Raw genomic sequence first — 144179 nt, 5'->3', positions numbered from 1 at the left:
TGACAGAAACAGACAGTGATAGCAGGAATAGACATGTGGCTACCCAGTCTGCTACAAAGATTAACCCAGAATCTTTACCTTTATCTGAAACGCAGGGTCTCCTAAGATTTTAATACTGGACACAGACTCCATGTGAGTTTTCACTCGGCAATTACTGGTAAAGTGGTATCCGTACCTGTGCTGGTAATACATCTCCCTACATAGCCAAACACCCCCCTCACAGACCCTGCTACTTTGTTACAATGCTTGGCCACTTTGAAGATCGGGTATGATCATCTTTCTTCATTGGTTGTTCTCATAGTAAGACCTATGAACATAGATCCTGCCCAGGGCCACAATCATACAGGGATTACCAGGACTAGGGTCCCCTTCCTTCACTGGGCTCCTTCCGGAGCTTCCAACAGCCCTCGCCCCGGCTCGCCCAACAACCTGCCCACAAGTGCATTTGTTTGTCTGCATTATCATTTAAATGTCTCTTCCCCCATGAGTTACTAGCCTAGCTGTCCTGTCCATGGGACTCATGCAGTACTCTTACTATTTCAGTGACACAAACGGTGACTGAAGTATGTATGTCTTTATTGATATAGCGAATAGAAGCATGATAAATTGCTGCACACTATTATAATCAGAAAAAAGGGGATACAACTACCGGTGCTCCCGGTTCAGGATTCTCTGTATCAATCCAGGGTATAACGAAGGGAAGAAAATCAGGGCTCCACGGATTTGCTCAATAAACTAATTTATTGCCAATAGACTTAAGGTTTCGGCCACACAGGCCATTTCTGCTTTTGATGTGTGGCTGAAACCTTAAGTCTATTGGCAATAAATGAGTTTATTGAGCAAATCCGTGGAGCCCTGATTTTCTTCCCTTTATTTATAAAGCGCCATTAGTGTACATAGTGCTTCACATTAGTACATTAGAAGTCAGGGGCTGAAGAGTACAAAGCCAAGGGAAAAACAGATGTACCATAGAAAGAAAAAACCTAAAGACAGAAGTGAACAATCATTAAGTCACTGAGGGGCCTATTCAGTAAACTGCGAGGAATGCATTTTTCAAGCTGTTAAGGACAATATCACTCAAACAGATCTCGCTATATTCATTAAATATTTCTTGCACCATGTAAACTGTGCAGTATGTGTTTGTTACGTAGCTATTTCGCCTTTTTAATTCCATGTATGAAACTAGAACTGTGGGTACGGAAGGGGGGGGGTGATGAAGCCCCCCCGCCCCTGGGTGATGAAGCCCCCCCCGCCCCCATGGATTTAAACATGTAACATTATGGTAATGTATATATATATATATATATATATATATATATATATATATATATATTACTGATTATGAATAGTTGCTGCCCTCCTGATTTGATGGGACAGGTACATTTTTATGTAAATGAGATAACCTAAAAAAAAAAAAAAAAATATATATATATATATATATATATATATATATATATATATACTGATACCTCTACATATATATATATATAAAAATAAAATAATATTACAAATCGGTATTGACCAGCTATTCAGTAAACTGTGAGGTAGGAATTGACAGTTAAAAGTCTCAATTTGTATCTCCTACTTCAGTCAGTTGAGATTGATGGTTTGATGTGTACATAAAAATACGAGAAGATGCTAACGATATGGGATAGGGCATTAATACCAATACAGGTAGTTCTCGTTATCCAACGTTACACTTTACAACGAATGGCATATCCAACGCTTTACACTGCCTCCCTACGGGCTGTTTTTCGATGTCAGAATGCATTATCCAACGCTCACCGCCACTGATTAACATGGGACTCACTTTACAACGGTTTCACTATCCAACGCTACTTCCAGAACGGATTCCGTTGGATAACCGAGTACTGCCTGTATTGCACAGAAGCTGTTAAAGGTGAATTCTCACATACTGTATAAACACACTGAACAAATGTCAGCGACAAGTTTAATAGGTTAAAGTTGGTCAATGAATCACTTGTTAAAATCATTTTTGACAAGCAAAAAACTATTCTTTTTCCTTTTGGGTTCACTGGATGCTGTCATGGTTGCATTTAAAGCACCAATTTAGATTGTAAACTCTTCGGGACAGGGAGTCCTTTTCCTAATGTTACTTTGATGTCTGAAGCGCTTATTCCATTATGTGCTATATTATTACTGCTGTATTACTGCTGTGAAGCGCTATGTAATAAATGGTGCTATATAAATAAAGATATACATACATATATAAACTTGAAGTTATAGGCGATTATGTATCAAGGGAATTTGGGAGTAGAACTGGCTATTGACTATGTCAACATTCTTATTTTGCCCCGTCTGCACCATCTTGAGCCTTAGGGAGTGTCCGTAGGAGGAGTCAGGAGGAGTTACATGATGCTCATGTTATAACGAGACATATCACATTCTGCATCTCTCTGCGAGACATGCCTTTCCCCTTTTAGGCTGAAGACCCGCTGCGGTCGGCGACGCGTGCGGCACCAGCCCCTTACCTGCAATCTGTTGGTCCCCGCTGCCTCGTCCCTCCGTGGCTCACTACGTGCTGTGACGCGTCAGCCGGCCAGTGCTACCAGAAGGTGGTGTTCTGAAGTGTTGACGCATCACGTGGTGCGCGAGTGTGCCAATGAGGAGGTAAGGAGGGGAGCAGGGAAGGAGCTACGGGAGGAAGGCGGGGGGAAGTGTGTGTATGTGTGTTGTGTGTGGGGGATGGACGGACCGTGGGGGACGGACGGATGGACCGACGGTGGGGGGGGTGGGGACACACGGACGAATGAACCCTCCGCTCAAACCACGCCTCCCCCGCTCCGGCTCCCTACAGACCGCAGGTAGCGGTCAATTGCCTCTCAGTGCGCCGCCTGCATGCAGTGCGGGCGCGCTGACTGAGGCAGCGGGGCCTCAGCCTTACTTACACCAACAAATTTCCCAAATCTGATATAGGAAACTGTTCTTATATATGATGCAACTCTACTCCAAAAAAAACGGAGACGTGCGTCATAACACAGTTTCCTCTTTACTGACAGACCCCCTAACTGTTACTAATAATTACAGGTTGAACTATGAAAAAATATTCTTACAATAATCTGTTTTTTTGTTGTTTGTTACTTGATGATTAATCATATCAACCCTTTAAATATATTACTGTCATGAGTTCAATTTGGCGAGTCTGCACCTTTCAGAGTGACCTCCCGAGTTCTGTTAGGATTATGAGATACAACCCAAATCCTCCTGTTTTTAAAAGTAGCAATGTTTTGGGATATAGAATCCTTATGATGAGACTATTCCTTTATTGGGCGATTTCGCACTGATCTTATCACAGCTTAATGAATAGGACCCCGGACAACTTATTGTGTCCCAGAAAAGAAATACACTGAACATTGTTCATAGTAGATGAGGTTGAAAAAAAGACATCTGGCCATCAAGTTCAGCGTAGGTTACTATACTGCTGTCGGCGGCACAGGGGTATGTGTAGAATATAAAATGGAGAGAGGGAGACACACTCACCCTAATTGTAGAATCATCAGAGCATGAAATAAGGTATTGTCCATCCGCAGAGAACTGGCAATGCTGCACAGTGTGACTGTGACCCGTCAGGCACTTCAGGTCTTTGCCACTGGATAAATCCAAAACCTGTCACAAAGATTAAACAGTGGAGGTGTTATTCATACCTAGGCTTCCTGTGTTTATTTTTTTCATAAAACCAGTGTTTATTTTTTGTTATCCGTTGTTTTCATTTTATTAAAAAAAATATCCATGTTTATCATAGCTACACAGCTAACAATTGAATTTAAAAAATGACACGCATTTGAACTTGGTGTTTGTCGGTGCACTTATTTTCAGTTTCCTTACGCCCCGTGATGCTGGCTTCTCCTGCCTGTGGACGGGCTACCAAAAGAGGTGGAATTTAATAGGAAAGGATGCTTCATTTACGGTGTTAATCGGTTTTAACCAAATGTGCAAGATGATCAGACGGTGGTGTTTTTTCGGTTAAAACCTAAAACCGGAATCCCTAGATATACCATGTAATTGTGAATGCATGATATGCTGAGTAAATCTAAATAAGACTTTTTATTACAATAATCCACTTTATATCCATTGGTGCCACGTCATATGTAATGTAGTAACAAAGGAGAGGGAGTAGGTGGTATGATACCTTTTATTGGATCAACAAGTAGTTGATATGTTATAAGCTTACAAACCTCTCAGGGTCCTTCATCGGGTATGGAAGGGGTGCGCAAACTCTTCACCGTGCGCACCCCTGCCTGCTCTCCTCGGCGCCTCGCACCCCCTGTCCCCCCGCTCGACTCCGGAGACGTCACGTGACTACGCGGCGTAATTTGACGTTGGGTTACCAGGACAACACGTCACAGGAAGGGAAGTGTATTATAGAGGCCTCGTGCGGTCCCCCAGCATGTAATTTAAATGCCTGGGGGGGGTAGGGGGGAGAGCGAGGGACCCCTATAACTGCAGCGCCCCCCTGTTTGCGCACCGCTGGGGTATGGCACCGAGAGGTTCGAAAACTTGTCACATATCAACCACTTGTTAGTCCAATAAGAGGCATCTTCCCACCTACTGTACTCCCCCTCCCTCCTTTGTTGCACATGGAAGGTAGGACCAGGCCGGCCACCCACCCTTCTTTACTTGTCACATGTTATGGTCACTAATAGATGTAGAAGTGAAACCGAAAAGCCTCCAATTAACAGAAAAGCTTTATTTTAGACAATCTGGCCGCATAAAGTTATAAAACTAAATCAGAACAGCAGACAAACAGGATTTTAATAAAAAATGATGTGTTCGAGTCCTACTGTAACATGGTTGCAATAGTTCCCAGTCTTCTGTGTTCTCGAATTAGCCCTGCTTTATATTCCAACGACATTATCCTTAAAATACACATTGCTATTATTGCAAAGGAATGAACAAATTAGTTATTGAAAATAAAGTAGCTGAAATGGAAGATTATGGCAGGGGAAAAGGTCCCCCGCCGTCATGTAAAACCAGGGCTTTAAATGCAATTAGAAACCATTGCAAGAAAGGAACGTTTATTTGCTAAGCAGGAGGCTATTGTCCCTGCTCAATTTTCCATTCCAGTGACATTTATTTACATTTTACCAGATGATCAGAAACAAAATGAGGCAGTGTGACACGGCGACACCTGTGTGGCTGAGAGGCATTATTGCAGTAGAATGGATTTTGTATAGTTCTGCAAAACCTTTTGTCTTCTAATTGAGATGATCTGAGAACACAGTGGCAAGCTCTGTAGCAATCCAGGAACATGCTTTCCCACAGCGGCAGGTCTAATGGGCTTTTGTGATGGCCTGAAATAAAACCTGCCCTGTATTTTTAGGACCCTGCTGCTATTAGTTCATTCAGTTCAGATATCAAGATACGGTACATTAGCTAATACCAGGTACATATGCACCGGTCATTTTATCATTTTTGCAGTTGCCTTTTGAAAACTGTTCGAAGTGCTGTTGGAATGACTGATGGTGATTCAGCTGTCTATACTAGTGTGGAATGAAATGGCCAGCCTACCTTTGCAACTCGGCGTAACCAGCATACAAAACACTGTTCCTTATTTAACACTTTGCATTGTGTTGCAGGAAAAACAATGAATGAAATATATATACATATATATATCTCCTTGTCACACAAAATGAAGGTGTGATACCCACTCGACCTTGAAATGTCAGTGTAAGTAAAGGTCGTGCACTAGGGGAACAGGTATGAGCGAAAAAAAGCGCCGTCAAAAGGATGTCTCCTATGGTGGGGAGATAGGAAGGCCCCAAATTACAAGCACTCAGTTACCCTATGCTTGGCAAATATGTGCGTCAGTAATAGATAGGCTGCGTCACACAGTATCTGGAGTAAGGCTGTATCTGGTACCGTGTTGCCCTAGAGCTGGACATGTGACTGTCCCAGGTGGATATGTAGTGGATAAGTGAGCAAATGTAAAAGCACAAATTAAAATCAATTCCATGAATACATCGGGAACAAAAGGGCTCCAGCCGCTCTGCCAAATGGATAATTGGGGTGCGTTAGGGAAATAGCAATGAATAGGAAACAAATAGATACAGGTGTTGCCACCAAAGATGGGGCAAACCCTGAGGCCCAATTGTGTGCCCTCGCCTATTATCAAAGAATTGTAAATAGTATAATATAGTATCTGACTAAACAGGGACAGCTGCCGCGTTAGCTTGCCAGTCAGTAGGCTCAGTTAACAAGGGTTGCACGGCTTCTTGTGAGCTGCAATTCCTGCTTGGCAGCAGCCCCTTTGCATGTGCAGTACCTTATGGAGGTCCGAGGACTGGCAGGGGTGCCTCCGCACGGAGGAACGTGCAGTAAAGGAATCTCCGGTAAGGTGCCAGAAACCGACCAGTACACAATTAAAAAACTCACCCTACATACATAACCCTACATGTTAAAGGGAGGGTAGGGTAGAGGGAAAAAATGGAGATGTAAGTCTATCAACTTCGGCTGACCTACCCCTGGGTACGGTCCTGACACCGCCGAGATTAAACTGCTAGAGAAAATAGCGAACAGGAACCAAGAGGTTCTGCATTGAGACCGCTGTAAAGCAGCTGTAGATGCCCGTGTATACGATTGACGGAGTACATGTCACACAATGCGTGACGTCAAAGTGACACCTACCCTGACGTACGTTTCACCTCAGCTTTTTCAAAGGGTAAACACAGCACCAGATACAGCCTTACTCCAGATACAGTCTACCTGTACAGTCTATCTATTATTGACGCGCATATTTGCCAAGATAGGGTAATTGAGTGCTCGTAATTTGGGGCCTTCCTGCCTATCTCTCCACCATAGGAGACATCCTTTTGACAGGGTTTTTCTTTCGCCTATATCTCCTTGTCCTCCAAAACGAGTCTCTTTTTATGAAGGAATACGTTTCAGCTTCCAATTCAAATGCTACATTTCTACTTGACTTTGTTGAACTGTACAGTATATGTACTTATTTACTGTATTGAAAATGCTTTAGGTTTGAGCTAACTTGCTATTGCTTGATCCTGCCTATGAATACTGATGATGTGCATACAGGATGTATAGAGCTTTTGGAAAGTGCATTGAGGTGCACAATACATCTGTCGGTGAGGTAGTGAAATGTACAGTATGTGAGCGGTAACACTTTACACTTCCAATAACAGTGTGTGAAATTCAACTCCAACCTTTTTCTGTAATCCCTCCTCTAAATTGCAAAATCCATGTAAGGGGAAATAACTGGATGCAGAAACATCAAGGTTCAACATCTGTGTGTGTCATTATTCAGGTTCAATTGGGCTAATGCAGATGGAGATATTGCCACTGTAATGAAAGTATGGCTTATCCCCCTCTCATAAAATCAGGGTTACCTTCACAACGCCATCTTCCTCTCCAATGGCTGCAAAACGCAGATCGCCACTGAGACAGCAGCACGTGATGCATGATTCCTGTGCATTGGTCTCACACACCACATCTCCAGTCCTCCCATTGATCAACTGAAGTAATATAATAATGATTACAATAACTAGTTACACAGGGCACCAGAACCAGTAAATAATTGCACATTCCTGACATCATATTCGTTATATGACAGAGATCACCTTACTTATGAGGTATTGTCATGTAATAAATGTATGTTTGACGCATTTCTCCACACGAGGCCAGATGCTCCACATCGCTGCATTTGGTGGTACACCAAAAGTTTAGTGCAGTGCAAAAAAATGTTTTCGCCATATTCTTTCCCTGTTAAAGTCACATGACATCTGGTGATCCCTTTGCTGAAGCACAACACGTGATCGAGAGGCTTCCGCACCAGCCTGCCTCCCTGTCATTTAATGAACCAGCCACGAGTATTACTGTGCATGTCGCATCTCATTGTCGGACTCGGGGGTGGGCAACTCCAGTACTCAAGGGCCACCAACCTGTCAGGTTTCCTGGATATCCCTGCTTCAGCACAGGTGGCTCAATCAGTGGCTCCCTGCTTCAGCACAGGGGGCTCAATCAGTGGCTTAGTCGAAGGCTGAGCCACTGATTGAGCCATCTGTGCTGAAGCAGGGAGCCACTGATTGAGCCAACAGTGCTGAAGCAGGGATATCCTGAAAACCTGACCTGTTAGTGGTCCTAGAGGACTGGCGTTGCCCACCCATGGTCTGACTGCTTAAATGTGACTGTTCTGAAGATTCGGATATTTGTATGAAAATCTTCTCGCAAGTGCAATGAGGAGAAAGGATTAAAAAAATGGTAAATCTTTTTCATAAATTGAGCAACATGTGAATACACTGATTCTGATGCTGCAGGAGACTTAAGTCTATACAGTATTTGACTTACTAACCCCCCCCCCCCCCTGTGTTCCCTACTTCAGCACAGGGGGCTCAAATAAAAAAGAATTACAAATAAAAAACATTTGGGAGAAATTCTGAAGGTTTTAGTTTGATGTGAGAAAATGAAAAGCCCTTAACATTTTAGTCCAAGAAAAATAAAATCTGTTAACAAGAGAAAATTGCATTAAATGGAAAAAAAAAAAAAAAAAGGAACTAGTTAATTGCTAATTTTGAAGTTAACTATCGAAAGTTGACTATCCGTGGAGTTCATAATGGGGATAGCAAGCTGAAGGTGAAGGGCATTCTGGGAGAGGGAATTGCCCATAGATTTGTACATTATTTTGTGTTGGCAGAAAATAGGAGGGCAATTGACACTATCCATTGCCTTCTTGTTATTCTGGAGGAGTTCATATCAAGGACATCTGTTTCTACACTGGTTGCTGAGGTTCCATGGTGATTCCTGGCGGAGGCACAAGTTGTTCCAGATTAGTATCATCTCTTATGAGATTGACTGACTCTACATGCTTTTGTTCTAGCTACACTTGTGAGTGTGCTTTTTTAAAACTACTATTAATGAGAATACTTTTTGCGCAGAATTACCATATGTGGCATGCGCCTCTCTTTTTCATATATATATATAAATATGTAAATATAGCTGTATGCTCATCTGCATGTCTAAGGCAGGTCTGCAACCCCGCCCTTCACCATTATCACCCAGCACACAGCACTTCCACTGCAGCAAGGGATTCTGGGAAATTACATGCAAATGAGCACGCAGTGCCACTTTTTGCTTCAAAAAACATTTTTAACATGGTTCCCTATATATATATATATATATACTGGCTCGCCTTCACTTGTTTTTAATCACTCCGGGAAGAAGCCCACCGACGGGTGAAATGCGTAGAGTGTCTGCAATGTACAGCTTTATGTGATTTGTTTGGCGTGACCTTTCATTACCTGATGCAGCACTATGGACTTTTTCAATCTTTCCATGAGCAAGCGTTGGAACACAATTATAACTACTGAGGACTATTGAGGACTGACTCCTTCTGCTATTTAGCTACAGCTGAGTATTATCTCCCTTGCTGTCTTGGCACTATCTGTCCTCCGTTGTGAGGAATCAATCTTTCAGCGTGTCTCCAACTGCTCCTGAAAGCGCTTGCCCTACGCGTTTCTCCACTTCGGCTTCGTCAGGGGCAGCAGATTGAGTCCTCACAACGGAGCCAATGCAGTGCATCATCGAATTTCAGAGACAAAATCTCGCGATGGGCCACGTGATGAGGAAGTAACCACACGAGCGAACAGTGCTGGTAACCGGCGTTCTCCAATATCGAGTGTGAGAGACTCGCTTTTTTTACTCTCAACTGCTTGTATTCAATTCACAGCATGTGAGTTTAATACGTATTTTTTGTTTTTAGTTATAATTTATTAAAAAGGTTTTACACTATCCATGTTCTTCCTTTTTATTCCCTACCTATTCCTTCTGCGAGACCCATCCATCTGCCAGGTACTTTCCGGTAACATATACATTGTGATTGCTGTGTAACCAATGATCCTGAGGACACAAAGACCACAGAGAGAGACAGACCAACGTTGGAAGCTGAGTTCCTGAATCCCAGAGTGGATTAAAGGCTGATAAATGTAAGTGCATACCTTACCATCTAACACCTGAATTGCTCAGATATACTGCCCTATGATGTTCTTCTTTTTTTCTCTCTCCCTGCATATTTGCACCTAGGTCGTTCTTTTATATATATATATATATATATATATATGCAAATATAGCTGTATGCTCATCTGCATGTCTTAGGCAGGTCTGCAACCCCGCCTTTCCCCATTATCACCCAGCATACAGCACTTCCACTGCAGCAAGGGATTCTGGGAAATGACATGCAAATGAGCACACAGTGTCACTTTTTGCCTCAATAACCATTTTTAACATGGTTCCCTATAGGCTTAAGCTTGCTGCATGGTCACAGCTTTGAGCACAGCCAGGGTTAAGGTGCATACCCAGAAAACCACCCACAGACAGCTGTTTCGACCTTGATGGGTCTCATCAGTGTGGGGTTGATTTTACTGGGATGCAAGAGAGGCTTATGGGATAGGCCAAACCATAATACTGAGTTAAGTTATGGTGAGTAAAAAAAGTGACAAAAACCCTCCACAGGAAAGCAAATATGCAAATATAGCTGTATGCTCATCTGCATGTCTTAGGCAGGTCTGCAACCCCGCCTTTCCCCATTATCACCCAGCATACAGCACTTCCACTGCAGCAAGGGATTCTGGGAAATGACATGCAAATGAGCACACAGTGTCACTTTTTGCCTCAATAATATATATATATATATATATATATATCAACTGTAAATATTACTGTATGTTCATTTGTATGTCTTAGACAGGTCTGCAACCCTGTCTTTCCCCATTATCGCCCAGCATACAGCGCTTCCACTGCAGCAAGGGATTCTGGGAAATGACATGCAAATGAGCACTCAGTGCCACCTTTTGTCTCAAGCTCGTATTACACAAGCAAATCCTCAAGCCAATGCATGCTGTTTTAAACACAGCTTTTAGCTTTTATACATACATATACTTTTTAGCTTTTATACATACATATATACATATACACACACTTCATTTATTGTATTAAAAAAAATCTGAAGTAATGGAAACAAAAACATGGATAACAAATTTGTCTTTCAGGATCTTCAGTTGGACGATCATAAAAAACCCACTAAGACCCAGATCCACAAAAGGGTGCTAAGCGTTGGCACGCATTTACTTCCATTTTTATCAATGGGAGTAACAGCGTGAGCAACTTTACCACCCTTTTGTGGATCTCGGCCAAAGTGATCACAAGACTTAAATCCCCAGGACTCCAACATCCTGCTGCTCTGCATGGAGCCGCTGTACCAGTTTGTATAGGACAATTACTTACAAGTAAACGGTCTCCTTTGTCAGGTGCCAGCACAAATACTTCTTCACCACGGAATGCCACATCAAAGTCACGCTTTAACATTGTATCTGATGGTTTGCACACTTTGTTTGTTTCCCAAATCTGTTTATTTTAAGTGAAACAAACACACTGTTAAATGCTTGGTAACAAAATGTTTGAGAAAACAGCAGGGGCAAACCCTTGGGGGCTTATTCAGTTTACGTCAACGGGAGTTTTCGTCAGTTCGCTGCACGATCGGCTGCTTTGGGACTTATTCAATAAACCACTTAGTTGAAAGAACAAAAAAATGTTTTTCTACAAACATGCAATATATTCTAATATCCACATTTGTCCCGTTTGCTGTATACATCGCAGAATAAAAAGCAGTTGATAAGGGTGACACGGAGGGGGAGGGTGAGGAGGGGAGAGGGGGAGGGGGGAGGGGGGGAGCGGGTTTGGGAGGAAATCACTTTACAGTCATATATCTCTGAAACAGAACTATAACAATCCCAGCTCCTCCTGCAGCGAGATTCAATGACGAGCCACATTTGCTATTTGACACATTGCCCAAAAAAACATTCTGTCACCTCTATTTTCTTTTCTCTCGCTTCAATATAACAATGATTGTCTTTGTTCATGAATTGTTATATTCTTTCATACTCCTTTGACATGAGGGAAACATTACATGGTTCAATCATTCATAAACCAAGAGAGACAGAGAATATTTATAATGCATGCTTACTATGAAGGGAAATTTCTAATCAAATTGTGTTGAATCAGTGGCTATTAAGAACTATGTAAACACTTGTACACGTATAGTAAACATATGCTAAAGTGCTGAACAACTGTTGCAAAGCACAATTTGTAACCTAGAAAAGACATGCTTGAAGTAACGCACCTTCACAGTCTGGTCATCAGAAGAGGTCAGGAATGAGGATCCCTCTGGGGAAAATCGGACACAATGAACCCAGCTCAAATGTGCACTAAAGTCAGCTATCTTCATGCTGGAGTCTATGTTCCACAGCTAAAGAGAAACAGATACAATACAGCTACAAAGCAGCTTACACGTTGTTTTTCCAGTGTCTTTAACAATATTAGTAATGGTGGGGGGGGGGGGGGGGGAAGGGGGGGAAGGGGGGGGAACGCATACTCCCAAAAATGCATTATACATGTATATTTTTAACAACTTATATTATTTCACATTATTTACTGCTAGAGGTGTCAGCTAGCACTTTGGGAGTAAATTAAACCACGTCTAACAGCACACAAGCCACTCGCTGGCAATACTTCACTCAAGTTTAGCTTGTTATATACAGGAGTGTATGGAACCACATAACAATACATATGACGATCTGTCACTGTACTGTATTTAACATTCTCTGTATAAAATGGTGCAGTCCTATATATACTAGAATTATTGTTAACATGCTTTGGTAAAAAGGGTATAAAAATATAGTCAGGGCTGCCAGATGAATTTCAGCCTGGAATGAATAAACCTATTCACAATAGTGTGTATGTTCCAATGTGAAGGACCCATTTTCTTCTATCCCTGGTCTGTGGTTGCTAACCTCATTGTGATTTGCTTTATCAAAACATGCAAGCCCTCTCCCCAAATCACTTATATTTGGGACTGCATAATTTAAACTGCACGAGTGTGCTTTGGAAGCCCTGCATAATTGGTATGTGTGGTACATAAAGCACATTCTATAGTGCCGGGTGTGTGCTACGCCGTGCGCGCGGATTTTTAGTTGGCTGACGTTAGTCAGCCTTTCTATAGATGTGCCGCGCGCACGGCAGGGAGAGGGGAGCCAACAGACAGCGGCGAAGATGAAGAAATTCATCTTTTCGCGCCGCTGCCTGCGCTCAAATGTATGTATTGGTGTGTATGTGTGTATGTATGTATGTGTGTATGTGTGTATGTATGTATGTATGCGTGTTTGTATGGATGTGTGTGTGTGGATGTGTGTGTGGGGGGGGGAGGGTAAATAAATGCACACACAAAAAAAAAAAATATTAAACTTTTTTTTTTTTAATTTAAAGACATCTTACTTACACTCCCCTTACACTTACACTCACACAACATATACACACACATACACGCATACACACTTACCTGCAGCTCCAGGCTCTATATACACGGAAAGCATGCGGCACGTGCACGTGCGTTCGCATAGGAACGCGCGGCCGCACGGCCACATGCTGTATAGAACGGCCCTAAGGTTCAATTGGTTTTGATTTTAAGGAGTGGCTCAGTGAGTAAAGACACTGACAGGCACTGAGTGTAAAGCAGGGGTTCAATTCCTGGTCAAGGTCGGCTCCTTGTGACCTTGGGCAAGTCACTTTATCTCCCTGTGCCTCAGGCACCAAAAACATAGATTGTAAGCTCCATGGTGCAGGGACCTGCAAAATGTCTCTGTAAAGCACTGCATAAAACTAGTCATCATCTGGAAAGCCTAATTTACTGCACCACAAAGAATATCCTAAATTATATGACACACAATATTTTTGTTCGGGACTCGTACTTAAAACAGCCATATATCCTAAATATCCTAGAAAGATTCCCTCAATTATTTGACTAAGACCCGCTTTTACCAACCCTCATTTGTTTTTGTTTTTACACGCTGGAAAGCAGGGGTTCTCCGGAGACGAACCGCCTTATTATTGAGACCCACGCTGTGCAAAGTAGGGGGCGCTGAATTTGTCTAGATGGTTGCAGAGGCCCCGCGCTTTCCCCCCCGAGGCATTTAAATGAAATGCCGGGGGATCGCGTGAGGCCTCTGCAACTCTAAACTTACCTCGACTCTGCTGGCGTCACTCGTCTTCATGGCAACGCGGCGTCAAATTACGCCGCGGGGTCATGTCACATGACACGCGTCAAATGACACTGCGGGTCACGTGATGTCACATGAACGGCGCATCAAGGTAAAGAGGGGGGGGGGAGGGCGCGAGCAGCATAGGAGGTAAGGCACGGGGGCGCAGCTACAAAAGTTTGCGCTCCCCTGATTTAGACCACCCTGTTCCCGAGATACTGACCAATAAAGTTACCGGTATTACTTCCGGGTTTTCACATGGAGATATAAATGGCTGTCCAATAGTAATCCAGAAGGGATTCCTATTGGAAAGTGTTCATGTATTATCGCCATAAAAACAGTAGCACAGGTCAGGTCATAACAAAAACAATGTGGTTTTGTTATTTGGGGAAGGAGAAGCTAGTTTGCTAGTTTAACTGGGGAAGGGGGAAGCGGGGTGGGAGAAAATCCGACAGCGATTTTGATCCAGGAATTATCCTTATAACATTTACAATGACCGTACCATGTTAAAGAAGCCCAGTCAATAAATAAAAATATAAAAATACTATGGCATATACATAGTATATGAATTCTTCAAAATGCAGGTCTCCTCTAGGACAGCGGTACAAAGTAGAGCTCTGCTCACAAGTTCATAATGCAATTCTTCATTTATTGTAACAGCCAAGAACAGAGGCTGTTCCTCCTCTGTTCTTTGTTGTCACAATAAATGGAGAATAATAAATACATGGGGAATTGCATTGTGACTTGTGAGTAGAGCGCTACTTTGTACCTCTGTCCTAGAGGAGACCTGCATTTTGAGGAATTTGTTTGTCTGTGTTGTGTTGGCTGCACAAGCAGGATTCTCCTCGCCTGAAACTATTTCCCCGCATTTTGGAACTGTACTATAAACATTGTATGTAACATGGGCGGAAGGATTGCTGTCGCTCAGTGGTAATGTCAGTGCCTCTGAAACAGGTGAAGCCAGTTTGAATCCCAGCAGACAGTTTTCATGGTGCCCAGGATTGAACTTTTAACCTGGGCCCCAGGGAGGTGGGTGGGTGCTATAATGTGGTGTGTGAGACTCGGACGTTTGTAATCTGCAGAACTTGTATTAATAGGCATCCTGACGTCACAATGGGGTATTTAGGATAGGAGGAAGGTTCTAGAGAGGCAGATTCTGAGAGGACAAGAGGAGAGGAGCCTTGGGAAGAGTGGATAGGGATGTATTCATAAAGTAATAGAACAGAGCAGGCCCCCTTATTTATTATGTTGTAGATAGGGGCCGTGCCCTTTAAGATAGGATCCCAGAAGAGGACCAGTGACATCCACCAGGTCTAAGAGAAGGGAACGTAACATGCCACAGAGGTCCTTAGATAGAGGGTTCCCGGGTGTCGTAGGATCGGCTCTACCGGAAGATCCATACCAGTATTCGGTTCAGCCTGTATGGACCGGCCAGGATTCCAGTAAGGGCTCAGCTTAAATGGGGTATAACTGAAGTTACTCCAAAAGACAAGGGAGGCCAGGTCCAATACCATTAAAGCAACTATACCTCCCTCTGAGTGTTAAGAGTGGCAATTAAGGAAGCACAGTATTCATGAATAAACACGAGAATATAGTACAACATTGTTGTGTGTGTGTGTGTGTGTGTGTGTGTGTGTGTGTGTCCATGCCTGGGGACAAGAATAAAGATTAATCTTGTACTATAAAAGTTTCTGGCGCCCATTATTTTCACCGTTGCTACCTCATCACCCAGCCGCCTGAATACAGCATCCTGAGTCAAGGAAACCTAAGCCGGGTAGCCAAATATTGTACACCGATGTAATCTCCCTAGAAGCCAGATGGGGAGGGTTACATACTAAATAAAGTATTGTCAGTAATTGAATAATAGGTGTTACGATAATGTTGTATAGAGACATTGGTCAACTCTTACCTGGACTGAATGTGACAAAGCCATTGCCACTATCTGATTGGTTGTACAAATGTCACAGTATAGGATGATGATCTGATGATACGCCTCCAGTTCAGATAAAAGGTTACTGGTCTCCACGTCAAATATCTATGACAATTGAAAATGCAGATGAGTGTTTTTATTCTCTCATTTGGAAAGATGAAGCTGTGTATAAGGAGGCAGCATGCAGGGGTTCTCCAGCTTCTCCCCAGGGTCCTGAGCCAGGCAAAGAATGTTGTTGGATTACCCAGGAACTCCCAGTCAATGCACAAATAAGGTACATTCATCAACGTGCAAATGCATTGCTAACTCCTAAAATGTGGGGTGGCTGATGATCCCCAGGGGAGGATTGAGAACTACTAAACAAGTGGGTAGATTTGCCAGCAGGCTCCTGATCATTCTGAGATGTTAATCCAGACCGGGTTTTGAAATTAAGATCGATAATGTGGAAGTGCAAACTGGCTCTTCCTTTCGAACATGGGCTGCGACTATTGCATTATCCATTACAATTTCATAACCAGGTCTAGATGGACATGTCAGGGTGATCCAGAGCCAGATAGCAATTCCACCGAATGCAGAGGTACTGAACTTTGAAGTGGGAAGGCCTGATTCGAGAGGAAATTCTCACCCCTTAGAAAAATTATCTTATGAATGAATTTGGCCAATAGTAACAATCCTCCCTGTGTGAGCATAAGTATTCAGCAACGCTTGTGCTGCATCCTCAACTGAAGAAACATTGCCATGTTAGTGACTAGTATTAGAGGTATTTCTTTCCAGAGGCCTGTCATGAAATCTAAGATCGTCAGTCTGGTAAATGCACCAAACTGATGTGCATGCCGTGTCATTATGACCCCAGTAAAAATACAATTAACCACAAAAAAACAAAAAAAAACAAAAATCAATTTAGAAATAATAGAACACAATTGTAATCAAAAAGGTAGCAAAACTATTCTGTAGTACAGCCCGATGTTATTAAAAGGCCTCAGCGCATAAGGAAAGCCAAGCACATACCCAGTAAGGATCTTGGGATTTCTTAGCATAAATATCTCATTTTGTTCCACATCTAGATCCGCCCGCTAAATACATTATTAATAAAATAATGCAATACTTACATACAGCAAATTTCGTGCCGTTACCATAATTCTGGTGCAATCATTTGACCAAGAGCAACATTTCAACATCAATATCTCCACATCATGCTGCGGTCCCTCTTTATTGTGGAAAAACATTTTAACATCAATAGACTTATATTCATTAGCAGATGACACATCCCAAAGCTGCAGAGGGGGAAATAAATAAATATCACTTCCAGAAATGTACATTGACGTCTTATGAACAACAGTATATATTCTCCGAACTTCTTATTCACAGCAGTGTTTGATTACATGTGTGTGCTTAGTGCTGCCATCATTGGCTGCAGCTTTATTAGAAAGGAGTGCAGTTGCTGTCATCTTTCCAATTGATATATATGGTTTATTCAGCTCATGTGGCCCTTGGTGGTATTTAGATCATCCTTCACTTGTGACTACCCCACTCATAAGAATTAACGAGACAACATCCATTTACATATTAGACTATACTGCACTATTGGATATCTGTTTTCTTGTTTCCACATGTGTTTGTGCTTCCCTACGATTTTGGACTTCTGATACTTCACAGGATTGAGAAAGCAATCCACCATTGGGTCACAGCAGCATTCAACTATTCGTTTGTATTATCAACACCAATCATCTAATATATTTTTCACGAGCACTGAATATTGCATTAAGCTTTATTATAATCACTTAAAGTGCACTAATTATTTTGAGCGCCGTATTGTGATAATTATTCACTCCCTTGGTGGTATGGAAGGGCACTCTAATTAATTGGGTCGCTTTGGCTACCCCTGATTTAAAAGCGTCCTTTGAGTTGGATGTAAAGACTACATGTGTGATATACCTTTACATGATAAAATAAAGCACATTCTACATATTACTTCAAAAGAAAACAATTGGATGGAGGGGTGGGGGAGGTTGCTGTTTTAACTTTTTGGCTGGCGGAAATGCATTGTGGCAAAGTAATGTATGTGGGGGGCATGCAGCAGTGAAGAGGTTATCTGTCCCCTAATATGCTACTCATAGCTTTCTAACTGCAGACAGTGGATCTTTGATACTCACTGGTGGTGAGATGCACACTGAGAGGTGGTATTCCGTGAGACACCTTCCACTGACAGAAGACACCTTTATAATTGGGTGTAAACTGTCATTCAGCCACGGGAGGAGGTATCTTATGGAACAGCCCCACTTAATAAATATGTACCATAGTTACATAGCAGATGAGGTTGAAAAAAGACGTACTGTACGTCCATGAAGTTCAACCTATGCAAAATTTAAACAGATACTTATCCTGTCTTTGTACTTACAGTATTTTTTGATCCAGAGGAAGGCAAACAAAAAACTTCAGTGAAATATTATCCAATGATACAATGTAAAGATGTATCTAGCAAAAACTGTAGACGTTTAAGTAAAAGCCTTTTGGTTAAACATAACAATACAAACAGAATTATAGTTAAACATAACTACCTTTAACGTCCCATCCATTGAGCAACTGGCCAAATACTTATTATCAGGTGAAAATCTGCAATGGTTGACATAATCTGTGTGACCAATCAGCGTGTTCTTGGAATATTTCTTGTCAGAATCCCACAGCTGCAAATGAAAAGAAACATAGATTAGATGGTGACACGCAAAAGGCACTTCAATACATGGACATCGGCAGGCTAACTGGTAGCCTTATATTGTCCACCACTCTTTTAAAAGATAAACCTTTCCAAAAGCAGTTTACTATTTAATTCTACTAGCTTTTTACGGGTTCACTTCATTTCTGTAGAAGCCGATAAATATGAGATATTTGACAAGATCCAGAAGAAAAAACCCAGCATGCAGATAAAGTTACACGTGTCATGAAAACTGAAGCAGTGCTGTGAGTGCAGGACAAACGTGTGGTTAAGTAGCGGGATAAAGGGCCATATTTACCAGGCAGTCTTCTGCCTAAAAGACACCTAAAAGACCCTGTAAAATCTTATTCAAATCAATAGACTAAGTTTACCAGCGCCAGAAGGTGTCTTATGGCAAAAAAATGCTAGGTAGATATGCTGTACAAAAGTTCAACACTAAGAACCCATAAATAGCTTCCCATAACATTGAGCATATTTGGGACAAATCTTCAGCTTTTGGACAACAGGATGTGTCTGCAGGTTTTAAATTCACTTTTGTACCACAGACTAACTACTCTTTTTTACATTTAGAAGATGATCCTCATTACTTTTCAAACGAAGCAGAAATTCACACCACTCTGCTTTAGTTACTTTAATACCTACCAGAGGCGTTATAATTATTCCGCAGACGGAGTATCTATTACTGTATAATAATTACAGGCATAATTACGTTGTGACCTTGCAATCTAATATTCGAAGAACAGACAGAAAAGTTGACTGGACAAAATGGCTGCTACTACGTCTCCATGGCTAACTAACTGATAATTGCCCAGAGAACAGAGGCTTACATACCCAGTTATTTAAGTTGGACACTATTTACACTGCCACTTGAATGAGAAGGTGGCACCGCTTATTTAATGAGACTTGGCCAATTCATCATGACACACCCTGTGTGCATAAATTAGATGTATGAGAATACCATGTATGTGGTTTGCATTGAGGTTCACATCATACCTTGAGTAAGCAGTCATGGGAACATGTGGCTAGCAGAGCTGGAGAGACCACACTGGTAAACTGGCAACAGCTGACTTGTTCTGTGTGCTCTTCATACTCTCTGATGAGCTGACCCGTCCGGGAGTTCCAAATCTAGAAAAAATCAACGACAGCTCAACATACAGTACACATGTAACATTAATAGAACCTGAACTACTGCAAATAGTGTTAAGAATGCCAGGGCCCTCAGCCTGAAAGGTGCTATCCCTGATGAAGCAGACCACACAAAGTCAGACAGTGGTACGATGGTTCTTTGCATTTGTGTGCAGAGAAACGTTCTTTGGCAGCCATCTTGAATTTGACAACATTCTGTATGGGAAAATGTTCTCTCTCTTCAACTCCATAAATCAAACTCGTTATCAAAATGAGTAACACCGTGGCACTCTGAGAGGAGTGCTTAATGTTTTTAATCCTTTAGTGGAGTGGTGCACACTTTTAACTAGTGGAGAAAAGAACACTTTCCGTGCTTTCAAAACTCACTAATTTCCCATTTGTTAATATTTAAAAAGTTTAACAACATGCACCTTAATTCCAAAACATGCAGACAACACAGAAGTGATAGCGTGGAATGATGTAGAGCCAAACCAAATGCTCTGCTGTGTTAACATACAGAAAAATGTACTTTATTGTCACTAAACTAAATATGAAAAACTGCATGTGTCAGATAAGTACAAATAAAAGTGGCTATTACACAGACACACATAACAGATGCATCATTTACTCACCTTTACTTTCTTGTCTGCGGAACAAGTGGCTATGAATCTATCATCCGCTGAGAAGGCACAACACAGCACCTCGTCATCGTGAGCGTTTATTTCAAGAAGTTTCTCCCCGGTCTCACTTTTAAAGACCTGAAAGTACAAAACCGAAGCCTGGTTCTCCAGTCCTGCCAGCTTCCTGCAGCTCAGCCACTCTGCTTCACATCGTTGTGCTCACAGTAGAAGAACCTCGGCTCCCTACCTGCACCTTCTTCTATGTCCACTCACCTTGCCAAACTTAGCATAGGTTGAACTTGATCGGGACATATGTCCTTTTTCAAACTCATCTACTATGTAACTGAGTAACTCTCTTGCGACTTCATTGCAACTCCTCATTAAAGCAGCATCTGTCGTGCTTGTTTTTTTTTTGTTTTTTTAAAGAATGAACATTTCTTGAACCAAGCGGCTTTATTTTTTTGCCTGGAGAGAAATTAAAACGGCTGCCAAAGTCCACATCACTGAGACGGCCCAAACAAAGTCACAACATTAAAGGGAAACGACGTTACAGCTTTCTGTGTGGGTCACCCTAAAGCAGGGGTGGGGAACGTCCGGCCCGCGGGCCGAAATCATTTGGTCCGGCCCCCGGGCCGAAATCATTTGGTCCGGCCCCCGCAAGCATGGTTTAAAAAAAAAAAAAAATTTAAACTCCCCCTTTCCTGATTGGCTGCCCGTGCTGTCACTCTGCCAAGATTTTTTTTTTTGCCCGCCTCTTCCTACAGCACTGCTCCCCTCCCTTCTCTCCTCCAGTAATGCCGGGCTCCTTAGGCTCCGCCCCTCCCTTTAGGCTCCGCGGGCCTGCCAGTCTCTCAGCTGCACTGGCTACCTATGCAGCTCCAGCAGCCCATCCACGGGCCCCAGGTAACCCACATGCCCCCTTATACCCCCAAGGGGGGAGAGGCCTTATTTTTGTGTGTGTTTGCAGAGGTGGGCTTATTGTGTGTGTGTCTGTCTCTGTCACTGTGTGTGTGTGTGTGTGTGTCACTGTCACTGTGTGTGTGTCTGACACTGTCACTGTGTGTGTCTGACACTGTCACTGTGTGTGTCTGGCACTGTCACTGTGTGTCTGGCACTGTCACTGTGTGTGTCTGGCACTGTCACTGTGTGTGTCTGGCACTGTCACTGTGTGTGTCTGTCACTGTGTGTGACTGGTACTGTCACTGTGTGTGACTGGCACTGTCACTTTGTGTGACTGGCAATGTCACTGTGTGTGACTGGCACTGTCACTGTGTGTGACTGGCACTGTCACTGTGTGTGACTGGCACTGTCACTGTGTGTGACTGGCACTGTCTGTCTGTGTGTGTGTGTCACTGTGTGTGTGTGTGTCACTCTCACTGTGTGTGTGTGTGTGTGTGTGTGTCACTCTCACTGTGTATGTGTGTGTGTGTGTGTGTGTGTGTGTGTGTCATTCTCACTGTGTGTGTGTGTGTGTGTGTGTGTGTGTGTCATTCTCACTGTGTGTGTGTGTGTGTCACTCTCACTGTGTGTGTGTGTGTGTGTCACTCTCACTGTGTGTGTGTGTCACTCTCACTGTGTGTGTGTGTCACTCTCACTGTGTGTGTGTGTGTGTGTCACTCTCACTGTGTGTGTGTGTCACTCTCACTGTGTGTGTGTGTGTGTGTGTGTGTGTCACTCTCACTGTGTGTGTGTGTCACTCTCACTGTGTGTGTGTGTGTGTGTGTGTGTGTGTGTGTGTGTCACTCTCACTGTGTGTGTGTGTGTGTGTGTGTGTGTGTGTGTGTGTGTGTGTGTGTGTGTGTGTGTGTGTGTGTGTGTGTGTGTGTGTGTGTGTGTGTCAATGTGTGTGTGTGTGTGTGTCACTGTGTGTCAATGTGTGTGTGTGTCACTGTGTGTGTGTGTGTGTGTGTGTGTGTGTCACTGTGTGTGTGTGTGTGTGTGTGTGTCACTGTGTGTGTGTGTGTCACTGTGTGTGTGTGTGTCACTGTGTGTGTGTGTGTCACTGTGTGTGTGTGTGTGTGTCACTCTGTGTGTGTGTCACTCTGTGTGTGTGACACTGTGTGTGTGTGTGTGTCACTGTGTGTGTGTGTGTGTGTCACTGTCTCTGTGTGTGTGTGTGTGTCACTGTCTCTGTGTGTGTGTGTGTCACTGTCTCTGTGTGTGTGTGTCTCACTGTCTCTGTGTGTGTGTGTCACTGTCTGTGTCACCGTCACTGTGTTTGTGTGTGTCTGAGAGAGAGAGTGTGTGTCTGAGAGAGAGAGTGTGTGTGTCTGAGAGAGAGAGGGAGAGTGTGTGTCTGAGAGAGAGGGAGAGTGTGTGTCTGAGAGAGAGAGGGAGAGTGTGTGTCTGAGAGAGAGAGGGAGAGTGTGTGCCTGAGAGAGAGAGGGAGAGTGTGTCTGAGAGAGGGAGAGTGTGTGTCTGAGAGAGAGAGGGAGAGTGTGTGTCTGAGAGAGAGAAAGTGTGTGTCTGAGAGAGGGAGAGTGTGTGTCTGAGAGAGAGAGGGAGAGTGTGTGTCTGAGAGAGAGAGGGAGAGTGTGTGTCTGAGAGAGAGAGTGTGTGTCTGAGAGAGAGAGTGAGAATGCGTGTCTGAGAGAGAGAGGGAGAGTGTGTGTCTGAGAGAGAGAGGGAGAGTGTGTGTCTGAGAGTGTGTGTGTGTCTGAGAGAGTGAGTGTGTGTCTGAGAGTGTGTGTGTGCCTGAGAGAGTGTGTGTGTGTCTGAGAGTCTGAGAGTGGTTCTGAGAGTCTGAGAGTGGTTCTGACAGTCTGAGAGTGGGTCTGACAGTCTGAGAGTGGGTCTGACAGTCTGAGAGTGGGTCTGACAGTCTGAGAGTGGATCTGACAGTCTGAGAGTGGGTCTCAGAGAGAATGGGTCTGAGAGAGAGTGGGTCTGAGAGAGAGTGGGTCTGAGAGCCTGAGAGAGAGAGAGTGGGTCTGAGAGTCTGAGCGAGAGAGTGGGTCTGAGAGTCAGAGAGAGAGTGGGTCTGAGGGTCTGAGAGAGAGAGTGGGTCTGAGGGTCTGAGAGAGAGAGTGGGTCTGAGGGTCTGAGAGAGAGAGTGGGTCTGAGGGTCTGAGAGAGAGAGTGGGTCTGAGGGTCTGAGAGAGAGAGTGGGTCTGAGGGTCTGAGAGAGAGAGTGGGTCTGAGAGTCTGATTTCCCTACCCCCTGCCCGATATCTGTGTGTGCGTGCGCGCGTGTGCATATGCATGTGCACAGACACCAACCCGCAGTCAGTCATAGTCAACCACCACCCAAGTGTCAGTCAGTCACCCAAAGAGAAGCATTTCCAGCCATCAAATTAGAGGTGAGTTCATTAAATGTTTGACCAAATATAGCAGGCTAAAGTTGATAATTTTGTATGGCCCTCGAATGATTTTATAAATATCAAAATGGCCCTTGGCAGAAAAAAGGTTCCCCACCCCTGCCCTAAAGGATTTTTGTTTAATGTGCTGAAGAAAAGGCTAATACATTACGCAATGACATTACACATGAACAACATGATCAGTCGGATTAACCCACCTCGGCAGTTGCTGAATCCCGGCGATAGGGACCTGCAGTGCCAGAGGGGCCTGCTGAGCGATTTAGCCAGTACTGTAGTAGCAACAGTCCCCAACGCCTTTGGTTCCCAATAATATAACCTCTTTATTACTTTGTATTTAAAGCATATTCTGCGACCCCTTGTATGTCTAAAACCTATATAACCAATGGCTGCTTAATATATTACTTCTCACCTCTCTAATACATGCAATAGTGACAACACGTTATCTGGATAATAGGTGGGGTATTCAGAGTCATTTGATGACCTACCTGTAAGGTTTTATCAGCTCCACACGAAGCTATTCTTTGTCCATCAGGAGAAAAACATGCGTGGTAAACTGGGTCTGTATGTGGACGGACCACTAAACTGGGCAGGGTCTTCATGCTTTGTTTGTTTCTAACAAAAGAAAAATGAAATCAAATGAGCACAAAATATACATATCTCCAGACACACGCCAATGTATATTTGTTATGCAAAGCGGGGCTTCACCGTGATCTAACGGCAGAGCCACTGGGAGAGGAGTGGCTGGGCAGGGAGTCCTGCCTCTGGCCCGCGAGCCTCAGCAGCTGAAGTACTGACCAGGGACAGGATATAAAGAGGGAAACGAATTCCTGTTGCAGTTCGGAGACGGCAGAAATTCTGTCTTCTCTTGGCCTGATTATCAATAGAACATTCTGAAGACGGTCTAGGACGTTTGGTCTCGGCCATTTCGCCGTGACCAAATGGCCGCCAGCGCTTTTCCGCCACTCACCCCACCGCCAGAACCTGCCACCGTTGGCCACTTTGCCGCTAAGGTAAGTGGCTAAAACCCCTACCGTAAACCATTACCCTAAAACCCCCTACCCTAAACCCCCCTAGTTCCTTACCCTAAAACCCCCTTACCCTAAAACCCCCTAACCTAAAACCCTTACCTTAAAACCCCCTACCCTAAGCCCTTACCCTAAAACCCCCTACCCTAAGCCCTTACCCTAAAACCCCCTACCCTAACCCTTACCCTAAAACCCGACCCTAAAACCCCTACCCTAAAAAACCCTACCCTAAACCCTTACCCTAAAACCCCCTAATTCCTTACCCTAAAAGCCCTACCCTAATCCCTTACCCAAATCCCTTACCCTAAAACCCTAACCCTAAAATCCCCTACCCTAAAACCCCTAAGCCCTTACCCTAAAAGACCCTACCCTAAACCCTTACCCTAAAACCCCCTACCCTAAAACCCCTTACCCTAAAACCCCTACCCTAAGCCCTTACCCTAAAACCCCCTACCCTAAGCCCTTACCTTAAATCCCCCTACCCTAAACCCTTACCATAAACCCCCTAACCTAATCCCTTACCCTAAAACCCCCTACCCTAATCCCTTACCCTAAAACCCCCTACCCTAAACCCTTACCCTAAATCCCCCTACCCTAAAACTCCTAACCCTAAAACCCCTACCCTATCCCTCACCCTAAATTCCCCTACCCTAACCGCTAAAACCCCTTAAATTAACCCTGCTGGACACTTCTACTTTAACCCCTTAAAAAGAAAATAGATCTTGCAACACCAAGAAAGGGCGTGTGTTTGGGGTGCGACAAGGATGAAGGAGCAAACTATGCAATTCTACTTCATTCATTCCGAGTAAACCAACTACCCAATGAAATCCACGACAAAAGCCACGCAAACGCAAAAGAAATGTGTCCTTTCTTAAAACTAGTTCTGCAGTCGTGCGCTGAACAAAATGTCACACCCCGCACACTCAACCAAACGAGGTTTCTATTGTGCCCCTGTTAAAGAATAACGATGTAAATAATTGTCTAAAGTATGCAGAGCATCTTTAACAAATACTACATTTGTAGTGCTAAAGACGTGGAAATACTTTACTACTGACATAAACCACTCTGACACTTAAGATTTATACCTTAAGGCCCCGGACATGTTGCCTGCTTGCTGGAGGAAGCGTGCTGACGCGCGCTCCCGCTCAGCACTGAGCCCCTACAGTCGCAATTAGAGCGGCTTTAGTAGGGGCTCACCTGCGCTTTCGCAAGCGCTTGCGGAAGCGCAGGTCTTAGGGGAATTTAAAATTCCCCCACTTGCCGGCGAGACAGGCCGGTCACGTGAGCGGTTCGCCCAATGAGGGCGAACCAGCTCCGTGACGTCACTGGCCCGCCCCCGGCCAGTGACGCGCCCGCTCCCGGACCGCCCCCTGACGGCTGCTGAGAGCGCTTGCGGTAAGCAACCGCAAGGCCAGGGAAAGCACCCGCTTTCCCTGAGCCTCAGCGCGCCTCAGCACGCCAGCGGTAAGCGTGTCCGGGGCCTAAGTCTAGCTTAAAGACTGCCCAATGTTTTCATTGGAAAATGCCATTCACATTGGCTGGTAGTTTTTCATGTCACTACACAAATTGAAAGGAGTTTAAAGAGGACATGCATAAAACCCAAGAAGACCGTGCTCGCCTCCCCCCCCCCTCATCTTGAGTCAATATGGTACAATTATCAACAAAACATTACAATTATTTTAAAAATGATAATGGAACATTCCGTAACCTATAACAATGTGTGTAACCCACATGCGTGCGATTTACCACAGCCATGTTATACAGTAGGGCAGGGCCACAGACAGGGGGGAGAGCTAGGACAATTGTCCTGTGTCTGGCGGCTGCGGGGGGGGGACGACGACGACGACACCGGGACCAACTGAGAGCAGTGGCCGTGTAATCTCCCTGGGCCCCTCCTCCTCTTACCTTCCAGCACGGAGGCCCCATAACCCCCCCTCTCCCCTGCCGCATGGTGTACCAGAGGCGAGGGGGGGTGCTGGCTCTAACCTTGGCTCAGGCAATAAGGAGATGTGAGGGGGGAGACCAGGAGTCCAGGATGGGAAGGTGACCAGAGGGTGGGGACTCCCACCGAGCCCCGTATGCTGCTCGGTAATGGCTCCTCAGGGCGACGGTACTTCCCACTCTGATTTTGTGTTGGAGGGGTGTGTTATTTTGTGTGTTGGGATGATATTTTGTGTGTTTTATTTTGTGCTGGAGGGGGGGTTATGTTGTGTGTGTATGGGGGTATTATTTTGTGTTGGGGGTTATTTTATGTGTGTTGCAGGGGGGGTTATTTTATGTGTTTTGGAGGGATATTATGCGAATTGGGGGGGGGTATTATGTGTATTGAGGAAAGGAGGGTATTATGTGTATTGAGGAGAGGGGGGTATTGTGTACTTGGGGAGTGGGTATCATTGGGTGTATTGGGGAGGGGGGTTATTAAGTGTGAAGAGAGAGGTGTGGGAGGGAGAGAGGTGGGGATGAGAGATAGGGGTGCAAGAGAGGGAGAGGGGGGTGTAAGAGAGGGTGATAGGGGGAGAGGATGGGGTGAGAAATAGAGGGTGGGGGGTCTCGCAAAGGCCGTCGACACAGGGAGTGCGGGGGCAGTGAAATCTTTAGTCTGCGGCCCTGTTTAGGGGATTAAATCTTGTTCAGCATAGCGTCTCAACAAACTTACATCCAGTTGACATAAAACGCCCCTCGTTCAACTTCCTCTTTGGCTTGTACAATCGCTTGCTTATAGACCTCGGAATCTTCTGGCTGACAGAGACCCAGCTGTACGATGTCTATGTGAGGATTCCGTCCCAGAAGATGTCCGTTTATAGACAGAAATTCCTGAAAATGTTCCCGCCCTTTGCTGTCCTGTAAACGCAAAAGAAACATTTTTTTTAGGCAACGCTGGACATCGCAATGCATGTATATTTGTTACAGCTTTACAAAGCATTACTTTCACCCCTGTGTCCTATCTACACTACACATTTTCCTATCTGCTGTTAAACCTCAGAAACCATGTGATCCTTGGCTTTCTTTTATAGTTAGGATAGCTTTAGGTCCAAACATCTTTTCATTCCCTCACCCTACTAGCCTCTACCACCTCTGCTGGGCGTCTTTTCCATGAATCCACCCCACACATGCCTCCCTCCAGTACTTTGTTCATTTGTTCATGTATTTTGACGTTTCTATTGTCCCCCTCTCACTGCCCTCCTTCGAGTTGTACATATTAAGATCCTTCAGTCTTTGCCGGTATGTCCCATGATGTAGACCGGGGATGGGGAACCATTTTAGGGCCAAGTACCAAAACGCATAAAAAAGAAAATCAGAAATCTTTGAGTGCCCAAAACTTTACCCCCCCCCCACTCTACACACAATACCCCCAATACCCCACACAATACCCCCAATATAATAACCCCACAATATAATACCTCCAATACCCCTACATAATAAACCCAAAATCCCCCCCCCCCAAAAAAATGATGCCGCTCCCCAATACAAACAATATAACATCCCCCCAAATATAGATCTAGACCGAGTTCCCCTCTGGGCTTCCCTTTGGCCCCCTTACTTCCCGGCGCGGGTGCGCTAGACAGCGGAGGCAGGGGGCTGCTGCCAGTTGCTCAGGGAAGGCGGGCGAGATGCCAGAGGTCCGCGGCAGCTCCCGTGCAGGGCGCCGCTATGTTTGTGCGCGCTCGTGTGCACGGTTTCGCGCATGCACACTGGTTCCAGAGTTGCCGTGGCCGTTAATGGGGCTTTGCGCATGCGTAGTGACCTCCAAGTCCAGCGGCCAATAGGAGGACAGATCCGCAGGGGGCTACAGCCCCCAGAATGCCCAGGGAGGTATACCACGTCGAGCTACAGCCAATAGGGCTGCAGCTTCACATGCAGGGGGATATTGATACTTTTTGCACGCTTCAAGTCACGCCAGTCAGAGCAGAGAGCAGGATAGGGTAGGTTGCATGTGCAGGGCGTCTGTGACCCCTGCACTAGGCCAGAGACCCCTGAAGGCCCCAACTCCCTGTGTTAGCTTGTGGCTGCTGCAGGGACCCCCCATAGATAGGGACCTTGCCCTGTAGCACTAGCATCACGGGAAACGTCAGGACGCGGCTGCGACATGGCCCTTGGTGGTCTGGGACCAAATTATCACAACGAGAGAGATTTTCTTTATGGTGGAACCATCCCCGTGGGATACCACCCCACGTAGAGGCAGAGGCTGCGCCGACATCGCTGGATCAGTGGATCCTCATTACTTTCCGGTCATACCCGGGTGTAGGAGCACCTGGGCAGGTACTCCAAGTGCACCAACTGTAACACCTTCAGTTCTTGTGGGCAGCGCTGTCACACATTTGGGTGGGTTGTTGCTTGTGGGCACCAGGGTGGTTGGGTGCTCAAGGGCCCTCAGTACTTTGGGGGAATAACCCATCAGGTGGGACATTGGTTGGAGGACACTGTGGGGTTACTGCCCTGCGAGGCCTAGTTGGTGGGGACGTGGTACTATTGTTCGTTATTCTTTTCATGCATGCAGTAAACCGTTATTATTACGATCCGTGTGTGTATTACTGTATTGGGTCCTGTAACAGGGTTATCCAACATAGTAGGATCCCGTACAGGTGGAGGCGCTGTCACCCGACAGATCAGGCACATCCCAGGCTCCCAGCAGCGGATGCTCAGGCCTCCTGTGAGCCGCAGGTAACGCACCACATACACCGTAGTCGCTATATCTCCCAGGGGGTGGGGAAAAGTGTGCTACATAAACAATAACACACACACACCTACTTTGGTGGTGGTAGCAGGCCTCTGGTGCCATTACGGACACGGAAGTTGGGCCCAGCCTGCCCCTCACCTCCCCACGTGTCTCCCCAAAGAAAGCCGGCTCCGGTCAGTGACGTTCCATGCCCTAATACGGGGCATATCCATATATGGGCATCCCATGTCACTGATCAAGCCAGCTGTGTTGGGGGAAGACGAGACGGCGCTGAGAAGTAGGAAGGAAGCAGGGAGACGGCAGTGTGCCAAACTATTACCAATGGTTCGCAATCCTTTGTGTAGACCATGCACCATTTTAATAGACCTTCTTTGCACAATCTCCCATTTATTTACACTATATCCTTCCTGAGATATGGTCTGCAGAACTAAGCACAGTACTCACCAATCAGCTACAAAGTGGCATCACTGCACCCCTCTTTCTGCTGCCAATACCTCTCCCTATATAATCTAACACCCTGCTGGCTTTCTCCATGGCTCTGATACATTTCTTGCCTACTTTTATGTCAGGTGAAATAATGACTCCCAGGTCCTTTTTGCTCTATAGTAGCTGACATTATTGTGCAAATAATCCTGTATTCTGTTTTGGATTTTTGTGACCAGAGTGTATTATTTTGCACTTTTTGGCATTAAATTGTAATTGCCACACTCTTCACTATTCCTCTAATCCGCAAAACAAAAATCATTAATATTTTGTTTGTCCCCTGGAGTGTCAACCCTGCTGCAGTTCTTTGTGTCATCTGCAAAAAAAGGCACATACTGTACTATCCCTTCTAGGTGCCAATCGGGGCCCTGTCAGGGAAACTTCTAAGGAAGTCAATGGGAGTTTACGTGCGATAGTAGCCAGATCCGCACTATCATAGTTGCATGAATAACCCCCTCTGGGTCATTCACTTACATTACAGATACCTCAGATTCACGAATGTGGCCATTTTGTTTACAGATGATGCAGAAGCTACAGGACCAGGCCTCGGCAACTAGAACTCTTCCCAAGGAGGTGGGAGGAAGAGACAGACTCCAGCCTCAATGGCAAGGGGGGGAAACAAGCTGTTCTTTATAGATCTCAATATGTACGTTTGCTGCTGCAAATGAACATATTGAAATTACAATGATTACCTAGTGGTCATAGTAATAAAGGGTGTGATCGAACCTGTTTATCCAGTATGTTCCGGTGATGTACAAACTCATGAATGAGGTGAGCAGGCCCAAATAGTCCTGTTTTGGCCTTCAACCAATTCAGTGAAAACATCAGCGAGCAGAGATCCTGTAAAAGAAAAGACAAATGTTTACTGAAAACGTCATTTCCTTAGGGCCTGTGCACCCAGAACTTTGAAATAACAAATGTAGGCATAGACTCACTGAATGGCTTTAGCAGTATTAATATGGCGTTAATCCATGATAATACACATTTTAATTAGCACTGTATTTACAAAAGAAAATAGCAGTTTTCTGACTTAAAGAAGCAATACAGCTTTCATTGTTGTTTATTTTGTTAATTACAGGTTTGAAGCAGGGGATCTCCATATTGGTGCCTGTATCTATGCAGGCAGGGTACAGTGTGCCTAACATAATGGAGGCATTTAAATGTCCCGCATCACGCGGGCCAATAGGAAGCCGTGATGTCATCCGGTGCGGCTTTTTATTGGCCCGTGTGACCAGGGGCTTTAAACTGCACAGAGATACCGGCACAGCTACGGAAGTAAGTGTCTTCAGAAGCAGGGGGACCCCCAGAACTGAAATTAACGTGGATCAGCTCCGGAGACCCCCTTCCTCAATCCTGTAATAAGAAAAAAAATACAAAAATGTAAATAAATGAAACCTGTATTGCTGCTTTAATTTCTCCTGGAAATGGTTGTGTTTTACTATAAACATGGGAACGTCACTTGGTGTCCAGGTAAGTGCTATGACATCAGAGTCAAGGCCCCAAGGGCTCCCCCACGTTCGCTCTATGTTCAGTGGCAGAGGGGAACACCATATACACCTGTGATTTACAACAGGACCTGTGACACATTAACAAAGTACTAGTAAAATTACCTACTTGGTGCATATTGGCCTCGGCCATGTGGTAGGCTAGGTAATGATACCAATACACACAATCCTCCTGATCCATAGTAGGCAAAACACTTGAATACTTCTTCAGATATTGGCCCACAAGTTTGGCGTGCAGTTCCTGAAAAACAAATACATTCAATTGGAAAATGTTAACACGTACAGTCGTAAAATAAAATGAACATGCCATAGCTCAACAGTTAAAGTTTGCTTTGGAAGGGTTAAACCAAACAAAAATTGGTCAGACGTGGCCTCTTATACACTTAGCCCAGTGGTCAATAACATAATTGGATTGAAAAGTACTGCAACAAATGAGTTCATACAGGGAGCTGACTTCGATTCCTCTCCGTGAGAAAATCCAGCTGGAGGTCATGTAAATAATACAGGAACGATTTCCCGTTGCGATCGCAGTATAATAATGACTTGTTGACAAACTCCTGTAGCATATCTTCTACATCTTCACTCTCCATGTCCCAGAGGATACAGAAGACCTGCAAGCAGGAAATATTACCGTTATACACTACAAACTCAATGCGGGGTTGATTTGAGCAGAGACACTAAGCCATTATACGTAGAGAGGTCGTTACCAGACCCCTGCACTGGAAGCAGTTAAACGGCTGCAAGGTTGGGTCTGTACACATCCTCTAGGGCAGGGGTGGGCAACTCCAGTCCTCAAGGACCTCCAACAGGTCAGGTTTTCCAGATATTCCTGACTCAGCACAGTCATTATGACTGAGCCACCTGTGCTGAAGCAGGGATATCCTGCAAACCTGAAGTATTGGTGGCCCTTGAGGAATGGGGTTTGGCCACTCCTACTCTAGGAAGTCTAGGCCCTAGTTCTTCAAAGAGATCAAGTAGGCCTAATACTTGAAATACAGAAATGACCCACGTCATAGAACGTAGGCCAAAGGTGTGAAATTCATTGGATAACATGGCCTACCAGTTATTTCAGCCCAGTTGCAGATGCCACAGATGGTTTTGATCTCCCAAAACGTTCTTTCAGTTTACCTGTGAGCATAATTATTACGTTGTGCTAAGTCATAAGAGACCTTATGGATCATGAATGGGCCACAGGGTGTCTAATGACTTGGCGTTGATTATCGCATATTGACAAAGCATAATGGGATAAGCTATGCATGTATTACTATTCAATCCCATGTCAGATCTGTGATCTGCTGTAATGTACTGAAATATAGCACTGCTGCTGCACTTGTGATGATGGGAAACCAGCGGCAGCGTCTATGGGAGCATGTTTGATCATATGCCCATTAAGTGTTTGGATCACGTGCGTTGATGTACATCAGAAAGTGCGGCTGAGTCTGAGGCCACCAGCTTAGAAGCATGTCCAGCTGCAAAATAGCATGGGGATCTGCAGCTTAGAAAACCATATAAAAAGGTACAGTATATCCTTTATCAGTGAAGACTGCTTTACATTGTTTGCAGTGTATTACTTTATCATTATTTTATTGCTTTATCATTTTTCATTCAGGTTTCCTACCCAACACGGCAATACCCAGAACCACCAGGGCCAACTAATGAAACCGGCTGATTGTACGTGCCACTACTTGGTTCTATTTCTCCAAATATAAATGTCTGCAATGCATGTAATGTCACCTTACAAAATATACTTTCTCAAATGCTCTGCGGGATCATAAGGGGGTTTGGAGATGTGTAACTCCACAGGTGTAACACATTCTGCACACATATTCTGATATTGGGGGTTTTAACAGCTTTAAAGCTGCAGTTAAGCAATATCTTACGTGTGGTTTTTTTTTTTTAAATAAATCAGTTCTGTACGATGAGAAAATACTTGTAGCATTAAATAAAATTAAAGACATTTTTAATGTATTCTAATGTAACAAACATTTTTGTTTCTATAGAAACCATTTACAAAGTCACACCCCCTTCCTCTTCTGAGACAGGCTCTGGCTCTTGAGCCCTGCCCACTCTCTAGCAGTGCACCAATTGTATCAAGTAACTGCCTGGTCACATCATCTTCACACAATTTTGCATCTTGGGTACTCTAGTGTAGGCCTAACAGTCAATTAAATAACCCCAGATTTGGTGATCGATTTAAAAACGGCAGCTTGAACTGTAGCTTTAAAGATCAACTGCAAATTTTAGTTAAGCATGTTTTAAAAATACAATTTTTTGTATCTTTTAGCTTAAAAAAATGAATGAAAGTTATCAGATTGCAACTGGATCCTGAAATGTTACAAGCTATGTGAGTGAAAACAAATGTTTTTAACATGAAAGTAGCTGTCTGGTCTTTACTAACTCACCCAAGAATATGAATTTTGCTGCTAGCTCTACAAAATCAATCAAGTACAGTTTTTATTTCCCAAGTGTTATGTCCATCACTAGTACCTTTGTGGGCACTTTCACATCCTTTTCTATAATAGAAAAATCTTTGTAATAGTTCTGACGGTCTTCTTGCAGCATATCCACGCTTATAGACATCGCTTCATCCAGCGCCTCGTAATCGTAGGACGAGGATTTCCTTATTCTTTTAAATTGCTTTTTCTGGAGCTGCCGGAGGTAGAATTCCCAGCGGTTGGGGAATTCTCGCAGCAGCGCTCCTATCAGGGACACCACGAGAGGCGAACCTGCACGTGGAGAAGGAGCCGGAAAAGGACCAAGTTCATTTCCCCGGGGAGAACAGTGCGAACATGATGTCTGGAGCTGTTACCATTGGAGAATCCCACAATAAAGAACTGCTAATGTAAAGAAGCAGGTGCTGACGCAGCATCGCCAGCCACTCATCCTCTCGGATTAAAGATAAGGGCCCCACTCCGTGGCCAATTCCTTTTCCCCGTCTGTTTCAATATCCCTGGGACTTGGGGACGGAAGTTGGGCAGGCGTGAACTCCCGCACCGGGTCACCTGGCTCTGCACCCAGCAGTTCCCAATGACGCAACCAAGCTTCAAGCAGGTCTATGTGTGTTGTGAAATTGTGTGTGTGTGTGTGTGTGCGTGAAGGGGAAATTGTGTGTGTTTGGGGCAAATTGTAAGAGGGGAGAGGGACTGAGCGAGAGACGGGAGAGGGACTGAGCGAGAGACGGGAGAGGGACTGAGCGAGAGACGGGAGAGGGACTGAGCGAGAGACGGGAGAGGGACTGAGCGAGAGACGGGAGAGGGACTGAGCGAGAGACGGGAGAGGGACTGAGCGAGAGACGGGAGAGGGACTGAGCGAGAGACGGGAGAGGGACTGAGCGAGAGACGGGAGAGGGACTGAGCGAGAGACGGGAGAGGGACTGAGCGAGAGACGGGAGAGGGACTGAGCGAGAGACGGGAGAGGGACTGAGCGAGAGACGGGAAAGGGACTGAGCGAGAGATGGGAGAGGGACTGAGCGAGAGATGGGAGAGGGACTGAGCGAGAGAGGGAGGGGGACTGAGCGAGAGATGGGAGAGGGACTGAGCGAGAGATGGGAGGAGGACTGAGCGAGAGATGGGAGAGGGATTGAGCGAGAGATGGGAGGAGGACTGAGCGAGAGATGGGAGAGGGACTGAGCGAGAGATGGGAGAGGGACTGAGCGAGAGATGGGAGAGAGACTGAGCGAGAGATGGGAGAGGGATTGAGCGAGAGATGGGAGAGGGACTGAGCGAGAGATGGGAGAGGGACTGAGCGAGAGATGGGAGAGGGACTGAGCGAGAGATGGGAGAGGGAGTGAGCGAGAGATGGGAGAGGGAGTGAGCGAGAGATGGGAGAGGGAGTGAGCGAGAGATGGGAGAGGGACTGAGCGAGAGATGGGAGAGGGACTGAGCGAGAGATGGGAGAGGGAGTGAGCGAGAGATGGGAGGAGGATTGAGCAAGAGATGGGAGAGGGACTGAGCGAGAGATGGGAGAGGGACTGAGCGAGAGATGGAAGAGGGACTGAGCGAGAGATGGAAGAGGGACTGAGCGAGAGATGGGAGAGGGACTGAGCGAGAGATGGGAGAGGGACTGAGCGAGAGATGGGAGAGGGATTGAGCGAGAGATGGGAGAGGGATTGAGCGAGAGATGGGAGAGGGACTGAGCGAGAGATGGGAGAGGGACTGAGCGAGAGATGGGAGGAGGATTGAGCGAGAGATGGGAGAGGGACTGAGCGAGAGATGGGAGAGGGACTGAGCGAGAGATGGGAGAGGGATTGAGCGAGAGATGGGAGAGGGACTGAGCGAGAGATGGGAGAGGGACTGAGCGAGAGATGGGAGAGGGATTGGGCGAGAGATGGGAGAGGGACTGAGCGAGAGATGGGAGAGGGAGTGAGCGAGAGATGGGAGAGGGACTGAGCAAGAGATGGGAGGTGGATTGAGCGAGAGATGGGAGAGGGACTGAGCGAGAGATGGGAGAGGGACTGAGCGAGAGATGGGAGAGGGATTGAGCGAGAGATGGGAGAGGGACTGAGCGAGAGATGGGAGAGGGACTGAGCGAGAGATGGGAGAGGGAGTGAGCGAGAGATGGGAGAGGGACTGAGCGAGAGATGGGAGGTGGATTGAGCGAGAGATGGGAGGGGTATTGAGCAAGAGATGGAGGGAGAGTGAAAGACATAGGGAAGATTGAGTGAGAGAGGGGAGGTGTAAGAGGAAGGGGGAGAGAGGGGAAGGGAGAGAAATACATGGGGAGGGAGAGGATAATAGGGCGGGGGGTGTGAGAAGGAGAGAAATAGAGGTGGATGAGAGAGCGAGAAGGTGTGTGAGAAGGGAGCGGGGGAGTGTCAGAGAAAGAGAGGGTGCAAACTATATTTAGTTTGGGGGGGCCTTTGAAAACATTTGCCGAGGGGCCTAAAAATTGTAGTTATGCCTCTGCAAGGGAGAAGCAGCTTGAGGATGAGCAGTGAAGTGGTGTGAGAAATGTTTTGCGTGGACGTAGAAGACGCGCAAGCACCCAGTGCTCCCAGCGGGCTGCCACTCCGTGCCTCCACCCCAAGATAACGTGAACGCTCCCACAATTACTATTTTACGGCTCTCTGTTTAATACGCATTACGTTTGAAGAAGACTAGTCGACCATTACAGTAAATTATTTGTACTATTTTTATCTTTTTACCATCATATAAAATCCAAACGTAAATGTGTGTAATGACACACTGCCATGTGTCATCTGCGTCCCATACTTATTCCTAAAACTTTTATTCAGTACCTCAATTTTATTGCGATTAAACATTCAATGGAAATAATATTAATAAGAAAGCGAGCGCTCCCAGCGTGCGCTAATTCCTGCTATAAACTGAGAGCACGTTGCAGAAAGCAGCTGTATGAGAGAACTTCGGGGGAGAGAGAAGGGGTAATGTGGGGACGACAAGTGGACATGACATGGTCCATGCTGATAAAAAGGTGAAAAGCACGAACTTAATCAACCCTATATTTACAGCAGCTCTGACATCTGTGGCTGACTAATCCTTCCCTCGTCCAACACGCTGGCAGTCTAGGACATTTGGCTGCGGACGTTTTGCCGTGACCAAATGACCGCCGGCACTGCACTGTGACTCAACCTGCCGCTGCCGGCTTCGCCACTAAGTGCTTAAGCTTAACCTAAAAACCCCTACCCTAAGCCCTAACCCTAAACCCTCCTACCCTAAGCCCTTACCCTAATCCCTCCTAACCTAAGCCCTTACCCTTAAACCCCGACCCTAGGCCCTTACCCTCCTAACCTAAGCCCATACCCTAAACCCTCCTACCCTAAGCCCTTACCCTAAACCCTCCTAACCTAAGCCCTTACCCTAAACCCCCTAACCTAAGCCCTTACCCTAAACCCTCCTAACCTAAGCCCTTACCCTTAAACCCCCGAACCTAGGCCCTTACCCTCCTAACCTAAGCCCTTACCCTAAAAACCCCTACCCTAAGCCCTTATCCTAAACCCTTCTACCCTAAGCCCTTACCCTAAACCCTCCTAACCTAAGCCCTTACCCTAAGCCCTTACCCTTAAACCCCCGACACTAGGCCCTTACCCTAAAAACCCCTACCCTAAACCCTTACCCTAAAACTCCCTATCTTAACCACTAAAACCCCTAAAGTTAACCCCTACCCTGACCACTAAAACCCCTAGAACTAACCAAATACCTTAACCGCTAAAACACACCCATCACCTAGAAGTGGCCGGCAGCCGAGGTTCCAGCAGTGGATCGGCTGCGGTGGAGGTGCTGTGAGTGGCCGAACGCCAGCGGTGATTTGGTCGCAGCTGAATGGCCCATTCCATGCGCTGGAGCTGGTTATCTACCACGGACTACCACCCATCCTTTCTCCATACCTACCTTTGGATTCATCTATAATACTACTGGCTTCTTCTGGCAGGTTTTCCACTTTCATGTTCAGAAAGAGGGACAGAATTTCGAGTCCTTTTTCATGCTCAAGAACACTCTCCACCAGCACAAAGTCTTTGTTACCTGCAAGAAGAAAGACATTCAGTTAACAACCAGTTAACGGAAGTTTACTTATGACTACAAATGATAAAGAAGTGTTTTCTGTGCCAGAATATAAAAAAGTTATTTCTTCTTTTATTCAGTCCTATTTGGCAAATCCTGTAACCGCTGAATTTTTTTTAATGTACAGTACAAAATATTATTTTTTTTGTCAAATATATTGCTTTCTTTAAAAGCTCACAGCTGAGAGAAGCGTACAATGTCGAAGGTGCAGTGACCATGGCTGAATTAAAAGTGTAAGTTTTACAAAATAACATTGGCTACAATTTACAAGTGTGTCCACAAAGAAGTGTGCACAGCAACACAATGTGATCGCAACCCAAATAAAGAAAAATCCAAGGGACTTCACTGTTAATATGTGAAGTCTACACCAACATTTCGGAATAATTCACATGGTGTTTCAATAAGAGATTGCAATAAAAACTATTACGTTTATGCACATTTACTGCAAATAAAATACCACGTGGGAACACATTCATATGTCTCAGACAGGTCTGCTGCCCTGCTTTTCCCCATTTTCTATTTGCATACAGTGCTTCCACTGCTGCCAGGGATTCTGGGTAATGACATGCAAATGAGCACACAGTGTCACTTTTTACCACCCCCCCCATTGTCTTTCAACTGTATCATACCAAGGCTTTGTTTATTCGAAACAAATATCACAACTAAAAAGTGATATACGAGAACTACTATAAAAAAGCTGACAAAGTTTAAGCCACATTTTTGACGATATGTGCCTTACATTGTAAAGTTAAATAGAACAATACAACAACCTAAAGAAAAATATATATTTCAGTAGCAATGGATATTGCAAAAAAAAAAAAAAAAAAGAAAGCACTTTTAAATACGACATTTAACACAACTAAAAGGAGAAAGTATTGTACACGTTACCGGAAACAGCATCAGTCACGCTTCTGTCTCTGCTGGTAATGAGAATCCGGCACTGAATGTCAAATGCCTTCAGCACCCACGAATCCCAAATGTCATCAAGAATTAACAGGCAACTGGAATTTAAATAGTTGTCTTGTAAAAAAAATTTTTTTTTAAAAACAATGCAGTGACCACTTTTAGTTCTCTGTTTACATGTGGACATACGGTATTTGAATGTATTAATCTTGTCCATATCTGTCTCATCTGCATTGATGGATGGTGATTAAATAACATTTCTGGCAGGTTACAGTTTTATATATTTACTGTATAACTATTTCTATTGACCAGACAGAATCTTGTAATTGTTGTCGCTAAAAAAAAAAAATGCTCAGCACAGAATATGGAATTAATAGCAGGTAGCTCTTATGCCAGCTCTGTCTCTAGAAAGATGCATTAATCCATAGCCATTAGAGCCAAGATATACAGAGCACTGGAATAATCTTCTTGGCATGATCTAGCATGTGGCCATCACATGTACATCAGCATCTGTCTATAAATGTAACATTAAAAAGCCATTACAACCTACAAAATACTCCAGAGGCCTGTATATTTCTTCCTGATGGCTCATTAGTACAGCTTATTCAGACACAAACACCATCACAAAAATACATCTGGGGTGCACAGGATCATCAGTTTACACATTAAAGTGATCTTAAAGGAGCATCTCAAGTGAAATGCTCCCCCCCCCCTACATTTAGGTGGGCTACACCACTATTTATACTCCTCCCAAAACTAATTTTAAACATTTTTAATTTGAATGTACATGCATTTCGATTTGATTGCGAATGTCTAGAAAAAACATTAAACATGCCTCTGGACAACTGCGCAATTCTAAGACCTCATTATGATAACTTTGCTAACGACTTGTAGCGCCAGACTCTAACTCGAGTCATACACACAGACACAACGTAGAAGCAGTACCAAAGTTTGTACGTCACACTATTTCTGCTCTACCTAAACAACTCGGGCCCCAGATAGTAAATCTCGCTTTTCTCAGCAGTTACCAGCTTCACTAAAAGCCTAAGTTAACTAGTAATGGAAGCATTACTTGGGGTAAAAAATGGTTACCTGGGGTGCATTCGCATCACCAGCACCCGTAGCCTGTCTCTTGCCTCTTCAATATTAAGAGGGGGTCTCTGCAAAAACTTGAAGTCCTTATCCAGACGTGTGCAAAGATTCTGAAGCTTCATCAGGAGCCCGGCTTTGTCCTGTTTTCCAACAGAGACCCAGTGGACTCCTCCAGGAAAGCAATCTGACCGTAAGAAAAAAGGCTAATCAATATATGAACCAACGTATCTTCAGATGCAGTCATACAACTCACACAACATGCACATAACCAAAACGTTGCAAAGTGGAAAGACAATACCAACTTCACAGTGTGGCTCCCATAAATCATTATTGGCATGGCTATTAATTTACAATTTCAATATTTTAAATAAGTTTGGTGGGGAAAAGTTTACCAAGGAGAGCAGGTGGAGTCATCAACAAAGCGGTTGCTATTTTAAGATGTGTTCCCTCTTGCAAGAATAAAGCAAATGTTGAAATGGCCAGTATTTCCATTAAGTCAAAAGTAAAAGATTTAAAGAGCTGTAATAATGGGAGACAGACGTGGGGGTGCCAGAGACCCTGAGACATGGGGGGATGGGGAGGGGGGACATTTTGGAAGTCACATCATCGGTATAAAAGAATACGATTATTAACGAAAACAGCTACAAGCTGCTGTACAGAGCAAAAAATGTAGTGTTGAGGCGGTCACTGCTGCCGCAAGGGGATAGAAGCCACACATAGTAAAAATAAAATATTCGGTTTATTAGTGCATATATACACACAAAAAGTCTGCTACACAGCAGTCAGCACTGCTGTGACGAAACGCGTCAGAGTTCGCTCTGTAGCAGACTTTTTGTGTGTATATATGCACTAATAAACCGAATATTTTATTTTTACTATGTGTGGCTTCTATCCCCTTGCGGCAGCAGTGACCGCCTCAACACTACATTTTTTGCTTTGAATTACATTGGCTGGAGCACGCTGACTTCCTCTTCCGGTTCAGAGGTCCCTGACGTCATCGTTGATCGGAGACCCGGCGCGTCAAGACTGTGAGGGAATACCTCTCATATTCTCCTTTCCCCTACCTCCGCAGTGAGGTCTGCTCTATCGTGGGTGACACCGGGTTAGGAGGGTTGTGGCGGAGGGTAGCGGCTGCTTAGCGGGTGGTCCCGAACAGGGAACACCGCGGTATCGCTGCTTAATTCCTCCTTACCATCATATACCCCTCCCGTTGTTTGTCACGTGGCACGATTGAAGTGGGGAGTCAAAGAAACACTTATGTTTACATTGGGACACTGGACCTTAAGAGTGTTCTATTATTTATGCTAATTGTTGCTATTATGGCTCTGGAATATGGATGGTATTTGTGGACAATTTGTAGCACCAGTTTTCTTGTCAGGAATCCCAGGATATAAGCTGCTGTACAGGTTGTATCTGACACCTTCCAAATTGAACAAAATTTATCGGCAAGAGTCTCCCTTGTGCTTTACAGGATGTGGGCAGATGGGCACATTCCTACATACTTGGTGGACCTGCATTCAGTTAAAAGAACTATGGAGATATATAGTGCAACACTGTTTTATAATGATGGCTGAATGAGGGAATATAACACCTAATGAGTGTACACTCACACTTTCCCGTAATAAAGCCAGCGTTTGTGCCCCTCTGGGGTACAGAGTGCGAGTGTACACTCATTAGGTGTTACATTCACTCATTCAGCATAATCATTATAAAACAGTGTTGCACTATATATTTATTTTTTGTTTTTTTTATATATTTTCCGGTTCATGAGCTCCCCGCATCTTTTCAACAAACCAGCATTTTTAAGAATCCAACAGGGGGGTTCAACGTGGGTTGAAGCTGAAGAGGCACCGGTCACTAGTATCACATACTTCATACCCATTGTATTTATATTCATCACCTTATTGTATTTATATATCTTAGTATTTTCACTCTATATTCATTATATATTTATGTACACTGTTATTATTATAGCACGTTCACTGGAGCGCCGGGTGATTCTGTATTGTATTGTATGTCTTTATTTATATAGCGCCATTAATGTACATAGCGCTTCTGTCTTCACAAAAGAACTATGGACCCAGGTCTTCCAAAGAAATGCCACTGCTCCTCCCTTTTTAATTTTGTACCCATCTAACCACCCAACCCCCTTTTACTTTCTGTACCCCATTTCTGCATATGTAAACATATTTTTAAAAAAAAGCTGTAATAAAGTAAATACATAATATGCAGTTTGGCTCATTCCTTATAGGTTGGCTGCTCCTGTCGTGTTCTCTCTCACACCATAAGCTACCTCCTGTTTCAGTGGTGTGGCTGCTGAATGCTGGAGTATACAAACTCACAATCACACTCAGTGTGCTCTGAAGCAGGTCCCCACTGACTTGAACATGGGTTTTTGTCGGATCGCTGTGCAATTGGTCACTTTGGAGTATATAAAACTACCCCGTAAAGGGACAATAGGAGTACATTTTTTTAAAAAACACAATTGAAGCAGGGGGTCTCTTGGGGTTGAACGCCAGTAATTTCAGCTCCGGGGACCCCCTGCTTCCGGAGAAACATACCTACATAGTGGATGCCTGTAGCCACTCTGGCAGGGTTTATATTATGGCCACTTTTCGAAGGTCCCGTGCCCTACGAGCCAATAGGAGGCTGTGACATCATCTGGTGCGGCTTCCTATTGGCCCACGTGATGCGGGAGCTTTAAAAAGCAGAGATACAGGTTGTGCCGGGAGGAGACACACCAAAAAGGTCTTATATCCAAAATCTACGCGATACCAGAGAAACCAACAAACCCTGCCTCACATGATTATATGCTCAAGTGGGAAGCAGAATTAAATACAGAAATAGACAGAGAGGATTGGGAAGCAATATGGGGCTCGGCATCAGGAACCTCTTTATGTACCACAACTAGGGAAAATATATACAAGATATTGTTCCACTGGTACCTCACACCAGTGAGATTGAAACAAATCTACCCTCTGGCTTCTGACCTTTGCTGGAGAGGCTGTGGACAAAAGGGGGACATGGCCCATATATGGTGGCTATGTCCAGAAATTCAGAAATATTGGCTCATAATTCAAAACCTAATAAAAGAGGTCTCGGATGTCACAATCCCTATAGATCCACTGACCTACATACTGGGCAGGCCGAAAGAGGAAATCGACCGCCCAGTATGGAAATTAATCTCCTTTATGTTAACGGCGGCAAGATGCTCAGTGGCGTCCTCTTGGAAGAAGGTATCCCCCCCCCCCCGCACGGAGCAAGCAGTAAAAAAGAGACTCAACGAGGTAATGTTAATGGAAAAACTGACAGCATTCCTCAACCACGCGACAGAGAGGTTCTACACTATATGGGAACCGTGAATGACCCATTGATAGCTAAACCTCTATCCTCGTCCAAATAAGGGCAGCCACGAAGGATCGCTGCTTCGATACGGGGAGGCGCCGCCGGTTTAAGAAGGGGTGTCCTACCTTTCCCTACCCTCCCCCCCCCCGCCCCTCCTTCCCCCCCTTTTTTACTTCTCCTTCCCCTGATTTTCCTTTTCTTTTTCGGGAGTCTATCCCTAGGGATCACTGCACGACCCTGGAGGTCAACCACACGTCAGTGTGGTCAGTCGGTGTCCCCTCCCCGCCCTCCCTCTCTCAACCAAAAAATGTAAAAAAAAATTATTATGGTGTTAGATTATGATCATTCTGAAATGTTTGTAATGTAACGCATCACACACAAAAAAAGCAGCGATACACCGGCACCCACACCTGAAATTAATGGGGGTTCAGCTCCGGATACTCATTGCTTCAAACCTATGTAAATAAATTTAAAAAATGCTTGGATTGCTTTTTAAGGGGGTTATTCACTGAACTGTGATAGTGTCGATAGGGCATGAAGTCCATGAGAATTTCCTTGCATTATTGCCCCAATCGGCACTATCGCAGTTTAATGAATAAACCTGAAAAAAGGAGAGCATCTGAAGTGGTCATGTGGATGCCCTACTTATGAATATGGGGTATTTTATTAGGACATTATTAAATTTGACATTGTAAATATTAATTATGTTATTTTTTTACATATACATTATTCATTCTGTAGGTGAGTATAGACAATATATATGTATTTCCTTAAAATGATAGGTGGATTCATCCTGTAATGTGAAGTATAGGGATTTTCATATGGATACACCATTTTACCCAACGTTATGCCTTAGTGACCTGCTTCATAGATTATCACTGGGGTGACTTGTATTAGCTTTTCAGGTGCAGGTGAGGTAAGAAAGTAGGGAAGGCAAATGATCTGGTTTGATTGTACAACAAATGATTATTCCATTATTATACAGACTGTAATTACTTTTCTGCTGCATCAATAAACACACAATGGAAAGGCAAGCTATTTTTGTAACTGTTCTATTGTACATTTTATTAATGTCACATAGGCTGTTTCTTATAGATTTTTAAACCTCTTTTTTTTTTAAATGTACAATATTTTACAGCCGCTCATTTTACCACGGAGACCCAGTCTTGTAGCGAGAGGGCTCCTGTGATACGGTGCATGCTCACCTTTCAAGATGCTGTGGTCTCGAAGCGCTTCTGCTGCCAATACAGACTTCCCACAGCCCGCCATGCCATAGACTGTCACCCACCCGGGGTTCCTTTTCAAAACGTACAGTTTTTGTTGAATTTCATGAACGAGTTCCAGCCGAGTGACAAACACAACCGGTCTCAGTGGCACATCACCTTCACACAGTGCCGTTTTAACTGCAATTAGATGCACACCCAACATTATTACTTCGAAACACAATGACAAGGAATGGGAAATGACCTATACATGAATATGTATTCAGCCCTATACGTGGCATAACCCAAGGAATTAAAACTTCAATCATTTGCCTGGCGCTGAGTTACATGTTACAAATACATTGGTTTTACTGAAATTTAAAAAAAAAATGGTTTCCCAGTAGTGTTGCTCAAGACTGGGAAGTTGCAAAGGGAGGTGACACACTGTTGGTGCGTGAGGGGATCTCATTGGCCACGTGATTGCCGTGTGGCACCGGTGTCCTCCCCCAGGGAAAGTGTAGGGAGATTATTATGTGTATTTGGGGTGGGGGAGGATTATGTGTATTTGGGGCGTGTGGGGGGATTATTGTGTGTATTTGGGGTGTGTGGAGAGGGGTTATTATGTGTATTTGGGATGTGTGGAGAGAGGTTATTACGTGTATTTGAATTCCTATTGGACACCGCTGGTGAACAGTAGGACACAGTGAGAAGTGAAACAGATTATGATTTGTCAGTTTCAGGTTCTCAAAGTCAAAGTCAATTAGAGTCAAGCAGAACATTAAAGTCGGTCTTGTAAAGTCAGTAATGGCACTAGAGGAACAATCTAGGACAGGGGTCGGCAACCTACATGCGGCTCTTTCCGCACCCACATGCGGCTCTCCTCCGTCCGCAGGATGCCGCTCCCCAGCTGCTGTCTCTCTCCCTCACTGTGCTGCTCTTGGCTGCGGGGAGGGGAGGCCGGGTCTCTGATGCCGGCGTGTGCAACTTCTGGCGCACTGACGTCACAGAATGGCCTGGCGTGGGACAGTGCAGGAGGCATACCAGCAGCTGGGGAGATGCCCGGAGGCAACAAGAGGCCCGACCAGTGCCGGCTGCTCCCCCGCAGCTACCGGAAACCCAGTGAGGGAGAGAGACAGCAGTTGGAGAGCGGCAACCCAGGACAGTGCAGAAGAGAGGCAGGCCCAAAATAATTGTGTGTCTGTATGTCTGTATATACATATGTGTGTGTATGGTTCACATATTAAAAAGGTGCAACCTTGTGGTATCTCTTACTTTAAAACCGACGTTCTTGAGCTTTCTTTAGTGAATCTATCCTTTTTTTCATATTATTGTATGATCGATTTCTGTGCCTTTTGTGTGTGTGAACAGAATACTTTATTTTGGGTTTCTCGTAGTTGTATTTCCGGAAGTGGGACAAATGTGCTCCTTCAATAAAACATTGTGATACTTATTTGGACAATAAGTGAAACAAATTACTGATAATGCGCCTGGAGAGCTGGTGATTAATATGGTTTGCAGAAGATAGCCCCTCGTGTAGTAATAATATATATATTATTATATATTTGGGTGGGATAGTGTGCGCATGTGTATTTGGGGGCGGGGGGGGGGTAGTGTATGTATGTATTGTGTATTTCTAAATGACAAACTGTTTTGCACAGAAAAACAATAACTAAATAAATTGACTTATTATTGCATTTTATTCTGATTAAAGTATGTTTGTCGTTTGTTAATGCTTATACAGTATATACCTATTAGTGTGTGTACATTATACTGTATGTATGTGTTTGTGGGGGTGTAATATTCATGCATGTGTTGCGGCTCTCTGAATATTTTGGACAAAGAAATGTTTTATAAGATGGCTCTCCTTCCTTGAGAGGTTGGAGACCCCTGCACTAGGATGTTTGGGCGGCGACATGCCTGGCGGCAGAGCGCCGGCATCGGTTTGGTCACCGCCAAATGGCTGCGGCAAAATGTCCCATTCCACTAGAGGAACAAGTCTTGGGTGAATTGTGCCCTTCTACACTTTTGTAGTCAGACCAGCTGTGTGACCATGTTTACATGCCCTCCCCCCCCCCCCCCCATACATCTGTTCTTACTATCAGACTATTAGTTTCATCCGATAGGCATGCTGGTATATCACAACATGTGTCATGCCCACCATTGTTTACAATAGTTGAAGCCCTGTCTGGTACTTCTTGTATCTGTCTGCGTGCCTGGTTTACTCAGGCTTGCACAATACTGTACATGTGAGATTCACTTACTGCTCTGAGGACAAGACACACTCATGACCAATGTTAGGAAATGCACAGTCTCGGATTACACATAACACACTCTCCATATCATTGTCCATAACATGAAAAATAAATAACAATTTCCAATCCCGTAACAAACTAAATCAGGCTTTTCTTGTGATTAATATTAAGAAAGGCTCCTAACTAGTTAGTATAACCTAACTTCTGAATTTGGCCCAAAGCTACTAAATTGTGCTGAGGTTTGAGCATCTTATACCTATTCAAATGAATTGGACCTAAAGTGCATTATCCATTTCCTGGCATGGTCCTGTTAGTAGCCGCTACCCCTCCACCAGTGTAATCTATCTGTATTGGAGTGTTTCTATTCCAGTGAGATTCATTGTGTGTGGTGCATGACATCTAACAGCCCTTCATCTGCAGTGTCCTTAGCCGCACTAGGAAAAGGACGCAAGGTGTAGTAGATGTGACCCAACCGGAACTATTTGGGGTAGTCTACAATGATTTCTGTTTTACATCTGTTATCTTCACTGCCCGAGTTGAAGATACTTCAGACGCTTGGAGATATGGGTGGCATTGCTTTGATCATTTTCCAGAAAAGCAAGACTTAAATGTGCTATAAGTGACCCATAGTGGTCGTTCAGCCACAAAGCCATAGGGCCTTTTCTATACATGCTGTAGCGGACGTTTCGGCAGCTTTCGTTCAAAAAAATCTCCATAGACTTTAATGGGGATTTTCAGTCAATAACGTGCTGAACGGCCACGTTGGCGTACAAAGGATTACCCCCATAAAATCTTGACTCACCATATAAAGTAATTCCGTTCGTGGAACTGTTGCCGCTGTGGGAAAGGTCGGCGCTGACAGCCTCCCTGAGGAGAGCAGCAAGGTCTTTATAGCCTTCGTGAAGCAGGGCATTATAAAAGGAAACGTATGCCCGATTGTCTTTGTCAAGGATCAGATTAATTAGTAAAGTTGCTTTATCCACCTGAGTAGCCTGTGGATAAAAGGTGAGAAATAAGACAGCGCGTGGCACTGGCCTGCAAGACGAGGCCGTTGCTGAAGACAGCAAGCTCGCTAGCTTTCCACAATCTGATGACGGCGTGACAATATAGATAAAGAGATCAGTGCGATCGGGTCATTTCAAACATCCTCTTATAGTTTAAGATTCCATTATGGATGCTGGGCACCGAGCACATATATCTTCGTCAACACAATGATCATCAATCACAGATACTGTGGGTCTCTCATAGGGTCAGTCATTTAACTCTTCTAGTACATAAATATACATTTGTCAGGCTGCCTGCCCAGACCGGGAGTTCTGTGTATCCATGCTTCTGTGACAAAATGCTGGCTCCTAAAAAGTCTGACTGGCTTCTAACTATTTAATATTTTTGTCCACCTCTGCCTTACAGTTCCTTCCAGTGAATAGGCTACAAGGTGTCTGATGGCTCCTTGTGGTGTCTCATGTAAACACGGCCCCTAGTAGTCAAACCTGCACAAGTGTGCATCAAAAGAAAGCCAATCACATGTTTGTTGACTTCATTACTTTACAAAATATATGCAATGGTCCCTTCCCCAGTTCTGAGATTTAGGCAAAAACATTCAATAAAAGGCAGAGTCGTTCCTTACTTGAGCTTTTACTTTTTCCTCTTCCTTCAGGGTAATAACTTCATCCTTTACCATGTGATCCATGATGTATGAAGCCCTGAGGTCCCTTTCCAGTGCTGCTCGATTCAGAAGCAGCAAACTGCGAGATCTTTCATCCATTCTGTCATTTATTTCCCAAACCTCAAAAGATGAACTTGAATGGATTTCTAATTTTGCTTTTTATGTCAAGTATTTTGCAAATAAGTGAACAGCACCATAACAGAGATGTCGCCTGTACAAAAGAAAACACAACATATTAAATGTGTATATGATTATTTGTATAGCACCACCAATGTAGGCAGCGCTTAACCATATTACCAAGACAATAAAACAGGTTAATATATCAAGTTTCACAAGTATGTTAAACAGGAAGATAAACACTAGTAATTAGGGAGTCCCTGCCCTAAAGCTTACACTGTAAATATTTAATTGAATGTAAATATTTAAATTAAGAAAATGTGATTAAAATGTAAATGTAAGGAATAGCTTCAGTGACTGTGATAAATCCATGAGTCCTATTGTATGTTATTATTATTTTAGTAGTATGGCAGTTAATAAATATGTATAATGTATATATTTAAATGTCATTCGATACATTTGGAATTACAAATGTCCATCCACCCCACCCAAATCCACTGTGCTTTTTACAACATATGTAATGCTGAACACATCATTCAAACAGAGGTTCTAAGAACGTAGTTGCAATTTGTAAGTAGGAACTTGGGTGTATTCCCTAAACCTTGCAAGAGGAACATATACAGACAACACGTGGATATCTCATGGTTCTGAGGTGGTTGTTTAGGGTGAAAAAAAGTTGTATCATCTAATTTGTTACGTTATTTCTTTATATGAACTGTGCAGTTCCAGAGGTTTCCACCTGCAAAGACTGACATTTGTTAGCTTGGGGGCTTCTGGGATGAAAAATGTGATTCGCATGGAGAAGTTTTGATTTCTATTAGTGAAACTCCTTTGAACTTTATAGGGCTGCAAATAAGTTACATGTCTGCAGTCCAGACTGAAGCAAGTCTCACTCATGGGAAGGCAGCCGTTCTCATCAACAGCATCACGACATTTAACATAGGTTGAACTCTGTCTTTTTTTTTTCCCAAGCTCATCTACTATGCAACTGGTCTTAAAACCATCACAAATCTATGATTTTAAATGTTATTTTTTAATAGAGCGTATGGGAGTATTGGTATCCATCGTCAGGTTGTGTACCAATCTGCACATTGATAAACACCTCTTCTTTGTGACTGAATTTTAAGATTACATATAATTATTTTTAATATTTTTGGTCCAGACTTTCCAAGTGTCACTGAGCCTTGAGAGAGAACTCTAATGTATCCCAAGAGAAAACTTTGGGGATGTTGAAACTAAGATTGGATCCAGTTGGACACCCTGCCAGGTACAGGCTCACCAGTGCTGGATTTTGGAGATCTTACTCCATTACAGGTTTGGCTAATAAATAGGGATCACCACTACAGGCTCACACACGTGTTATTTTACTATCTGATTTGCATGGCATACTGCATTGTGCTGAATGACCAATGAGAGCTGTAACACAGGACTGGCAGAGCCTGTCCCTGCACTCCAGCTTTCCTCACCTGTATATCTCTTCATGCAATCCATAAAGAATGCTAAAGAGAGGCGGGGAAACTACAACTCCCAGCACACCTTGCGAACACTCTGACGTCAGTTTTCCTGTAACTCCTGCACAGCCGGTGGGGCTGCGGGTGAGCGCACAGCTACTCAATGCATCCCTAGCTTTCATGCACTGAATGAGTTAAAACAGCAATGACGTACATTAGGTGACACCCCCACCACCGCTGTTTCCTCTTCTTAATCCAAACAGGAGAAAGAAATGTAATGTAGCAGGAAGGACAGTGCTTATTCCCTATCATGCACAACTCCCGCTAACCCAGCCCAGTAACTGCTTCAAGAATGAGGGCACCGATTTATCTGCTGCTAAACGATTGAGAGAAAAAAAACACACACACACACACACACACACACACACACACACACACACACACACACACACACACACACACACACACACACACACACACACACACACACACACACACACACACACACACACACACACACACACACACACACACACACACACACACACACACACACACACACACACACACACACACACTCTCTCTTTAAGTTATGGTGGGTAAAAGTGACAAAAATCCTCCACAGTAAAGCATATAGCAAATGGAAATATTACTGTGTGCTCATCTGCATATATAGTCCTTCCTGATAACCCCTTCGCTGCCAGAGAGCCTCACAGAGCAATTCCAGCAAGTATAAGGGATGGGGTTAAGACCATTTGCTAACCGGTTCGCCTACAGTGCAGTGTGTCTGTCATATCATACAAAGCAACAGCAGCCTCCGCCACGCTGTCCCAGCAAACCCCCACCATCTCCCTGTGTCTCCGCCGGCTTACCTCTCGCAGACCTGGCTTTGCAGATGCTTGTGCAGCAGCCCAAACTATCCTTTGCAAGCTATTGCAGCAGCAGTGACAAGGCAGCCGGGCATTGTGGGTACGATTGTGTTACCAGGAAGAAGAGAAGTGCACAGAATGTGCAACTGCTGCATGTCGGCGTGAGGTCACACAGCCCAGCCTTGTTGGCTTCTCTCCAACTCTCCATAAGAATGTACAGTATATACACAAGGACAGACTGCAGGCCACAAACAGGACTGGTGGAGAATGACTTGATTCTGTGTATTTAGTACTGTTGATTAATATTTAAAACCCTACCTTTTTTTTTAATGGCCTGATACTTTGCTTATGAAAAGTATTAATGTTCTACTTTCTCAGATGAAAGTCGATAGATCTAACAAAAGCCTGTACATAAAAGATGGAGGCACAGATGTATTATGCTGCAAATTTGTGCTGTATCTTTGACTGAGCCTCTGATGGAGCCACCTGTACTGAAGCTGGGATATCCCGAAAACCTGACCTGCTGGGGTGGATTTAAGGACTGGAGTTGAACACTAGGATTAATTACAGAGACACGATTAGAAGTATTGAGTGCTATTAGCAATTCTACTAACAAAAGTCAAAAGATTAAAAAAAAAAAAAGTGGGAAATATTTTTTTACTCACAAATGGCTTTTTATTAGAAACATTTTCACAGAATGTGCAAACAATGCAAAATTGACGCGCGAGAAACAAACCTATTTAGTGAGGTACCCATTGACCATCCAAAACTAGAATAATCATGCACTCAAAATACAACAAGTGTAGATACCAGAGATCCCTGGCAAATGTGCTTATTCTTAGTGAATCTGGTGCTATTTTTGTACCAGTTTTGCAGCCGGGGGGATTTTAGAATGACCCCCTTTTAAGATGAAAATACCATTCATCCAGTTTAATGAGAATGTGTATGATGAACAGTGATGGTAGAGGTAATATGGCTCTTCTAAATGAAGGTAAAGACCAGACATTGCCCCATCGTCTTGATGGATATACAGTGTAGCCCTATAGTATATAGTCATCCTATCGTGGCTTATCTAGCCAAGAATATATGTGGGAAACGATTGGACCATTTATTATTGCAGAACTGTTGATGTATACAGGCATACCCCGGTTTAAGGACACTCACTTTAAGTACACTCGCGAGTAAGTACATATCGCCCAGTAGGCAAACGGCAGCTCACGCATGCGCCTGTCAGCACGTTCTGAACAGCAATACCGGCTCCCTACCTGTACCGAAGCTGTGCGCAAGTGGGGAGACTATAGAGCCTGTTACAAATGCGTTATTTACATCAGTTATGTGCGTATATGACGATTGCAGTACAGAACATGCATCGATAAGTGGGGAAAAGCTAGTGCTTCACTTTAAGTACATTTTCGCTTAACATACAGGCTCTGGACCCATTGCGTACGTTAATGCAGGGTATGCCTGTAACTGTGTTCTGGATGCCCTGGGCATGGTGGACTGGTCATACACTTACCTAGCCTGCACACCAGGGATCCGTGTGCAGAGGGCCCCATGAGGAGGTTGTGGACAATGGAGGTTGGGGATGGGCAGTCCTCTTGTCTAGGAGCCGTTGGTCTGATAGGCGCCTATTTTATCAAGAGATAGTGAGCTGGCCGTGGGAACAGGAGAAGGTAGGCGCTGTTCCCATTGGCTGGTTTGTAATTCTGCCCTACATGCCTTGGCCTCTATGCAGGGTTGCCACCTTCTACTGAAGGCCAATCCAGAGACATTTTTAAATTTCGCGCTTACCTTTGGTGACGTCTTCAGGCATCGTTCCGGCATCTTCCGCTGCAACCCTTCAATATGGCCGCGCGACGTCATATGGTGCCGCGTCCCCATGACAACGGCATGCTAAGTGACGTCATGGCATCCCATTGCCATGACAACGGGACGCCTTATGGCATTGTGGCGTTACGTAGCGTCCCGTTGTCATGGCCACGGGCGTCACGTGATGCTGTGACAGTTCTTTGCAGGGGTAGACTCCCCCCCTCTCACAGCCACGCTACAACATCAACCTCTAAAAAACTTTAAGCACAGTAAAAGTCAAATCGGTTCTGCTGTAGAGAGGCACTCAGGCAGCAGCCAACAAAGCAAGTACTGCTCACAGCAGCAGATGCGTCAGAATGCAGGTGTGCATCCTGACGGCCATTTTGCGGTTAAGCGCTTTGTCCTCCTGTTGATTTTTACAATGCTTACTTAAAGTTCTTTATAGTTGATGTTGTAGCGCGGCTATGAGAGGCAGGAGTTTTTTTTGTTTTTTTATTAGAAATTCCATTCCTTTCATCTGGCTAACCTGTACACGATCGCTGCTCCTGATCTATCAGGTTAGCTCTACTTCAGGGCTTCACTGCTTTCCCCTCCTACCCTCTCCTGATACCCCTCAGTTTAGGATTCTTGTACCTGGCAGTAAACGGTTAAACATTCTTCCACCATTTCATTCAGGGACCAGTGAGTCAGATACCCATATACTGGGGTTACCAACTGGCGAACTATAGTGTTGTTCTCACCAGAGTTGCAGCGTTAGGATTAATGTAGCAATGATCCCCCTATGTTTTGCTGCAGAGTTGAATCCAGCTGTGTGCATAGATTCCCACACTCAGCCATTGGTCACGGGATTGAATCTCAACCACCCCAGTGTACATCTGCGTTGCCCCAAAGGCAGACAGCCTGATGGGGCTCCCCAAGAAATGCTCCCCTCTGCACAGGACCAGCGTGCTAAGGGTTAACATTTGCTTGTACTTTGTGGAACATCAACCCCACCCACTGGAATGTTAATGAGCCAAGAGGACACAAATAACTGCTTGTTCATAGCTGCATTGAATCTCAACCACGCCAGTGTACATCTGCATTGCCCCAAAGGCGGACAGCCTTTGGTGCAGCCAAAGGGTGTGACCCGGTTGCTGATGTTAAAGCTGCTCTATTTCAAATCTGAAACTCACAAGCCCTTTATCCCCTGTACCCAATTTTCCAACTCTATCTGTCCTTGAAATGTCTGTGAATTGACTGTATAACCCTGTTCTTTTATTGTAACCATGTATTTTTTTACAACTGTGCCCAGGGCATACTTGAAAACGAGAGGTAACTCTCAATGTATTACTTCCTGGTAAAACATTTTTATAAATAAATAAATAAAATAAAAAATGCCTGTTACACACTCTTGCTCGCCTGCGTACACTTATAACAGGTCATCTGGGGCTTTATATTGAAGTCCTGCTATAGTAACATTACCTATTCTTAATTACAAGTGTGTGCCCTGTACACTAACAGTGTTGGTATCAGTATACAGCTGGATGTGTTTACCATCATGTACACAACGACTCAGCTGCATAGGGCTGTCATCATTATATATGTATGCCAATAGGGACTGTCCCCTCTGATGCATGATAGCCGGCTCCTCTTTACATACACTGTCATTTAGAGCTGTATAAGATTACCACTAATTCACCCATCCTGGTGTTTAAGTATTCATTTTTTTGGTCACCTTTCACCGAGGTGCTCTTGGCCTCTCACAGCAAACAGTTACTATATCCACTTTAGGTTATCTCCTTGCTGTGCTGCTCATGCGTATTGTCGCTGCTTTTAGATTATCTTTTATTACCCCATATATTTTATATATTATGTATCAATACATTTATTTTGAAACTACTCTTGTCACTGTCACAATGGGGTATGTCTTGCAAGAGTATTCCTATCATAAGCTCCAAACACAGCATATCAGCACAAACACCTCATACCAACTGTCAAGCACGGTGGTGTAGGGGTGATGATTTGGGCTTGTTTTGCAGACACAGGACCTGGGAACCTTGCAGTCATTGAGTCAACATTGAACTCTGTATACTAAAGTATTCTAGAGTCAAATGTGAGGCCATCTGTCCTTCAGCTAAAGCTTGGCCGAAATTGGGTCATGCAACAGGACAATGATCCAAGCACACCTGCAAATCTACAACAGAATGGCTGAAAAAGAAAAGAATCAATGTGTTGCAATGGCCCAGTCAAAGTCCAGACCTCAACCCGATTGAAATGCTGTGGCTGGACCTTAAGAGAGCGGTGCATAAACAAATGCCCACAAACATCAATGAACTGAAGCAACGTTGTAAAGAAGAGTGGGCCAAAATTCCTCCACAACGATGTGAGACTGATAATGTCATACAGAAAACTATTACTTCAAGTTATTGCTGCTAAAGGTGGTTCTACAAGCTAGTGAATCATAAGGCGTACTTAGTTTTCACACATGGCTTCTTCATTTTAGCTTTAATTTGAATTGTTGTATCTCAAAATTACATAGTATTGTTTTTATAGCAGGTCAAGCCAGAGACCTAGCCTGGTTTTTGTGTTTATCTAGGTGTAAGGTTATATGGGGCCAACACCTGGCTTAGGAAATTGGGGTCGCAACTCTTTTCTGACAATGGACAAACAAGAAACCTTTTAATATAACTTTTTTAATGGATTAATTCCTGAAAGATTCTGAAGCATGTCAGATGGTGTGGCCAGGAAGACACTCAATGTTTGTGTGAATGTACTAAATATGAAATATCATGGGTCTGACAACAAGTCATGAGAATTACAAATATATCATTGTAACATTAGCGATCAAACAAATTAAATAATGCAGTCCACAATTGTGAGGATGCAAAGGAGAGATATACGCTTGTCTCTCATGTACAATTAATCCCCTCAAAAGTAGTCTCTTTACATGCAGCAAATTCACCTGAACGTGATAAATTGCATTACAATATTCTACGAATTACAGAAATGAAGTTATGAGGTATTTCATATATTCAGGCACCATTTAATTGAAAAGAAAACCATTTTTGAAGTGAAACTTCTTTGCTGGCACCTCCCAAAATTTTACTTGCAGTAAATCGCCTTCATGGTGACGAAAGTACAGTAACGGATGTGACATCACTGCTGCCAGAAGAGGCCACCGGCGACGTCAGTGTTGGCAGCAGCCAACGGCTCGGCACGCGTGCGCAGTAGCCGGTGTCTCAGTGCACCCACGCAGTACCCATCGGCTCAGTGTGTTGCACAGCAGCTGCTGGCAGCACCAAACCCGCAACACTTGGTGACACACCACATACGTCACAGTTACTAAAAATATAGTTTGAGGCTGGCGGATTGGCACGCATGCGCAGTGGACGCCAGCTCGGCGCGCATGCGCATGAGCAGCAGCAACCTCACCACACTTGGGAGACAAGGCATCCAGTTAGTATAAATATAGAAGTGCAAATGGCTAAAACAGGGTACGCCAAGCATGAGCGTTCTAAGTCAAACTTCTTTGTCCCTGAAATTGTGTTTTTGATTTTTAATTAAAAACATCACCATCACAAATGCAATTTCTGTGACAAAACAGTGACAAAAGACAAATAAGTTTCACTTAAAATGCGCGTGCTCGGCCCACACACACTATTTTTTCTCCTCCAGTCACAAAGGTGTCACTGGAGAATGTTGAGGGGGGATAAGGACAATCCCAGATGATGTGCATATCCAGTTTTCTAAGCAGAGACGTTTAGGATATATTCCATGCATTTGGAATGTGAATTTAGAATTGAACAATTTCAGACATGTGAATTCTCATCTTTCATGTTCCAATTACCTCTTTGGAAGGAATCGGATACTATGTTGAAACGTATAAGAATCCTGCCTTTATTTCATGAACTCAAATTCATCTCCATATTTTGTACTGTATGTGTAGTAATCTTTTTTGTAACCTAAGCACTGTCCTACTTTTGTATATTAAATCTAAAATGTAATAAGTTTTGTCTTTTGGCTGATTGAACTTTGCACGTTTTGAAGAGTGTAACTGCATTTTCGAGCACATTTTGCTACAAGATTTTGAATGTATATTTTTGATAAATGTGACGTATTGGAGGGAGATATTACTCATTTGAGGGACCCTTTGGGGGTGAAAAGTGGATCCGCTCGATAGCTGTGTGTATTAACCCATGTCATATTTGGAAGACAGAAACCAGCGCAAATGATTCATGTAAATGAATTGATTTATGTAAAATATAGATAAAAAATGTAAATTCGAAATACACATATAAATAAAAATTGGTCAAAGACACAATGTAGCCAAACCCTCAAGATGGTCCTGGGGTTAATGATGGTCACGATGAGTCTGTATTGGAGTTGATTCCCTTACCTCCACGAGACCATCGTCAATACCGGGAGCGGGTGCTTTCCCTATTTGAGCCGACTGCTTCCTGCAGTGCTGTGCGTGTCGGTTTGAGAGATCAGGAGCCTGCACTATATCTGGCGGACCCGACCTCCTTTCCCCCTTTCCAAAACGGGAGTACCTTGTCACCACAATCGGGAGTGGGCGTATCCTCTACCTGTTCTAATGTGCTCATGGACACGGACATTCTAATCCACTTTCACAGTGCCGCCTCAAAATGTTGCTGCCTTAGACCTGGACCTAACGGGCGTTATGGGAAATTTGATACTGCTAGGACAATATAAGAACAAAATCCACAATTAATGGCGATTCCAATTTTTGTCTGCGTTGCATTCCGTGTTATGAATCTTTGTCCTATTAAGTTTAATCGCTCATCCCCCAACACGGTATAAATAAATTATACACAGGAAAGGAATAGGGTTGCTAAGGGGGGTATTTCATATTGTCTGAAGCGACTGTGCTTGCATTTTGTTAATGGGAATTTTTGTCCAAAAACATCCCAAATGGTTATTTTAGACAATATACAATTACCTTCTAAATCTGCAGATTAAGAAAGATTAACCAGTAGCAACAATGAGCGCATTCAAAACTCAAGCGTCTCTTTCAGGCCAGGGTACACTAAACTGTGATAAAGAAGAGTGAAGCTTGGCCTGGTTAACTGCAATTCAAGTCAGTGGCAGTTAATACGGTATTGAACTGCAATATCCCTTATTGGAGCTTCGTGAATTACCGTCAGTTCCTTATTTAATAAAATCTGTGATGCAAATTCCTTGTGCACAGGGAAGATGTCTTCACAGAATTTAGGCCCCTTATTCAAAAAGCCGTGAATGTGTTTCTCTGTACTGGAGAAGACTATAATCTCGTTCATTTGAATGGAGCTTCCCAGCATATTGAATAAGGGCCTGAGAGATAGTGGGAATGAAGAATAAAAAGGAGCTCTGTTGAGTACTGCTTTTGACCTCAGGTGCCTGTGTTCTTTTGCGAGTCTCTGCTTTAGACGTAGTGTAATGCGAGGGGAGAACAGCTCTGCTTAGCAGAGTTACAAGTGCTGTTGTGATGCATTTGTCTACATGGCACCGATAATGATAAACTCACCTTCTCCAATGGATGCTTCTTTATTTCCATACTATTCACATTTTTACACCCAAACTAATGGGGTCATCTTTCCAAAGGGCACATAGCCAGTGGATGTGTTACAGAGGATCTAGATCCGTTCTCACTCTAAAAATTAAGATCCTTTGACAAGCGAGAGGACGAAAAGTCAACTTCTGTAAAAACTATTTAGTTTATTAGAGAATTCAGAAATATTTATTTAATTGCAAATATATCATTACAATAAATTACTTAATTGAGGTTCCAGATTTAATAGTGCAATTTCTTTTTTAATATCTCGCTCTATTAAGACTTTACGACGATCTTGCTGTAGACAGTAGAGCATTTCTATTTTGTCCCTTTGTATTTTTTCAACATAAGGTCGTCCCTATAAAAAAATAAAATGTTCATCAGTGTGTTAATAAAAACTGAATGTTACTAGCAAAGGCAGCACAATTCTACAGAACATTTCACCCACTCAGAATTATTCATTAGAACACAAACCTATCCAACACATCTTAGTGAGGCTTATCATTCCCATTCTGGTGGCGGCTGTCATAACGGACATGTAAGCTATACTAATAAATAATGGCGGTTTAGTGTAATGGGGGTCTATCATCTTGCAGTTTTATGTTTATTTTTAATCTTTTCTTTATCAGGACAGGCAGAACCTGTGTACTTGGAGCTGCAGCAATCTGGGTGATTCAGTATTGCTTAGCTACATGCTGCTTTTAACACTCACATAAAATAATGCACAATGACAGGTCTATTACACAAATTAATACTGTACTGAATATGTTACATAGTTACATAGTAGATGAGGCTGAAAAAAGACATGTCCTCCAAGTTCAACCTACAGTATGCTAGATTTAGACGACAGATGCTTACCTGATATTTGTATTTACAGTATTTTCATCCAGAGGAAGGCAAACCAAAAACCCCACTAAAACATCATCCAATGATATCTCATACAGGAAAAAAGACATTTCTTCCTGACTCCAAATAATGGTGTAGCCCTGTGTGATTTTGGGCTATATTTCTACCCTCCTCCTGGCAGTAATCACTGTGTAAGGGCAGGTTTGCCAGGAGCTATCATGGGTTTCCCCCACCGCAAGCAATTGCACTAAGGAAGTGAAGGCAGGTCACCTAACTGTGTCCAATCAAGAGACACAGGGGCGGTGCCTGTTGAAGCTACTTAGGGCTGTTGCACTTCATATTTAGTGGTCAGTAAATGAGAGTGAGTTAGTGAGAGGAGAAGGAGTAGAGCTGTTAGACCTATAGTTATAGTAGGTGGACCAAATACCTCCTACCCTGCATAGGGGGTAGGGGAAGAGCTAGACCCACCCTGGGTGGCCCTAGGCCCAGAGTGGCGTCAGGGGTAATCCTGAAGGAGGACAGCTGGCTGAGTGCAACTGTCTATAACTGCTGCTGCTGAGAAGGCAAATAAAGAGACTGCATTCTTTATATAAGACTCTGCCTGAGAATGGGGTATATCAGGAGGAGGGGGAGACAATTCTTCTACAGGTACTCCCCCCCATATTGCTGGGGGCTGCAGGAGATGGAGGTGCTGTACCATTGAGAAGAACGAAGGCACAACCCCAGAAACCTGTCCTGTTGTCCCCAATGTCACCGCGGGAGACTCAGGCCCTCCTGTTGCTAGCAGGTACGTACCACACAGACATGTAACGGGAGAGTTAGTTCCCCTAGGGGACCCTATCTGAGGTTGGGGGGGGGGGGGAGGCGTTACAATGGCAATCAGATTTCTCCCTGGATCAACAGCCTTCCCATATTTACTTATTTATTATATCTCTGAATATCTTTCCTTTCTATAATGACATGACATTCTCCATGGGTAATGAATTCTGCATTTTAACTGCCATTACTGTAAAGAACCTTTTCCTTTCTTGCTGATGAAATCTCGTTTACTCCAACCTTAAGGAATGACCCTGTGTCGTTTGTACTGCCCTTGGGATGAATAGTTATTTTGAAAGCTCCTTGTATTATCCCCAAATATATTTGTACATAGTTATGATATCCCCTCTCAGACACCTCTTTTCTAATGTAAGCAAATCTAAAATGGCTAGCCTCTCCTCATAAGTCTGATTTTTCATCCCCTTTATTAATGTGGTGGCTCTTCTCTGCACTTTTTTCTAGCTCCATAAGGACTTTATGGAGTGGTGCCCAAAACTGTACTCCATATTCGAGGCACACCTAATTATGTTTACTTTCCTTCCATCCATTCCCTGTTTAATGCAAGATAATATCTAATTTGCCTTTGAAGCAACTGCCTGACATTGGGCACCATTGCTAAGCATTCTGTCTACAGGCACTCCTAAATCCATCAAGAATTCGCCTAATGTTTCCCCATTTAATGTAAGTCGCTTGTATATTCTTGTTTCCCAAATGCATAACCTTACATGTATCTATATTAAGCCTCATCTGCCATTTACCCCCCAACCCCCCTCAAAGTTTACAGTCTATCCAAGTCCTTCTGGTAAGAAATTACATCCTGCTCTCATTTTTCTACCTTACACAATTTAGTGTTATCAGCAAAGATGGAGACTTTGCTCTCTATGCCAACCTCAAGGTAATTAATAAACAAGTTAAAAAGCAAGGGTCCAAGTACTGAGCCTTGAAGTACTCCATTCACAACTTGAGCCCAACATGAAAAGCTTCCATTTATGACAAGTTCCTGTTGTCTATCCTTCAACCAGTTTTCAATCCAGGTGCAAATATTTTTACCTAGTCCAATTTGCCTCACATGGCACTGTATCAAAAGCCTTTGCAAAATCTAAATAGACCACATCAACTGCATTACCCTGGTCCAAATTCCTACTTACCTCCTCAAATAAACTAATAAGGTTAGTTTGGCATGATCTATCCTTCATAAATCCATGCTGACTATTTCTAATAATTTTGTTATTGATTAGTTATTCCTGAATATTATCAAGTAGCTTCCCCACTATAGATGTCATGCTTACAGGTCTGTAATTCAACACAAGGAAAGAGGGCAGCCCCCACTCTGCCCAAGATAAATGTATGGGTAGACGGTGCTCCTCTGGGTAGAGAAGTATATAGTAAACTATAACAAGACAAGTAAACGCAGTTGTGGGCACTCAGTCCCCCTATTGGATGTACAGTTAGGTCTGGAAATAATTGGACACTGATATAAGTTTTGTTATTTCGGCTGTGTACCAAAATAAATTCAAGTTACAGTTAAATAATGAATATGGGCTTAAAGTGTAGTCTATCAGCTTTAATTTAAGGTTATTCACATCCAAATTGGAGGAAGGGTTTAGGAATTACATCTCTAAACCCCTCTATGTAGCCCCCTCTTTTTCAAAGAACCAAAAGTAATTGGACAATTGACTCAAAAGCTGTTTCATGGACAGGTGTGGGCTATTCCTTCGTTATTTCATCATCAATTAAGCAGGTAAAAGGTCTGGAGTTGATTCCAGGTGTGGCAGTGAATCCATAACATGCAGTCAAAGGAGCTCTCATTGCAAGTGAAACAGGGCATCCTTAGGCTGCAAAAAAAAAAAATCCATCAGAGAGATGGCAGGAACATTAGGAGTGGCCAAATCAACAGTTTGGAGAGAAAAAAGTACGCACTGGTGAGCTCTGCAACACAGAAAGGCCTGGACGTCCACGGAAGACAACAGTGGTGGATGATCGTAGGATCCTTTCCATGGTAAAGAAAAACCCCTTCACAACATCCAGTCAAGTGAAGAACACTCTCCAGGAGGTAGGTATATCATTATCCAAGTCTACCATAAAGAGAAGACTTCACGAAAGCAAATACAGAGGGTTCACCACAAGGTGCAAACCATTCGTAAGCCTCAAGAATAGAAAGGCCATATTAGACTTTACCAAACAATATCTAAAAAAGCCAGCCCAGTTCTGGAACAGCATTCTTTGGACAGATGAAACTAAGATCAACCTGTACCAGAATGATGGGAAGAAAAAAGTATGGCGAAGGCTTGAAACGGCTTATGATCCGAAGCATACCACATCATCTGTAAAACACGGTGGAGGCAGTGTGATGGGGATATTTTGTCTGCTCAGATTTATCCAAATTCAGCGAAGTTGATTGGATGGCGCTTCACTTTACAGATGGACAATGACCAAAAACATACTGCGAAAGCAACCCAGGAGTTTTTTAAGGCGTAAGAAGTGGAATATTCTGCAATGGCCGAGTCAATTACCTGATCTCAACCCGATCAAGCATGCATTTCACTTGCTGAAGACAAAACTTAAGACAGAAAGACCCACGAACAAACAACAACTGAAGACAGCTGCAGTAAAGGCCTGGCAAAGCATTGGATGATATGTCACTGGGGTTTTTGTTTGCCTTCTTCTGGATCAATATACTGTAAGTACGGATATAGGATAAAGTAACTGTCATCTAAATTTAGCATAGGTTGAACTTGATGGACACATGTCTTTTTTCAACCTCATCATCTACTATTTCCCTACAAACATTTTCTATGTACTTTTACCTCCACTGATAATTTCTATCCAAAAAATCTCTACATTTTCATAATTCCCTTCATAAACATCTTGCCTTATAATAGGTTTTATATCTGATTTAACATATAAATATACTCCACCACCTCTTCTATTTATTTGATCCCTCCGTAAAAGAAAATAACCCTCTAAATTAACTGCCCAGTCATGAGTTTCATCCCACCATTTTTCAGTAATGCTTATTAATTAATTCTAGCTCCCCCATTTTAAAATCGGTCAGGCTTCGTGCATTAGCAAGCATGCATTTAAGGTTTTTTAAAGTCTGCGCTACTGTTATTTTATCTGCGCCTGACTTTCTACTACAATTGGATTTAGTCTTTAGAAGACTTCTAGCATTATCTATATTTAATAAGAGCATCTCCCTGCTTGCTAAACTCCCACTTGCCCCCATTCTACCTCTATAACTCTGAGCTATTTCCCCATTCCCATCTATTCTGTCTAGTTTATTATCTGTTTCTTGTCCCTCCCCCCACCTTCCTAGTTTAAAATCTCTTCCAACCTTTTTAACATCCTCCCCCCTACCCCCCATAGCACAGAATATCCATCTTCAGTGCAATCCATCCCTTGCATAAAGATAGCACATCCCACAAAAGGAATTCCAGTGTTCTAAAAACACAAAACCCACCTTCCTACACCAATTTCTTAGCCATGCATTAACTTCCGACTGTCTCCCTGCGGTAGCGCATGGCACTAGTAATATTTCTGAAAATACTACCTTTGAGGTCCTTGCCTTAAGCTTGCGGCCTAGATCCCTAAAATAATTTTTTAAGACCCTCCATCTTTGTCATTGGTGCCAAGTTCTTTCAAATCTAAGGCTGTCTCACACTTTAATCTGGTCTGTAACTGTTTCATACGCTCATAATATATATTTTCTTTAACTGTGCATGCAATGTCTTGTATATAAATGTATACCTTGTTCATTTATGTAACTGTATTTGTAACCATGTATTATTTGTTTTACTCTGTGCCCAGGACATACTTGAAAACGAGAGGTAACTCTCAATGTATTACTTCCTGGTAAAATATTTTATAAATAAATAAATAAAAATGTGTACCAAGACCGTCGGGTCAGTCCCAGCCCCTCCCAACAATCTGTCTACCCGATCTGCAATGTGCCAAACCGAAGCCCCTGGAAGACAACAAAATGTTTGGTTCATGTGCTCACTTCAACAGATTGCCGTCCCTACCCTCCTTATAATAGAGTCCCCAACCATCACAATCTTTCTTGGTCTCCGAGTATCCTGAGTCCCCTCTGTGCTGGAGAAACTATTCCCCTTGCTGCTAGAAGAATCAGTCTCCCCCAGCCTTGCCATTCCTGCCCTGATGCCCCCAATATCTTCACTGAATCTGGCAAATCTATTGGGGTGGGACAGGTCAGAACTGGCCTGCCTCTTCCTGTTCCCTCTGCTTCCCCTTCTAACGGTGACCCAGCTACCTACCTGTTCCTCACTCACCGCTCCACCCTCTGAACCACTAGTTCCAGGCAGGACCTGCTCAGTGAGCACTAAACTCTTTTCAAGATTGTCAACGCCCCTCAATATTGCAAGTTAACCTCTTAAGGCTGGGGCCATGGTGCAGCAGACCACGTGGACACTGAGCGATCAGACTGCCTTAAGGCAGTGATCGCGTCCATGCGGCGTGCGGGCGGAAGCGGGTGCGCGTTGCGCAAGAAATCAGTTGAAACTGATTTCTTGGCACGACAGGCCGGTCACGTGAGCGGTTTGCCCAATGAGGGCGAGCCAGCTCCGTGATGCCCCTAGGCACGTCCCCCATGGCCCATCCACCATGGCCATGGAAAGCAATCGCTTACTCCCCAGCCTCCGCGCAGGCGAAGATCAGCAATTTGAGACTCCAAAGAAACCACTTGCTCACACTTCCCACAGCGATATGTTTCCGGGAACAGCTGCTCCAAGTGCACATACATGTGGCAAGATGTGCATTGAGTGGCATTCTCAATCCAATCAATTGTTGCAACTATGGAGTAGAAAGTACTAACAAGTCACAGTACTTCAATATACTGTACACCTTGTTTCCCACCCTCCTTGTATTAACTCCTCCTTTTTCTAACTCCATACTTAATACAAAACTGCACTTGAAATACAACTGCAATTTCGGTCACTCAGACCACCACGCGAAATGTGAAATAGTTCAGGTCTCAACTATTATACCGACCTGCATTTTAAACAAAATAAACCACGGCATTGGAACAGTGTATTTACACTCTGATTTTAAGAGTAGGCCAAACTATGAAATGAAATAATCCCCCAGGAAAGCCCCATACGTGGCACATGTTAGCTTACCATTTTGAGCAGTCTACCTCATTTGTACATTGTGTATCATCCAATTATGCATTGATAAAAGGTGGTAACAATAAGAGTTAGCAAGTAATGCCCATGTACTTACTTTAAAACTGACAGTATCATTAAATATCTTCTTTATAACACGTAACACTTTCAGAATTTTATGTTCAATATCTGTCATTTGTCTGTGCAACTGTTTTCTCTCTCTGGACTCTTGCATTCTTGCCATTGATGTCCCAGCATAACCTAGAGCATATAAAAAAATATTTATGGGGATGTGCTTAATGAAGTTGAACATGAAGTATGTATTATGTGTTTAGCTTAAACCACTAGTGTGCTTGTCTAGTGGTAATGGATTTCTGCCATAGTAAACCAATAACCGAAGGAAAAAAAATATACATTCTGATTTAATATAACATGCTGGTTCTTAATTATCTAGGTATGAGTTGTAAAGCTTTTCTCATGAAAATGCTGTACGACAATATAAAAGTATGCATTATATTTTCCCCATTAACTCCTATAACTCTTTGGCCCAGATTTACTGAAGGGTGGCAAGCATTAGCACGCTTCAATTCCAAATGAACAGGAGTTAAGGCATGCTAAAGCTTGGCACCTTTTAGTGAATCTGGGCCTTTATCACTACCAATTATCAGTGGTCTTACCTTTCTGAAAGAATCTGTTGGGATCAGAAGCTACTTTCTCAAACATCTCCAGTTCTGATAAAAACTGCTCCCGCTTCTCGATGAGTTTCACCACCTTTTCCCATAGGTCGATTGCCTAATAAAGAAATGGCAGTAAGTTTTATTTATAAGATTGAATTCATTAAAGCACATACCTTATTATAGGCAAGATTAGCATAGGTATGGATTTTAAAAGGCAAATATTTGTGTGTTCTGTCGATATTAGGCTATTTTATATAATCTATATTCTATTTAATAACAGGTCAATATAATTGGTATGTATTAGACAACCCATAATTAGAATACATAAGTCAGTATTAATTTCATTTACAACATAGGATATTATGATGGAGTGAGAGGGAATGGGATAGAATTAAGGACGAAAGAAACGGAGAAACAAAATTACGATATGAACTTGTATAGTTGATAATGACTATTAATAAAAAAAAAACAAGTGTCAGTAAACGGTTTCCAGATTGCAGAATTTAGATTAATGATTAAACAAATTAATCTATTTTGCTGAAACCTGCACTTATCTTTATGGAAATAATAACTCAAGTTTACATTTTCCATTTTGTTAAACAGAAACATATTTTGAGTCACATTTTAGCATACTGATCAAGGTTATCCGTCACAACCATTGGTGAATGTGCAAAAATACTTAACTGGAGGATTATAAGGGATCTGTCCGAATATCCAGGATGACTGCTGACAGTGACATCATCTTCTCCGAAGCTGCCATGGCCATCTTGCTACCTGGCAGTCCCTGACAGGAAGTAAGCCTCGCTTTGGACCTCATTGCCAGCACCTGCCTCTGGCCTTTAAGTAGCAGGCAGTTGCTATCCAACTTTGCTTGTGTAAAGTACTTGTACCTTGTCCCGTCTGAGCTTTGCCATGCCTTTGTTTTGCCTACCGCCTGTCTCGACCTTGGAACTGAATCGGACTACCCCTTGCCTGCCGCCTGCTTCGATCTTGAAACCGGACCTGACTACCCCTTGCCTGCCTCGACACCGGATCTGACTACCCTTTGCCTGCCTCGACCTCGGAACCAGATCTGACTACTCCTTACCTGCAGCCTGGCTCGACCTTGGGACCGAATCTGACTACCCTTTGCCTGCCTCGACCCCAGAACTGTACCAGACTACCCCTTGCCAGCCTCGACCCCGGAACCATAACCGACCACCCTTTGCCTGCCTTGAACCCGGAACCGTACCTGACTACCCCTGCATCCCAGGCCTCTGATCCCAGTCCAAGGTCTGTGTATTATTCCCTACCTCTGCCCTGCGGGTTCGTATCCTGTCCTGCAGTCAGCAACGTTACAAGGATATGGCGTGCCACTACTTAAAAAAATAAATAAATAAACTTACTATTTCCCTTTCTTGTTCAAGATAGAATCCCCTGAACCTTCTCCTTTTTACAGCATATTGCTTAAAGCAGCAATCCCCCCCATTCTTCATATTGAATTAGAATCAGGGCGTTCTCTGTAGCTGAACCACGCTATCCATTTAGGTTGCCAGGGTTCTTCTTGGATATTAAAAGATGACCACCGCGCTCATCTAATAAGAAGCCACAACATCATCCCCACGATGACGCGGAGGTTTCCTACTGGTTGCAGGACTAAAGCTGATTTGGTGGATATTTTGATTTCCCGAATGGGAGAGAACACACCAGCAAACTGGATAGGTAAGTATCCTGGAAACTGGGTGGTCCCCGGAGCTAAAATAGTATGGTTCTGTTCTGTAGGACCCACACGTTTCAATCTTAAAAAATAAACAACGACTATGGAAGATTGTTGCTTTAAATCTTTGTAAAACTAGGTTTAAGGAACTTTGACGCAATGTTTAATAAATGAGGATGATTTTTCAAATCAGAAAGAGTACAACTATTATTTTTTTTTAAAGCCATGTTGGTCACCACAAATGTTTGCAGCGAAATAGTTTCTGTATCTGTCTGTGTTATACAGTGCCTGCTGTATAGTTATATTGTACAGCTCTGCATTCATGGATGGCTCATGTATTAATATCATTTAAGAATGATAATAACAGAAAGTTGTATTTCCCTGCCAGACAACATTTAGGAAAAGATGGATCACTGGCATTAGTTACTAAAATAAGAAGTTGACATTTACACCAATGAGCATTGATTGATACTTGCAGATACTCATTAGTTTTGTATTTCAAGAGAGACTAAAATCTTAGAGTTGTACCTCTGGCAGAAGATCTTGGTACTCATTAGAACTATACTTGATGGCCATATCTAATCGCAGCCCTTCTGGAACATGAAGTGTATTCCATACTGCATTTATCCTTTCTTGTTGAAGTTCATGTTCACGAGATATGGCTGATTTTGTTGTCTAGGCATAAAATATGTTAAGAAAATGAAAGAATCAGAAAAAATGTTGTCTATGAAATACCTGTCTATAGGCTAATAAAATATAGCAAAGAAAAAAAAAAAAAGCCTATGAGTTTGGACTATTACAAAAATGATGCTTGCATGGTTGTATGGTTGTATGGATATAATGATGACACCGTGAACATTTTAAACAAATGCAGCTTTTACACTAATTTCAACTATGAATGCAAAGACGTTAACATGAAATGTAGCATTAATATAATGAACCGGGATCATATTTTATCGTAAGCCAGTATTATGACTATATACAGTAGGAGAAGTTAAAGATGAAAAGTACACCAAAGCACGTGCATATACAGTATGTTGATGCCTTCCCTGTGCTGTAGAAGATTCTAATACCAGTGACATGAATGACCTTAATCTTTTGTCCAGCATGGGAAGGCAGCCTCACACTGCATAGGAACCAATGTTTCTAGAGTTCCTGACAATTTGATCTTCTATTTTGCATTTCAGTGATAAAGGAGGTGCAGTGAGCATTACAGATCTTGGTTAATATTTACCAGTCAGTTTTATACCATTAGATACCTTCCACTACTGGTAGACACCTTTATAGCCTATTGCAGTGAATGGCCTGTACGGTGTTTTCCAGTGCTGCAAGATGGCTTATGGCAGGGGTGCGTAAATTTTTCCCTGTGCGCACCTCTGCCTGCACTCCTGGGCCCCTCGCCCACCGCCCCCCCCCCCTTGCTCGGACCCGGCGTCAAATGATGCCCGGGGTTATGTGACGTCACATGACCCTGCGGCGGCATTTGATGCCGGGTTACCATGACGGTGCGTCGCTGGAAAGGAAGGTAAGTGTGTTATAGAGGTCTTGCACGGTCACAGTGCGGGACCTCTATAACTGCCCCACCAGAAATTCTAGCCACCAATTTGCGTACCCCTGGTTTATTGTACCGCTTAGTAAATATTGCCCCAGTTTAATGTGGACTCAACATAACTAATATGTTGAATTGTTATATATAGGAGACCGACGCACTTAGAAAGTTTTACAAAAAATTGGGAAAAGTTCCTAGTTGTAAGTTTTAATTTACAAGGGTAGAGAGGCATCAGTTACCAAGTGTTAACCTTTGAAGATTATCATTACCTTGGTTACATAGTTACATAGTGGATGAGGTTGAAAAAATACGTAGGTCCATCAAGTTCAACCTATGCTAAATTTAGACAACAGATATTTTATCCTATATCTATACTTACTTATTGATCCAGAGGAAGGCAAACAAAAAACTCCATTAAGGGGAAAAATGAATTCCTTCCTGACTCCAAGAATTGGCAATCGGATTAATCACTGGATCAACATCCTTCCCATGTGTACTTATTTGGTATATCCCTGTATACATTTCCCATCTAAAAAGATATCCAACCTTCATACAGTACATGTGCTACTATTTTGAGCATCAATTGTTCAGGAGAAAGACTTTGATCAATACCTCCCTTTGTATCAATCAATGCACCATATTTACACTGGCATCCCTCCTGAGCCCTGGAAAATAGCATTCATGAACTAAAGGGAGGTAAACCTTCCAAAAATGTTGTTAGGCACAAGTAGCAGAGACTGCATCACATCTGTATTGGCATCATTTCTTGGCTTAACCTCTTCAGTGCTGACTCTGCAATGCATTCCTCTTTTTTAGTGGCAGTATGAAACCGTATTGTAGTGTAGATCTGTGGGGATCCTACACGGTGTAATATGTCATGTGTTGTTGTTCATCTGAGGCTGTATTTACCTAATTTTAAGACCTGCTAAGGAACAGATGATTGTTATTATGTCCTGATATGTAAAACCATAGAATTCAAAGAGGGTGTACTTTCTTTTTCACATGACTGTATGTGTATGTATGTGTATGTGTATGTATGTGTGTATGTATGTATGTATGTATGTATGTATGTATGTATGTATGTATGTATGTATGTATACTTAGTTAAGTTATGGTGAGTAAAAAAAGTGAAAAAAACCTCCACAGCAAAGCATATAGCAAATGGAAATATAACTGTATGCTCATTTGCATGTCTTAAGCAGGTCTGCAACCCCGCCTTTCACCATTATCACCCAGCAAACAGCACTTCCACTGCAGCAAGGGATTCTGGGAAATGACATGCAAATGAGCACACAGTGCAACTTTTTGCTTCAAACCCATTTTTAACATGGTTCCCCTATAAGCTTAAGCTTGCTGCATGGTCACAGCTTTGAGCACAGCCAGGGTTAAGATGCATAGCCAGAAAACCCACCCACAGACAGGCGTTTTGACCTTAATGGGTCTCATCAGTGTGGGATTGGTTAACTGGCTATGCAATGAAGCAATGAGGATAGGGTTTACCATACTTAGTTAAGTTATGGTGAGTAAAAAAAGTGACAAAAACCCTCCACAGCAAAGCATATATATATATATATATATATATATATATATATATATATATATATATATATATATATATATATATATATATATATATTCTACTGCACTACTACTCAGATTTTTGTTGGTTTATGTAACTTTACATGGTTATCGAACATTAAAAATACCCGTGATGAGGTTTCCGTTTTATCCTCTCTTTCATGTTCCTCATCTGAAAATACAAAAATAAATAAATAAATTGTTATCCAGTTCAGTTAATAAAAAAAATATTATTGTTATTTTTCCAGTCAGCATGGACTCCTGCTGTAAACAGATTTAATCCTAGATAAAGCAAACATTTGCCTGTGTTTTTTTAATTTTTTTTTATCTAGAGAGATTAAGTGAGGTTTTCTTTTTAATGGTGTGGAGAGCTTGTCAGTAAGTGTTTCTCCCCAACCTTCACCTACTGACTCCAAGCTGGAGGCCCAATAAAGACAATTAATGAACAGGATGAATTTGCCTTAGTTCCTGTTCAACACACAAAAGAGGAGTCAGAGGAAATTATACCCACATGTTAAAGCAGCAGTCCAAGCTGCCATTTTTTATTTTATTATTTCTTTTTCCTTTTAATATGTGCATCAATACAAACCACACAATGATAAGTAATTAGCCAAGTTGCCGATCGATCGGCAAAGATTCGGCTCGGGGGTTCACTAAATGGCTGTCAGTGCAGCAGAAGAGGACCAAAGATGCAAAGTTCTGTGGGGAAGTTCATGTGACCAGGCAGTCACTAGATACAATTGGTGCACTGCTAGAGAGAGGGCAGGGCTCAAAAAGGGGTCTGGCAGAGCATGTTACAGAAGAGGAAGGGGGCGTGACTTTGTAAATGGTTGCTATAGAGACACAAATGCTTGTTACATTATAATACATTAAAAATGTAATTCTGAGTTGATTTAAAAAAAAAGCAACAAGTATTTTCTCATAGTACAGAAATTATTTATTAAACAAAAACATGTAGGTTATTGCTTGTCTGCAGCTTTAATATGTTATCTATAGACCTTACTGAATTTTTTGTCATTCCTCCAGATTTTATCCCCTAAACACAGTCACTGGTTAATTTTTTGTCTTTGCAGGGACTGCACTGTAACACGATCTATACTAAGTAGAGCACAGGAGGCTAATGAACTGTGGGTAGAAATGATATGAAATATTACCCTGCAAGATAGGATCTGTTCCAAGACCTCCGAGCATGACGCTGTTAATATTCCACATGCCAGGTACAAAATCTTGCTTCTTGGCTCTAAAATCAGCAATCCTTTTATCCCGTTCTCTATGAAAATAATACATTCAAAAGTGTCATTATTTGCACCTAGCGCACAATAATGTTTTTACAAATAAATAAATACAGCTCTATTATAAACCACCCGCTGAATCTGGCAAATTCATTTGGCAAGGGAAAATACAGAACAGAAAACAGTAAAGACCGTGCAATCTAAAAGCTTTCCTTCGTTCCATTGGAGGTTTTAATGAACAATTTGCAGAAAGTACAAATGTTCTGTACAAACACAACCCTGTGGATGTAAAAGATTTTACTAAGCCTTTCAGCCGCTGCTGTTAAAATTTTCCCATCTGATTAGTAAAGACACAATGGTATAAATAATACTACCATTGGCAGGATACATCAATTTGCCTTTGAAAGCCAAACAGCTAGAATCGAAATCTCTGTAGTCAATAATCCCTGATTTGGTAAAGTTCAAAGTGGAACAGTGACCACTAATAAAGAATGAATCAATATATGGTTTCCTATAGCCCTCAAGTGTCATTCACATAGATCCTTCTGTATTCACTGACAATAGCAAAGCACTATAGATAGTTGGGATTGCAGTAGTGGGTGCAGTTGCTTTGGTGGAGTATGCCACAGTTGCTTTGGTGGAGTATGCCACAGTTGCTTTGGTGGAGTATGCCACAGTTGCTTTGGTGGAGTATGCCACAGTTGCTTTGGTGGCGTATGCCACAGTTGCTTTGGTGGAGTATGCCACAGTTGCTTTGGTGGAGTATGCCACAGTTGCTTTGGTGGAGTATGCCACAGTTGCTTTGGTGGAGTACGCTACAGTTGCTGAAATATACAGCAATGTTTGATCCTACTTCATCTACAATCTATTTTTTTATGCTGACCATGTCTTTCTAATTATGCGTTTCCCAGTTCAGTATATTTCTGGCAACTTGAAGCTTTATGGTTCATTAATAAATATTGCCTTTGCAAATGACTGCAAAATACAGTTACAAGCAAGATTTTCTAAAACTATAAATCTGTAGTATATTGTACATGTAATAATCCATAATAATCCATAATCCGTGTATAGCCTCCATAACCCGTGTATAGCATCCTAACCCATGTATAGCACCTATAACCCGTGTATGGCATCTATAATCCGTGTATAGCATCCATAATCCGTGTATAGCACCTAAAACCCGTGTATAGCACCTATAACCCGTGAATAGCATCCATAATCCGTGTATAGCATCCATAATCCGTGTACAGCATCCATAACCCGTACATAGCATCCATAATCCGTGTATAGCCTCCATAACCCGTGTATAGCATCCTAACCCATGTATAGCACCTATAACCCGTGTATGGCATCTATAATCCGTGTATAGCATCCATAATCCGTGTATAGCACCTATAACCCGTGTATAGCACCTATAACCCGTGTATAGCACCCATAACCCGTGTATAGCATCCATAACCAGTGTATAGCATCCATAACCAGTGTATAGCATCCATAACCAGTGTATAGCATCCATAACCAGTGTATAGCATCCATAACCAGTGTATAGCATCCATAACCAGTGTATAGCATCCATAACCAGTGTATAGCATGACGCAGAAGAGACCCTTCAGGATATTTTGCAGTTTAGGGGGCTGTGTGAAAAAGTATTTCAGCAATAAAACTGGGTCAAACAATATACAATAATACTAAATTTATAAAATAAAACATCTGTTTTTTTTTTTTTTTTTTACATCTGTGTTTAAAAGCATGTCATTTTTTGTAAATCAGTATTACTGACCTGAGGAAGAGAGGAAAACTCTGGAAAACTTGTCTTTTAATATCTACTGTTAGTCCAAATAAAAAGATATCACCTAATACTGAAGTACTCATTTACTCTGCACTATCGCAACTGGACTAACACGGCTATTTCTACTTAATTCAAATAAAACAAAAACCCTGGCTTTATGTGAGATGTTTTCTTTAGAAATATGGTGGTATTTTTGTACCAAGTTTGCAGTTGGGAACTTTGGGGTAGATCCTCAGAAGTGCACTAAATAAGGGAAAATAACGTTACCCAACCTAATTAGGGAACGGACCTTATTTTCCTTCTTGACGGGTATCCTCAAGGCTAATGATATGCAAAAGTAAGGACCAAAGGACCAAAGGACCAAAGGACCAAAGTAACGTTACCTGGATGGAGGGGGATTACCCTAGCCTTGTGCATTGGGAAAGAACGTTATTAGGGAAGGTTAGCAATCTTTTTCCCTTGCACACCCCTGACGGCTGTCCCCCTCTCCTCGCGCCCCCCCTCCTTACCTTGGCTCTGACATCATGAGGTCGGCAACGTGACATTCAATGAAAATGGCAACTTGTTTCCATAGCGGCGTGTCACCAGGAGAATTCTGAACCAAGATAAGAGAGTTACAGAGTCCTTTGCCGCTTCCCCGGCATTTCATTTAAATGCCTTTGGGAAGCGAGCGGGGCCTCTGTAGACCCTGCGCCCCCGCAGAGAATCTCGCGCCCCATTGCCCAGTTGACGGGATCTGTTAGTGTCCTGACCTGGGCAATGCAGGAGAGCTTCGACACCTCTTTCCCAACCACACCCGCCAAACGTTGTAAATATGTTTATATATGTTTTTCGTTGTCTAATGTATATAGTTATGTTTGTTGAATATTATATGTATTTTCCTTTTTCTTTTTAAACACAGTGCCTGATCTGTGTGTACAGCAGGGCCCTGCTTCTCAGCGATCCGCCGATATGGCGATATGGCGATACCGAGAAGGGGGTCGCCATGTCTGTGCATACGCAAAATGGGGAAGTCCGAGGTCACACATGCTCAGAACCAGGGGGGATGCCGAGGTTGCGCATGCGCACGACGGAGGTCACGCATGTGCAGAAGGGGGAATTTCAGGTCTGCGCATGCGCACACACCAAAAATCGCCGGTTCTGCTTTCCGGCGATTTTCGCTTTGCGGTGGGCCCTTAGAACAGACCTGCCGCATGCCCGGGGTCCTCCTGTAATTAACTATTATGTAGGTTACTTCTGTCTCCTTGAAAATCATTTTCTCATATGTAGACTCATTCTGGTAAACTGAAACTTGATACCATAAATTATATACAGTAGTAGGCCAAATAAACATATCTAACATTCATTTTTATCATTAAACAACATATTATAGTTAATCCCTTAAAAAAATTAATTCATATTCATTTGTTGCTGTGTTTCAGCCATTTATATGTTCCACTATGTATCTGATGGTATAAAAGATTATGAAAGGGTTAAATCCTACACTCGGTCCATTAATATGGGTACCACTTAAGACCTTCCCTTTACCCATGTAGGCTATTTGGAGAAATAACGCAATGCTCCTCGGGGTTTTGATGTAAGTGCAGCTTTCAGCAGGTGCTAAATATCATTGCGTTATTAGCATAATGTTAACAGTAACAAGAGGTCTGAGGGTCTCCGTTGGCAGGTAAAGTGCTCAGCACCATATGATTTACATATGAGGAAGCCTAAGGTCCGTTAAAAGGTAAGGAAAATGGCTGAACAACGTAGCGTTGAGCAGCTTTCGGCGTTTGCGTTATGGATATGGTTACATTAAATGAGATAACGTAAAAAAAATTAGCAACCTGAGGATCTACCCCTTTGATACAAAGCCTCCTTAAAATAGCAGCGCAGCTAAGGGTTACTGGTGAGGGTAATCCTATTCAAGAACATGTACAGAGTCAATCCTGTATTCTGGTTTCTCAGCACAGGCTAGGAGGTGGGTGTCAAATACAGACCTTTTCTTCTGCTCCTGGTCCTGCTCCTTGAAACGTACAAGGTTAGCAAGCTCCTCGTCTTCAAAATCGCTGTCATATAAGTGATATACCACCTTCAAGTAGTCTAGGTCCTGAAAAAAGGGGAGAGTCATGTTTGGCGGCGAGTACATATGGTCTCTGTCAATAGGGATTTAACCCCGACACTCCGGACATAGATCCTCTCTCTAGTAGGCTAGATTAGAGGAACCACATTTGCTAATAGTTCACACTGCCCAATGTCCAGATTCCTGCGGTCCCCTCTAACTCTGGGAACGTGCCTTAAACTGAGAAAACAATAACATGTAGTATGGCTGCTTACATGCCAGACTAGCCTGGAGACCTCCCTTGGAGTCCTCCTGGATTTTACAGGATCCTCCTGATGGTAATTGGGGTCTGGGGATAAAAGGATGGGTCCCCACCTTTTACAACAAGGGTGTGGCCAACAGTCTGCCCCCAGTATCTGGGCAGAAGTACCTGTTGCCATTTGCTCACATTACTGAGCATGTCACCTTCTGGCATAGTGCAGAAGTCTCAGGGCCCAGCATGTGCCTAAAAGGGAAAATATAGATACTAAATAGTAGCCACTTCTACTTCCTCACATGCCTAGCCTTGTGAGGGCTGTTTAACCCTGGCACTGCCTGCCAGGGCTGCCAACAAGGGGGGGAGGGGGGTGGGCTGCTGGTGCTGGCGTCCTGGGCCCCGTGGGTCGGGGGGCCCGGCCTCCCTGTGCAGCCGGGCCAGTTAATTTATATATATATATTTTTTAAAATGCTTCACCCGGCATGCCGGGTCTCTCTGACGGCAGCGCCGGAAGTCAGCTGGACTAGGCTACTGTGACCTGCTGCCGGGCTCATGACCAAAATCACACCCCCCCTCCGCATAGCCACCACCCCCGCAGCACCGCCAGCCCCTCCCTCCCTTCCCCCGCAGCACCGGCAGCCACCGGGCCCCTGCCACCATGCCCCCCCCACCGCCCGCAGCCACCGGGCCCCATAGCACCGCCAGCCCCTCCCGCAGCACCTCCACCCCCCCCCACGCAGCAATGCCACCCCCACCCCCCAGCAGCCACCGGTACACCGCCCCTCCCCTTGCAGCCACCGGCACACGGCCTCCTCCCCCCCCTGCAGCCACCAGCGCACCACTGCCCCCCCCTGCAGCCACTGGCACACTGCCCCCCCTGCAGCCACGGCACACTGCCCCTCCCCCCCTGCAGCCACCAGCGCGCCACTGCCCCCCCCCCTGCAGCCACCGGCACACTGCCCCTCCCCCCCCTGCAGCCACCGGCACACTGTCCCCCTGCAGCCACCGGCACACTGCCCCCCCCTGCAGCCACCGGCACACTGCCCCCCCTGCAGCCACCGGCACACTGCCCCTCCCCCCCTGCAGCCACCGGCACACTGCCCCCCCTGCAGCCACGGCACACTGCCCCTCCACCCCTGCAGCCACCGGTCTGACCTGAAATCACCCCCCCAAGGTAAGCCTGATTTTTATATGTATTGGGGGTGTATTTTATATATGTATTGGGGGGTGTTGGGGTCATTTTTATATGTATTGGGGGTTGTTTTTTTAATATGTATTGGGGGGTGGTGTTGGGGTATTTTTTAGATGTATGGGGGAGTAGGGTATATTTTTAAATGTATGGAGGGAGTAGGGTATATTTTTAGATGTATTGGGGGGAGTGGGATATATTTGTATATGTATTCGGGAAGAGTGGGGTATGTTTGTATATGTATTGGGGGGAGTGGGTATTTGTATATGTAATGGGGGGTTGGGGTGTATTTGTATATGTATTGGGGGGGTGGGGTGTATTTTTATATGTATTGGGAGGTGGGGTGTATTTTTATATGAATTGGGGGGTTAAGTAAAAGTTGCACGCTAAAACAAATTTTACGTGGTAGGTGCGCTATGGGTTGGGGGGGGGGGGCTGCTTCTTTCATTTGTTTCCATAATTTCTGTTGGCAGCCCTACTGCCTGCAGCTACCAGGGCTGACATGCAGGGAAGGGGAAATATAGCAAGGGTGCTACATAAAGGAAACAGAAACACACACAACATATTTTGGGAAACCACAAAGAAAGAACAATGTTCGCATCAACGGCTTTTTTGGTATTGTGCTGTGTGTATATGTATGAATGTGTGTGTACATTTTACAATATATATATACCAAAATACCAAACAATACCAAAAAAGCCGTTGATGCGAACATTGTATATATATATATACACATACACACATACATATATACATACATACATACATATAAACACACACATACATACAAATTAACATTGGTTAAAACCTAGTGTGCGTTTTGATTTTTAACTTTGATTGTAAAGTTACATGCTTCTTGATTCTTTTCTGTTTTAACTATTGCCTCCAAAATATTCGCTTTTGATATATTACAAGCTTAGAGCATAAAACATAATCATTGTAGCTACAGTAGGTAATAAAATACATTCTTCAGAAGACAGCATAGTCCAACACAAACTGCTGACCTATTAGCAAGGATAAAGGGGGGTGAGGATAAGGGGGGGGGGGCGTGAGGATAAAGGGGGGGGCGTGAGGATAAAGGGGGGGGGGTGAGGATAAAGGGGGGGGGTGAGGATAAAGACGGGGTGAAGATAAGAGCGGGTGAGCTGCAGCTCACAGTGAGCCACATTGACTAAGCAGCGCTGCTCTGTAAGACACCCTCCCAGCACGGCTTAGTAAATATGGCACTTTGCAACTCTTTCAAGTGAATGGGCTGAAAGGTGTCTTCCGGCACGGAACGTGTCTTACGGGGTAACACCGCTTACCAAACATGGCCCGTAATGGTTGATTCACTTGAACAGGGCTGTATGTTGTCTTCTAGTGCTGGAGGTGCCTTACGGAGGCTTTGAGGACAATCTTCCTATAATATATGAGAATTCATTTACAGAGGAAAAGAGAATCTAATATATTTAAGCTGCAATTAAAAAAAAATATATATATATATATATATATATAGAAATGCCGTACCTGTGTGGACACATATTTCATGTAATCTTCTGTGGTAATTGCCGACTTCCACCAAACCAGCCAAGCGTTACGCACTCTTGTAGTGTACTCGTCATAAACGATGGCTTGTTCTACACTTAAAATACAAAAGGAAAGAGGAGAGTATGATATATTAAATAACACACACCTTATTGGCCTTTCGTTGACCTTTCTTGCCTACTTCAACACGTTAAACTCGAACATATAAGTTTCATTATTTTTTTAGTGACAGAAAAGCCTATATATGTACAACGGAACGGTATCCCGATATCAACATGTTTTGTTGGCTTTGGTTACAATTTATATGGATTTATATTTTTTTTGTTTCCACCAAAAATTAAGGTTTTTATTTTTTAAGGTCATTAAATCCAAGCAACTGTCAAATACATTTACAGTCATTTTACAATAAATGCGAACTTTCTGATGTTTTGTGAGGTACTGTCCTGGTGTAAAAGTGGGCACGTAAGCATTGCTCTAACAACTAAATAGGGACGTCATCAAGCAATTTAGTTTTCACTTTATATTTCTTTACTGATCACACCATTGACATGACTTGTACATGAATGGTTGCAATGAGAAATGGTGCATAGTAATGTTTCCTAGGCAGTGCTAAACAATAAGTCACAATGCAGCCCATCTGCTTATTAAATATGGCTAAAATTATTATTCCCTGTAATAAACACACTGCAATTTGTACCTGTCATACTTGACGCTTGAGGCAAGACAATTCAGGTCTTTGTTAATCACGCGTTGATTTTTTCTCCTGGTCAATGTTGATGAAGATACACATTTAGAGAAATCCACGTTTCTAGCATAAGGCTCATGGACTACATCCTTGAAAATTATGAGCAGACTGTTATTTTTTCACGCAATATTTTTCGGCAACGCTTTCAAGGAGTACAATTAACGGTTTGAAATTATCCACGCACAACATGCTCACACTGTGTAAGCAACATAGTATTATAGTTTAGGGTGAAAAAAACTCATACAGCTCAACCCCGTTATAACGCTGTGCTTGGGGTCCAAAGAATCACATCGCGTTATAAGTGGATCGCATTAGAAATAATGTATAATTGTATGCATTGTACAATAAAGTATTTAAGATACCAATAATCGCGTTGTAAAGTATTCATAAATACGAAAATTGGGAGCCACGCTTGCATCGTGTTATAAGCGGATTCACGTTGTAACAGATCGTGTTATAACGGAGTTGAGCTGTATGTCCCTTAAGTTCAACCGTTGCTAAATTGTAACATGAATATATATATAAATTAGATTAGATAAAATCACACTTTATCAATTATATTCACACTCAGCCATGTACCCCTACTTCACTCCTCTCAAAACGTGGTACTAACCATGTACTTAAAAGCACATAGAATAGCAATTTCTCTCAGACTTGATAAGGAGATGTGTAATAGTATGGCTGTGCAGTTAGTGTATGGGTTAAGGCACTTCTAGTCTAGAACTATCAAGTCATTTCAATTGACAATGACATTTTCTCCCAAATTCTGACTTGTTTGGACCACACAAGTTATGGTGGGAAGAAAAGTAACAAAAACCCTCCACAAAACAGCATACAGCAAATGCAAATATCACTTGTGAGCACATTCACATCTCAAGACAGGTCTGCGGCCCTGACTTTCCCCATTATCTCTTAGCAAAGAGTGCTTCCACTGCAGCCGGGGATTCTGGGAAATGGCATGCAAATGAGCACACTGTCACCTTTTGCTTCAAATCCATTTCAACATGGACATAAGCTTATGCCTGCTGCATTACGCAGATTTTCAGCACAGCCTGGGTTAAAGACGTGCATAGCCAGTAACCCTACTCACACACAGCCGTTGACTTGTTTGACAAACTGGTGTAATGAGTCAATGTGAATGAATAGGTTATAAGACCCATCTTGAGCTTGAATGGAAATGTATTTTACTACGGCACATATGCCTCTGAAACACAGACACAACAACAAATTGAATGAGCAAGAAAAAAAAAATAATGAATGAGTCAAGCAACGTAACATCACATGAATGTGACTGAAAGTGGCGGATTTCCCATTAGACCAAGACCTAGGGCGTAAACATTTTGGGCCGGCAAAGATGTCCACACCCATATACATATGCCGCGCACTTAGGCCTAGCCTGACGGGAAGTCACTTAGGTGTTGTGACCGCCTCCTTACCAGCCGCCCCCCTTCTGAATAGCGGCGTCAAATGACGCCACGGACGTCACAAGCGTAATGTCACATGGCGTCTCGTTACCATGGCAAGGCAATGCCGCTTTACTATGGCGTCACGGTGACGTCCGCTGCGTCATTTGACACTGCGGTTCAGAAGGAGGAAGGGGCGACAGTAGACTAGTGGTATCCAACCATTTTGTGGTTAAGGAATCCTACAATTATATTGTGAAATTCTGCAGAACCCCAACCCTCTCTAATAGCGCGTCTGAGATCAGATGCATTGTTAGGAATCCAATCCCTCTATAATAGCGTGCCTGAGATCAGATGCATTGTACAGTCTTCTGTATTTGGTGCAATTTTCAAATGACCTGAAAATTGCAAGGAACCCTTTAGGGATGCCTGGGGAACCCTGGTTGAAGAACACTGGGCTAGAAGAACTCTAATTCTGCACCAATTCGCACTGGAGTCTCCTAAATAACTAGGGCAACTGGAAAATGACTCTATAAAACAGTATTTCTTTAAATAGTGTCACTATGGAAATCAATGTAAGTGACATAGATTTGATTTTAACATGCATTGTAAATTTGGTGTGTTACAGAAAGGTTATTTTCTTTTTATTTGCCATTGTTTCGTCTTTATTTGGTATTTTTTCTGATAGCTCATGTCTGATCATAGAATAATAGAATAAAAAGTGATGTTTGTAGCATTGTGACAAAGGTTAATATACTTGTATTGAGAACTATGTATAGATGTTCTGAAACGAGATTCAAAAAGGTACAAAATATTATTGTGTTCCTATTTGTTATGAAATAATATGTTCTGTTGGAATGGTAACCTTGGATTGTTTTGAATAATGTATGTGAAAATGTCAGCTTTGTTGTAAAAACATTATAATGTTATTTTGGAACCTTGACGGGTTTGTGAGAACCTTGTAATGTTTTGGTCTAGATCTGCTGAGAAGAGTGATAAGGTGGGTACGGTGCACACATGTGCTGCCATCTTGGGCTGGCAGAGATATCTTATTTCAGTTCCATGTATGGCTGTCACAGTCCAAGGGCCTCAAATAGGTGAGATTTGGGGCTTCGGATGAGCAATTAACATTTTGAGGCAGCTGATTTGGGGGATGACGTAGTCTCTCTTAAAGTAGTGGAGCTCACCTCGAGTAAGAGTTGACAAACCTATTCAAGTTCTTTTTTATATACAGATCATAACTTGTGTGGTTGATAAGCAACTAGAACACTTAGCAATGTCGTGTTGGATGTGTATATGTTATTCATTATATAATACTCATTTACACTTCATTTAGTCCAGTTGGCCTATGATGCTTTAGGAGGAGTTGGGTATCTCCAATATTGACATGGACACATATGCTCTCTAATTAAGATGGGGTTGGGGTTAACCTCTCCTTGGGTCTAGAGCCTGGTTAAGATGTTTGGACAAAATATCCTACTCCAACTTAAGTTAAGTAAATTTAAATGCACATGAATTGGTTACTATTAAAAACCTGGCACCGCTAGTGATAATGTAAAAGGATGTACCTGCTCAAACTTTAGGTGATCATTGGAAAGATTCTTAACGAGTTCTGTACAAACTTCTTTCAGATCATGTCCAACAAAAATATTTCTATCCAATCTTTTCACAGTATCAAATTCAATCTGAAACAGTAACAAAAACTTTAAAATGTATATTGCTATATAATTAGATAATGTAACCATGAACAACAATGAATATACGGTCTTTAATTCCATTATTTGTTACAACGGTGTCTAATTAGGCTTCTTTCTTATCCCCTCTTGCTTTGCATATTGTACATGGTATTGTATAATGTAGAATAACACAGTCCATATAATATGGTCCATATATGAAACCTGAAAAATTGCAATGCTTATTATGCCGGTGATAGAATACATTGTTACATATTTATAAGATAAACAAAGTTAAAAAAGTTATTTATTCAGTGAAATTATCCCTGGGCCAATCCACTCAATGGCATTGCCCTCTTAACAGGTTGGGAGCATATAGGTCAACCCAACTAATTATTTGCCTGACATGAACCAGTTGCCTCATGCTTAATTGACTGAAAGGAAAACATACTGTATCAAGTAATCTCTGTGGATCATTCTGAAAAAGTTTTGAAATATAAAATCATGAGTCTCCAATTCATAATGTATCCCTTGTGTGTAATATCATTAAGCATGTCACAAACAGTTCAGTATAGCCTGTATGAGAGGATATATGCATAGGATAATTGTATGCATTTTATATACTGTAGCACTTTACATTTGTGATATCATGTGTCATTTAATGATAAACAGAATCTGGGGATGTTCTCCTCTACTGAATGTTCTATGCACCAACATCGCCACACTCAGGTATTACCTGAAACTGCAGCTGGTGGAAACCATTCTAGTTCTGTCTACAGCAGCGGCGTCCAATAGGAATTCAAAGCTCCTCACACTAGTGGTTGTCTTTCCATATTCAACACATTATAAAATGCAAAACTTTATTAAATATTACAGGCTAAAGCAGTAAAATTCCGGGCATTATTGAAATCCCTGCTCTCTAATTGGTTAAAATTCCAGGCATTATCCAATCAGTAATGACCGGAATTTTTGGCAGCATGCCAAGTTTTTATTTCTAGCCAATCACCTTTTCCTTTGTCAGACCAGCTCTGAGACAGGACAGGGGATTGGTCAGGAGGCTGCAGACAGGCAGTGACTACACTCCTGCCGTGCACAGAGCTCCACACCAGACACAGGGAGAGGAGAGAGAGTGTATTTGTAGCTGCAACGCAAGTGTCTGTCTGCAGAGTTTGTTTGTAGCTGCAGTTTCTGTCTATATTGTGTGTGTGTGTGTAGAGCTGCAGTGTGTGTGTGTGTGTGTGTGTGTGTGTGTAGCGATGCACTGTTTGTGTGTGTGTAGAGCTGCACTGTGTGTGTGTGTAGAGCTGCAGTGTGTGCGTGTGTGTGTGCGTGTGTGTGTGAAGCTGTTGTGTGTTTGTGTGTGTCTGTACACAGAGGGGGCGGCAGTGTGTGGATATAGATAGCTGCAGTGTCATTGTATATAGAGGTGCTTTTTATGTATTTACCATTTTATTTTAATAAAAAAACCTATAAAACTATACAAAAGTTTCTTATTTATGAAAAAAGCCTAAATTTAGCCTATAATAGTAATAATCCCCTCAGAACAGGGCATTACTGGCTAATAATGCCCTTGCTGTGTTCAAGTCCCTCGGCTTTGCCTCGGGCCTTCAACTCTTCCAGCCAGGGCATTATTGACCAATAATGCCCTGTTCTTTGGGGATTATTACTTAAATATAAAAGTTATATTATGTAACATTGCCAAGCAAATAATGATTATCTATGTATGAATTGAAGGAAGTAGTTAGGAAAATAAATACCTTCTGGCCTTTGAATTTGCACGAAAATGTGAGCTGATGTAATAATCACAGGCACAAGTGCGGCAACACGACTTGTTGCTCGTAGCCGCTAACAACTGATCGTGTCGCAACTTGTGTCAGTGCCAATAGCGTTGCCCCAGCCACATCGATGAGCGTGCTAATCATCTGGAGCCCGTGTAACGAATTTGAAGAATTATTATTTCTGATGCGTTAGGTGTGAATGCATTCGCCACAACAAAAAGTGTCCTAGTCACCACATGTGGAGAGTGGAGAAAGCATAGGGGACCACTGATCTACTGAGAGCAGGGCGCTTCCGTGGGGCATTTGCAGCCACATTCACAAGTTTGTTATTATTAGGACTAAGCCCCAAATTAATGCATTGCCTAAAAACAGCTATTTACCCCTTTCACTGCCAGGCGTATTGCAGTATACTGCTGGCCGGTCTGGCAGCAAATGCGATGAATATGGTAATCTGCTATACATATAATTCTTACTTCTGATGAGAAATCGTTGTATAAGGGGGGATATTTTGAAATTTGCATAAGATCTGTGAAAATCCTGTCAGATGTCCGAACATCAGCGCTCCTCACTAATGGTTTGTTGGGGATCCTGAGATCAATGGAATACGCCTGCGGGTGAAGACATGTTTCTATGGTCTGTGTTTCTTTCAATGGCCCATGCATGTCATTTGAGTCCTGAAAATAAAGACACATATCTCGTGAAGCTGGGACAGCTTATGACACCGGATACCACATTACTAATGAATATGAACAAATTAGTGACAAACCACTGTGATGACTTTTGCATTCATAAACAAGATAAACGCATTCATTTTCCAAAGTCAAATTGAGCCATGCTTTAAAACCCATGAGACAAAAACAAAAGAGGTGACAACTGTATAAACCAATATAGCAGTTCTTCTCCAAAATGATGAAATTGAGTCATTTTATTTGTTTGCAGCACGTGTTTCCCGATAAAAACTACTCCTATAAGTATTTTACAACAAGAAAATCCAATAAGAAAAATCACTCATCGGGAACCCTTTAGCACAGGGACGGCCAACTCCAGTCCTCAATGGCCACCAAGAGGTTTTCAGGATATCCCTGCTTCAGCACAGGTGGCACAATCAGTGGCTCAGTCTTCGAAGCCTCTGCTGAAGCAGGGATATCCTGAAAACCTGACCTGTTGGTGGCCCTTGAGGACTGGCGTTGACCACCCGTGCTCAAGCACACTGCCAGGTGATTAACCACTGAAAACATGTATCCGGCCCCTAAACCCGACAGGCCTCACCAACAACAAGGCTGCCCTATATGTGGGGCTCCATCACTGAAAACATGTATCCGGCCCATACACCCGACAGGCCCACGCAACAACAAGGCTGCCCTATATGTGGGGCTCCATCACTGAAAACATGTATCCGGCTCATACACCCGACAGGCCTCACCAACAACAAGGCTGCCCTATATGTGGGGCTCCATCACTGAAAACATGTATCCGGCCCATACACCAGACAGGCCCACGCAACAACAAGGCTGCCCTATATGTGGGGCTCCATCACTGAAAACATGTATCCGGCCCATACACCCGACAGGCCTCACCAACAACAAGGCTGTCCTATATGTGGGACTCCATCACTGAAAACATGTATCCGGCCCATACACCCGACAGGCCTCACCAACAACAAGGCTGCCCTATATGTGGGGCTCCTTCACTGAAAACATGTATCCGGCCCATACACCCGACAGGCCCACGCAACAACAAGGCTGTCCTATATGTGGGGCTCCTTCACTGAAAACATGTATCCGGCCCATACACCCGACAGGCCCACGCAACAACAAGGCTGTCCTATATGTGGGGCTCCATCACTGAAAACATGTATCCGGCCCCTAAACCCGACAGGCCCACGCAACAACAAGGCTGCCCTATATGTGGGGCTCCTTCACTGAAAACATGTATCCGGCCCATACACCCGACAGGCCTCACCAACAACAAGGCTGCCCTATATGTGGGGCTCCTTCACTGAAAACATGTATCCGGCCCATACACCCGACAGGCCTACGCAACAACAAGGCTGCCCTATATGTCGGGCTCCTTCACTGAAAACATGTATCCGGCCCATACACCCGACAGGCCTACGCAACAACAAGGCTGCCCTATATGTCGGGCTCCTTCACTGAAAACATGTATCCGGCCCATACACCCGACAGGCCTCACCAACAACAAGGCTGCCCTATATGTCGGGCTCCTTCACTGAAAACATGTATCCGGCCCATACACCCGACAGGCCCACGCAACAACAAGGCTGTCCTATATGTGGGGCTCCATCACTGAAAACATGTATCCGGCCCATACACCCGACAGGCCTCACCAACAACAAGGCTGCCCTATATGTGGGGCTCCATCACTGAAAACATGTATCCGGCCCATACACCCGACAGGCCTCACCAACAACAAGGCTGTCCTATATGTGGGGCTCCATCACTGAAAACATGTATCCGGCCCATACACCCGACAGGCCCACGCAACAACAAGGCTGTCCTATATGTGGGGCTCCTTCACTGAAAAAACCCATGTGCACCTTTTAAAAAAATGAAAGAACAGGAAAATAGCAGTTGTAACTAAAACAATATTTTATCTCAGATTATTGCACAATCCTTTTCATTTATGTTTATCCAGAGCAGTTGATCATAAAAGCCTCTACAAACAACTCTGAGGTTCATAGTACTGTACACTGTATTTTCTGTTCCAAGAAACGGTATCATATTCCCTAACTTGCTATTTTTATTTCCCTCAGTTATATTTTTCCAATGAAGACGGACCAACACACTGATCTATATTCTATGTGCATCAGAAAGTCAATGTAATGACAAATATTCCTTCCTGCCTGGTTTACAATTATAGTTAATCAGAAAGGATGCAGAATCAAGCCTGCATCTTATTAGTGATGTGTATACACACTTCAGCATTGTAACTTGTTTCAAAGTTGACTCATCCGTAATGTTCGACGTTATTTCTGCAGGGGTTCATTATTTGGATATCATTCAGTAATGACAGAACAGTAGCATTTCCTTTCTCAATGAATACATTCAATCCAAAAAGCCTTGAGTGGGATATATAACAGATAGATCACAGGCTCTTGATTGGCAACATATTTTATGGAGTAACCAAGATGACAAAATAATGTTGGGATGAACTGATGAACTACAGCATCAAAATGAGGAATAATTCTATATATTGATCGGTATTTTCTATCTGAATCCGAAACACGCACATTGAAGTACATAAATATGTAAGAGCACAATATCTGTGTATTACAAAAGTCTGCCATGCCGAGGACGGTCAAACCAAATAACTTGCGTTATAAAAATATTAGGATTCCAAAAAAGATAAACTGTGTTGAAAAAAAAAAAAAAAAAAAGTTAACAAAAGTTTTTAAATAATTTAAAGATTAACAAAAAAATAAATGTCAATGGCATAGTTATTGGATTGATATAACACATACATGAGACAGATGTGCATTACCTGCAGCAACGATTCCAGTTTCTGCAGTTTGGCTGCGTTTACTCTCCCGTGGGTTAGTGCGGTTATTAACGGAGGAATCTCTTCATCTGAACTCAGATTGTTTCCTTGTAAACGCTGCAAAGTGGAATCTTGCATCAACCTTTAAAACATCAGCAGCACACCATTTTAGTTAAACATGTACTATTATTAAAAAATACAGTTCAATAGGTGATCACTTTTACTCTATTTCCCACATGGGGACACCCAGTGGTGAGGAAAAAAAAAAAATCTTGAACTGGGGTAGATTTAGGCTGGGGCCATGGTGCCTCTGCCCGCATGGAGGCTGGGAAGTGACCCGCGTGCTTTCCCTGGCCATGATGGATGGGCCGTGGAGGGCGTGCCTAGGGGTGTCACGGAGCTGGTCCGCCCTCATTGGGCGAATCGCTCACGCGACTGGCCTCTCGCGCCAAGAAATCAGTTTCAACTGATTTCTTGAGCAACGCGAGCCCCCTCCCCCTCCCTCCCGTATCCACGCGCACGCCGCATGGACGCGATCACTGCCTTAGGGCAATCTGATCGGTCAACGCACGGTCTGCAAGCACCATGGCCCCAGCCTTAGGCTGAGTCCCCGCTGGTCGCTGACCGCGCTCATGCTTGAGTGGTGACGTCACCAACTCTTCAAGCATGAGCGTTCTGCAGCATTTTTAGAGCAGGAGAGGGGGGCGTGGCTATGAAGGGAGGGGGCGTGCCATTGGCTGGATCAGGGCTGTGTGTGTTTCCATTCTCTCCTTCCCCCCTTCCAAAAATGGCAATTAATTGTGCAAGAAAAATAAAATAAATACAAATTATTCAAAGAAAAATAAAAAACCTCTCTCCGGTCCCCCCCCTTCCACCTCTGTCCGGTCCCCCCTCACCCCCTTCCACCTCTCTCCACTGCCTATTCTGCCTCTCTCTCCCCATTGGTCAGAGCAAGGTCATGTGACCCTGCTCGCCGCTCCAAAGAGTAAGGCTTGTAATATAGTGCGCGCTGGTGCATGTGCGCGCACGGCATTGCGCGTTTCGTTTGTACAGGGTAAGCAGTGATGCGCACGGCTAGGGGCTGTGGCTATGACATCACAGCACTAGGCCGAGCTGTCATTGCTTCATAGCGTCACGTGGCTCCAAGGCAAATATACAACTCTCTTGTATTTTCTCTGGTCTGCTGCGCCACTGCTCACGGCTGTGCGCACGCACATCCCAAGTATACAAACATCTGGCTAACACAGCCAATTATAATTGATGCATGCGCACGCACTATATTACAGCCCAAACTCTTGTCTCGCCAAGCCCTTAGCTTGGTAGAGCGTGCGTACGCGTGCTGTGCGAGCACGTGGCACGCACGTTTCGTTTGTATGTTGCCAGCGGTGATGCGTGCAGCTAGGGGGCGTGGCTCTGATGTCACAGCATTAGGCCGTGCTGTGATTAGCTCGTGGAGTCATGTGACGCGGCAGCAGCGCGAAAATACAAAATTTCCTGTATTAGCTCTGATCTTCCGCGCCACCGCTCACGGCTGCGCGCGCGTCTTCACTATCAACGTCAGCCTCCGACAGTCAATTATCATTGACACGCGCACGGTAGCGCACTATATTACAGACCTTAGTTGTGCAATGTGCTTTGGATGTGAAATCCCTCCAAAGATCAACTTTAAGCTAAACACATTGTGAAACAATGGGCAAAAAAAATGTTTATTGCTTCTTATTCCCAGGTATACTGTAGGCAGGGACAGCAAACTGGAATAGGGACTGGATGCTTTGTCTAATTCTGTTCTGCCACATGGATATGCTGCAGGGATTTTCAGTTGGCCGTCTGTTCTCCCACATGGATATGTAAAAAGAGGTTTAGGAGGTGTCATTCACAAGAATGTGAAATTATAGCCTTTCAAAAGGGTAAAGAAAACACGTTTTTAGTGTAGTGGGCGCTACATCTTTAAGGCCGAGTGTTTCCCGGTGTTTGATACGAAATAGTGCTAAAATATGCAGCACTTCGGGTGTATATATTAATTTTACATTTTTTACTTAGAAATCACGCAATGAACATTTGATGAATGGGTAATAAAAACATATTATACACTCCTTAAGACCTGGAAAATGCAAGAAGTAGTTACAATACAAAAAGAGTGCCCCTCTTTCATTGAGTTTATGGCACTATGTTCTAAACACTTCACCAAAAACATTGCCGTGGAAATACATTGGTGCACTCAAATCTTTGCATTCAACTGCGTATACAGAGCGTGTATTTGCAAAATGTATAAAGTACAGATGCAAAAATACTGATTAAGAAATACATCGATTGTTAACATACCTTTTCAGATCATCCGATATAAAATCCCCATCAACAACTGTTTCCACAGTACTGCAAATCTCTGGGCATTCAGAAGCGTATGGCTTTGATGTAATACCCAATTCATCAGCCAACCGTTCACCCTCTCTCAAATTAGGACATGAGCACCATGTCTACAATAAAAGAAAGATTTTTTATAGTAAGACAAGTAAATGTCGATTGTTTATTATTATTATTATTAAGATATCTCCTGGCTGGTCAGTGTGTGATTTGTATCATTCTTTGAAAAACAGTGACTTCATAGTCTTCTTAATCATTATTCATCAATTACTAGTTCTATTTATGTTACTCAAAATGTAGTGCTTCAGTTTTACCATTTTTATATACAAGATAGAGGAATAAACATAGATAGTGACTATGAGCACCAACTATAAAAAAAACAATGAGAGAAGATGATCTTTGTCCCATAGATAGAGTCCCAATCTACCCCTTAGCTAGGTCACACTCAATATGCTGCAAAGCCATCTTCCATATTCTGGAGAAATATTCAGATGGGATTAAACCTTTCTACAACACAGAGAAGTGGCTTGCAGTACACTGAGTAAGGGCCAATGAGAGGTGAAAGCTAAGAGAGTCGGATGCAAATCCTCAGACTGACTCTTCCAATGTAAATGCCCCCAAAATGTTCAGAAGCATGGATGACAGCAGGGCCACCAATGGCTTTCCCTAGGCCCTGGAATAGTGTCCACCTGGACCCCGGGTTTTTGAGCGGGCCCTAACTGTTGAAGGGGGTGGGAGATCTGCTCCCCCACTTTCGCAACCCTGCGAGTCCCCCCCTCTCTCTCACTCCTCTATTTCTCCCCTTCTCACAGTAACTAAAAATTATTGAAATTATGAAGTAGCATGCTTAGTAAATATCAGCCTGGGCGTTTTATTGAAAGTTAAGTTAATATACCATATTAGGGCTCAGCCCATGCGCGCTTCGTGCATCAACCCTGCCCAATGCAAAATGACGGGGTTGAATTTTCTCTTTCTCCTCCCTCCTCTCTCCCCTACTTTCTCTCTCTATCTTCCCCCACTCCTCTCCACTGCATCTTTAATTTAATACTTTATGATGTAATCAATTATTTCCGCTGCTCTGTCCTCCAGCATTTTTGCTTTCACCACACGTCAACTGACACTCTTTCTTTGTGTGCTTTCTGTCTAAACTTTATAGCTATCTGCCACGCCATATCTGCCACCAGGCTATGTGCATTAACCTATGAGCTATATCTCACAGAGGAGCTTTTTTTTTATAAGATAGTAATATTCTAAATGGAAAGAATAGAACTTCTAACTTGGCTTATCTGTTTCTGAGTGCAAAAACACAGAAGTGTCTACACACCTTCAAAAATGTGACCCGGCCATATATGTTGTTCTCTTTAGTTTTTTGGTCTTCTGAATGTAAGTCCGGACAAGGTGTTGTTACTGCTTCACCTAGGAGGAAACAATATGATTGGTCATATTTTCACCTGTTAAATAGTGACTTATCTACTCATCTGATTCCATAGACTTTATTATCTTTACAAAATAGAAATGATAAACAAAATGACATTATTAATATAGATGCAAAGTACGTGTATGGAATTATCTTCTTAATGAACGCTAATTCTTGAAAAAATAACTTCTAAGAAAAATAATTGTGGACACAAAATGATGAATGTACATTTTAGGTATGGATTTTCTTAGGTCGGTGAAGTGCAGGAATTGTACAATGGGGTCAAAAGTAAACTCGCATTTGTTTAATACGTAGAGTTATCTGCTGAGAATTTTCTCAGTCTTAGATCGCCACTTGCATGATGGTCTCCCAGCTCACGGACACAAAAGAACAGGCCAGTGTAGTATATCAAAGATTATATATTAAACAGACAGTATCATGTGTCAATCCCACTCACATTTGGTAGATATAAAACAATCATGTAGTGGGAGTTTGCACGGTAGAAATCACAGCAACAGATGATCCAGCTCAGATCTCAGGACTCTGATCACCTGGTCTTCTCCAATGTCTTGTGTCACCCCCGGTCAGGATATTTCAGCTCCATACAGTGATGTTTCTTCTATACACCGAGGGCTTGTGGTAAACTTTTGGGACTCTAATCACCCGGTCCTCTCCGGCGTCTTGCGCCACTTCCGATCGACGTGCTGGACTCTGTACTGCGATATCTCCATCCCTCCTGCACACAGTGGCTCACAACAAATTGGCATTTCGCTAATTCTGGCTTCTTCAGCAGTCAGTGAATCATGGACTCCTGAGGAGTCTGAGTTCGTTCTGAGCCACTGTGTATGGGAGAGACGTGGTACAGAGTCCAATACATCGACCGTAAATGACATAAGACGCTGGAGAGGATTAGAATCCCGGAAGTTTACCTCAAGCCCCGGTGTACAGAAGAAACATGACTGTACGGAGCTGCAATATCCTGACCGGGGGTGACAAGACACCGGAGAAGACCAGGTGATCGAGTACTGAGATCTGAGCTGGATCATCTGTTGCTGTGATTTCTACCGTGCAAACTCCCACTACATGATTGATTTATATCTACCAAACGTGAGTGGGATTGCCACACGATACTGTCTTTTAAATTTATATTCTTTGACATACACCACTATGTCCTGTTCTTTCTATCCGAGAGCTGGGAGACCATCATGCAAGTTAGGAGAGTGAGTGAAGAGTGAGAAAATACTCAACACATAACTACACATTCAACAAATGCGAGTATATTTTTGACCACATGGTACAATTCCTGCGCTCCACCGACCTAAAGAAATCTGCACCGATCTAAGAAGACTGAACACACAGTCTGTGTTCTGCAATGGAGCTGCAATATACGACTGTGTATTATTCTCACTTTTTGTTTGTTTTTACTTAAAGCCACTTATGAATTAGAAGCACTGATGTGACTACTTTAATATTGTGAATGGGAACACATTTTTCTTGTTATTTACGAATGTAGATGTTAATCCTGTATCCTGCACTCCTACACAATTGTAAAAAAAAAGAAATACTTAAGAATCTAAATATTTAAAACAACGAGGGCCATATTTATTAAGCAGTGCGTATCCATAAGGTACCTGCATCTTAGCACCACTTTTAGATTGTAAGCTCTTGGGAGCAGGGCCCTCCTTACCTATTGTACAAGAGTATCAATGTGGTTATTTTATTGTTGTTTTCACAGCACCGTTACACACACTAGCGCTAGGAAAATGTTGGTACATTAAAGATGTACAAATTGAAAGATTGTACAAATTAAGACAATAATAATAAAGAAGAAAAATGATTAAGAAAGGGTATGAGGAAAAATTGAAAATGGTTTAAAAAAATGCATTTGCACACTGTCCAAAAAGAAAGGTACTACTGTATTAATTCATCGAGATATTTGTCTTTTCTTCTCAGAAGTTAGGAAGCCGCTGTCATCGATTGATGATATTATCTACAATACTGGAAGGCTGATGCGTATTTATTACTAATTCTTCTGGCTTTTGCTTTTTTCTGGAGTAGCACAGGCCTATTTTTATTTTTTTTTGCTACCACATTAGGTAAAGAAGCAAAAAGGGAAGAGGACACGGGCTTGTACAGTACTGTCCCAGAAAAAGCATCTGTACAGCCTTCCAGCGTGACTTTGCAAACCAATGATGACTGCCCAATCCCCACTGATTCCTAAAGAGGGCGACTGTGTTGGATGTATATTTAATTATGTATAGCTCCACTAGTGCACAATTTAATTTTTTATATAACATTTTGAGCCTATATTTTGAAAAGGATGTGTACAGTAGCCTGCTGCGAATGCTCCTGATGGATATGTGCTAATATGATGCGTGGATTCTTGGGGTACAGTAATGACCTATATTTAATCAGAGCCTTCTTGAGCAAACCTGCCTGCGTGTGATGATCTATAATCTGTACTCAAGAGTATATGTTATCATGCAATGTCTACTCCAGATACTACAGCAGGGCTCTTCAACTGGCACCTGCAACGGGCCCTTGATGTGGCCTTTGGACTCTCTACTCCTAATAGTAGCATACTAGGCAGCTATGTGATTTTTTGTGCATGAATATCACTTATAAGTTTAGCGAATGTAAATCTATATGGTACAGAAGTTAAAATGCTTGCAGAATTTTTAAATATTGATTTTTTTATTTAAATGTATCTAAAATGCCAACAAGTTTACAGCCCTTCTATGCCTAAACATTTCCTGATCTGGGCCCTATGGAGAACTAGTTGAAGAGCCCCATGCTATGGACTCAATAACCATTTAAACGCAGCAACAATGTGTATGAATGGCAAACGTTGTTAGGAAAGTTGAAGCATCTGCAGAGGAAAACGTTACCAAAAAGAGATAACGGTGATCCACATCAGTAATACCAAGGTTTTGAAAAGGAAATTGCTTGTAAAAAAACAAACAAACAAAAAAAAAAACAGAAACAAATATATATACTGTACTTGGGTTTACTCACAATGCATTTTGTTTAAAAAACTGCTATTGTCTTCTTGTTCAGGAATCAACATATACACTTTCTTTAAATCCAATGGCTGTATGTTTTCAAGCTACAAATATCACAAAATAGCAGTTTTAGCAACAGAGTATTTTTTACATTTATGAGCATGTATTTACTTCCTGTTTTTTTCAAGCGAATGGATTTTGTATCCAAATAAAAATACAAACATACAAAACGTGCTCTCCCACTCTATTTACTCACTAAAGTTATATATGAGCCAAATATGTAAGGCTAATAATATTTAACTTGTCTCATTAAATGCAAAGTAGCAATGGTCACTGACAATACAGGTTACAGGTTGCAGCTAACGCTTATGTGCCAGTAAACCAATATCTTACCGAGCCTCCTTACCTTGCTGTACTCCCTTTATACCAGGGATGGCCAACTCCAGTCCTCAAAGCTGCAGTTCAGTCTTTTTTTTTTTTCTAAATTAATTTTTTTATTTCAATAGTTTCATGTGTGCAATCTCTAATTACCTAAAGAACTGTATAGCTGCAGGTCAATTCGTTCTCCATGTATTGATAGGCAAAATTTGGTGACATAACTAGAGCTGGCATAGGTTTATCTTCTGCTTCTGTCCCTCAGTGGAAGCTCATGAATATTCATGAGCACTCCTGCACTGACATGTGCTAGAGGGAGGGCAGGGCTGACAAAGGGGTGTGCCAGGGCTTGTGACAGGACATGAAGGGGCAGTGCCTTAGTACATGCTTGTTAAAATAGAATACAAGAAAATTGGTCTTTCAAAGTTGTTTTTTTAAAAACAGAAAATGCTAAAAGTATTTTTTCTTACTACAGAACTGATTTATTAAAAAACCCACACATGCAGGATATTGACTGAACTGCAGCTTCAAGGGCCACCAACAAGTCAGGTTTTAAGAATATCCCTGCTTCAGCACAGGTGGCTGTCATTGACTGAGCCACCTGTGCTGAAGCAGGGATATACTAAAAACCTGACCTGTTGGTGTCCCTTGAGAACTGGAGTTGGCCATTCCTGCTTTCTACACACGTGACCTCTAAACCTGTTTTGTGGTTTGTAAAACGTGTGCCCTAAAGGCTCTCATTTGCCTCATCTCAACAGTGTTATGTGTTATTTTAGATCATATTATTATTTTAAAAAAATTACAAGCTAATGCAATTTAGCATGTTTTGCACTGAATAAGTGTAACATATCCTGTGAGGAACAAGATGTCTGTACTCCAATCCTCAGCAAGTATGAGGAACAAATAAATACAGCATGGCACAAGGCGAATAAAAAATGATGGAAGGCAGTATAGATATCCTGTATTGTAGCACTCCTTAAAAATAGTACTGCTGAATAGTAAATGGGAAAATAGGCACTCTGTAGCAAAACAAAAGCACAGAAATAATGGCAGCCGCCCAGCAGTGGTAACATTGCATCTCCTTGTGCCTGTCTGTCAGGCCTTTTGAGTAGAACTCTATGGGGTTATGGGTCAGTGGATAGGAGTTTTGCACCATTATCATTTGTATTGCTTGGGATACTTTACATTGACGACATTTTTTTTGCATGCTTACACTTTGTATTAGTTTTTTTTGATTTGGTTATTATTCTTTTTTTATCAATACAACATATTTTGAATTTATCAGTGGTTGTTTTTTCCTCCGTGCTGATTGGCTATAGAACTCCTACGTTTTGTCGCCCTTAAAAATGCAGTGTGTGTGGGGGGGGGGGGGGCATATACGGGAGTTTTACAAAGAGTGAAAGCACCCAGCCACATACAACAATCTTTGCCATTTTTACACGAGTCATAGTTTAGGAAAAAATATCTAACTCCTAGCAACGTCAACCAATATTATGGAACATACAACACATTATGCTTTCTTTACGGGCTGCTGTCAAATGTTGCAGTGTTCATGTATGAAAATAAAGTAGCTATCAGATAGGGCTCAATAGTGGCATTTTAACCATTTCTGTAAATACTGGAACAGTTTAGTAACAAACGGAAGTATTTTACGCTGAAAAATACAGCTAACAGGTATTGGTAAGACTAAATAATATAAATGGCAAATGGCAAATGTCTAAATTTACAACAGAACCAAATTGAATAAACCATTATTGAGAAGTTACTAAATCACCTCATTGGCAGTAGTGAACGCAGAACCTGTTGTTCTGTTTGGTAAACCTGTGCCTCATTCATATAATGGTTCAAGCTGTAAAACGAGTGGCAAGCATAGTAAAATGGCTACGGTCATTTAATGGGTTAGTCATTTGACAATAAGAGACGGTGGCATTGGTTTTCCTTGTCCTTTTTAAAAAATTGGTCTTCCATTTTGTTTGTCCTTTTTTTATTTACTTAACTTTAACCTCTTTAGACTTCATGAGTTTTGGAGCCAGTATTACTTTGTACTGAAGGAGTGGTTCTTATTGCATTCATGTTGTAATTATTTTGCTTTCTCCTTATAAGTAACGGTTTACAGATCTAACCGTTATTACAACCAGTGGCTCGCCCCTGCTGGTGAAATAACACGATAGCCCCGCTTCCTTCCCGCATGCGGCTGATTAAAGCTGCAGTTCAAGCAATATCCCGCATGTGTGTTTTTTTTTAATAAATCAGTTCTGTAGTAAGAAAAAATACTTTTAGCATTTTCTGTTTTAAAAAAAAATAACTTTGAAAGACCAATTTTCTTGTATTCTATTTTAACAAGCATGCTTGTTCCTATAGCAACGATTTACACTCCCCATATTTAAAGATGTCGCCAAACTTTGCCGATCAATAGACGGAGAACGAATTGACCGGCAGCTATGCAGTTTTTTAGGTAAGTAGAGATTGCCCACATGAAACTATTGAAGTTAAAAAAAAAAAATTAAAAAAAACGGGAGACTGAACTGCAGCTTTAAAAACACTCGTCATTTCTCCCGCTGGGGCGCTGGGTATGTCCTGATGCAGAGCACCATGGGTTGCAATAACGGCTACATCTGTACATCAACAGATCCCCAACACAAATATCCAATTAATTACTAACCTCAATAAATTGTTGTATCTCATTGAAATGATAAAATAAAAAGCTCAACAGTTTTTCCAACTCAGCACCTGCTCTTGAAAGCACATTAAATCAATGTGGCTTTGAAATCAACTTGTGTTTCCGATTTGCATTCCGCTATCATTTTAGTGTTTGAAATAATTGCATTAAGGGAGCACTCATCACACAGGGACAACACATTGTGGTAAACAACTTATCAATGTAATATAGAACCAGTTTACAACCATGTTATCACCCTTAAAGTAAAGTAACAAGTTCACTCACTTGCTTCCTGCATGAAAATGGATTAGGTTTATATTTCTCTTCGGCTCCATTTAATTGTATCTGCTAATTATTGTTTTTTCACTTTATCTCACAACAATATGTCAATCACCTATACTTAACCGGTTAAAACATGCCACTATCATTGTCTCACTTTGGCCATAGGAGAGACTAATCATTTAAGACGCAGAAAATGTGCAAAAAAAGTGTTTAGGAACACAAAAGGAAGCCAAAGTACCCTTACATATTCTGCCATTCAGATAAGCAGAGCAATATTATATATGGTTGATTGGTTCTAAATTGCGATACCGTTTGGGGCCCACGGGATAAACATGACAGCTCTACATTAATTATATTTGGGTGTACAGAGCTTTCAAAATGTCAAGAACTCTCACATTGATCCTTTGAAAGGTATCACAAGCTACAACAAATCTGCAGTTATACAAGACAATTCGGCTACTAGGCCTTCGATCCCTGTTGGGTCCGTTGGGTCCGTTGGGCACGTGTATCAACAGAATGCTTTACATTTATTTTTGCATCTTAAATTGTTGGGCAAAAAATGGTAATTTCCCTTTCAAAATGTGTCTTTATACCTTGAAAAGGTGTTGTAACGTGTGCCACACAAGAGAAATGGTAACATTTCATCTGACGCTGTGCATTATCATGCTTGATACGTACATATGGTTAGATTCAGAAATTGCTTTCTTGATATATACAGATGAATGCACCTACTCTCCATCAAATATTTCATATAGAGATATATTTTATTAAACAAATATACCTACACATACAGGCATACCCCGCATTAATGTACGCAATGGTACCGGAGCATGTATGTAAAGTGAAAATGTACTTAAAGTGAAACACTACCTTCTTTCCACTTATCGATGCATGTACTGTACTGCCATTGTCATATACGTGCATAACTGATGTAAATAACGCATTTGTAACAGGCTCTATAGTCTCCCCGCTTGCGCACAGCTTCGGTACAGGTAGGGAGCCGGTATTGCTGTTCAGGACGTGCTGACAGGCGCATGCGTGAGCTGCTGTTTGCCTATTGGGCGACATGTCCTTACTCACGAGTGTACGTAAAGTGAGTGTCCTTAAACCGGGGTATGCCTGTATACATTGTCCAATTATTATACCGGTCACGTGAATCTACATCTTAACGTGACAACTGTCTTAAAACAGATCTGGCAATATTTCTGTCATTTTTATATTGATTACTTCTGTTTCCATGTCGAATGTGCGATATTTTCGGAATGTTTCACACAAAAAACGCACACTTTTTATTATTTGCCGTGATAAATAAAATGTAATTGAGTTTAGTTGTAAAAAAGTTGGGGTACAAAATTGATGCATTTATGAGTGATATTCTGGCGCACCAATAATAATATATTCAATCAATATCCACTTGTGCGACAGGCGTAGCAACTTCAGTATAGTGCAATTAGCGCCAAACACTATTGCTCATTATAGAATGACACGCCACATGTACTTGACAAATATTTGGATAGACTCAGTTCAAAAAGAAACATTTCTGCATAATACCTACACCAAATAATTATCATGCGTCACTTGATACATAGGCCCTTTGTATCAAGGCAAAAGCGGTACAACTCAGGGGTAAAATAATGACCCCCGATGTATCAGAGAAAAAATCATTTTGATTCCAACAGGGCTTTTTTCTTTGATACATATGGTGCAGATTTGATCCATTTGCACCTGTATGATTGCAAACAGTAACTATATTTTTACACCTCACTGAATCTGGTATTTCTGACAAAAGAAAAAGTCAAATCGCTGTAGGTAGCAGGTTAAGGTTGCATCAATAAAACATATCTTTTGAATTGACTACTTCACATAGGTGTTTTAGTAAATGATTCCTACATTTACCTGCTTGAGGTCGGCATCTCTTTGGAGTTTACGAACGGCAGCTTTTGGTCTGCCCAGTTTAATAAAATGTGCCATAGTGAAATAGGATTTTGAGTTTTTAAGATCTGTACATTTCTTATCCGCATGTTCAGAAAGCCACAAGCTCCTGTCCTCGGATATTTCGTCAGGATCTCTGTCCACTAATTCTTTGTGTTTCACTTTTTTTATCTCAGCGATTAAATGATGCCCGACTGAAAATAAATTGAAGCTGAAAAATAAATGCATTCATTAGACATTGCAGGAGTGGTGTAGAGATATTGTAGAAATGCAGTTACTAAGCACGGGTCCCAAATGAAAATAAACACTCCTAATATTAACAGCTGATGATCCGCACTGCGTTTTCTAATGGTCTCTAGTTTCCTTCAACACACAGAAACAATAGACAAGCTCCGCTGTGGGTTATGTCTGAGAAAGCAAAGCGAATGCAAACATGTCTGGTCTAAGAGTACAGTGTCCGCTCAATAGAAGAATAACCAATCATTTCTGTCAGGAGAAATTAGTGAGAGAAATCATGCAGAGACCTGTGAGATTTCAAAAGCTCTGTGTACTCTATTACATCTATCAAGAACTCTCTTGTCCAGTCCATTACAAGATGTCACAAACGGGACAAATTTTTCATGAGGACTGTAGAATGTTGAATTGTATAGAGATAGTCAGAATGCAGTGCACCTTGTTCATTCTCAGTGAGGGAACTTTATTTCCACATATAAAAAAAAAACCATGCAGCTTTAAAGAAGCACTCAGTATTTACTGTATATGAAACAACGGTGGAGTAGGAATTGTGACAAACAGCCTGGTTAACATGGACAACATATTGGGCCATCACAGACTCTTCTTGCATAGCTTGTACCAGGCTGTTTATCACAATAATTGAATTTCTGACTCCGTAACATGATCACACTTTAGCCATGTGATTCCCACTACATTCTAGGAAATATATTTACTAAAGGTGTGATAACCAGTCATTGTTAATGGGCAATCAATTTAATGACTGTTAACAATAATAGTTATAGCTCTTGCTTTCTCCTAACATGTCAACTGACACTTTTTCTTTGTCTGCTTTCTGTCCAAACTTTATAGCCAATTCTCCATATAGTATCTGCCACCAGGCTATGTGCATTATGAGGTCACCGATGAGCTCACTAAACAGATCTCCCAAATGCAGGGGGAAAATATCGGCACTCCAGAGGAGTTGATGGGAAAATATTCAAAATAGATTTATTGAAACATAAATCGACGTTTCGGACATCCACTTAGACCTTTGGCAAAGATCTAAGTGTATGACCGAAACATTGATTATGTTTCAATAAATATATTTTGAATATTTTTCCATCAAGTCCTCTGGAATGCCAATTCCCCCCAACCCCCCCTCCATTTGAGAGATCAGTTTACTGCTACGCACACCTGGTGTGTGACAGATGCACACCTGAGGCGGATCTTAAAGAGTCATGCGAGTGCATCTTTTACCGCCAGATACATTGAGACATACAGATATGTTGTGGTCGGTGAAAAAGGCGACAAAAAACCTCCATCGTATAATGGATGGTTAGAAGGCTGGAATATATTGTTGATAACCTTCCAGAAGTTAGCTGGGTTTGATGTATTCTGGAGGAGATTGTCATAGTAATATTGTGCTTTTGCATGCCTTGTTTGCCTTGTGCACATGTTCCGCAGGCATCTGTAGTGATTGAGATCCTTGGTAGTGCCAGGTACTTTGTAGCTTTTCCACAAGGTATCCCTGAGCTGGTAGAGTGCAATAAGGTCAGTTGTAACCCATGGAAGGTGGGCCCCCCGTACCCTTATTTTACGTAGTGGAGAATGGGTATCGCAGAGTTTTAAGAACTCGGATTGGAAATAGTCGAGCGCAGAATCAGGGTCGGGAATTAAATCGATTCTGTGCCATGGGCAGTTGGTAAGGTCATCCAGATATATATGGATTATATAAATGTACAAATGTTATAAACATGAGGTTTAAGTCCATGCGCGCTTTGCACGCCAACCCTGCCTCCGCAAAATAATAACAGGGTTGACTTACGTCTCACCGCCGTCTCTCTCCTCCTTACTTCTCTCTCCTCCACTATCTTCCCCCACTCCTCCCTCTCTACTGCATGTTTTTCATTAAACACCTTATGATGTCATCAATTCTACCTTATGAGGTCATGAATTATTTCTGCCTCTCTCTCCTCCAGCATTCTTGCTTTCTCCTCAAGTGTCAACTGACAAATCTTACTCTCCATATCTGCCACCAGGCTATTATGTACTATGATATCTATGATGAGCTATATGTCCCGGGGGGGGGCAGCGGGGGTAAGCGAACAAAATAATTTTAGGAGACATCCTCGTCCTCCAACATCGTCTACCAAGGAAAGTAAATTTACTCTGCCAGCATGCAAAATGTAAGGGATTAAAGGCAAGATGGATATTCATAGTGTACAAATTGTACAACACTAGTGTCAGAATGGGGTGTGTGGCATTGGTGATTTTCATTTGTCAATCGAACACAACATAACATAACTGACAATGTATCTAAAAGTTCTCAAGTAAGAGGAAATGCAACTTAAAGACCCTATGAAAGCAGCACATTTTGGGGTCTATATATGAAAGTCCTCAGGACAACAAAACAGGGCAAAAAAATGGACCAAATGAAACCATGGAATTTTTCTTACATTGAGGGATATTTTTCTTTGATAATTTGCGCGTCAGTTTTGCAGGCGGGGGACGTTGATAAACAAACTCCATTAACTCAATATAGTAAGCATGGTACAGACTTGTAAAAAATAGATAGCCTTTGGCAGGTAAAATGGCAGGACTTACAATTTAGAGCAATCTAGTAACAGCTGTGCTTTGAAACGCGTTAAATTGGCTCCGTCAGAAAAAATAGACTGCGTTTTATTCCATTCCATTTTGTGCAAATAATGCATCAACAGCTCTTCAGACACAATCATGATGTGGGAAATGAGACGATGGTAGAGCTGTTGTTGTTCACTTGTGGACAACAATGAAGTGTGCGTAACATGTGGGATGCTATCGCAGGTAAATTTTACTTCATCAAGAATAACCTCCTCCTGCAGGCAGAAAGAAACAAGCAGTTCAAAACAACCACATCTCTACTCCAATGCAAAAGGGATTCCATTTCGGAGGCAAAATTGTCTCATATGCCTGTAGGTATTTGTTAATAAATGTAGTGTTGTTTTAGGATCCTTGAAGTTTAAAGCTAAAGCAGAAATCCTGGATGTTCATTTTTATTTTTTTTATACCTCCCCCTCCCATTTTTTTTGGGGGGGGGGGGGGAGATCTGGTTTTAAAAAGACCTCAAAAGAAAACAATTTTCTCTCTCCAAGCCTTAAAAGGTGTCACTGGAGATTGATTTGGAGGCATTCAAGACATGACCCAGAAGGTGGGCAGTTTTAATGCAGGGGCTTGGAGGATAAAAACGTGACGTTGACGTCGGTGCGTCACGGGCGATTGGCCCAGTGACGTGACTGCCCCGCCTCCCGATCGCGGACGCTGGCTCGCCTGCATGGGCATGAAATCGCTCATGCTTGATCAGGTGAGCATCAGCGTCCGCGCGGCTCAGCGCTGCTCCACGTTCTATGGACGCAGCCTAAATGCTGCTACCAGGCTCATTTACCTCACTAACTGATCCTCCTCTGCTGCACCATTACGCAAGTCACTACGCTGACTACTCATACCCTAAAGAGTTAAATTGAAGACACATGCTCACATACAAAGCTACGTGTATACATAACACCGCTCCTCTCTACATCTCTGACATAATTTCCAAGTATTCTCCTACACAGTCTGTGCTCTGCTCTTGATCTATGTCTCTCCAGCTCCCTTATTACCTCTCTCACTCCCGTCTCCAAGACTTTTCTTGTGCTGCACCCCAACTCTGGAATTCTCTACCGCGCACAATCAGATCTCCCCACCACTCTGTACCTATATTAAAACGTTCCTTAAAGACACTTTTTTAAGGAGAACCATCCAACACTCTCCCGATTCCTCTCTTTTATGCTCCAACCTCACATTCAGAGTGATGGTGATACCCAAACCCTTGCTAAGAAACTCGCACACACAATTCCTTGGGTTTCCGCTCCCCTCCTTCTAGACTGCAAAGTCCCTCAGGCAGGGACCTCCTTCCTATTGTTTCAATTTCTCTTAACATACTGTATATGTATTCGTCATAAAATATTATTGTCCTCCCTCCCGCATTGTACTGCGCTGCGGATTATGTCGGCGACATATAAATAAAAAAAAAGATAATAAAAATCTAGGTAACAAGGGTCCTCCAGAGCTGAAAATAGTTCCGTTCAGCACCGAGGGACCCTCCGTTTCTTATGTTTAAAAAAAAAAAAAAAAAAAGTGTCTGATGTGCTATGACTATTTGCATGATTACATGATAACATAGGCTAAGGCCCCGCTGCCTCAGACCACGCGGCCGCACTACAGACAGGCGGCGCGTGGAGAGGCACTTGACCGCTATCTGCGGTCTGTAGGGAGCGGGGGGCGTGGACAAAACGGGTCGGGTGGGCGCGGCAATGACGTCAGGGGGCGGGGCCATCACACTGTGCCAGGGGTTCCCTCCCCCGCCTCCCCGCTCCCCGAAGCCTCCGTGAGGAGAGAGTCTGTGGGAGGGAGCAGGGGGCCTCCCTTGGTGCTGCAGCTGCTTTCCCCGCTCCCCGAAGCCTCCTCTCCTCATTGCCAGGGGTTCCCTCCCCCCCCCCCCCCCGTGCATCTGCAGACACAGAGGAGAAAGTCTGTGGGAGGGAGCAGGGGAGCTCCCTTGGTGCTGGTGCTGCAGCTGCTTTTCCCGCTTCCCGAATCCCTCCGAAGCCCTCCTCTCCTCATTGGCTCACAGCCACCCCACGTGACGCGTCGCCGCTTGGGATTACAATTCGCTTGCATCCCCTGGCGGCTGACGCGTCACAGCGTGTAGTGAGCCGTGCAGGGAGGAGGGACTGGGACCTGCTCGGGAGGACACCATCACATGGTGAGTAGCGAGCGCTGCCGGACGCAGCGGGACCAAAGCCTTATCATTTTATGTGTGCTTTGATGTTCAACTCAGGCCAAACCGGTGAGATGTTTACTGGATTAGGGGAATTGTAAGAGGCAGACAGGACATACCGTAACATTATTTCAGAGGTGAGGATAAATACAAATATTAGATGGATACATACAAATATCTGCTGCACTTCCACGGAGTCAACGTTCAATGTTTTTAACCTTCTTTTGACTAGTTCACAGAGGACCTCTGGCGAAATGGACGGCTTCTGCCAATCATCACTGAATGAGGGGTAAGAACATGTGTCGTCTTCATCTAGATGAATATAAAGACAAAAGTATTATCATTACTTGATGCTTTTGTGTTTACCCTTTGGGAATAATAAGTTCCATGATTTAAAAGACAAACTGTATCAGCAAAGTCATTAACTAGAGTGTGTATACACATTAAAGGAACAATATATATTTTCTGTTTGATACACATACATATGTATGTGTGTGTGTATGTATATGTGTGTGTGTGTGTGTATGTATATGTGTGTATGTGTACAGTATATGTGTGTGTAGATTTTATATATATATATATATATATATATATATATATATATATATATATATATATATATATATATATATATATATATATGCCTGATAGATATCTATATATTACAGAAAGCCATAACTAAGAAACACAGAGATTAATACGTAACAGGATCTATTAAAACACTGGACAAAGCTCTTCACCTTTGTGTATGTCGAACCGGATATATTTAGTCATAAAATATGCCTGATAGATATCTATATATCTATCTACACACACATATACTGTACACACACACATAGATATGTATGTGTATCAAATAGAAAATGCCTTCCTAGTACACACACCCACACCTTTTGAACTTACAATTAACTAGACCTGGCTCAACCTCATACAGTGTAGCCCCATTCGCTCTTTAGTACTGTACGTCACTCTGGAAAACAATAGGGCAGCGCACTCTCAAAAGAGGAATCTCATTTGTCTTTTATACCTTCACACACGCTTTCATTAACCTGCTCCTTCAAGATATTTCTGTCTGCCGTTGCTGTCGTTTTATGTGCAGGATCTAGGAAATAGAAAAAAAAATGGCTTTTAATGGTAAAGCAGATTTCAATCATATGGGTCAGGGGATCTCAACTCCAGTCATCAATAGACACCCCAACAGGTCAGCTTTAAAGGATATCCCTGCTCACAGACTGAGCCCGTGACTGAGCCATCTGTGCTAAGGCAGGGATATTTTGAAAAGCTGACCTGTTGGGGGGAGTTTGATCTTTTACAACACCCGGGGCAGTGCCACATAGCATGTAAAATAAAAAAAAAAAACATGTCGTCAGTATAAATTAACAATTTCAACTTATTTGCATTCTCTTAAAAGTTAATATGTTTTCCTTTCCTTCCTGTCCATTAAATTCAAGCATATCAGCTACTTATGTTTATCCATTAGTATAGTATATATAAACCCTGTGGCACTGCTTCTTGTGGGGGTTTACCTTTACCTTTACCTTTTAGGAAGCGGTGGTCGCGTGGTTTATATATACAAAAAGATTAATTGCAACCTGGCTGCAGGTTTTCTGCAACATGGAATACTTATTTATTAGCTGTTTGCATTTAAAAGCCTAATTCCACATTTTACATTTTACAAAATGTACAATATACTGTAGAGCTGAACCTAAATAATGCAGGTACTTGCGCTAATCACTTAAAAAATGCACAGTTGTCAAATTTAAAGTAGCAATCCGTCCAAAAATGTTTTTCTCCCCCTTTAATTTAGTGGAACTTGTGGGTCCCGCAAAAACTACATACGTTTTCTCAGGGCTTGCCAATAGAAAATTAGTGCCAATGCTGACCTGATGGCCATATTATTCTTCTTAGCAAGTATTTTTGCTCTTGAGATTTAAGGGTTAATTTACTGACAACCTGGGGAGGGGGTCCATGGAATGGGAGCAGCACAGTTGAACCCAGCGAAACCCCCCAAAAAAACAAGCTGAGCAGATTTAAGAAGACCCACAAATTATTTGACATGAGTATTATTTAGGATTTTAACGTTTTGAAGTGCATGATTATTATGAAAAAGAAGTAAAGCAAATTTCTAAAAGATAAATAAAATATTTGGTGTATGAGGCTGTGTCTCTAAAGCTACAATAGTGCATTCCACTTTTTATTTGCATATGTAAAGCATGTGACCATGTATAATTCTACATCCTTGCTTAAGTTACCAATCATTTGCTGCTCCTGTTATAAATCTGTAAAAATATTGATTGTGTGCCTAACATAATGGCTGCTTCAGTCAGTGTAACTCAGCTACAATGTATCTTTATATTACAAAGGTTATATTATCTATGGTTACAGTTTAGTTAAAATTTGGCAACAAATTATCACAAACAAGAAAGTGTTGCAAAGATCTTGCACTGCTTGGGAGGTGTGCTAAACCTGCTATAGAAATCAAAGGGTGATTTAAAACGTATTAAAATGGAATTAGGAATGGATTTTTTTTTTTAATACCACAGAACTGATTTTAAACATACACAATTTCACATGCTTTGCTGTTTTAATAAGTAAACCAAGCCAACAGAGACACTGTAAAACTTAGTACAGCAATACGGCATTGCAATACAAACCTTTACTCTCAGCCACAGTATGAATCTGGCTGGGGAATAAAGTGAGAGGTTTCAAGATATCATTGTACAGCTGGTGCAGCTTCTTGACGTCAAGTTTCTTGTCAGCCATGGAATACATGAGCTTTCTGTGACTCCTCTGAGAATCAATACTTCCAATATCTTCTAACGTCTGTATAAATGCATCTAAGACAACAAGGAAGACAAAGAAAAACCAACCAATTACAAAAAAGAAGATCAATGGAAACACAAAAATTCATATATACACACACACACACATACACTTGGTTAAAGCTGCAGTTCAGTCTATATCCTGCATGTGTGGGTTTTTTTAATAAATCAGTTCTGTAGTAAGAAAAAATACTTTTAGCATTTTCTGTTTTTAAAAAAACAACTTTGAAAGACCAATTTTCTTGTATTCTATTTTAACAGCCATTTGCTAAGGCACTGCCCCTTCATGTCCTGTCACAAGCCCTGGCACAGCCCTTTGTCAGCCCTGCCCTCCCTCTAGCACATGTCAGTGCAGGAGTGCTCATGAATATTCATGAGCTTCCACTGACTGACAGAAGCAAATAAAAACATATGCCAGCTCTAATTATGTCACCAAATTTCGCCTATCAATACATGGAGAACGAATTGAGCTGCAGCTATACAGTTCTTTAGGTAATTAGAGATTGCACACATGAAACTATTGAAGTAAAAAAATTAATTAAAAAAAAAAAAAAAGACTGAACTGCAGCTTTCAGAAATGGTGGGTAAAAAAAAGTGACAAAAACCCTCCACAGTAAAGCATATAGCAAATGGAAATATAACTGTATGCTCATTTGCATGTCTTAGACAGGTCTGCAACCCCGCCTTTCACCATTATCACCCGGCACACAGCACTTCCACTGCAGCAAGGGATTCTGGGAAATGACATGCAAATGAGCACACAGTGCCACTTTTTGCTTCCAAACCATTTTAAACATGGTTCCCTATAGGCTTAAGCTTGCTGCATGGTCTCAGCTTTGAGCACAGCCAGGGTTAAGATGCATAGCCAGTAAACCCACCCAATGAAGCAAAAAGTGGAACTATATATATATATATATATATATATATATATATATATATATATATATATATAGTGGTTGACAAATCACCAAAAAATCTACTCGCGACCTAGTACCACACGTGTGCTGCTTGGGCCAATAGGAGCTCGCCACGATGTTAAATCCTCGCCCGGGACATGCAAATGTATAGGTTTGTCGAACACTGTGAATATGTGTATATGTATGTGTATATGTATATATATATATATATATATATATATATATATATATATATATTTGTAGCAGAAGTCTGGAGCAGATTGCCAAATTCATCTCTGAGTGAGTTGTGTTGACTATTTGATAGCCAGGAACCAAAACCACATACTGTACTGTATAGACACAAATACATGACTCCCTGGTTAGGATGGGAAGGTGATCAGAGATATTTTTATTTCAGGGAGGAGGAGATCCCAACATGTACCCAGGACAGCAGGGGGCCTATTTGCTAATCCTGAGCTGAGAGAAAGATACAGGATTGTGAAGGTGATTACCTTAGTTTACCTACTGGGTGCAAAGGAGTTCATTGTGATGCACTTAAACAAGAAAAGTAACACATGCTCCTTAAAAATGCCAATGTGTCATTTATAAGTGCCACTCAATAAATTACCTGTCCATGGGGCAAGTAATCCTGCACCTCAGGGAAGACACACTCATGCATTAGGAGTTGGCCTCAGATTCATGCTAGTGTTGTTTCTCTGTGTCTCTGCTTCCATAGGCCTTGGACATGGTGCCACAGACCGTGCGCAGGCGTCCGCATGCTGAGCGAACAGTCTGCCTTAAGGCAGTGTTCACGTCCATGCAGCGTGCGGGCATGATTTCAAGCTGATTTCTTGGCGCAACAGGCCAGTCACGTGAGCGGTTTGCCCAATGAGGGCGAACCAGCTCCGTGACGCCCCTCGGCACGCCCCCACGTCCCGTCTAGTATGGCCAGGGAAAGCACCCGCTTTCCCTCAGCCTCTGCACGCCTCCACACGGGACAAGTCACTATGTCCGAGGCCTTAGGCTGCGGCCCAGCTAGCGCTGACTAAGCTCATGCTTGAGAGCGGTGATGTCACCAGCTCTCCAAGCATGAGTGCCGGGTGTCCTTGCTATTTCGCATGCGCGAGCGGGGGGTATTGCGGGCAAATTGAGCGCGCTCGAAAGTTAATTTTTTTTTGTTTACCCAAGTGCCAAGCATGGGTGAGCGCGCGCACATCGCGTGAGTGGGGACTTACATATATAGATAAATGTAAGTAAAAGCAGCACGCGCCACCCGCTCAGCGCTAGCGGGGACGCAGCTTTAGGCTGCGCTTATAGTGCCGGCGACGCGACCGATGACGTCACCATCGCCACTAGCTAAAGTTATATTTTAGTTTTAAGCGACGTCGCTGCCAACAAAGCCAATGACATCACGAAGCGGGTGGGCAGCGCTATCTGATTGGTTTAGACACAGTCACATGTGGCGACTGTCTCTAAAAAAAAAATCTAATTTACCCAGCTTCAAAATTTTTGGTCGCGACGTCACCCTTACTATAAGAGCTTACGACGGAGTCAATGGATTTGTTTTGGAGCGACGTCGTGACGCCAGGCACTATAAGCGCTGACCGCTGAGTTCCCGCTGGCACAGAGCGTGCGCCGGCTGTCCTGCATGTACACACACATCATTGCGGGTAGTTGAGCGAGAAGGAAAGTATAGTTTTTTTGTTTACTTGAGCGCGGGTGCCCGCACATGAGCACGCGCGCACAGCGACTTACATATAGCTATATATGTAAGTAACCGCCGCAAGCGCCATCCGCTCAGCGCTAGCGGAGACATGGGCAGCGCTGATGGTGCAGGAAGAAGCCGCAGCTCAGCACATACAATGATAGGAAGTATAATCAGGGTACTTATATTCCTATATGTGAGTCACAAGCCTGCCTAGCAAATCTGCACCAGAAGCGTGGTCAGGAAGCAGCTGTAAATGCACAAACAGATGTAAATATCCCGTGGATCCGCCTGTCCTATTATACAGCAGGGAAAGGAAGCGCATCAACGAACAACCAACGTTTCGGCTCAACCCTCGCCTCTTCTCCTTGAGAAAGACCAGAGTGCCCGATTCTCCTGTATTATTATGGAGGAGAGAGAAGACAAAATGTATTTATAGTGCAATTGGCCGCGCTTTTCCGCAGCCCATGTTTCCCATAGCCTACCCTCAGGTAGGTGGCACTGCGCCCCGCACCGCGCACGGACCTCTCCCCCCGCACCGCGCGCGGACCTCTCCCCCCCGCACCGCGCGCGGACCTCTCCCCCCCGCACCGCGCGCGGACCTCTCCCCCCGCACCGCGCGCGGACCTCACCCCCCGCACCGCGCGCGGACCTCACCCCCCGCACCGCGCGCGGACCTCTCCCCCCGCACCGCGCGCGGACCTCACCCTCTCCCCTCGCACCGACCTCTCCCCCCGCACTGCGCACGGACCTCTCTGGGCTGCGTGTGCGGCCCGGGCCTGTCCGCACGCTGCAGAGAGAGGGCCTGTTGCTAGGCGACGCCTAACAGAGCGATGGAGGCAGAGCCTGCCTTGGAAGAGGCTGACACGCCCAACCCTTTAAACCCCTTCGCTGCCGGAGAATGTGCGACGCATTCAATAGGCCCCTAGTCCCATAGGAGAACGTGAAATAACATTAGGAAGATGGGACCGGGAGGTTCTTGTGTAGACTGTTACCTAGTTAGCGGTGACCCTAATATGCTGCAGCAAAAGCAAAAACCATTAGGTCACTGCAAGCCATGAAATGTATTTTGTGTATATGCGCCCACCACTGTGTCTGTGTCTTACTGCAAACTCATTGCAGGGACCAAGCGGTTAAGCCAATACTAAAAATATTACAGGAAAGGGAATGCAAGCTTAATTCATTACTATGCAATATCAACAACCTGCTGCTATGTCACTTAATTATCTGAAATGTTTTTTGTTATGTATATCTCAAATACTAAAAAAAAGTTAAATTATGGAAGAACATGCCGCCTCCTCCCCCAAAAATAAAATAATATACATCTAAAACATAATATCAGGTGCTTGTGTCTAAGTTAGGGAACCCTTATACCATGTAGAGATAGATACACTATACAACGAATGAGAAGACACAAGGCAATGATTTTGATTTAAAAAAAAAAACGAATAAGATGTTATAAAATAGATACAGTTTTACAGAATAAGCAATAGCAATGTGAAGTCCTGGATTGGTTCCTGGTGTATTGCCCCTCCCATAGGTAAGGCTGGGCGCAACAAGGAGTGACCATACTCCGGCTGAGCCACTCACAGTAATGGGCGGTGTTGGATTTTACCGCCGAACAGGTAACTGTTTCGCAAAACTTGCAGCTGGCATTTGCAAAACCCATGCAGTCCTGTGTTTTTTTGGGCGGGAACACCATCTTCGTTGCGCAGTACACGCGGTAGACTCCATTTTGGGAGTATGCCGCAGAGTCCACTGAGATAAAGGTACACAGGGTCCCTGGTGACACTTCAGGGGTCCATACCTCACATTTTAGAGCAGAACAGTCCATATCAATAAAGGTGCCCAGGGTCCCCCAGCTCCAACTGAAACAGGATGCGGGGTTCACACTCCCTGGATGCTTTCCCACAGGGTGCGCCTCCATAAGCACATTCCCAGGTACCCAGAGTCCCCAGCAACAACTGAAAGGAGTCCTAGCCCCAGTATTTTCTTGGTTAGCAGCTTGAAGGGTACATGCTCCCTGGTATCATACCCTCAGGGTGCGCCCCAACTAGCACAGTTCGTCAAGCACAGGTACGCAGGGTCCCGTCCCTGTCTTTAACTTGATGAAGGGTCTTCATGTTCCCTGGTACCCTCATGCCTTCGGGGTACGCCCCAACAGTTTTTCCTTGGGTAAGGGTCTAGGTGACCCCCTCCCTCCTTAACACAGATGGATGCCCAGGGTCCCAGGTGGAGCATCAGGGGCCTGGCCTCGGCCTCTTTTTACTGCCAGCTGCACTGTCCTGGGAACCCCACAGGGTAGCTTGTCACTGTCTGTAGCTATCAGAACTTACGTGACGGGAAGGCAGAAAGATAATCTGGACCAGCCATGGCTATAAATGCATACAGAAAAAAAATAAGCTATATCATTAACAAAAGATGATCATTAAGAAAAAATAATGACAGAGCAACAGCATACCCATGGGAGTGAGGCAAAGGCATAACGTTTCAGGGCACCACCTCTTGAAAGGCGAGGCTCCTAATAAGACTATTGCAGGAGACTATAAATAGGGCAGAGAATACATTGTATATACAGGTATTAGCAAAACTAAAAGGTGCTGACAGCCAGAGTCACTAAGCAGGACAATCTGTATTCCTTGTGCTTAAGTTGTCCCCTTGAAAAGGTCACAGCACAAGCAAACTGCTGGCATTACTTTCTGAATCTGGCTATTAAGCCCTCTGCTGTCAGAGGAACAAGTGTCTCACTGTCACACACTGTAGGCCCAACTCACCAACAGTTTTACTTTAGTAAAACAAAAAATACTGCCATTACTTCCTTTAAAATGTAAGTTTTCCCCATCAGTTTCCTTTTAATAGAATTTAAGATGGCATTTTTAAAAAAATAATAATCATTTGCTTCATAAAATACAGTCTATTAATGAAATGGCATTTACAAAAATGGCGTGCAGTTATTTCATCGTTTTTTGCACTGACTCAACTCTGTCTCTCTTCCCGGTGTCTTACACAAAAGCAGTTTCCGACAGATATTTGCATAGAATGGTCAGTAGACTTGCTTGTTAAAGGGCTATTACTATTTAAAACAAATAAATTTGTTTGGATATAAATCTTGTATGATTTTAGCATACAACTTTCCTAGTCTAACTCCAGGACACCCAATACTGAGACTATGACGGGAAAGATGATATTGCCCCAGCTGATCAATAATCAAAATGTTGTGCAATATAATGTTACCATTAGTCATCACCTCGCTGACAAAGACCATATCTTTTCAGTCACGCCTGGAGGACAGTGGCACAGGTACAATGGGTCTCTCCTGAAAAGGTGAAACTGGTAATTAGACTGAAATACATTAATGTATTTCAGTATTCTATACAAGTCCCTATGGATGGCTTTGTTTATTTGTCCTGAGGCAGCCATCCCTGATACCAATTCATTGTGTTGTGTGTGGATTATTTACACAATTTTTGTGTTCATTTTCATTGTAATCACTGTATTTATTGGTTATATTGTTTATCACTATTGCACTTGATTAGTTTCACTAGTGGATCACTGTTTGAATAGGTTGAGTGCTTAGCATATGTGTAATTAGTTTAATTATTACATTCTTACCACTGGTAATTAGACTGTTGCAGGAGAATAAATAGGGCAGAGAAGACAGAAGCACAGCATTTGGCTGCTGGTGGAGTTAAGAAGGTACGGGCCTGGCAAAATACGGTCTTATTATTGGAGGGCGCTTGTAGTCATATTGGTCCAAGACAGAGTAAAATATTTCATGAGCTGCGATACCTTTTCATTGATCAAAATATCAAATCGTGCAAAAGGTTTTCTTGTGCATAAGCTTTTGAGACAGTGGAGGTCTCAATCAGGAAACGATCAGAAGATGCAGAAACCTCTGCAGTTTCTAAAGTTTATGCACAAGAAAACTTTTAATGAACCAATCATACAAGTTTATCACAACCTTGATCATAATGCTATTGCATCTACAGTCATATCTATAATGGAAAAATTGCAACTAAATGAACAACTATTATGTTAACTGCCACGAACTGCACACACCTGTGAGCACGTATCTTTGTATGACGAGGGTTAATACACACAGCTATCTAGCGCAGCGGTGTGCGCGGCGGTTGCAGAGGCCCCGCGCTCTTCCCCAAGGCATTTAAATTAAATGCCGGGGGACCGCGCGAGGCACCTGCAACCTCTACTTACCGAGATTCAGCCGGCTTCAGGACGCGTGACCATTGGTCATGTGATGTCACGGTTGCCATGGTAACGCGACATCAAATGACGCCGCGGGTCACGTGATGTCACACGACCCGCAGCATCCTTTGATGACGTGCGAAGTAAGGGGGGGAGCAACAATAGAGGAGAGCAGGGAGGGGGGACGGCGCAGCAAAAAAAGTTTGCGACTCCTGATCTAGTGGATCTACTTTACACCCACGCAGGGTCCCTCAAAATGAGTAATATCTCCCTTCAATCCGTCACAATATATATATCTTAAATCGCTGCTAGCACCAAGGTTACACCACACCGCCTCCCCCCCCCCCCTCAAAAAAAAAAAAGTACTAAATCGCTAGAATTCTTAGTAAAACGGGGACCAAGTAAAATATGTAATTAACACACACAAATCTATTGCAACAAAATGTGTCAGAAAATGCAATTACTCTTCAAAGCGTGCAGAGTTCAATTAAAGCCTGAAGACAACACATTTCAGATTTAATATACAAAATAGTACAGTGCTTGGTTTACAGAAAAATGAGTGTTACAAGAAACATACAGTACAATAAATGCAGACCGTTATATAAAATAAAAGGAAGAAAACAAATGATCTAATTACATTACCTCATAACACCATCACATTCCTTCAAAAAGGCTTGATGTTGGTAATATGGAAATCCACGTGTGCAATAGACAAACACATCCTCTATTGAATTTCACATTTATATTCTAACTGCATGTTTTTTATACTAAAATCTTCCTGCATTGAGCACAGTAAAAACCCACTGTTGGACATATCTGAACCCCCCTTATGGCTGGAGGAGAAAACGAACTTTCCTTTAGAATCAAAAAGGTGCCTGAATATAAAAAACGCCCCAGATCTTTATTTCTATAATACGTAGAAGAATGCCATAGTCACTGTTGCATTTGTATAATTAAAATACACGTGTGTGTCAAACCTGATTATTGCTAAATTTGAGAGATTAATATCTGTCCTCTGCACTCTCACAATCATGGATTGTTTCGTTAGCATAATTTAGTCTCATTCCAACTGTTACATACATTTGTAATTCTTGTGACTAATATCAGATCCGCAATATTTTAGACTTTGTAAACTTACAAAGACTTTTAGACGGTCTTCCTGGCCGCACCCTCTGGCATTTCCAGAACCTTTCAGGAAACTCTTTAAAGTTACATTAAAAGGTTCCTTTTTTTCTGACCGTAGCAATAAAACAAGAGTTGTGACTACAAAATGTCCCAAACCAGGCCTTGACCCCTCATAACCTCTTGCTAGACAAACACAGAAAACCATACCAGGTCTTGACCTCAATAAAAAAAATTCCTTGTATTTTTAAAGGTACAACTTGCAACTCAAATTAACCTCTGGTGTGCCACATTATTAAAATACTGAATATTTTTTGGCCTTATGACATTGTGAATTTGTTAATGTCCTAATTCAATATCTGATAACGGATTACAGATTAAAAATAAAAAGCTTCCTACTTATGTTCAGTACACATACATAGACCAGGGTTTGTTGTGCGTGTGTTTGCATACATGTTGATAGACCATAAAAGAAAAACACAGAGCCATTGATACTCAATATACATATATTGTTTCTAATAGTAACGTTTGTACACATACAAATATTAGTAAACAATATCACAAGCAAACTACTTTCTTAAAAAAAAAAGTCACAATCTTTGTATTGCAGCAATAGTAATGTTTTTGGAATTATGCAAAAGGAAATCATCTAAAACATTACATATTTTTATGTTAAATTCCAATAACTCATTGTGTGGATTAGATAGTATGGCATCTGTATATGGATAGGAGGTTGTGATCTGACAGGTAATTGGAGAATAGGTTACATCAAAATAATTACAGACTGTAAATCTGAGAACAGAGTCTGAAAACTGATTAAAATTAAACACCAAACCGGTGCACCTGTAAAATAAAAATAACAGAGGTGGTGTCAAATAAAATGAAACCTGATATGGGGAGGGAGAGGGGAGAAACGACACACACTGAGCAGAGCACCCTGCTGAAGGCCCACTAGGGAGTACTGCAGCACTGGTAACTAGCACAAATCAGAGTACATCAAAAGTTACAAACATTGTTGACTGCGACCTGGCCCTAATGGACATTTTTCGATCAGAACTAGAGAGAAAATAAGCAGTGCAAGGTGTTGGATAGCTTGCAGTAGATTTTGAACAGTGTGCCCCCCCCCCCTCCACACATAAAGACATGCGACGTCACAACGAGGCTACTGCTTCCCCCTTAAACATAACAGAACAAAAAGCATGTGCTATTAACGCATGGCCCGTTGCAAGGCAATGCTTCATTTTAAACATTGGATTCAACATGCAATTGTGAGAGTACAAGGATGGCCAGTTATAAATCTTAAAGTCATTAAGTGTATATAAATTAAAAAAAAAAAAAAGACATACCAAGGTTCCTTTAAATGCTATCACAAATTAAAAAAAAACATACCTCAATATATTTCTGTTTACTTTTTACATACCAGCAAAGGTAAAATGCAGTACAGATACAGTACATCAAACACATGTATAAGACTATCAACACCACACAAGCAATTGTGTATATGAAAGACAGAAGCATCTGTGCCACTTTCTTGGTGAAATGAGAGAAGTGTGCAACATAAAGCATTAGATGTGGTCACATTTATATGCCTCATCTGACTCCAGGTAACACTTTCCTTCAGAAAAGAGAAACTTGCACTTGCAAATTGCAGGCCACTGAAGGCCAGAGAGTGAACGTTACTGCCTGATTTTAGGAGCCCTAAGGCAGAGTATCGAAATTGGCAGTGTTAAGCAAGGCAACTGCATTCTGTGGAAACGGAGTAGCTAGCGTTTTAGTCATCTTAAACGCTACACTTGGGGAAATGCCAGTGATCACATCACCTATATTCTAACACTGTGCTATGTACTTGCCACATATCTGGAAATAGCCAAGTAGGGAACTTCTGATTTAAGTCAAAATACAATATACAAACAATGATAAAAGTGAAATAAAAATGAAATGGATTTGGGCTATGTATATTAAATAAAACTCTGAATCTTTAACCAGGCTGACTGGTACTACCTTTGCAAGCCTGCATTTTTCTTGGCTGTACCACAATCCAGATTTAAAAAAAATATATATATATATCGTTAGCACACGCACAATATATTGGACTTTTATAAAGCCGTAGGGGTTCATTCGATAGTCCAAAGATAGTTTTATTCATTAAAGCAAGATAAATAACGGTTCAAAAATTTATAATTAGACATATTATGGGTCACACTCACAAGGGAAAAAACTCAGGAGGCTCCTAGTTATGGGCTGTGTGACTGATTTTTATTACAAAATATTGTGGCGTGGTGTAGTCAAATTAGGAAATGCCCCGTTACCAGTAGTGATCATCTTTACTGTATTGCTACCACAGTGCGAGCGACATTACTAATTTCTCGGCCGACTCGTAAAACCATTCAAGTTTATTTACAAACGTTTTGCTGGTGTGAACAAGGCGAACCCAGGACGTCGAAGGGAGATCGTTCTCATGGCAAACAATTGTTATTATTGTTATTATTATTATTAGCAATGCCCAGCGTACTTATTTATTTACACATTTTCACTGTAATGGTCTTTTGCAGAAAATGTGATTAAAAAAAATATATATATCTGTAACCAGAAAAACAACTTTCAAAAATAAGGTCCACTAACGTTTAACTTAATGTTTAATAAAAACGTAGAATTTCTTGAAATCAGTCACAGAAGCACTACTTCATTTTTGTCACAGACTGACCCATGCACTACATGTATAAAAGGGATGTCATCTTGCACTGTGTTTAGCAGATACCACTTTGTTCCATAGTTCTCTTTCTGCCTCTCATGAGATTGCATCATTCATACAGCAGAGGGCATCCCACACAGCACATCATGTTCCTGCATACAATAAAGTGTGTCATTGTATATAGACGGGTATCAGCTAAGGTGCTGACAGCCAGAGTCACTAAGCAGAACAATCTGTATTCCGTGTGCTTAAGTTGTCCACTTCAAAAGGTCACAGCACAAGCAAACTGCTGGCATTACATCCTTGGTCTGGCCATTAAGCCCTCTGCTGTCAGAGGAACAAGTGTCTCACTGTCAAACACTGTAGGCCCTACTCATCAGCAGATCTACTTTAGTAAAAAAAATATATATACTGGCATTACTTTCTTTGAAATGTAAATTTTTCAATACATTTCCTTTGAATAGAATTTAAGCTAATATTCGTTTAAAATACTGGGGGGGGGGGGGCTTCATAAAATAGGTAGTCTATTAACGAAATAGTATGTACAATTATGGTGTGCAGTTATTTAATCGTTTTTTGAACTACGACTCGGTGTCTGTCTTTCTCCCCGGTGCCTCAACGAAAAGCAGTTTCCGAAAGATATTTGCGTAGAATGGTCCGTACACTTGCTTGTTAAAATTCACAATGTTGGCGTAATGAAATCCAATAAACTCCATTTCCGCGTGGACGGACGTGAGGCCTCCGGGAATACTAGGAATCTGCTTGTATGGATACGGAACACAGAGAAATGTTCTCAAATACACTTCGATCCGTTTTTCTAAAAAAAGAAAAAAAAGGGGGAGAGAAAATAAACATCTATAGTTACGTAGTAGAGGAGATTGAAAAAAGACATGCGTCCACATCAAGTTCAACCTATAGATTGTAAGCTCCTCGGGCCAGGGACTCCTTTTCCTAATCTCTACTTTTATGTATAAAGTGCTTATTCTGATAAGGTCACGTCTGTTACTGCTGTCAAGTGCTATGTACATGGACGGCACTATATACATAAAGATATAAATGCATACATAAAGGGTTCAGTTGGGTTAGAAAGTTTAATGATGGCACCAAGACACCTAACTGGAGATATATCTGGCACACATCTTACATTGAGTAGACAAAATCAATTGCCGGTGCTCGCTGGATCAGGGAATGTCCTGCAGGTCCCATGCAATAGCACAGTAGAAAAGAAGATCCTGGCACTCGGCCTTAGCAAAGAAGGAAATGTATTCACAGCCAAAAAGTCCAACGTTTCAACTGCACATGCAGTCTTTCTCAAGGTGAGGGCTATGCGATGTCTTTCTCAAGGTGAGGGCTATGCGATGTCTTTCTCAAGGTGAGGGCTATGCAGTGTCTTTCTCAAGGTGAGGGCTATGCGGTGTCTTTCTCAAGGTGAGGGCTATGCGATGTCTTTCTCAAGGTGAGGGCTATGCGGTGTCTTTCTCAAGGTGAGGGCTATGCGGTGTCTTTCTCAAGGTGAGGGCTATGCGGTGTCTTTCTCAAGGTGAGGGCTATGCGATGTCTTTCTCAAGGTGAGGGCTATGCGATGTCTTTCTCAAGGTGAGGGCTATGCGGTGTCTTTCTCAAGGTGAGGGCTATGCGATGTCTTTCTCAAGGTGAGGGCTATGCGATGTCTTTCTCAAGGTGAGGGCTATGCGATGTCTTTCTCAAGGTGAGGGCTATGCGGTGTCTTTCTCAAGGTGAGGGCTATGCGATGTCTTTCTCAAGGTGAGGGCTATGCGATGTCTTTCTCAAGGTGAGGGCTATGCGATGTCTTTCTCAAGGTGAGGGCTATGCGATGTCTTTCTCAAGGTGAGGGCTATGCGATGTCTTTCTCAAGGTGAGGGCTATGCGATGTCTTTCTCAAGGTGAGGGCTATGCGATGTCTTTCTCAAGGTGAGGGCTATGCGATGTCTTTCTCAAGGTGAGGGCTATGCGATGTCTTTCTCAAGGTGAGGGCTATGCGATGTCTTTCTCAAGGTGAGGGCTATGCGATGTCTTTCTCAAGGTGAGGGCTATGCGGTGTCTTTCTCAAGGTGAGGGCTATGCGATGTCTTTCTCAAGGTGAGGGCTATGCGATGTCTTTCTCAAGGTGAGGGCTATGCGATGTCTTTCTCAAGGTGAGGGCTATGCGGTGTCTTTCTCAAGGTGAGGGCTATGCGATGTCTTTCTCAAGGTGAGGGCTATGCGGTGTCTTTCTCAAGGTGAGGGCTATGCGGTGTCTTTCTCAAGGTGAGGGCTATGCGATGTCTTTCTCAAGGTGAGGGCTATGCGATGTCTTTCTCAAGGTGAGGGCTATGCGATGTCTTTCTCAAGGTGAGGGCTATGCGGTGTCTTTCTCAAGGTGAGGGCTATGCGGTGTCTTTCTCAAGGTGAGGGCTATGCGGTGTCTTTCTCAAGGTGAGGGCTATGCGGTGTCTTTCTCAAGGTGAGGGCTATGCGGTGTCTTTCTCAAGGTGAGGGCTATGCGATGTCTTTCTCAAGGTGAGGGCTATGCGGTGTCTTTCTCAAGGTGAGGGCTATGCGGTGTCTTTCTCAAGGTGAGGGCTATGCGATGTCTTTCTCAAGGTGAGGGCTATGCGATGTCTTTCTCAAGGTGAGGGCTATGCGATGTCTTTCTCAAGGTGAGGGCTATGCGATGTCTTTCTCAAGGTGAGGGCTATGCGATGTCTTTCTCAAGGTGAGGGCTATGCGATGTCTTTCTCAAGGTGAGGGCTATGCGATGTCTTTCTCAAGGTGAGGGCTATGCGATGTCTTTCTCAAGGTGAGGGCTATGCGATGTCTTTCTCAAGGTGAGGGCTATGCGGTGTCTTTCTCAAGGTGAGGGCTATGCGATGTCTTTCTCAAGGTGAGGGCTATGCGATGTCTTTCTCAAGGTGAGGGCTATGCGATGTCTTTCTCAAGGTGAGGGCTATGCGGTGTCTTTCTCAAGGTGAGGGCTATGCGATGTCTTTCTCAAGGTGAGGGCTATGCGGTGTCTTTCTCAAGGTGAGGGCTATGCGGTGTCTTTCTCAAGGTGAGGGCTATGCGATGTCTTTCTCAAGGTGAGGGCTATGCGATGTCTTTCTCAAGGTGAGGGCTATGCGATGTCTTTCTCAAGGTGAGGGCTATGCGATGTCTTTCTCAAGGTGAGGGCTATGCGGTGTCTTTCTCAAGGTGAGGGCTATGCGATGTCTTTCTCAAGGTGAGGGCTATGCGATGTCTTTCTCAAGGTGAGGGCTATGCGGTGTCTTTCTCAAGGTGAGGGCTATGCGGTGTCTTTCTCAAGGTGAGGGCTATGCGATGTCTTTCTCAAGGTGAGGGCTATGCGATGTCTTTCTCAAGGTGAGGGCTATGCGATGTCTTTCTCAAGGTGAGGGCTATGCGATGTCTTTCTCAAGGTGAGGGCTATGCGATGTCTTTCTCAAGGTGAGGGCTATGCAATGTCTTTCTCAAGGTGAGGGCTATGCGATGTCTTTCTCAAGGTGAGGGCTATGCGATGTCTTTCTCAAGGTGAGGGCTATGCGATGTCTTTCTCAAGGTGAGGGCTATGCGGTGTCTTTCTCAAGGTGAGGGCTATGCGGTGTCTTTCTCAAGGTGAGGGCTATGCGGTGTCTTTCTCAAGGTGAGGGCTATGCGGTGTCTTTCTCAAGGTGAGGGCTATGCGGTGTCTTTCTCAAGGTGAGGGCTATGCGATGTCTTTCTCAAGGTGAGGGCTATGCGGTGTCTTTCTCAAGGTGAGGGCTATGCGATGATGTCTTTTCTCAAGGTGAGGGCTATGCGGTGTCTTTCTCAAGGTGAGGGCTATGCGATGTCTTTCTCAAGGTGAGGGCTATGCGATGTCTTTCTCAAGGTGAGGGCTAGGCGATGTCTTTCTCAAGGTGAGGGCTATGCGGTGTCTTTCTCAAGGTGAGGGCTATGCGGTGTCTTTCTCAAGGTGAGGGCTATGCGATGTCTTTCTCAAGGTGAGGGCTATGCGATGTCTTTCTCAAGGTGAGGGCTATGCGGTGTCTTTCTCAAGGTGAGGGCTATGCGATGTCTTTCTCAAGGTGAGGGCTATGCGATGTCTTTCTCAAGGTGAGGGCTATGCGATGTCTTTCTCAAGGTGAGGGCTATGCGATGTCTTTCTCAAGGTGAGGGATATCACATAGCCCTCACCTTGAGAAAGACTGCATGTGCAGTTGAAACGTTGGACTTTTTGGCTGTGAATAAATGTCCTTCTTTGCTAAGCCTGAGTGCCAGGATCTTCTTTTCTACCAAGACACTTAACCCAGAACTACCATCAGTGCAGCAGTTGCAAGTCACCAGTGCACAGACCTTAAAAAAAGCAATCCAAGCAATAGCCTCCTGTTTTTTTTTTTACAAATTAGGTCTATAGTATTAGATAAGAATGACTACTTTTTACATTTTATTTATTATTCAACTCTTAAATAAATAACTTAACATCCTTTGATTTCTATAGCAGGCTTTAAAGCTGCAGTTCAGTCAATATCCTGCATGTGTGTTTTTTTTAATAAATCAGTTCTGTAGTAAGAAAAAATACTTTTAGCATTTTCTGTTTTTAAAAAAACAACTTTGAAAGACCAATTTTCTTGTATTCTATTTTAACAGCCATTTGCTAAGGCACTGCCCCTTCATGTCCTGTCACAAGCCCTGGCACACCCCTTTGTCAGCCCTGCCCTCCCTCTAGCACATGTCAGTGCAGGAGTGCTCATGAATATTCATGAGCTTCCACTGAGAGACGGAAGCAGAAGAAAAACAGATCCCTTCACTAATTATGTCACCAAATTTCGCCAATCAATTGCAGCTTTAAGCCCACTCCCCCAGCAGTGCAAGGTCTATGGCAACAAATGATCACTAACGGGAAAGTGTTACACTGTTCCCAGCAGTTTGAGCTGCAAACTGGAACAATAGATATAATGTTGCCATAGTAATATAAGGATGCGTTGCTTATATTAGAAGGATAGCTGCTGAGTTACACTGACTGAAGGATTGATTGAAACTGAAAGACGGCAATTTAGTCAACCCTGGGAAGCAAGATCTTTGCTGATCGATCATGGGAGAAAGAATCGATTGGCAGCTTAAGTAATTAGTTTTCAATAAAGGTAATCAAGGGCTATACATACATATAAATACTTCTAACAAGATTGTGGTTCTCTCTGCTAGCCTACAATTGCAACTTAAAGTATACATACATACATTTTTTTTCCCGGAGATCTATTCTTGCCCTTTTCAACATGGCTTTTATTTAGCAATTGCGATCAGGAGGCATAAGCTTTTGAAATAAAAAGTATCCTATCCAGGAGATTAAAATTGAGCTTTCCCAGAGCAGTTTAAATATTACCATGGTAACATCAGAAGTTAGAAATTAGTGGAATCATGTTTTTTTAAACACTTAAAAAAAAAAAAAAAAAAAGGGCAGGTATTGACATTATTTGAGTTAATGGGATATGGGCTTCAGGGGAGGGGAAATTGCCGATTTAATGATGTATGCATACAATGATTTTGTATAGTCCAACACCCTGGTGATGCATAATCTGAACTTGGCACAAAAGGAAAGTTCGGAATATTTCAACAGCTCTGAATCTAGCCATATATTTCAACATTGTTCCGTGATCAATACATTATTCACAATTTGTCTTTAATGCATAATATTTAAAATCCTGCAAAAATAAAAAAAAGGTTTTATTCTTACCAATCAGGTTGTTAATAGGATGGTCTTTTTCCATAATGTTGCAGATTTGTCCGACGAAGTTATCTTGCGTCTCCGCGCTGAGTGCGGATAAACCTCTTTCCGTCAGCGATTTGTTGATCTCAAAACAGATCTTCATACTCAGGGCATGGAGAGTCTCTTTCAAATTAAATGTTCTGAAAACATAACACACACCAACTTGAATTGGAATAGCTTGTCATGATAAAATTAAAACATGAGGGGAAAAAAAAAAAAAATTAAGTATGTCAATAGTTGGTTTCATCTTTTCAAACCGTGTGGGGAAATGTGATTGCAAAGTAGACACTTTCCCCCGGGATTCACTAACCTCCGATAGGCAGTTCATGCGTAAACGTGGTACGATGACCCATACAGAAGGCCAGTGATTGTCCCCCACGAAGCACAGAGAAAAATACTGCTTGTGGAAACCAATGAATGGAACAGAAACGAGACATTTCTAGTGGAGTTCAAAGGAACCACTTCCCTTTTTAAGTAGGAAGGACTAGGAATGGTGCGCATAGTGACTTGGTAGCAAGTACGTTTTCTGCCTCGTTTTTAATCTGTAATATTATAATACATTATGTATAGATTTTCAATAGCTTAGGGCTCCAGCACTATTTGCCCTCAACAAGAACGTCACTGTACAAATGCAATAGTAAAACTGGTTTCCACGATGCAAGTCATTTCATCGGTATGGTACATAGATGCAACAGTGTTTATTGTGTTTGTATGTAGGCTGGGGCTAAAATACGTCATTATTACTAAAATGGGTACTCTAAACTGACAGTGACATTCTTGGGTTAGTATTTTATTTATGTTATTCATTATTCCATAAACCCCTCAATGCCAGAGGGGACTATATTGTGCTACAGAACTATCTGGCAGCGAAGAGATTAACAAAATCTAAAATGTACTAGTTTGAATCTAAAATGACACCTTACTTGCTGTTCATGCCATCGAGAAGAATAGCGGTCACTTCTTTTATTTTGTCAGTAAACCCTGTTGTGCAAACAGACCCCATCGTGTTCTGAATAATGAGGCACACGCAGGCTGTAAGTTTTACTTGATACAGTTTGTGCTTTAACTGTTGAATACGCAACTCATCCGTAACTAGGGTCTAAAAAAAAAAAAGAGAGAGCAGAAAAAGAAATCGTCAAATGAAAAGTAAATAAGTAAATAAAAACATATGGATGTACAGACTATTTGGGGGGTGGGGGGAGGGGAAGAATTGCCACTTCAAGTTTTTTTTTTTTTTTTTTAATAGGATTGAAATCGGCGAGTCCTCCTGCAATGCGCCGTTTCCAGCCCTGGGGACCCACAGGTTCCAGAGTTACTTACTGGTGAAGTTACCAGCAATTTTTATTTCCTGGTTGTTAAAGGGGATTTAAATGGCCGTCCAATTAGAAGCTGCAACCAATGATGTGAATAGGGATTTAACTTCACCCGTAAATATCTCGGGAGGATGGGGAGGGGTGTGAGGTCCCTGGAGACGAAAATTGCGCAGTTCGGCTTGTCGGACCCCATGATTCCATCCCGTAGGGGGCTTGCTGATTTAAAAGTACTAATGTATAAAATGAACATTAAACTGGCACAACATAATATCCCCATATGATGCAATCTTCCTTATTTTTTTTGGTTCCAATTTTTTTTAGTGTGTTCCCTAGATACAGTATTTGCCTTTTTATGTTCCAGCATTCCTGATCACTTTGGGAAATCAACATAGCTGCCATCCAAGCCTCAATTCCATGGGCCAATAGGAAGCTGCAATGTCAGAGCATGACATACCAGCTTCATATTGATCGACTTCAGGGGACACCTTTGATTTTATTTTCATTTTACCGGAACATAACATTTTTACATGTTTTTAATATTTCTAGCTTTGGGAAATCTCCAGTCCTGATTTAAAAAATAATAATAATAATATTAAACATTACCAATATAGTGCATCATTATTTTACCATACAAACAGTTTATTACATTTTCATATTTAGGTGAATGAGAATTTCTGGCACTTAACATGGTCCAGTATGGATTCTGAACATCACATTTAAAGCAAGATTCATTATCAAAATGATACACACTTAAATAATAACACACACACACACACACACACACACACACACAGTTATAACAAGGATCCACCAAAAAATAAATACAAATAAAAAAGACATTTCATACAGTTAATGTGTTTATCTTTTTGTATTACCTCTGGTACAACATTTTGATATTCCATTTGCAGAAGTTTCAGGAAACCATTGTTCAGCACCATTGTAGGACTGAGATTATCCATCAAAACACCATTAGCACCAGATGGGTTTTCATGAGACCTTGCTTCTAGCGCATCTCCAAGAGATTCTTTAATCCACTCAGTTGTTTGATTTAGTGCATCTAAGAGCAATGAAGTTTGGGTCATAGGTCATGTCAATGACAGCTTAACGTCAGGTTTCCTACTCTAGAACTTTACTGAGAGGGATTGCAATAGACCCCCAGTGCCATCTTTTACGTGGTACATTACCCAATGAATAGGCTAACTGATAATTGTATACACTCCCTGCAAAGTCTTAGGTAACCACGATAGGTAAATAGGAGAATGGACAGGGCAGAGGGAGCCCAAAATGCCCCCCCTCCCCCCAACCCCTTGATAAATGAATATCATACATACCTCCCTTTTGGTACAGCAAAGAAAGAGAAGTTTACCCACCCTAAACACTGGCAACACCATTTCCTGTATTGTTTCAAGGTTGACTAGGCATCTTAAAGCCATACAGGAAAGTTGTCACTTACCTGGTGTTTTGTCAAGAATTTCTTGAAACTTTACTCTTTCATATTCTACTAACTGGCGCTGAAGCTGTGGTCTAATGTTCTGGATAGTGTAATTGACCATATCCATTTTCATGAGATCCAAAACATGGAAAACATCCCTGGAGAAGGCCAAGAAAACGTGTAAATGGGAATTGCATAGAAAGGCAATTGGTTAGTTTAAATCTAGTGAATTTTCTTGGAGAAAGCACTAGATTATAAAGTGGGAAACCATAGCGACAAACCCAGGCACAGTCTGTGTAACCTTGAGTAATTCATTTTAATGTTTGGTACCAAACACATTAGGTGACCGATTGCAATCTGTTTAGCTAAAGGCCTAGTCTTTCCTTTATTATCCCTCAGCCTAAGGTACTATGAACACTTGCAATATTATATAAATATGAATGGCACATGGAGAATACATTTACAAGAGACAAAAATACACCAGCAACAATTATGCAACCCCCTTTATAAACTGTTGACAGATATGCTATTAATAACTCTGCATGTTGTCTTTCAGTGACCTTCAGACTCATGAATATTTTAGTTAGTTGAGGCATGTAAATGCTGCACTTAGGAGCGGAACCACATACATGAACACTATATGGCAAATTGGGAACTGCTTCACTTTAGGCCTTATTTACTAAGCGGTGTTCACCAAAAATATATGTAATTGTGGATCACAGGCAGTCTGTGGGTTCCTAAGCCCATGTGGGTACTGGGCACTTCATAAGGCCCCAAACTGCACCTCAGCATGGTTGGCATAGCTATTCATTACAGCAGGAGCTTCAAAAGTCGGTCCCCACAATGCTTTGCATTCACAGCGGCAAGGCATTGTAGAGCGTGACTTTGGAAGCTCCCGCAGTGATAGAAAGCAATGCCACACATGCTGTCTGCATACATTGAGCGGCTTTAGTAAGCTTGTGTTCTCACCATAAGCTCAGGACACCATACTGCCGGGGATAGGTGAAACAGTTTTGTTAGTAATAATCTGATGAGTAGGCAATGAGATTTTTTTAATTAGGGTTTCGAAGAAAAATAAAATTCTAGCTGGGGTACACAATGTAAAAGCGATTGGGTACCACAGCTCTAATGCATTACTAGAAACTTTATGCTGTGTTGAGATGTTATAAAAGATCTCATTTATATTTTTAACATGTGGTACACGGTATTAAACTTATCTATGAAGATTTTATAGGTAAATCACACCAGTCTTTATTATTTTGCACTTCATGTGCCATTTTTTAGTGGAATTGTAACAAATAAACAAAAGACACCCTGTGGGCAGCACTCGTTGTATGCAAATATGAATTGGTGATAGATTTAAAATTAAAATGCTTTAATAGTATAATTTAAAATAAATGTCAAAATTGTGGAAAGAATGGACAACTGACTGTGGTGACAAAATACAAAAAACAGACAAAAATATATACAATACTGTAACTTTAGTTATTCATATTTAGTCAATTCATATTTGCAAACAACGAGTGCTGCCCACAGGGTGTCTTTTGTTTATTTGTTACAATTCTGCTCCTTCCCTTTATTGCACCGTTGTCGATTCTTTTTGGTTAGAGGCTGATGCGAGGGTTTCTACCCCTTTCCCCTTCCCCATTGTTGTGCCATTTTTTAGTGGAGAAAGAATAAATAAAATAAGGCCTACTAACCGTAACATCTGCACAATGTTACCACTTGCTTTCAAGTTTTTAACATCTTCATCTCTGATGGGAGCACATAACTTTCCCATTATATTAATAACGTAACTTCCAAGTTTTGGGATATCAACCGCATTATGTTCGGCTTGCTGTCTGATGAAGTCTGCATCTAAGACTTCACATATTTGGGTCCGCAGTCTGTTTGTACCAGGAGTCAAGAAGGAAAGCAAGATCTAGAACACAAGTTATTTAAAAGAAATTACATGAAGAAGGTCTACATTTAAAAGAAACAAATGTCCGACGTTAAACAATGCTCTTGGATATTTAATGGACTCTGAAGAATAGGTGGAAAGAGATAAAGACCCGTGTATGTCAAAATTCCTTTACATAATTCGAGGAGTTTTCAACATAAATGGGCAAATATTTTTTTAGCTGTTGAACCGAGCAATTGGCACAGAAGATTTACTCTGAAACGGCTGCTCCACACCCGCTGTACAGATTTACTTTAAACAATCTGACGCTGAGTTATGGGGGGCAGAGAACCAGAGAGAGACAGAGACATGGAGACAGTTATAGACAAAAAGGAAAAATGCACAGAGGGAAATTGTTGGAGGAAAGTGTTGATATTTTATTACATTTTATTATATTGCATTTGTACTGTGAAGCGCTTTGTACATTAATGGCGCTATATAAATAAAGATATACAATACATAACATTCTTAGTCAAATTAATTTTTGCCTGAAAATTCAATAATGATGCTGTAAAAACCATGACATTTACCTCTTTAATTTCGTCAAAAAGTTTTATAGCGTGTTCATATTGGGGAGGATCTTCATTAAGTTCCGACTCCAAACAATCCCAAAATGCTTTATGAACAATTTGCTTAACTCTGCCTTCTAAGCTGTTAGACAGACGGAAATAGAAATAGATCAGTAATGTATCCCGATGTATAAAACAACAAATGTAGCGTGTCACGTAATTCTGGCCTGCTCTCCTCTTTAACCAATTTGGTGGAATACTTCAGTGATAATGCGTTATCGTTCTCGCTTTTGCATACCACAGAATGAAAATCATCGCAAACAATCACAATGTAGAACAGGGAAAAGTCTATCTTCAGACGTGGAACATGTGCTCTTCCTCTACTTTCTCATGAAGATCTGTGCTACAAAACAGGTCTCTAAGGTACTACAGCGTGCCTTTCTACATGTTTTAGTGGTATGTAGACCTGTAAACTATTACAGACTGCATTGTACTTGATATATTACAAAAATGTAGTTTGGTTATAAACTGGGTATGATACTGATTAACCCCCCAAAAATACTAGTAAAGCAGAATTGGCTCAACTTGTTAAACTCTCTTCCAGTATGTTGTATGTTTAACACATACTCAAGTGCAGCGGAGCGCAAACTGGGGGGCGCCTCTGCAACTCCCTTGCCTGCTCTCCGGCAACACGTCGCCATGGCAATGCAGCATTAAATGACGCGGCGGGGTCAGGCGACATCACATTACCCGCGACGTCATTTGACGCCTAGTCATTGGAGAGGGTGGGGGGCGCGCGACCGCTGCGGCTCCCGGGGAGGGGGGTACAGCTGAAGAAGTTTGCGCACCCCTGCTCTAGCGCTTAACATATAAATAGCAAATACAAATATCACTTGTGAGCACATTCACATATCTCAGACAGGCCCGCAACGCTTAGCATACAATGCTTCCACTGCAGCAAGGGATGCTGGGTAATGACATGGAAGAGAGCACACAGTGTGTCACTTTTTTTTTATCAATAAATAATTCAGGTGGTATTTTAACATTGTATTAACTTCTTTAACATTGCAATTCATAATTAGTTAAATTAAGGCATGTTCATTGTGTAGTAACATCGCTCAGGCAGTAAATCTGTGTGACTGAATTAGAAATAATTGCATGGAATGCAATGGTGCAGCAAATGAAGTATTTGTTGACTTCAAGACAATATAATGAGACACACGATGATGGGAGTGATAAATCTGGTCTGGAAGCAGGACAGATGACAGAACAGGTCAACTGGACCTTAAAATTAGTAACATAGTTAATAACAAATAAGATAGGAATTCAATTTCCAGTTGAAATGCTTAACTAGAAATTGTGCACGAGGTGTGGGCATTAATATTTTCTTCCGTTATGATGGCCAACTGATGTTTTTCCCCTGCACCCACGTTAAGCTTTATTTATATTTCATTATAAACGTAGGAGTGCTGTTTCTTATACACTATTAACATTTTAGCAAATATTTATTTCCAGAACCACGATATTTCTATTTACTATACAACAAAACAAGGACATTTGATAAAAGCATCATATTACATAATGTACAGTGTTCATTATTTCGGTCATTACACCCCATGCTACCCTGACTGATTTAGTATCAAAATAGTCCTGGTCAGGCATAGCATCCATGCCATGTAGTCAGTGCCACTGCACCGAGCCCCACGATTACAGAGGCCCCACCACTCTCCCCCAGAACAATTAAACGGATTGCCGGCAGGAGAGTGCGGGGCCTCTAACTCTCTTACCTTCTCCCGGCATTCCCCCCATCATTATGGCTCCGCAACGTCAAATGGCGTCGCGTTGCCATCACAACGGGACGTCATGGTACCATGTGGCGTCACGTTGCCATGGTACCATGTGGCAACACATTGCCATAACGTGACGCAGCACGATACCCCATTGTCAAGGCAACAGAGCCATAATGACACGACCATACATACAGGGGGAGATGCCGGGAGGAGATGAGATGCCGCCGGAGAAGGTAAGAGCCAAGGTCACACACAGGTCACTGCGCCTGGCTCTGCAAACATCCCAGCTGGCCCTGCCTGTAGAGTTGCTTCTTATCTCAGCATTGTCCCTTTTACACCCTCTTCCAAGACCTTATTATGAAATCCTACAGCAGATTTACGCTGTAGAGAAAGATGCCTTAACCACCGCAATTTTAGAATTTCTTCATTAGGCATGAGACCAAAACAAAATATATAATGTACATGCAGTGTTTGTATTACTCACACCTAGGCTTCTGGGACTAATTTTAAGAGAGGCTGAAAAAGAAAAGAAAAAGAACGCACAACCACTCAGTGTAGTATATATAGAATATATTGAAGTATAAAAAGGGTAAGTATCGCCTCATTTTAAAACACTAACATACAGATATAAAATATATAAATAAATATATAAAAGATTACAATGTATCAAAGCTGTTACATGACCAATTGCTTATTGGAATTGCTCTTGAAAACGTCAGTACCTGGCAAATTGCTTCTGCCGTGCACTTCCCCAACTAATGTAATCTGTTGTAAAACTGTTTAGAGAGGTCATATGATGTTACAAATGCCCATTGCAGTGCTTGGAATAGAACATTATTAAAAACAACCGTACCTGTTTTTAGGAGGATCTATGTGATCCAGGTGGAAGTTTTCATTTGCAACAATTTCATGGGCCAACTTTAAATTACACATGTTCCTTGTGGTCGCCATCATTTCATCAAAAGTCGCCATTTTTGGAGGACTCGCTGTAAGATGTAGGTGGGGGTGGGGGGGGGGGGGGAGTGAGAGAATAGAAAAACAACATTATGGCCCTGCATTCGAAATCAGGATGCTGCCTCACTAATTTATTTTTAATAACTAATGTTGCAGACGCCTTTTTCTGATATGTTAGTTCTGATTTCTATTCCTCCCCATGAATGATTTCCAGTCCCCGGGAAAATATAAAAGGACAAAAATGAATGAAAACAATCCGTGACCTGTTCTAATCTCAAAACAGTAGAGATTATTTATCTTATCAAGTTATAAATAGCACAAATGTGACAAGTATTTTTTTTCATCCATTCTCTACAAATTTCAACAACTGTACACAGCAGATCAGTTAAAAAGGTCATATTTCTAACAAGATCGAATCAAAAATACTACACCAAACGTTTCACATACTGGTGAAAAAAATATAGCTATTTACCATTTACAATTGTGGCAAAAGTCATGCAGATCTTACATTTATAGTCAGATTTGTGTTTTGGCAAAAAAAAAAACCTGTATTTTTCATGACATTGGATGTTGCCACGTGTCTGTGTCTGTGTATGTGTCAACCCAAAACAATGATGGCAATTAAGAATCTGCACATTCCACTGTTGTATATACATTGCATGCCAACATTAAGATGCCATAACATGGAGTATGAATGGTTCTATAATAGTAGGTGTAATAATAATAGTTCATGCCAAATGTAACATGCAATTAAATATCTCCGTTATCTTTCAAAGAAAAACAAAAAACTAGCTTACAGACTGGGGAGGCCTGTTTGCTGGAAGAGTCACTGGTAAAGCTCTGCCTGGGGGACTCATTATCGCTGGATGAAGACGCCATGCTTTCAGACCGCCGGGAGGTGTCGGAGTCGCTCATCTGGTCCTCATTTCCACAGTGTTTTTCATTACTGAACGGCATTTTATAAACAGTGTGGAGTAACCTGTAAAGAGAAACACATTTTTTTCCAATGATTCACACACTTGTGCACATTCATTGGAATAACACTCATGGAGTCCAATGCATTGCAGGAAGAGGGTTATTAATCAGTGTAATGAATAATCAAATCACCTGTGTGTATTTACTTTGGTAAAATTAAACAAATGCACAGTGAGTTCTGCAGCTTTATAAGCCTCAATTTATTTCTATGAGGTAAAGCTATTTCTGTACTGGGATTGCTGAAGTCACTAGACAACATTCAGTAAGAGGATTAGCATTACACCGTGAGATTTGTGGAGCGTTAGTCTCCCCTTACAATTTAATTAAACATGGGACCTAGCTGAATATCTAATCTGCAGTCTAATCAAACTGAACCTCTGTGTGGGCAGGATTCCCACTTTCTGGTCAGTCCTTGGTGTCAGATTGTTGCCGTTCATATTGCCATATATAGAGCCAAATGCCCCCTTTAAGGGAACACACCAATTTAAGACTCAGCGGCAATAAATGAGTTAACAGTTAACTCAGTCCCCCAACAGGTCAGGTTTGCAAGATATCCCTGCTTCAGCACAAGTGGCTCAATCAGTCCCTGGCTCAGCACAGGTGGCTCAAGGGCCACCTGTGTCAAAGCAGGGATATCCTTAAAATCTGGCCTGTTAGGGGGGGGGTCTTGAGGACTGAAGTTGAGAACCCCTCAGTTAACTGCTTCTGCTGACAGATGTGCTGAAGTGCTGGTAGCAATTGGATGAGAAGTTTGAATGTTTAAATCAATCAATGTGTGACAAGAATGATCTCGTCGAGGTGTTCATCTTTTTGGAACAAGCAAAGCAGAACTGTGCCAACCAATGACTGTAAATGAAAGACAAGTGGTTATAAGAAGCTATTTCCTCCTGCATAAAATATTTTCACATATCTAGTTAATATATAACTGTGAGGTTGAAGTCCAATTGGAATCAAACAGCTATACATGGGTTGACTTTCTGGTAGTGAGAGAAGTAGACAAACCAGAAAGATACCCTCGCTCTGCCTCTTGAATAATGTTTTGAAGTGAAACTTCTTTCCAGGCACAAAAATCGCCTTTCTAGGAGACGGAAGTAGGTTATGGAAGTGACGTCAGTGCTGGCAGATGAGGCCATCGGGCCGCCCTAACCAACATTCACCTCCATGCCCACATTCGTCCAAGGCGATCTGCGCGTGCCCTCTCTCGTTGATGTCCCTTCTCCCCCATCCAGCACGCATGTGCACAAGTGTCCCCTTCAACGCACGCGCAGAGGCTCTGTGAGCACATTCATACCGAAAGACGTCCCCCTCAACGCATGCGCAGAGGTTGCGCATGAGCAGAAGAATATTCCGTTCAGTGCACATGTGCAGAGGTGTCCGGCGCGCATGTGCAGAGGCCTCTGGAGTTCGACAGTGCGTAGCGTATGGGCAGCAGCACCAGAGGACAAGTGGACACGGAGCCGAGACCAAGCACACCCATACCCACACACACAAGGAATTCACAGTTAGTGCAAATAGCCAATACAGAGGGAGGGGGGGCGAGCACGTGCGTTCTAAGTCAGATTTCATTGCGTTTTGTCAATGAAATTGTATTTTGATTTTTAATTAAAAACATCTCCAACACAAATACAATTTCTGTGACAAAACAGTGACAAAAGATAAGAAGTTTCACTTAAAATGCACATGCTCGGCGCACACAATTTTTTGGGAGTGATGCTTAGCAGAGATAGATACTGAAAGCCAAAAAGTAGAAGAAAAATATGCCAGTTTATAAGCACTCGGTCCCCCTTTGTTACAGATATGCGGTGGCTGCAAGTATGCAGTATGGGCGAGAAAAAATATAATTTGTAGTTACATATGACATATGATTAAGCTAAAATAAAGTGTATCGTACAGGGATTCTCAAATAACGGACTTAAAATGTCTACCTTTGGAAATAAAAAAGTGTAAGCGTCTGTTGGCTAGCCTAACCGACCGCTGCTTGTGTGCGTCTAATACATTTTTACCCTTTGCTTTAGAATCGTCTCTAACGGGGGACAGAGTGCGCTAGTGCCACTAACAGTGCATCAGTACCTAGCACCCTCTGACCACAAGATGTTAGATACTCTATTGGGTACTGACAATTTAGATACAGTAATTTTGTAATTACTAGCTCCGTTCTGTATCTCCTCCACAGGACATTGTGTCCTTCAGATGCGCTAATCATTTAAAAACAAACAGAGTATAAAGTTACCATTTAGTACCTAGATGTGTGCCAGCCAGAAAACAAATTTGTGGCAGAGTATCAAGCTTTGGGGAGGGGGCGCCTGAAACTGGCATCTTTTTCTCCTACTTTTTGGTGTCGTTAATGAGAGAAGTAACCGAGATTCCACCTAATCACGCTCTAACCAACGTCCTTTTTATCAGCTCTGAAACTTGCCCCCTCCCCCACCCCCAAAGGTAATTAGGTTGCCTAGTAAATATTAGTTAGACCGATGGTTGTCAAACGTATCCTTATGGCCTTGAGCCAGACAACGATTCTAAGGCAACCACCAAACATTCTATTCATATGCCAACTACTGAATGCAACTCAGTTACAAGTGCACTGGTTGTTCCTAATCCCAGGTATGGCCTGTAGTCTCTTGTCCTGTTGGAATGCAGATTTGTTGCAGGTTGATTCATTTTAGCGAACCAACACAGGTGTTCTTCATAAATGAAATGAGAGTGTACAGAGCTACTGAAACCTTGTAGGTTTCTTCAAGTGTACAGCAGTGGTGAAGGGAGGACGCCCCATTTGCAATACAATCTAGGTCTTTATGAACGTATAGATTTTTACTAGCATGAAGTTTAGGGCAAACCATGGCTCAAAAAATGAACCAATTGCAAACTAACCAAAAAGTAACTATTCTATTTCAGTCCAAGTTAAAACTACTGAAAAATACGCTACAGGGAAATAAAATTGACTTGATTTGACAAAAAGAAAACAACACAGTCGTTCCCCTAACCAATACTCGATTTTCTGTTGTCATTCAACTGGCTGTAAGGGGATAGGACACAAGCACCAGCTGGGAGACGGAGCCTCTGCAAGTGAGACACTGGTCACCTTATCCAGACCTTACAAGGCAACGCTTCACAAGCTGTTAAGACAGCAGCATATGCCATTTACAGACATAACAGGACACATTCAAAATTAGAATAGGGCACATTAAACTAGACACATACAACACTGCAGACATGTATAATGGAGATTTAGGAGATCAAGAGCGCATATATATGAGAGACACACACAGACACACCCCCAGTGGCACTCTTGCCTGGGTGCAGCTTTAGGCTGAGTTCCCAGTGACCACGGCTGCACGCACGCCAGAGCGCCTGGCGGCGCGTGTACAGGTAAAAGCCGCAATCTGCGGTCTAAATGTAGCAATGGGATGCGTGGTCATGACAGGGGGCGTGGCCATGACGGACGGTGGGGCGCAGCCATGGCGGTCTACATTAGCAACCAATGGTTGTGTAGATAATCAACCATGTGACCGCGTCACTGCAGGGAAAGACAAAATCCTCGTCTTCCCTTCCAGTGATCGCGTCATCGCGCTTTGCGTGCCCACAATAACTGGGGCCTGCCACATAGAGGGCTGTGCTCTGGTGTGTAGCGCGCAAGCCATAGCGTGTGCAGCCGCGGCCGACTCAGTCTTAGATAGCAAAGTGAGGCCAGGTTCATTAAAGTGTTACTTTCATTATTTTTAAAATATGTTCAGCGAGTGCCTGTATTTTGGATCATTTATTCACTTTATCTACAGCTGCACCCGGGCAAATCTATATTGCTGTATGCAGGAATGCCACTGACCTGTATTTGGTGTGTACAATATACATTACATTTAATTCTGTTATATACCCTCATGGATATCTCCTATATCAAGCTACTGACATTTGCTTGTTCACGCTGCAGACATTTCTCTAGCGTCAATTTTCCTTGGCATAAAGTGTGAAGAAGATGGTAGCCGCATCTTTTAACGCTGATGAGAAACTCTTAAAAGGTCACCTCGGAGAGCTGGCATAAAAGTAGTTTGGACAGTCCTTTAGATAAGTCTGGGAGATAATGTATATGAGGTGGATAGATGGTGCCGGTCTGACGTGTGTGGGAATGACAACACCCCATAACATTAAATCGGCGGCACTCAAATCATCTCTCAAGAAGTCAGAGCGACATTTCAAGTTGTTTTACTATTACAGAGTGAAAAAGTACACCCTGCAATAGTAAAATAGTTTCAAATGTCCCTGATAATTTGAAGGATGACGAGTGTGGTGAAGCCTCAGCCTGGTTACAATAATAGTAGTTTGCCCAGTAACTCCTACCCCCTTCTCAAACCGCTCACTGATGCAAAGCTCCGTCATACACTGCAACACAAACTGAACTGGACTCTCTTGGCGTGAACTTAACCCTTTCGAAGACGGAAGACAAGAGGCATCCGAGTGTCGTTGGACTTCCAGGAATGGAAGTAGAAGGGGCTACACCTCCATATCGCTCCCTCTGCGATCTCCCCTAGGAAACTAGCATGACATACCCGGTGTGTCATCTGGCCCTGGTGTGCTAGCCCTCATGACATAAATAATGTCCATGTGAAGGGTAGCCTAAAGAGTAGTTGTTTTGCAACGAGTTGCTGGCTATAAAACCACTTTGCCTTTTGTTTCAACATTGCCCCTTATTCCCTGTAGATTGTAAGCTCTCAGGAGCAGGGCCCTCATTACCGTCTGTATCTGCTTGTGCTTAATTGTATGCCATTCTGTTAATGTAATATACACAACCCTGTACCTCCATTGTACCGCGCTGCGGAATATGTTGGCGCTTTACAAATAAACGAACAATAATAACAATGTGCAGTAGCTCTTTTCTGCAGTGATGTACACAGCACTGGGAATAACTCAGTAATGAAGAAGTGAATACCATATTAAGTTACCTCCTGCTCCTTGTGACCTTGGGTTAGTCACTTTATCTCCATGTGCTTCAGGCAACAAAAAATAGTTTGTAAGCTCTACAGGGCAGGGACTGTTCTATGTACAGCGCTGCGTACACCGTCAGTGCTATGCACCAACAAAAAACATAATAAAGCCGTTTGCGGTGGAGCAAATATTTTTTTGTCATCCAAAACTTAATATTAACATTACAATAGTAGAAAACATGGAGAGGTAGTCGCACTCTTCGTGTTCAAAGAATGCTCAGACCATTTTAATGGGATTCAAAGACAAATAGTGGCAAAACTTTTCAGGATACAAAATTAACCCTTCCTCAGGTAGGTATGTATATATGTGTGTAAAAAAAGCAGCAAGCACTCCAATATAGATATCCAGAAAGGCCTGGTGCTAGTCCCATCAATAATGTAAAGAGTACGTTACCATCCAGCAGGGCAGCAGAACAGCAAAGAGAGACAGCACTCAGAGGTAAGTCAGCAAAATAAAATCCAGATTTTTGTGTCTGTTTCAATACATTATTTTGCTGACTTACCTCTGAGTGCTGTCTCTCTTTGCTGTTCTGCTGGATGGTAACGTACATATATATATCTCAAGGTGCAAGATCGGTGTAGAGACCCAAAAGGTTGAAACAGCTGTCAGCAGTTTACTGGTGATGCAGTTCTTAAACTCAGGCTGAGCTGAGAAGCTGTGTAATACGGCAGGAATACATTTATAGGGACCCATGTTAAAATGGACATGTGTGTGTTCCTTTGCATGTCATTTCCCAGAATCCCTGGCTGCAGTGAAAGCACAGTATGCAGAGAGACAAGGAAGCCGCGCTCGTGCTGCCTGGTGACGCAAGTCGTGTGGTCAGTGCCCCTTGCAGCTGGATGCGTGGAGAAACTCCCAAAGAGCTCCTATGCGAGATCTCCCAAGGGCGAACTCAACAAAAAACGATAAGAAGGATGCACACCGTGCACCGGGGGTCAATGAAAAATGGCAACAATCTGCGTAAAATCCAAAGAGGACCTAAAACAACGGTCTAGCAACCAATAAAACACAATTATAAAATATATATATATATAATCATAACTAAACAACAAATAAAACGAATGTCAGATAGCAAAAGCTACTGATGACAATTTGAAACAACAATATAACTGCAATAAGTTAAATAATACAACTAAGCAATGCATAAAATAAATACATCATTCTGTTTCTGTAATATACATAACTCTGTACCGCGCTGCGGAAAATGTTGGGTTTTACAAATAAACAATAATAACAATGTGTAGCAGCTCTTTACTGCAGTGATGGACACAGCATTGGGAATAACTCGGTAAGGAAGAGGAGAATACCATCGTAAGTTACCTTTCCTTGTATGGATTCAGCTGAGAAACTCAGTTCATCCACACGCAGGGAGAGATGTTCCGCCAAGCTGCTTCAGATCAGGCTATGGACATATAGGCTGCTTCAGATCAGGATATGTACATATAGGCTGCTTCAGATCAGGATATGGACATATAGGCTGCTTCAGATCAGGATATGGACATATAGGCTGCTTCAGATCAGGATGTGGACATATAGGCTGCTTCAGATCAGGATATGGACATATAGGCTGCTTCAGATCAGGCTGTGGACATATAGGCTGCTGTTAGAGCAGATGTTGTGCTTGTTGCTCAGCTGTGGACATGGAAACAAAGCGTGGCAGGCTCTCAGCCGGGATGTTATGCTGCTCCAAATCAGGATGCCAATACAGCGCTCAGCTGCTTTGTTTCTGTGGCTGATCAGACGAGTGTGTCTACAATGGGGTTACTCAGATGATAATTTCTGGGATGAAGATCAGATGTGTGGGGGTTCTCCGATGTTTTATTGTAGTTAGGGGCACCCACGGGGTTCGGGCGTTTTGTGGAGTTGATTTCTGACGTCCTCTTTGTGTTGTTCGGGTTTGCTGCAGGGCTTAATGTCTCTTTAATCCCGGATATGTTTTTGTTACAGAGGCCTCTGATGTGGTACTTGGGTTAATCTCAGGGTTACTGCTTGCACTCCGGGGTTTCCTTGAAAATCTCTAGCTCAGGATTCGTTTCTTTCTACTTTCCACACAACACAGGCGTATTAATATCGTAGGCTCTGATGTATTCTTATATGTGCAGCTCAGATTCACTTCGTGCTCGCCAGCATTTCCCTGCGTATTATTTGTATGTGTGAGTATATAGCTCAAGTTCGTGCAGTGTGGTATATATCCCTGTATATAGCTCAGGTTCGTGCAGTGTGGTATATATCCCTGTATATAGATGTATATGCAGCTCGGGCTCTTGCAGTGTGGTGTATATATCCCTGTATATGTAGCTCGGGCTCTTGCAGTGTGGTGTATATATCCCTGTATATAGATGTATATGCAGCTCGGGCTCTTGCAGTGTGGTGTATATGTCCCTGTATATGTAGCTCGGGCTCTTGCAGTGTGGTGTATATATATCTCTGTACAGTATATGTAGCTCGGGCTCTTCTCCTGTCCTAGTTCTTCTCTGATGTTGTTGTTGTTGTGCAGGAGCAGCAGCTCTCGGGTCGGTCTCACAGCTGATCGCTCAGGAGGGGGTGGCGTATCTCAAGCCAAACACCCAGTTAACGTTACAAACAAGCTCCAGCCCTCTCCTCTCGCCCTAGCGCTGTCCCTGTGTCACTGGTCCCTGTGACTGCTCGCGAACCTGTTTCTACCTCAAACTGCCCCACAACTTCGACGAAAACATAAAAAAAAACAACAGCAGCCCGAATGGTATCGCCCAGGTGGTGACGTCACGTGTTTCCGGAAGTGGAACGCCCCTCCCCTCCGCGCGGGGTGCTGGGGGCGGAGCTTACTAGGTCTTATGGCAGTTAACCCCTTCCGCGCCGGAGGGGGGACTCACGCAATGCCTTTGCGGGGTCTCCTCCGGCGTTGATTGGGTTAACCCATGAAAGGGGCGTGGTTTATCCCGCCCCCTGTGGCAGAGCACAAACAATGCACGGCCCGTAATAGTGATTGACGCGGGTGCAAAAATAAAACCACGTACAGGGGGCAGTTGGCGCGTGTGCGTGCGGCCTGAGGCGGCGCAATCCTGTGTGAGGGAGAAGCCCGCCACGGGCCCCGCGCTAACCTCAACCTGGCGCCATGGGCCCCGCGCTAACATCAACCTGACGCCACGACCCCCGCCTCCGCCCTGCTCTTGTATCATTCAGGGGAGGTGCGCAAATAAACAGTGTATTGAAAGTGGGGACATTTGTTCTGAGTATCTCTGACTCCGAAGTAAACTGGTGCAAACAGAAAGGCTCTGGCTAGAGGGACACTCGCCTCCCAAAGATAACATAAATGTTAATGTGAAAATATTCAGTAGTCCGTCTTTGTCAGAATAAAACGCCAGAATTCTCACACCTCCAAATAAATCACACCAGGAAAAGCATTATATATATTTACATTATATATATATACAATCCTATACATTTACTCGCCCGGGGCGGGTGGATTTTACCCCCAGGCGAGTAAACATTGGCCCAAGCAGCACACGTGTTTTTTTTTTAAATTTCCCCCGTTCGCGCTAAAATTTTCCCCTGCTCGAGCTGAAAAAAAAACTCCCCTACCTGACTGCTGATTGGCGCATGCTCCCAGGCTTTGTGGGCGCGCGGCCAGGCTCTATATGAGCCCGCCCCCAACGAACAGCCATTCTTTCCGGCCGGAGCACTTGGAGAGTAAGTAAGTACTCTCCAATCCTCTGTCTTGCGGCCCCACTGCTGCTTCCCTGCAAGCCCCCTTACTCCCCGCGCGAGGCAGGTGTTCCCCCTTCTCTCCCTGTTCCCCCTTCTCTCCCTGTTCCCCCTTCTCTCCCTGTTCACCCTTAACTTGGCGATCTCGGGCTGTCCCGGCGTCCCGCGCGGGTCTGCAGATCGCAGTGGGGGTGTCCCCCCCTTCTAGGGCTGTCCCGCGCGGGTCTGCAGATCGCAGTGGGGGTGTCCCCCCTTCTCGGGCTGTCCCGGCGTCCCGCGCGGGTCTGCAGATCGCAGTGGGGGTGTCCCCCCTTCTCGGGCTGTCCCGGCGTCCCGCGCGGGTCTGCAGATCGCAGTGGGGGTGTCCCCCCTTCTCGGGCTGTCCCGCGCGGGGCAGCAGATCGCAGTGGGGGTGTCCCCCCCTTCTCGGGCTGTCCCGCGCGGGGCAGCAGATCGCAGTGGGGGTGTCCCCCCCTTCTCGGGCTGTCCCGCGCGGGGCAGCAGATCGCAGTGGGGGTGTCCCCCCTTCTCGGGCTGTCCCGGCGTCCCGCGCGGGGCAGCAGATCGCAGTGGGGGTGTCCTCCCCTTCTCGGGCTGTCCCGGCGTCCCGCGCGGGGCAGCAGATCGCAGTGGGGGTGTCCCCCCCTTCTCGGGCTGTCCCGGCGTCCCGCGTGGGGCTGGAGATGGTCACAGGGGGTGGTGGCGAGCGGGGCAGTGGTGGTGCACGGTCCCGCTGCCTTTCCTCTTCCCTCTGTCGTGTGTGTGTGTATGCATGTGTGTGTTTGCATTGGTGTGTGTGTGTGTGTGTGTATGCATTGGTGTGTGTGTGTGTATTGGTGTGTGTGTGTATTGGTGTGTGTGTGTGTGTGTGTGTATGCATTGGTGTGTGTGTGTCTGTGAGTGAGTGTGAGGGTGTGAGTGTGTGTGGGTGTGAGAGTGTGAGTGAGAGTGTGTGAGAGTGAGAGTGTGTGAGAGTGAGAGTGTGTGAGAGTGAGTGTGTGAGAGTGTGTGTGTGTGTGTGTGTGTCAGTGTGTGTGTGAGAGAGTCAGTGTGTGTGTGAGAGAGAGTCAGTGTGAGTGTGTGTGTGAGAGAGTAACAGTCACAGACTCACACACGCTGTCACTCACACGCTCACACTCTCTATCACTCTCTCTCACACACAGTGTCACTGAGAGTGAGGGGAGGGATGACTGACTGGGTGACTCACTCTATCTCTCTCTGTATCGCGCTCGCTGTGTCGCGCTCTCTGTGTGTGTGTGTCTTTGTGTGTGTGTGTGTGTCTCTCTGTGTGTGTGTGTGTCTCTCTGTGTGTGTGTGTGTCTCTCTGTGTGTGTGTGTCTCTCTGTGTGTGTGTGTCTCTCTCTGTGTGCGTGTGTGTCTCTCTCTGTGTGCGTGTGTGTCTCTGTGTGTGTGTGTGTGTCTCTCTCTCTGTCTGTGTCTCTCTGTCTCTCTCTTTGTGTGTGTCCCTCTCTCCCCTCCCTGTCTCTCTGTCTCTCCCTGTCTCTCCCCTCTGTCTCTCCCCTCTCTGTCACACCCCTCTGTCTCTCCCCTCTGTCTCTCTCCTGTCTGTCTCTCCTCTCTGTCTGTCTCTCTCCTCTCTGTCTGTCTCTCTCCTCTCTGTCTGTCTCTCTCCTCTCTGCCTCTCTCCCTCTGTCTCTCTCTCACCCTCTCTCTGTCTCTCTCTCACCCTCTCTCTGTCTCTCTCTCACCCTCTCTCTCACCCTCTCTCTGTCTCTCTCTCTCACCCTCTCTCTGTCTCTCACCCACACTCTCTCTGTCTCACACTCTGGATCTGAATCTCTTATTTAACCTATATATCTTAACTACCCTATACCTACACAGAAATAACCTATACTGCTTTCTTCCAGATCTGACTCAAGCGTCACACGGAAGACATCGGAATCCCCCCTAACCCAGAAGACAGGTAGGGAACACATCCCCTCCAATGTATAACATTGCGGGAATGAGGTACCTGGACATTGAGGGACTGCGGATCAGGTAAGATCCCAGGCGGGATTACTGCTTTAGATATTGGGAAGTGAGGCGTCCAGACACTGGTTAAGGGGTTCAGGAAACTAGTCATTCACACCTGGCTTTTATTTCTAGATCCGACACACACACACACACACACACACACACACACACACACACACACACACACACACACACACACACATACACTAAATACATTTGTCAAAAACGAATGTTGTTCTGACTAGGAATTTATTAAATGTATTTTAATTATATATTTTATTTTAAAGCGGGGTTGGGGGCGGGACTAGGGGCGGGGTTGGGGGCGGGACTAGGGGCGGGGTTGGGGGCGGGACTAGGTGGCGAGTAGATTTTTTGGTTGGGCGAGTAGATTTTTGGGTTTCGAAATTTTATGAGTCATTACTGACACTAGCGAACTCTCTTCCCATGAGCGCTAAAGGCCATGTCTGTACATACTGTGCTATATGTATGCACACACAGCTGTCTCTCACACATACTAACACTCCTTATTTTTCCATCCATATACACCAATAGGGACCACATAGTATCTACACACACTTTTAGTTGTGCTACAAACTCTCACATTTCCACACCCACCCACACCATTTATATCCCTCTCACTCCACACACACCTTGTGTAGAGCACTGTTTATACTGTGGGCTCTCCATTCATTTTTATTCACACTGATACACATACACACTCTTTCTTCACTTGCTTTCAGTTACCCTTTGACATCTCTAGCCATAAAACACATCCACACCGGGGGAAGGACAAGCACAGATA

At 43.0% G+C, this 144179-nt stretch overlaps 3 protein-coding genes and 1 long non-coding RNA gene across 13 annotated transcripts in view; 1 reads left to right on the top strand and 3 right to left on the bottom strand.

The window, feature by feature from the left end:
• The window catches only part of APAF1 (apoptotic peptidase activating factor 1), a 60108-nt gene extending 9098 nt beyond the window's left edge, over nt 1–51010 (bottom strand). Inside the window, exons 1-22 of one of the 2 annotated variants that reach the window (XM_075600708.1) lie at nt 50872–51004; nt 48393–48642; nt 47568–47757; nt 44517–44714; nt 39967–40150; nt 38860–38972; nt 37801–37932; nt 33941–34179; nt 31897–32064; nt 31563–31694; nt 30675–30788; nt 27444–27628; nt 24248–24374; nt 20458–20583; nt 19694–19825; nt 18546–18671; nt 17097–17261; nt 15967–16092; nt 12146–12271; nt 11251–11370; nt 7362–7487; nt 3502–3627 (exon numbers count right to left, since the gene is read on the bottom strand). In XM_075600708.1, the coding sequence (XP_075456823.1) occupies nt 3502–3627; nt 7362–7487; nt 11251–11370; nt 12146–12271; nt 15967–16092; nt 17097–17261; nt 18546–18671; nt 19694–19825; nt 20458–20583; nt 24248–24374; nt 27444–27628; nt 30675–30788; nt 31563–31694; nt 31897–32064; nt 33941–34179; nt 37801–37932; nt 38860–38972; nt 39967–40150; nt 44517–44714; nt 47568–47757; nt 48393–48530 (3093 nt within the window). In that variant the 5' untranslated portion in view covers nt 48531–48642; nt 50872–51004. Of the gene's footprint in view, nt 1–3501; nt 3628–7361; nt 7488–11250; nt 11371–12145; nt 12272–15966; nt 16093–17096; nt 17262–18545; nt 18672–19693; nt 19826–20457; nt 20584–24247; nt 24375–27443; nt 27629–30674; nt 30789–31558; nt 31695–31896; nt 32065–33940; nt 34180–37800; nt 37933–38859; nt 38973–39966; nt 40151–44516; nt 44715–47567; nt 47758–48392; nt 48643–50871 lie in introns of those variants that run through there. The other variant, XM_075600709.1, reaches the window with a different exon arrangement.
• Nucleotides 51011–58390: 7380 nt separating this feature from the next.
• Nucleotides 58391–112481, bottom strand: CCDC87 (coiled-coil domain containing 87). 9 transcript variants are annotated; one of them, XM_075600698.1, is made up of 22 exons: nt 110825–110921; nt 110302–110469; nt 107305–107487; nt 105678–105752; nt 104823–104962; nt 102460–102710; nt 99607–99853; nt 94408–94498; nt 91300–91391; nt 89937–90088; nt 87618–87756; nt 84590–84790; nt 82234–82350; nt 79215–79351; nt 78500–78614; nt 75487–75596; nt 71644–71759; nt 70618–70661; nt 67891–68037; nt 65667–65781; nt 65108–65250; nt 58391–58565 (listed from the first exon to the last, which is right to left on the bottom strand). In XM_075600698.1, exons 2-22 carry the CDS (start codon nt 110396–110398, stop codon nt 58416–58418), a joined length of 2862 nt encoding a protein of 953 aa, XP_075456813.1. In that variant the 5' UTR covers nt 110399–110469; nt 110825–110921; the 3' UTR covers nt 58391–58415. The 9 variants fall into 9 exon arrangements, with proteins under 9 accessions (XP_075456813.1, XP_075456814.1, XP_075456818.1 ...); XM_075600699.1 differs by having other exon boundaries at nt 110781–110855; XM_075600703.1 differs by having other exon boundaries at nt 107305–107473; nt 110287–110469; nt 110781–110840.
• Nucleotides 111611–132852, top strand: LOC142495349 (uncharacterized). The gene is made up of 3 exons (XR_012801721.1): nt 111611–111698; nt 129330–129449; nt 132547–132852. It is a non-coding gene; the product is annotated as an uncharacterized LOC142495349 (long non-coding RNA).
• On the bottom strand, nt 115891–140584 carry TCP11L2 (t-complex 11 like 2). Its single transcript, XM_075600707.1, has 10 exons — nt 139040–140584; nt 132568–132749; nt 131670–131802; nt 129048–129168; nt 128279–128499; nt 126600–126736; nt 126022–126203; nt 124757–124932; nt 123801–123973; nt 115891–118907 (listed from the first exon to the last, which is right to left on the bottom strand). The coding sequence occupies exons 2-10, from the start codon at nt 132725–132727 to the stop codon at nt 118672–118674; spliced, it is 1539 nt and encodes a 512-aa protein (XP_075456822.1). The 5' UTR covers nt 132728–132749; nt 139040–140584; the 3' UTR covers nt 115891–118671.
• Between the last annotated feature and the right edge of the window lie 3595 nt (nt 140585–144179).

This window comes from Ascaphus truei, chromosome 5 (assembly GCF_040206685.1).
Source record: "Ascaphus truei isolate aAscTru1 chromosome 5, aAscTru1.hap1, whole genome shotgun sequence".
In the NCBI taxonomy this organism is placed as follows: Eukaryota; Metazoa; Chordata; class Amphibia; order Anura; family Ascaphidae; genus Ascaphus; species Ascaphus truei.
Note: the sequence above shows the minus strand (reverse complement) of the source record. Positions and strands in the feature narration are given on the sequence as shown.

Excerpts from the sequence above, each read along its gene's own strand:
- CCDC87 (XM_075600697.1), bottom strand. The coding sequence starts at position 112,000 with ATGGAGGCGCACCCTGTGGGAAAGCATCCAGGGAGTGTGAACCCCGCA. Across the intron at positions 102,711-104,822 it reads TGGAAGTGCAGCAGATATTT|GAGGAGGTTATTCTTGATGA; the intron begins GTATGTATCCAT and ends TTCTGCCTGCAG. Across the intron at positions 68,038-70,617 it reads AAACGGAAACCTCATCACGG|ACAACAAAATCAGCCATATC; the intron begins GTATTTTTAATG and ends TTTTATGCCTAG.
- TCP11L2 (XM_075600707.1), bottom strand. The coding sequence starts at position 132,727 with ATGCCGTTCAGTAATGAAAAACACTGTGGAAATGAGGACCAGATGAGC. Across the intron at positions 131,803-132,567 it reads CAAACAGGCCTCCCCAGTCT|CGAGTCCTCCAAAAATGGCG; the intron begins GTAAGCTAGTTT and ends TACATCTTACAG. Across the intron at positions 118,908-123,800 it reads TCCTATTAACAACCTGATTG|AAAAACGGATCGAAGTGTAT; the intron begins GTAAGAATAAAA and ends TTCTTTTTTTAG.